At 42.7% G+C, this 128,778-nt stretch overlaps 4 protein-coding genes across 4 annotated transcripts; 2 read left to right on the top strand and 2 right to left on the bottom strand.

Moving 5' to 3' along the window:
- Positions 1 to 12,496: 12,496 nt before the first annotated feature.
- On the bottom strand, positions 12,497 to 72,552 carry LOC121541110 (endothelin-converting enzyme 2). The gene is made up of 18 exons (XM_041850090.2): positions 72,457 to 72,552; positions 71,121 to 71,189; positions 60,344 to 60,485; positions 59,884 to 60,099; positions 56,303 to 56,427; positions 35,747 to 35,893; positions 26,889 to 26,951; positions 25,997 to 26,176; positions 21,011 to 21,153; positions 18,708 to 18,822; positions 18,145 to 18,255; positions 17,343 to 17,441; positions 16,939 to 17,016; positions 16,705 to 16,808; positions 15,615 to 15,682; positions 15,287 to 15,477; positions 14,875 to 14,970; positions 12,497 to 13,379 (listed from the first exon to the last, which is right to left on the bottom strand). The coding sequence occupies exons 1-18, from the start codon at positions 72,550 to 72,552 to the stop codon at positions 13,203 to 13,205; spliced, it is 2,220 nt and encodes a 739-aa protein (XP_041706024.2). The 3' UTR covers positions 12,497 to 13,202.
- Positions 72,553 to 100,086: 27,534 nt separating this feature from the next.
- Positions 100,087 to 101,414, top strand: LOC121542177 (homeobox protein vex1-like). The gene is made up of 3 exons (XM_041851661.1): positions 100,087 to 100,381; positions 100,695 to 100,960; positions 101,070 to 101,414. The coding sequence occupies exons 1-3, from the start codon at positions 100,087 to 100,089 to the stop codon at positions 101,412 to 101,414; spliced, it is 906 nt and encodes a 301-aa protein (XP_041707595.1).
- Positions 101,415 to 102,204: 790 nt separating this feature from the next.
- LOC121541451 (histone H2A.V) lies at positions 102,205 to 104,645 on the bottom strand. The gene is made up of 5 exons (XM_041850470.1): positions 104,539 to 104,645; positions 103,389 to 103,466; positions 103,154 to 103,267; positions 102,739 to 102,868; positions 102,205 to 102,588 (listed from the first exon to the last, which is right to left on the bottom strand). Exons 1-5 carry the CDS (start codon positions 104,539 to 104,541, stop codon positions 102,527 to 102,529), a joined length of 387 nt encoding a protein of 128 aa, XP_041706404.1. The 5' UTR covers positions 104,542 to 104,645; the 3' UTR covers positions 102,205 to 102,526.
- A 2,913-nt stretch (positions 104,646 to 107,558) lies between these two features.
- Positions 107,559 to 110,341, top strand: LOC121541452 (transcriptional activator protein Pur-beta). The gene has a single exon (XM_041850472.2). The coding sequence runs from the start codon at positions 107,605 to 107,607 to the stop codon at positions 108,502 to 108,504; it is 900 nt and encodes a 299-aa protein (XP_041706406.1). The 5' UTR covers positions 107,559 to 107,604; the 3' UTR covers positions 108,505 to 110,341.
- Positions 110,342 to 128,778: the final 18,437 nt, after the last annotated feature.

The raw sequence follows: 128,778 nt of genomic DNA, 5'->3' as shown, positions 1-128,778 counted from the left end.
CTCAGTTTTTCACAATTCCTGACATTTAATCCTAGTAAATATTCCCTGTCTTACGTCAGTTAGGATCACCACTTTATTTTAAGAATGTGAAATGTCAGAATAATAGTAGAGAGAATGATTTATTTCAGCTTTTATTTATTTCATCACATTCCTAGTGGGTCAGAAGTTTACATACACTCAATTAGTATTTGGTAGCATTGACTTTAAATTGTTTAACTTGGGTCAAACGTTTCGGGTAGCCTTCCACATGCTTCCCACAATAAGTTGGGTGAAATTTGGCCCATTCCTCCTGACAGAGCTGGTGTAACTGAGTCAGGTTTGTAAGTCTCCTTGCACGCACACGCTTTTTCAGACTATTATTAACATTTCAACTAACTATCTACTAAACCTAGCCCTAACCCTAAACTTCACCCTTAATCTAAACCTTACCCTGACCCTATCTTTTTTATTTTTTGTCATTTAGCAGACGCTCTTATCCAGAGCGACTTACAGGAGCAATTAGGGTTAAGTGCCTTGCTCAAGGGCACATCGACAGATTTTTCACCTAGTCGGCTCGGGGATTAGAACCAGCGACCTTTTGGTTACTGGCACAACGCTCTTACCCACTAAGCTACCTGCCGCCCTGTCCTTAGATAGGGCTTCACCGAAGTCCGTCACCCTCACTCTGCTCAATGAACAGAGATTATTTTTAAACACACAGATAGTTTCCTCCTGCTAAGGCTTAAATGGAATCCTTCACCCAACAGACAGCCGTACAACCCAAAAAGGAGACACACAGTTATCAGATTAACTTCAGTTCTTTACCAAATTGATGGGGTCACACACAGATACAAGTGGCGACTGTACTAATGATGTTCAATTTACATGTGAGGTGGTGCAACTATATCAAATTCATATATCAATTTACAATTTAGTCATTTAGCAGACGCTCTTATCCAGAGCGACTTACAGTTAAGTGAGTGCATACATTTTCATGCTGGCCCCCCGTGGGAAACAAACCCACAACCCTGGCGTTGCAAGCGCCATGCTCTACCAACTGAGCTACAGGGGACCCCCATATATCAAATGCATCATCTCTGTTCACTCATTATCTCTCTGATTTGGTCCTGCCGTACATACCTACACGTATGCTACAGTCACAAGATGCAGGCCTGCTAATTGTTCCTAGAATCTCTAAGCAAACAGCGGGAGGCAGAGCTATCTCCTATAGAGCTATATTTTTATGGAATGGTCTGCAAATCCATGTAAGAGACGCAGACTCAGTCTCAACCTTTAAGTATTTACTGAAGACTCAACTCTTCAGTAGGTCCTATGATTGAGTGTAGTCTGGCCCAGGGGTGTGAACTACCCTTGCTGTCTTTGCCTTGCCATTCACCTCTCTCCACTGAGATTCTCTGCCTCTGACCCTATTACGGGGGCTGAGTCACTGGCTTGCTAGTGCTCTCCCATGCCGTCCCTAGGAGGGGTGCATCATATCTTGTCAGGCTTTTTCCGCTATACTCGACTTGAGTGGGTTGAGTCAATGATGTTAACTTCCTGTCTGGTCTTGCGCCCCCTCGGGCTCGTGTGGTGGGGGAGATCTTTGTGGGCTACACTCCGCCTTGTCTCAGGGTAGTAAGTTGGTGGTCTGTTGATATCCCTCTGTTGGTGTGAGGGCTGTGCTTTGGCAAAGTGGGTGGGGTTATATACAGCCTGGTTGGCCCTGTCTGGGGGTATCGTCGGACAGGGCCACAATGTCCCCCGACCCCTCCTGTTTCAGTCCCCAGTATCTATGCTGCAATAGTCATTTGCCGGGGGGCTAGTGTCAGTCCGTCCTATCTGGTGTATTTCTCCTGTCTTATCTGGTGTCCTGTGTGATCTTAAGTATGCTCTCTCTAATTCTCCCATCACTCTCTCTCAATCTCTCCCCTCCCAGAAGACCTGAGACCTAGGACCATGCCTCAGGACTACCTGGCCTGACGACTCCTGGCTGTCCACGTCCCCAGTCCACCTTTTCGTGCTGCTGATCCAGTTTCTGCTGTTCTGCCAGTGGCTATGGAACCCTGACCTGTTCACCAGACCTGCTACCTTATCCTGGTCCTGCTGTTTCGACCCTCTCTCTACTGCACCTGCTGTCTCGACCTCTGAATGCTTGGCTATGAAAAGCCAACTGACATTTGCCCCAGAGGTGCTGACCTGTTTCACCCTCTATAACCACTGTGATTATTAGTTGATCCTGCTGGTCATCTATGAGCATTTGAACATCTTGAAGAATGATTTCACCTTAATGGCCATACACTCTTATAATCTCCACCGGCACAGCCAGAAGAGGACTGGCCACCCCTCAGAGCCTGGTTCCTCTCTAGGTTTCTTCCTATGTTCCTGCCTTTATAGGTCGTTTTTCTTTGGGGTTTTAAGCTGGGTTTCTGTATTAACACTTTGTGACATCTGCTGATGTAAAAAGGGCTTTATAAATACATTTGATTGATTGACATAATTCAAAATTAATAAGAAAAAGCACTCACCTCTTTTGTTACGTGTCCTCCGGTGATGAGAAGCCCACCCTGCTCGCAGTGCCAAATGTGAGGAATTGAAAACCAGTGAAGGTGTGGAGAAATGCTAGATGCAAAATATAAGGCGAACAATGTCTATATTTAAAGGTTTAATAGACAGACATAGACAGACATATGCATATGGGAAGATACTGTAGATATGTTCCTAAGAGGTTCGCAGCCAATCTCTCTCCTTCCAGAGGGGACGGCTGACCTAAATACTCTTGCTTTATCTGTTCGCTGTTTCACCCTTCCGTGCCAGGTGCCAAAGCATTAAATCAAGGTGGCGACCTTGGGGTAGAATAGACTACACATTTGAAACATCTTAATCGCTTAAGGACACCCATGTCCGATTTTATGGCTCAGGGGCCCAGATACCAGTTACGGAGACCTGCTTTCCGTTGACCTCTGGCCTTACAGAGGGTACCTAGAGGCCAAATTCCAATAGGGAATAATCATCAGAAAATAGCATTTTAACAATGCTTATTGATAACTGGAAGAAACAATTTCATAAATGCATCAAGTGCAGCGCCTTATATTTGTTTATATCTTCAACATAGGTATCACTAGAAAACCTTCTGTATGATCTCTTATACACTATTTTAGGCCCAGCCTTTGGAACCTTTGCTTTTATGGATATAGCCACTATATTATGATCACTACATCCAATGGGTGTCGATACAGCTTTAGAACTAAGATCTGCAGCATTAGTAAAGATATGATCAATACACTTGGATGATGTAGTTCCTGTACTGTTTGTAAACACTCTGGTAGGTTGATTGATAACCTGACCCAGATTACAGGCATTGATTACAGTAAGCTTCCTCTTGAGTGGACAGCTTGATGAAAACCAGCTACAGTCTATGTTCAGGTCACCTAGAAAATAGACCTCTATGTTATCACACACAATCAAGCATTTCACACATATTATCCAGATACTGACTCTTAGCACTTGGTGTTCTATAGAAGCACCCCAAAAGAAGAGGCTTTAGATGAGGCAGGTGAACCTGCAGCCACAACACCTCAACAACATTAGACATGAGATCCTCTCTAAGCTTTACAGGAATATGGCTCTGAATATATGCAACAACACCTCCTCCATAGGCATTCCTGTCCCTTCTCTAGATCTTATATCCCTGTAGTGCTACTGTTGTATCATCAAATGTATTATCTAACTGAGTCTCAGAGATAACATTCACACACTGGCTATCTGATGTTAGCAAGTTACTGATTTCAATAACCTTATTTCTAAGCCTGCATATATTAATATGGGCTATTATTAGCCCTTTCCTGGGTAGTTTATCGGAGATCGACATAATAAGGAGAACAATTGTATTTATTTATTAAAAACGTTGTTCTGCTAATAGAGTCAGTCAAGCAGGCACTTGTGTGTGTGTAAGTGTGCGTGTGTGATGTTGGGCTGAAACTACTGACCCGGAAGCTTGGCTCTCTCACTGCTCCCAGGCTTTTGGGAGGGATTGTGGACAATGAGCCTGTCGTAGCGGATGTAAACAATGTCCCCACGCTCTCTGGCAGCTTTCATAGCTGGGATAAGTTATTTCCGCCTCTGGTGCACAGCTTCAGAAAAGTCCTTGTAAAGGAAGATGTCCTCTCAAGTGTTCAACATTATCAAGCAGGGGCGGTGTGTTCAATAGGGCGATATGGGCGACGCACTGCCAAACGGGAAAAGGAAGGGATTTTTTTTCTAATCAATTATATCACGGCAACAGTAGTTATCAGTGTTGTAATCTAGACGTCTGATCTGCCACAGTGCCACTAAATGTCCAATCAGGCTAAAGTCGTGCTTCAAATGGCCCCCCCTTTTGGGGCGATTTCAGTCAGGTTGAAAATCGCCCAGAAGTCTGTCATAGACTCCCATGTAAAATCTATTTTTTTCAAATATCAGAGCTTTCAATACAATCTCTATGGGTTTCTGAGGGCTTGCACTTACGCGCTTTCGTCATACGTAACATATAACCATGAACGTAACTAAGAAAAGAGTGGGTAGCAGCGTCAATCAATTCACTACTTCTATCAAAATGGCTAGGCTTCAGTGCAACTCGATTGTGTCTTTGAAAGAAGTTCCTTTTTGTCGGCGAACAAATGAAGATAAATTGGCAACGAAACAATTAGGACCTCCCAGACCAAATTTAATAATTCAACAGGTTTCTACTAAAGGGGGAAGTCCTACACCCGAGGATTTTCCAAAAATTGGTACGAACGAAAAACCTGGCTAGCAGGCTGCGATGTAGCTAATGCAGTCTTCTGCTACCCCCTGCTTACTCTTTCACCCTGAAGGCGGCACGGCAGACAGCACCGCTTGGACAGCGACTGGTGTGTAACGGACATGCACCATCTTTCAGGAAAGATTAAGAAACATGAGCTGTCAAAGACCCACATGGATAGCTGTTTGAGATTGTCTGCTTTGGGGGAGAGTGAACATTCCCACTCAACTGGATGAGGGATACAGGCTAGCTGTCCGCCGCCACAACGATGAGGTTAGTGTTGATAATCACAAGTTTACTGGAGAACTGAAACTGACAAGGCTGACAAGATAGGACCCTTTTGTCCATTGTTATTGGATAGGAACAGAACTTATAACCAGCTCCTGACCTAAATAGATCTTAGCACAACATTTTACTCAACATATCATATTCCATATTCACTATAACAAATATATTTACTACGACATTAGCAAGAACCGCCACATCCTCAGCCGGCTAATCCAGTGCGTGAAGTTTTGCGGAGTGTTTGAGTTAGCTTTGCGAGGCAAAGATGAAACTGAGGGCTCCACCAACCCTGGTAAGCCAACACTTTTGAGATCAGTCAATAAATGCTTCTGGTATTGACTTATATGCTGCCCCTGTCTTCATGTTGTTGCTGGACATATCTTTTTTAAAATGTGTGTAGGTCACCTAAATCATCAGAAAAATTGCCCCCCCTGAGAATTTTTTCAGGAGCCGCCACTGTTCTCAAGTCAGATTAAAGACTACAGCCAGATAAAGAAGTTATGAAAACTTCCTTACACATTCTGTGTACAACCTGACCATTGCAACCAGTTTTTCACACTAGTTTTTTTTATGCATCATTACATCATCCCATCCCATCAGTATACATACCGATGCGAGTGATGTCATCGCTGAACACACCTTTGTCCCAGGAGCTGACCTGAGACATCTGTGAACATGAATAGTGGATCTATTATCATGTATCCACTTAGATGATTGTTCCTAACCCCCACTCTCCCCTTAGCTAAAGAGGTGTTGGTTCAAAGGAGTGGTGTAAATAAAATGTAGACACTGTCAACATAGAGCAGGTTTGACTGAATCCCAGCCTTAGGCCCTGAACAGCTTTATCCTGTGACCGTAATCTATTCACTTTTCTTTCTTTGGTAACACTTAACTAGCCTGCAAGTATAATGCATTGTAAGACCTGTCTTCAGCTTAAATGATCCCTTATGGAATGTATTATAATCATCTCATAATGATCCTGAGTAAATAATTTCTCTCCCTCTCCAGGGTATGTTCTCAACATGTAGTTAATACATTCTCAGATCAACACATTCATTTACACCGTCTTCCCTTCTCTTCTTTCCTGTGGCGTGTTTTCCTGGATGCCAAGGGAAGCCTGGCTTCCCCAAAAAATTTACCAAGAAAAAACCAAAATAATTTATCTTTCGTCTCTCTGTGTTTCATAATTTTCCTTCAATTCGCAAGAGGCTGAATGTATCTGACCGGAGAAAGCATCCGAGCGAGCGAAACAGCTCCCCCCTGTCTAAGTATGTGTAGGCCATCTATCTGATGCTGTCTGGTCTAAAAGAGTATGACATTGTTGCCCCCGTAGCATTGAATGGAAGGGAAGCCACAGAGCATTTGGCTTCCCTTGATATTTTTTTGGGATAAATTAGCCAATCAGCGTTGAGCTAAACTGAGTGAGCCCAACTATGAATGGTCCTGGCACACCTAAAAAAACTGTCAAGGGAAGCCAGTTTGGATTTGGCTTCACCCCAATCGCATCACATCAAAAGCACACAACATTTACAGAAACAATTTTAATTGTTGCATCTTGTGTCGTCCTCAGGTGGCTAGCTAGCTAAAACCGTCCCTTTCCGAAATTTGCCACGGATGGAGATAGGTGTATTGACTTTTTGATTTTACTTAATTCTCCGTACTACCCAAAGATTTTAACGGCAATTCTGATCTAACTATATATGTATACATTGTGCCCCTGGCCTGAGAGGATGGAAGTTCAATATGTAGCTAGATGTAGTGGGCTAATGTCAACGAGCTGGCGCATTGTTGCCCATGAAAGGAAGTTACGCTAGCTAGCGAGCGAGCAAGAATTTTAGCCAGGTAGCCTAGGACAACAAAAACTAAAAGCGTGTACTGTATGACAGAGTCATGAAAGAGAGGATGTCACTGGTGTTTCTCTACAAGTAGGGTGAGTCAACATGTTTTTTCTACTTACACACACACACACATGAATCAGTACCATGGACAGCCACACATTTAGCTTACGTTGATTGGACTAAATAGTTTTTGGTATCTTAGTTGTCACTTTATTAGACTAAGCATAGGTGATTGGATAATGTTCTCCTGTTTTCTTAGCGACTTGTGGTAACTCTCCGTGGTTCTAAATCAATAGTTGTTTAGTAGTCCAAAAATGTTGGAAACCTTAACTTGCTTGACCATGCTGTAGGTCATGTAACTGTTTGTTACATGCAATATGCTTTGTGGACTTCACCGGACAGTTGAAGCTACTGCTTCTTTCTCTCCTTTCGAGCTCACCTGTGTTCATCCAGTTTCACAAATGGCGCACAACCAGGTTAGAACCTTCACTCAATCACCATCACAACGTTCCAGGTTGAGTCCCTCCTCAGTCCAGATACTATAGGTGGGAAGAGAAGGATCTCGTCAGCAGTCCTACTCTGTTTATGTTCTCCCCAGAATATCAGGCTGGTCCCTGTGTTATCTCTCCAGCAGCAGCAACTACTGTACTCTCCTCCTCTACCATAGTAGTTGTTACTAACTGCCAACTGTCGCCAACTGTTGCTACTGCCAGAGGCGCTGCAGGATACAGCACTCAGAATAACACATCCTGGTAGGATAGATGAGATGAGGGAAGAAACATTAACAAGGAAGGGAGGGGGAGAGGGAAGGAGGCAGCTGTTTGCTGTGAAGCTGGAGCTACTTTCACCTAATTTCACCCCACACTCTCTGAGACATACCGGTACATGCATGCACACATGCACGCACACACACAAACACACCAGATGCATGCACTCATGCAAGCAAGCAATAGTTTATCCTTTCAAAATTATACATTTTTTATTAGGAAATACTGACATTTGTATTGGTCAAGTTGATACATTTTGTTTTTACAGATATAAATAGACTTTTGAGTTGTTTTATTTCAGAATGTGCCATAAGCTCACTCCACAGCTAGCTGATGGAGCCATCCAATCGCTACCTTTTGTGTGGTTCAATCGATTTACATGTTGTCAAGGAGAGGGGTCAGGTGTGTTTGCGAAGCAGAGGATCACTGGTTCGGGGCAGTCGGACAGTGGAGGAAGATAAGCTGTTAGCAGCACACTGACCCTCGTTAGTGGTACTGTGACCCGGATCGGCAGTTGGGCTCATCTCAACGGCCGGGGTAGCTTAGAAGGGGTGAGTGTAACGGAGTTAAAAGGATAGTTCACCTAAATTGCACAATTGCATTGGTTTCCTTACCCTGTAAGCAGTCTATGGACAAGGTATGACAGCAATCCATGGTTTGGTTTAGTTTCCCTGGCACTGTTTCAAAATGCTAACATTTTAGATGATTTGAACATGATGTGCAAAAAATGCTAATATCGGCCCCATGACTTGAATGGGATTTGCACCACAAATGCTAAAAGGTTAGCATGTGGAAATGGTGCCATAGAAACTAAACTAAAGCATGGATAGTGGTCATACCTTGTCCATAGACTGCTTACAGGATAAAGGAAACCAATTTAATTTTGTAATTTGGGTGAACTATCCCTTTAAATGTACCGTAAGCTCACTCCCCAGCTAGCTTGAAATGTCGCGGAAGGAGCCATCCAAATCGGTTTGCACATTGTCAAGTAGGGCGGTCACGTGTGTTGCGAAGCAGAGGATCACTGGTTCGAGCCCAATAGCGGCAGTCGGACAGTGTAGGATGCAAAGGTGTTAACAACACACTGACCCCCGTTACATATACTGCACATCAAGAAATTAAAGAAAACAAAATAAATCAAGAAATGTAGCTAATCAAGAATGTTCAGAAATCTGATGGATGGGTTCAAGGAGGGTTCAGTTCAATCACTTTGAATGGTGAGCGGAGTAGAGAAAACATTGACTTTTACAGACAATATAACTTCAGATTTCTATACTTAAAAAATAAATTTTGACTGTTATTTTACATGGACAAGTGAGAACTTCCAGAATGACTGTTGGTGTACTGTGTGGCAATGGAACAACTGGAATTAGAATTTCAGTTTACTTCCTGGATTTCCTGAATTAAAATTAAATTCACCCCAATGCTGATGGCTAGGCATGATTCCTAAATTTCACATCCATATTTTAACTACATCATTCTACTGCACCCTAGTGGTGTATGTTCCCAATCTAGACAAGAGAGATGACAGTGGTAAAGGAGATGTTGTGGAATATATGGTCACTGCTGACCAACTTCGGGGCAAATCCATATAAATTCAGTCAATCCAGACAAACTGACATTCCAATAAAAATAAATGTCTCTGCAGGTATGCCTTACTACTTGATATAAGCATGCATAATAAATACGATTTTTTTCCATCCATATGCTGGTAGTTAATGAGTTAGGGTAAGATTTCATACTTATGGTAAACAATCACAGAGATATAACAAAATTATATATTATATATATAACACAATTCTCTTCAATGCTTTTCTATGGGGAAAAATTGGAATTGGAATTTTGAATTTCAGTCTACTTCCTGATTCAACATAATTGAAAGGGAATCTACCCCAACCCTGGCTGGAGTAGAGTGACATGAGGAGCTGAGCGGCCAGTCTGCTCCACAGCCACAGGCGAGTAGGAGTCTGGCATCTAGAACACTGCACATTGACATACTTAAAACACAAAAGTGACCGCCAGCTGTAAGCATGTACGCTCCCTGTCCTAAGAAGTTTTTCTCCTACAGAGATCGCTTGAAAGGTTAGCGGACTGCCTTATTTGTTGCTCACAGAGATGGGGAGAGGTGGTAGCAGGCTGCTAGGTAGGTGCTGACTGACAGGACAGTGTTCATTAGGCACCAAATGGAAAGAAATTGACTAAAACAAGGAGGCCGTTTTCTGGATTTATGTCAATAAGAAATGCTCATTTTCAGTTGCAAAACATTTGATGTTTTCTGTTGCATGCCCTAATGAACACAACCCTGGTGGTTTAGTTAGTCAGCCCCATTTCTACTAATCAGAGCTCAACCATGTGCCTTAAAAGTCACTAAAGTGAAGTTATGCGACAATAATCTCCCAGAAATGTGGGCCGCTAAACCGGTAGATGGTAGCAGTGGGGTTTTCTCGTGAAAGCATAATGTTCCACATAGGAATGAAAAGGACTAAGTAAGTAAAATGTTAGCACTCTCTTCGCCAGGCTGTAATACCTTTTTCACACTTCTGAGCTGAGCCGAACTGAGCAGAACCAAGCTGCACTAGTCATGCATCCAACACGTTTTTGGAGTCACAAGCTTGATGTAGTCATTGTGTGCTATGAATATGGGACCAAATACTTAACCTTTTACTACTTTAATACACATAAGTGAATTTGTCCCAATACTTTTGGTCTCCTAAAATGTGGGGACTATGTACAAAAAGTGCTGTAATTTCTAAACGGTTCACCTGATATGGAGGAAAATACCCTCAAATTAAAGCTGAGAGTCTGCACTTAAACCTCAGTCATTGTATCATTTCAAATCCAATGTGCTGAGCCAAAACAACCAAAACTATGTCACTGTTCCAATACTTTTGGAGCTCACTGAATCTCCATGGGCACAATGCTCAGATAGTTAGCTATGTCTATTCTACACAACACATTTCTAACTCTCTGTTAGACATTTGATTTCACAAAATGCACGAACATGACCGTTATAATGAACTAGATGGATGCATCATGGTGTTCTTTATTCTTGTGAAATTGAACAGCGGATCTTTCCAAAGCGTTCTCTTTCTATGACTCTGCAGACTAGCAGTTCAGGAGGTTATCTGATCGCAGCATTGAAATATAAAGCAGCCAATAGCAACTGACCCCGATTGTTTCACCTCATTGTCTTACATTAGATAGCGCAACTCCATCTGCATCGAAGGACTAGTGTTGAGTTGGAGTGGTGCCACCCGTCGGAAGACAATAGGATCGTCCTGTGTGGGGTGCAGTCCTCGTATGCTCATGAGTCATGACACATCTCCATGTCTTGTAGTGAAACACATTTCCAAGGTGCAGACAGGAGCGGAAAGCACGATGTAGGACTAGTGCATAAAGTGGCTGAGGAGAGATAAAACAGTAACACAGTTTAATTGAACAGTAACATAGTTTAATTGAACAGTAACATAGTTTAATTGAAAAAGAGTCCAGCAGTAACCCGATTACTAATCCTGTACACACCCTGCCTCACGAAAAGACAGTCACCCATCACTTTGGAGTGGACTGTGTACAAACAAGAAGTTATTTAGGAATATATCCCTTCAACATATCCATTCATTTCAAATTCGTATATTTGGGGGAATGTGAGGTAAAATCACTGCAGCAGACTTGACATTGTTGATAGTTCAACGTAAGTGGGGATGGTGTATCAAAGCAATCTGCATACGTGCACGCATGTGCACATACGTGCACAACCACACACGGATGCACCCATGCACACAGACACAAACATACATACATACATACATACATACATACATACATACTCGCTCACGCACGCACACACGCATACACAAACTGTCCATTCGCAATGAAGCTGACAAATTAAACACAGTAAACATCAAACAAGCTTCTAAGGCTGCTCATGCACACACACACACACTGAAATACACTCCCTTAGCGTACAGAGAAACAAAGAATCAACTGGACACAAGGTACAAACAAAAAAACATTTGGCAAAAAGCAGTTTTAAAGATGTGCATCTCATTTCAATTTTGTCAACTTCAGAATATGCCAACAACAACAACAACTAAAACACACAGATAAGCAAGTGGTGATCATCCCTACAACCGGAGTCACAGCCAGCCCAGTCTATAGGTCGCAGAGGGACCTCTGCCCATCTTGTGGTTGGATGCTCCTGGGTGAAGTACAGATCTAGGATCAGCTTCCCCTCCCCCAATCCTAACCTTAACCATTAGTGGAGAGAATACAAAACTGAACCAAGATCGGCGTCTAGGGGCAACGTCACCCTGCTCCTGGTTGGATCAACACTGTTAAGTGGCTTTTCTATGTACCCTTTCCTAGGTACTCAAATTGCTCGCCACCAATCTTTAAGAAATGGGATAGCTAAAAGCAATATGGTGGCAAGGGTTATCAGTAGGCTTCATAGTGCTTTCATCTGTCCAGCAGTAGAACATGGTAAATAGGAGGGGAGGCCATTTTAAAGTATTAAGATCCCCCGCCACTGCTGGGGGAGTCATTGTGATGTCACTGTGAAGCAACAGAAAAAGAAAAGTGAGTCTATCTGGCTCCATCCCAGATTACACCCTATTTAAAAATGATACCCTATGACAACCCATATAGGGCACTACTATTTACCAGAGCCACACATATAGTGCATAGGGTGCCGGGACGATACTGGCAAAAATGAAAACACGAAGCAATCTGTATGTAAAATATTGTGTGCTATAGCTTGGAAAATAAATACATTTCACTCTGGATAACATAATGTTTGTTTCCAACATCAGGGCTGTTTTCCTAAATAAGTTAAATCTGCTTTGTGTTTTGTTTCCTTGCCACGATACTAACGAGTATCGCGATACTGGTATCATCCCGGCCCTAATTGTACATTTGTGTATACTATATAGGGAATATGAATGTCATTTGAGATGAAGCATTGACGTTTAGGCATTTCCTATGAGGTCACAGAGGCAGCTGAACCTCCATCATGGGATGTCAGAGTGAAGTTTCTGCACTTCCTGCGAGGTTCCTGCGAGCTGAGCACTTACAGTGGTTTCAGTGACATCCCTCAGTCAAAAGACGGCTCCGGTTTCAATTGTAAACAGGACACACAGCGAGGACAGTGATGACACGGAAGCATAGAGAAAGGGTTGTGGACAGACATCCCCTAGTGGCTCCTCCTCCCCAGCCCCCTACCATGTCCAGCAAACAGTAAATAAAACGTGTCTTTGTGCCCCACCGGTGTGTGAGACTGCAGCGTGGAAAAATAGGAAAAATACCATCCCCTAACACTGGAATTACACATACATCAGCAGACGACAACTTTTCTCTCTAACCTGGAGTCTGTCCTGCTCTATTCACAAACCACTAGTAGTCCATCATTATGTACAAAGAAAAAAACAAAAACAAAAAACGTCCGATGGTCAGTTAGAGGTCCAATGCAGAGATCAGCTCTTCTCTTCCTCCTCCTCCTCCTCCTCTTGGTTCTCCATGCAGCCTCCACAGACAGCGCCTCCCTGTGGTTCTGCCTAGGCTCTACCACACCGTGCAGCGGTGACCAGGGTTCATCGGGGAGCCAGTGGGGCACTGGAAGTGCTCTGCAAAGGCTGGCGAGTTGGAGAGGGTGCCGATGACACGGTACTTTGAGGGGCTGTGGGGGTCTGTCATGAATCCCTTGTGGGCACTCTCCGGGGTTCGCACGGAACACCACACCTGAGAGAAGAGAGGGTCCCCCGATAAGCCAGACAATAGCTAGTGTTCTTCTCTCTGTATAATTCATTCATTTGTACTCAGTTTGGTTGCTACTTCTCCTCTCAAACAGTAGTTGTAATAGTCCACTCTTACTACCAACCCCAAAAAAACATTCACCCCTCCTTATTTCATGATGTAGGGCCAGGAATTCATCCTGAGACTAGGAAAAACTTTTACAACCTATGACATGGTCAGGCAAACTCCTCGTCAGTACACTATATATACAAAAGTATGTGGACACTGTTTCAAATTGTGGACACTGTTCCCGTTACTGACAGGTGTGTACAATTGAGCACACAGCCATGCAATCTCCACAGACAAACATTGGCAGTATAATGGCCTTACTGAAGAGCTCAGTGACTTTCAATGTGGCACCATCATAGGATGCCACCTTTCCAACAAGTCAGTTCATCAAATTTCTGCCCTGCTAGAGCTGCCCAGGTCAACTGTAAGTGCTGTTATTGTGAAGTGGAAACGTCTAGCAACAACGGCTCAGCCGCAAAGTGGTAGGCCACACAAGCTCACAGAATGGGACCGCCGAGTGCTGAAGAGCGTAAAAATCATCTGTCTTCACTACAGATTTCCTGGAAGCAACGTCAGCACAATAACTGTTCGTCGGGAGCTTCATGAAATGGGTTTCCATGGCCGAGCAGCTACACACAAGCCTAAGATCACCATGCGCAATGCCAAGCGTCGGCTGGAGTGCTGTAAAGCTCTCTGCCATTGGACCCTGGAGCAGTGGAAACACGTTCTCTGGAGTGATTAATCACACTTCAACATCTGGCAGTCCGTCGGACGAATCTGGGTTTGGCGGATGCCAGGAGAACTCTACATGCCCGAATGCATAGTGCCAACTGTAAAGTTTGGTGAGGATGAATAATGGTCTGGGGCAGTTTTTCATTGTTCATGCTAGGCCCCTTAGTTCCAGTGAAGGAAAATCTTAATGCTACAGCATACAATGACATTCTAGACGATTCTGTGCTTCCAACTTTGTGGGAACAGTTTGGGGAAGGCCCTATCCTGTTTCAGCATGACAATGCCCCCGTGCACAAAGTGAGGTCCATACAGAAATGGTGTGTCGAGATCAGTGTGGAAGAACTTGACTGGCCCGCACAGAGCCCTGACCTCAACCCCTTCGAACACCTTTGCGATGAATTGGAATGCCTACTGCGAGCCAAAGCTAATCGCCCAACATCAGTGCGACCTCACTAATGCTCTTGTGGCTGAATGGAAGCAAGTCCCCGCAGCAATGTTCCAACATCTAGTGGAAAGCCTTCCCAGAAGAGTGGAGGCTGTTATACAAGCGAAGGGGGGACCAACTCCATATTAATGCCCATGATTTTGGAATGAGATGTTCGACGAGCAGGTGTCCACATACTTTTGGTCATGTAGTGTATTTGACGTGAACTCTATCAGGATGTGTGTAATGCATTCTGTCGACACTCCCATCACCCACTTGGGCGAATCCCACAAAGAACAGTTGGTCATTGGTCAGGTTGACCGCCGGCAGCCTCTTCTCCTCACCATTCTCCTGCACCCATGCCTGGTACGCCTGAACACAACAGAAAACCCCATTACTATAGAAACATTAACTACCACTCTGCTGGCCCTGAGGTGAAGTATAGTAATACTATAGTAATAGTATAGTATAATAAGAGTCCTGTGTAGTAACATCTTAGTAACATGTTACATAGCAGTAACTATGTAATTGCTTTAGAATTACATAGCAATGGACTTGGGCAATAACGCTCAAACCCATTACTGTTACAATATGACCGAACTTTACTACAGTGATTACGGAGTTACTACACAGACATGTACGTGAGCAACTAAATGTAATGCGTTAACAAGGAGGGAGACCCACTCACATTATAGGCTGCCTTTAGGCCTCCGTTGTCAGCAATGTTCTCTTCCAGCGTCTGCTTGCCATTTATGTGCTCCCCATTGATGGTATACCCATTGTACTGCTCCACCATGCATTCCGTGTGATTCTTAAATGCGTTCACAGAGGAATTTTGCCACCATGGCCGAAGGTTCCCATCTTTGTCGTATTCCCTGCCTGATAAAGGAATATAAATATATATATATATATCATGTACAGTATATGTATACATGCCGATGTGTGTTGGTCTGTGGGTGTTTTGTGAGGATGTGTTCATGAGTTACGTGGAGTGTAAGTTAAAGGTGGACACTAACCCTGGGCACCAAAGGCATGCGTGAGTTCGTGTCCCATCACCACTCCGATCCCCCCGAAGTTCAGGGCTCTGCAGAGAATTCACATGGGGTCAGAAATGCGAGCACACGCGCACACACTCATATGCACACACTCACTTGGGGTGATCCTTTGCGTAAAAGGGTGCCTGAAGGATTCCAGCTGGGAAGACAATGCCATTATTGGTGGGCATGTAGTAGGCGTTGACTGTGGGAGGGGTCATACTCCATCTATGGGGAGGTGGCGGAAACGTGTGTAAGAGAGCAAACCAGTTGAGGCTCGTGAGAGTATCAAGAGATGGGTATCAAGGTGATGAGCTTGATGCTCCTTTCCAATAAATATCAAAGGTTTTATTCTTGTGACATGATAATCTATGCTTGGCTGCTGTTTGACAAATACAAATAAATCTCCCTCTTTTGTCCATAATAATAATAATAACAATGATCTCATCATGTAGGCTATACGTGCTGCACGTGCCAATCCCAGAGTGTGCACACTCGCTATATAACGCACAAATGTTTGTTAGAAAACCAATCAGTAGTGTTACAAATGCGATGGAAACCCATTTAACTTGTCTTTTTTTATTCTGTATATGGGAATTTAACCGCAAAAGTAATTTTCTGTGCACTACGTCATCTCGCACAGACTTTTATCTGCAACAAATCAATCTGCAACAAACCATCTCTGGTGGGAAAATGCGCATATTGTTCTTATGCAGATTTTAGAATATTCACATTAAAATCTGTTGCTAATTGGATGTAAACCTAGCTACTGACATACAATTCAGTATTGAAAAAGGCGCAAGTTTAAGTCTGACCACTATAATGACACACCAAATGCGTTTGATGGATCCTGTGTGTCTTCTTCTAATGAATCTTAAGGGAAAGTCATCCAAAAGTAACAAAGTAATCAAAGTTACGATACTGATTACAATTGGACAGGTAACTAGTAACTAACTTATTACATTTAGAAAGTAACCTACCCAACCCTGGTTAAGATGAAGAAGCAAGTTAATATACAGTTCAAATATGCACTGAGGTATAGTAATGATGTGTGTAGCTGATGAAGACTCACTGGTCCCTGTTGGGTGGCTTGCGGAGATGATCGGCCATCACCCTGGCGGAGAAGTTGTAGAAGTTGAGTGTGTTCTGGAAAAAGTTGTCTTCTGAGACATCATACTGTGGACAGAGACGGATAGACAAACAGAAAGACAGACAGAGAAAGAATGACTCACTGATCTACAGTGCCCTTGTCATTTGAAATGACAAGGGTTCAATCATGACAACTGAACAAAAGGCACCCACTCACCCCGTCATAAACATCATCCAGTTCTTTAGGGTCCAGGATGAAGTCAGGGAATCCAATCATGTTGTAGATGGTGTCCGCCTAAAGATCAGGGGGACAAAGTGGATAAGAGGGCAAGATGGAGGAATGGGGCCGGAAAACCTCCTAGTTCCATTATTTGGAGATCTAGACAAAGAGGGCTCTCTCAATCTATTCAAACCACTGTATTGTAACCTGGAACCCAATAATACTCCCTCCCTCCCTCCCTCCCTCCCTGTCCTCTTACACACTCGCAGGAACGCAGACACACACACACACACGATACCGTAAGTCGCTTTGGATAAAAGCGTCTGCTAAATGGCATATTATATTATTATTATACCCTCTGGCACCCATATATAGCCTATCCAGTAGGTGACATCTATGACCTTGTCTTTGGCTGCCTTCCGCGTCTGTTTGTCCATCCACTTGATGTTATCCAGAGCGTCTTTGAACGCAGTACGGATCTCATTGATCATCCCCTCTGCCTGATAGTGGGGTGAGAGACATAAATGAAATGTAAGAAGGAAGAAAGATGGAATAGATACTTCTTCTACAATTACACTCTGACATGTAACGAAATACCCACGGCAATCCGAACCAGCCCATCCATCAAATTCAAAAACATAAGGAAAGGATGACAGAAACTTGTAACCACTAAAATATGAACAATTATGTGTGACAGTCTAACCCCCTTGCCAGTCCTCCCACTGTGCATCTCTGCTTCCATGTCTCCCTCTTCTATTTGCCCCTCTTTTCTCTACCCAATAACAATCTCTCCATTTAATATTCCAGTTTTTCTCTCCTTTATCCCTCTGTTTCTCCCGCCCCTCTACAGGACAGGGAACTATAACTAAATTAGTATTTCATTAATTGTAAACATTTGTAAGAAATTAGCATAAGCGATCAGCATTATTAGTGTTACAATTCATAAGCATTTATAACATTGTACAAAGCATCTATAGGCATTCATAAACATTGATAATAATTTAAAATAGCTTACTCGTGAAAATTATAATAAAGTGTTAGCAAATAGGGTTATTTTATGATGGCTTTGTTTACAGTGAGACCACATGACCTTTTATTACACATGGTAACCACTAGGGAGCAGTCATGCATCGTTCACGTGGTAATAAACCCCACCACAGGCTTGAATAGACATCAATGCAGTTGTGTGCCTATCAAACTCACAATCTTTTTGCTGTGTTTATCAAACGTCGCTTTAACAAAGAGCGCTCCCAGGGCGAAGCCGAGCGTGTCATCTGTGTTATCAATGCAGGTCTGCCATCGAGGTGTGCGGGACTGAAAACACACACAGAGACAGACAGACAAGTCTCTCACCAGCTGTTTACTCTTATCGTTTTGTTTGTGAAAAGTTTGTGTACTGCAAGTGTGTTGAGGTAGCACACATTGCTTGCTAAGAGCCCAAACAGTCTCACATACAAATTGCAAGGCCTGGTTTCCCGGACACAGATTAAGCCTTGTCTAGTACTAAAAAGCATGCTCAACAGAAATCTCAATTGAAATGGCTCTTTAGTCCAGGACTAGGCTTAATCTGTGTCCGGGAAACCGGCCCTAACCAGGTATGTCACAAAGCAGGATTAATCAATGACATAAGTAAGAATATGCCAGCGTCCCAAATGACACGCTATTCCCTAGTGCACTACTTTTATCCAGAGCTCTAATGGCCCTAGTCAAAGGTAGTGCACTTCATAGGGATTAGGGTGCCATTTAGGATTGAACCTAAAACACACCTTCTTGGTTCCATACAGGCTCTCTAGCAGCTTGTCCTGGGCGTTCTCAAAGCGCTGGTCCAGACTGGACACACCCTTCTGCACCAGGTTCCAGATCATGTAGTTGTTGAGCAGGCTGAGAGACAGGAGAGACAGGAGAGATAGAAGGGGAGAGGCGAGGAGGAAGAGGAAACAGGAGGACAAGTGGGTGACAAGAATAAGCAAACAAACAACGACAGCCAACGTCCTGTTGGTTAGGGCAATCCAATGACTGTTTTCCCGCTGGGCAAAACTGGTTGCAAGGAGGTCATTATGACATTTGTCATGACATTATGGTCAGGTCAAGTATTCACACCCCTTGACCTTCTAAAAAATGTTGTTACAAAATGGGATTAAAATTGCTTTGTCATTTTTGGTCAACAATCTACACAAAATACTCTGTCGAAGTGGAAGAAAAATTATTTGTGTAGAGTACAGTGCATTCAGAAAGTATTCAGACCCCTTGACTTTTTCCACTTTGTTACGTTACAGCCTTATTCTAAAATTGATTAAATTGTCCCCCCCCTCCCCCCCTCCCCTCCCTCCCTCATCAATCTACACACAATACCCCATAATGACAAAAACATCCCCACAGCATGATGCTGCCACCACCATGCTTCAGCGTAAAGATGGTGCCAGGTTTCCTCCAGACTTGACTCTTGGCATTCAGGCCAAAGAGTTCAATCTTGGTTTCATCAGACCAGAGAATCTTGTTTCTCATGGTTTGAGTCCTTTAGGTGCCTTTTGGGAAACTCCAAGAGGGCTGTCATGTGCCTTTTACTGAGGAGTGGCTTCCACCTGGCCACTCTACCATAAAGGCCTGATTGGTGGAGCGCTGCAGAGATTGTTGTCCTTCTGGAAGGTTCTCCCATTTCCACAGAGGAACTCTGGAGCTCTGTCAGAGTGACCATCTGGTTATTGGTCACCTCCCTGACCAAGGCCCTTCTCCCCCGATTGCTCAGTTTGGCTGGGCGGCCAGCTCTAGGAAGAGTCTTGGTGGTTCCAAACTTCTTCCATTTAAGAATGATGGAGGACACTGTGTTCTTGGGGACCTTCAATGCTGCATTTTTTGGTACCCTTCCCCAGATCTGTGCTTCGACACAATTCTGTCTCTGAGCTCTACGGACAATTCCTTCGATCTCATGACTTCGTTTTTGCTTTGACATGCACTGTCAACAGGGTCTGAATACTTATGTAAATAAGGTATTTTTGTTTTTAATACATTAGGAAAAATGTCTAAAAACCTGTTTTTGCTTTGTCTTTATGGGGTATTGTGTGTAGATGTATAAGAATTTTAGAATAAGGCTATAACATAACAAAATATGGAAAAAGGGAAGGGGTCTGAATACTTTCCGAATGCACTGTACAGTTGAGCAGAGGCATTTTTTTTTATTTTCACACATAGGGATTTTTTTTCTGGCATGGTCAGGAAAATATGTGCCTTTTATAAACACAATTCAAGCAATTCTACCTCATTAACATGATAGAAGACATTATAATCTTTTTTAATACCACACAAATGACTGGCTACTCTGACAGTGACAAACAGAGCAATAAAAACGACCTGGTCTTGCATGCAAACAATAGCACAGGCCAATGGAGACACAGATTGCACAATATGAGGAACACACACACACACACACTAAATGGCTCGTCGAACATCTCATTCCAAGATTATGGGCATTAATATGCTGTTGGTCCTCCCTTTGCTGCTATAACAGCCTGCACTCTTCTGGGAAGGATTTCCACTAGATGCTGGAACATTGCAGCGGGGACTTGCTTACATTCAGCCACAAAAGCATTAGTGAGGTCGGGCACTGTTGTTGGATGATTAGGCCTGGCTCGCAGTCAGCGTTCCAATTCATCCAAAAGATGTTCGATAGGGTTGAGGTCAGGGCTCTGTGCAGGCCAGTCAAGTTCTTCCACACAGATCTCGACAAACCCTTTCTGTATTTCCATTTGACGAACTGACTTGTTGGAAAGGTGGCATCCTATGACAGTGCCGCGTTGAAAGTCGGGTGTGGCTGAAATAGCCGAATCCACATACTTTTGAAAGATGTTATTTATGTCTGTTCAGACAAGAGTAATATAATTTTTTTTTAAATAATGATATGTTTTTGATGAAATTATTTTTACTTATCAGGGGGTGCTGCAGCACCTCCAGCATCCCTACTTCCTGCAGCTATGGAGGAGCCTGGAGTACTTCATGACCACGTGACCCGTTACGGCGCCTTTGGCTGTAGGGGGATAAGAAAGACCAGGTGGGGTTCCGTCCAGGTCCTTACCTGCGATCGGTCTTGTTGATCAGGTCAGACACCTGCTGCGGGAACTCCTTGGCATAGAGCACCACGGGCTCCGTGTCGTTCAGGTCCAGAGGGGACAGGACCGATGACAGGTAGTCCAGCCAGTCCACCGCCGGAGCCAGCAGCTGAGGGCGAGAGAGGTTAAAGGTCAGAGGTCACCCTTGTGAAAAGGACAGTTTTCAGACATTTTCAGAATCCATGTCAAAAGGAGTCTGTGTCCCACATATCTTCATGATTTCACACACAAAATTGTGTCTATCGACCCAATTAATGAGGCATATTGTTGGATCCGCACAACACATTGCATTAGACACATAGAATTAGGAATTAGAATACGAGAATGGACATTAACCTTATGGTATAAAGGTCAGCCATTTTGGTAAGGCAGTTGGTCAACCATGGTTTGCCAGTGCTGTGATAGGATATTGTTTAAAACAATGAATTTGAAGATTATCTGCACTGTATGTTTGTTAGCTAGCAAGCCAGCCAGTTTTAGATACATTATTCCATTAATTTATCTAATTAACTACCAATATGCCAATATTCCAGTCAAACAATGCAGTCAATCTATACATTTATGGCCTGTTTACATTTATTTTAGAGGCTATTTATACCGAAAATTGTATACATGCATAAACTATACGACAATATTTTAGGTTGACATTAATTCTATTAAACATTTATATATCACATGCCTAACTTTAATTTTCCTGCATAAGTAAAAGCAGGAAATGCATCAGCTACACTAAAAAGTAAAAGGTTACTGGAGGATCCTTTAGGGGTTCTTCAAATTGAAACTGTGGGGGGACCCCTATAAGTTATTTGAAGAACCCTTTAAAAGGGTTCTTCAAAGAAACCCTTTTAATGTATTCTCAAAGAACCTTTTGAAGAACATTTTGGGGTTAATTTTTGAACTACCCCCCCCCCTTCCCTATTATTATTAGTAATATGCTTAACAATAACACAATATTTTAGTTCTCAGTGTTTATTATGATTTTAGTGGCAAAGCAGAATAAAAAAATCCAAATATGAGGTAAACTCCCAGCAGAGCCCCAAGTCCAATGTGTATTTCCTCTGGCGTGTTGATGTTAATGTATTGATGTTCTCCATATCCATAATGATTTTGCAGTGCATGGTGATCGAACAGGTTTCCTGTTATATTCATCAGAGGTCTAGGGAGGGTGAAGTCTGTGAATCCAAAAAATAGTAATTATACAGATAATTTACAAAACATGCATACGACAGTATTCAAACCTTGGTTTTTGTGGTGAATGTTAATGGAAAAAAAGTTTGATAATGGTTTTCATACAGATACCTTGTCCATAATGTAGAGGCCTACACATTAACATGCCAGAGGATATATCCATTGGACTTGGGGCTCTGCTGGGAGTTGACCTCATTTTGGATTTTTTTATTCTGCTTTGCCACTAAAATCATAATAAACACTGAGAACTAAAATAGTGTTATTGTTGTTATGCATATTATTATAAAAATTAATAATAATAATAATAATAATAATAATAATAATAATAATAATAATAATAATAATAATAATAGGGGAGGGGGGTAGTTCAAAAATGTACTCCAAAAGGTTATTTGAGGATCCATTAAAAGGGGTTCTTTGAAGAACCCCTTTTAAATGGTTCTTCAAATAACTTATATGGGTTCCCCCACAGTTTTTGGTATTTGGTATTTTATTAGGATCCCCATTAGCTGTTGCAAAAGCAGCGGCTACTCTTCCTGGGGTCCACACAAAACACGAAACTTGACATAATACAGAACATTAGTAGACAAGCACAGCTCAAGGACAGAACTTTCAATTTGAAGAACCCCTAAAGGATACTCCAGGAACCTTTTGTTTTCAGAGTGTAGATTTAAATAATCAGTTTGCCCCATTGAATACTACGCTCTGTACGAATAAGAAGGTAATGAAATCAATCGATACTCAAATGGTCTCTTAAATGTTTTTATTATTATTATCTGAAATGTTTAAGTGTTTTTCCTGGTGGTTAAGGCGGGGGACAGGAAAGCAACAATTTAAGAATTACCCTAATAATAATAATAAATATTTCTACAAATAATAAAAAATAAAAAGGTTCCAAACCTGTTCTATTCATTCTAGTTATATGTGTTGCTGCTGCATTGCAGAGGGCAGTGCCAAGACAACTGAAGACTTGTTTGCTATAACAACTTGCTTGTTTCAGAAAGGAGCAACAAAGTTTCATCACGTAGTTAACGGTCCATGTTATGGCAGAAACGGACTCAACTGCATGGACGCCCGGCCGTTCCGTCTTCAGTCAGTATATTTTTAAAAAATAATGGTTATGATGGTTATTTTATTTTAATGACGGTCTTCATCCATAACCATTGGTTACACGGGTAAGGAAACATATTTGATTTTGTAATTTGGGTGAACTATCCCTTTAACATTGAGTCGGGGGAATCTTCAAACTTTTTTCACCTAATAGCAGGAACAGCACCATCTAGTGGTCAGAATCTGGTAATAGCAGGATGGGACATAAACCTAACAACTTCAATTACAAATTCCCATGTGGAAAAAATAATCACCAAATTCACTGGGAATGCATTACATAGGATGAAGAAACAATACTCCGAGCCGCAGCTCCATACTACTTGTCAGACACAGAACTGATACTACTGTATATACTCGTTGTTGGGATGGGATTGGTGTGGGGTATGAGAGGTCCGTGGGTGGTTTTTGGCCATTCCTTTGGATTCCTCATGTTTGGTCCAAATCGGATGTTAGGTACTATATTTATTGAATATTATATGAATCCTATATATTAAAATGGATGCAATCAGTTAGCTTAATTTCTCAGAGATCAAATGATACTGAACACAAATATAAATGCAACATGTAAAGTGTTGGTCCCATGTTCCATGAGCTGAAATAAAAGATCCCAGAAATTTCCCATATGAACAAAAAGCTTAATTTCTCTCAAATTTGGCGACAAATACATCCCTGTTAATGAGCATTTCTCCTTTGCCAAGATAATCCATCCACCTGACAGGTGTGGCATATCAAGAAGCTGATTAAAACAGCATGATCATTACACAGATGCACCTTGTGCTGGGGGAGAATAAAAGGCCACTCTAAAATGTGCAGTTTTGTCACACAACACAATGCCACAGATGTCTCAAGTTGAGGCAGCGTGCAATTGGCATGCTGACAGCAAGAATGTCCACCAGAGCTGTTGCCAGAGAATTTAATGTTCATTTCTCTACCATAAGCCGCCTCTAACGTCATTTTAGAGAATTTGCTAGTATGTCCAAATGGCCTCACAACCGCAAACCATGTGTAACCACGTAAGTCCAGGACCTCCACATCCGGCTTCTTCACCTGCGGGATCGTCTGAGACCAACCACCCGGACAGCTGATGAAACTGTGGGTTTGCACAACCAAATAATTTCTGCACAAACTGTCTCAGGGAAGCTCATCTGCGTGCTCGTCGTCTTGACCTGATTGTAGTTTGGCGTTGTAACCGACTTCAGTGGGCGAATGCTCACCTTCAATGGCCACTGGCACACTGGAGAAGTGTGCTCTTCACGGATGAATCCCAGTTTTAACTGTACCGGGCAGATGGCAGTCGTGGTTTGCGGATGTCAACGTTGTGAGCAGAGTGCCCCATGGTGGGGGTGGGGTTATGGTATGGGTAGGCATAAGCTACGGACAACGAATACAATTGCATTTTATCGATGACAATTTGAATGCACAGATACCGTGACGAGATCCTGAGGCCCATTGTCATGCCATTCATCACCTCATGTTTCAGCATGATAACGCACAGCCCCATGTTGCAAGGATCTGTACACAATCCCTGGAAGCTGAAAATGTCACAGTTCTTCCATGGCCTGCATACTCACCAGACATGTCACTCATTAGCATGTTTGGAATGCTCTGGATCGACAGCGTGTTCCAGTTCCTGCCAATATCCAGCAACTTCACACAGCCATTGAAGAGGAGTGGGACAACATTCCACAGGCCACAATCAACAGCCTAATCAACTCTATGCGAAGGAGATGTATGAGGCATGCGCTGCATGAGGCAAATGGTGGTCACACCAGATACTGACTTGTGTTCTGATCCACGCCCCTACCTTTTTAAAAATGTATCTGTGACCAACAGATGCATGTGAAATGCATAAGATTAGGGCCAAATTAATTGATTTCAATTGACTGATTTCCTTATATGAACTGTAACTGAGTAAAATCTTTGAAATTGTTGCTTGTTGCGTTTATACTTTTGTTCAGTGTATATTTCAACAAAGTAATTTTGCAGAAGTGCTAATCTTATCCGTTTCTAACAACAGAAATTATTTCAGAACATTCTGAGATGGTGGGTGTCCAAATCCTCTTTCTTGTTTTTTTTAGGTGTAACAACCCATAAAAATGTCAGTGGTATACACAATCTACCCATTACCACCCATTTCAATTATTCAAACCATCCTACAAATGCTGACTTTCAATTGCTTCAACACCATATCAACGGCCTGTCCATTTGTTGACAGAAGATCCTACTTTTCCTCCTACCCTTCACCATCTCTGTGCAGTTCTGCTGCGGCTGTGGAGATAGAAAGGCCCAGCAACAGCTCTTGGCAAGACCAGGAGAGCGTTCATAAACAAAGAAGAGGACTGCAGGAAAGGCAGAGGAGAATAGTCCTCAGAGGAGGAATAAAACACAGACAAAGGTGTGAAGAGGCTCAGGGTGAGTTGGTGGGGGATGGGCTGTGTGGAAAACCCATGCATGTTTTGACACTGTAATGGAGACAGGAGGAAAAGTGAGAACAGACTAATTGATTAAGAGTAAACCCAGAGGTTTTCCAGCCTGATCTGATGACATGTGGTTATGATCCACTCAAAAGCCACCTCACATAAAATCCACCTCACTTTATGTACCTCCTCTCTCTCCCACTCTCTTTAACCCCCACCCGACAGATGCACACACACCTGCAGCTCGGTGATGGTGATCTTGTGGTAGACCTTCTTCTTGTCGCAGCGTTTGTCCTGCGATACGGTGATGTTGGCGAGCGCCGTCTCAAAGTCCAGGATCTGCTGCATCTGGCTCTGTGTGGAGTTCTTATCCCCTCCCAACAGCAGGCCCAGCTGCACCATGTAGTCCAGATACGCCTTAAAATGCGTGGGAGGGGATATAATCGACGTTTTTCTCATAATAGTAGAAACAAGTGTCATTAATCACCCACAGACTGGTTCATAATAATGGACTATTCCACCCTGACAAGAGTTTGTGTGCATCGTTTCACGCGATATGATTGCAAATGTGATCAATCTAATATATGTTAATTTGTTACAGTACCTCATTTTGACAGCCATGGGTAGGTACAGTGAGGGAAAAAAGTATTTGATCCCCTGCTGATTTTGTACGTTTGCCCACTGACAAAGACATTATCAGTCTATAATTTTAATGGTAGGTTTATTTGAACAGTGAGAGACAGAATAACAACAACACAATCCAGAAAAACGCATGTCAAAAATGTTATAAATTGATTTGCATTTTAAATGAGGGAAATAAGTATTTGACCCCCTCTCAATCAGAAAGGTTTCTGGCTCCCAGGTGTCTTTTATACAGGTAACGAGCTGAGATTAGGAGCACACTCTTAAAGGGTGTGCTCCTAATCTCAGCTTGTTACCTGTATAAAAGAAACCTGTCCACAGAAGCAATCAATCAATCAGATTCCAAACTCTCCACCATGGCCAAGACCAAAGAGTCTCCAAGGATGTCAGGGACAAGATTGTAGACCTACACAAGGCTGGAATGGGCTACAAGACCCCACCCTTACTGGCCCCCACCCACCCCTCTAGCCACCTGAACTTTACTCACCTTTTCATTGGCTGTGTTGTGGTCATAGTCCTGCGGGGGGAGGAACAACCCTGATTGGTCCACCTGGCCGAAACACATCAATAGGTGAGCAAACACACTAATCATAAGGGAGAAGGAATTGCAGTGTGCAGAGTCCATTCACTTTCATATTCGGCACCTGCAAAAGCCATTGGATATTTATTCTCAAACAAATGAATACCGAACTCAGGAAAGAACCACAGGGGAACCATACCACCTTATTTAAAAAATACTCCTGCACATACCTCTGAACTGCTGATTTGGTTGACGTTATGGTCAATATATGGTTTTGTTCTTACATAAGGAACTGGCTCATGTAAAGTGTCACCAGACTGTTATTCCCAGCACCACAAAGTGACACGGTGTGTTGTGCAAGCGTGCGTGCGTCTGTCTGTCTCTGTGCACTATTGCGTAGGCATACAACAAAATGTGAAAAAAGTCAAGGGGTGTGAATACTTTCTGAAGGCACTGTATTATTTCATTCCAAGTCATCATCTCATCTCTATAGAGCTGCTGCCTATGCTGTCTGACAAATTCACTATTTTAGTAGATCTTCAAAGCAAATAAGGCATACTTTTATGAATGCTGAATGCCAACTATCAATCACTTACAGTGCCTTCAGAAAGTATTCATACCCCTTGATTTATTCCACAATTTGTGTTACAAAGTGGGATTACAATTGATTTAATTGTCTTTTTTGTCAACGATCTACATAAAACACTCTGTCGAAGTGAAAGAAAAATTAGAACGTATGAAAAATAAAACACGAATATATCTTGATTAGATAAGTATTCAACCCCCCCGAGTCAATACTTTGTAGAAGCACCATTGGCAGCGATTACAGCTGTGAGTCTTTCTGGGTAAGTCTCTAAGATCTTTCCACACCTGGATTGTGCAACATTTGCCCATTATTATTTTCAAAATTCTTCAAGCTCGGTCAAAAGTTGTTGTTGATCATTGGTAGACAAACATTTAAGTCTTGCAATAGATTTTCAAGTAGATTTACGTCAAAACTGTAACTCGGCCACTCAGGAACATTCAATGTCTTCTTGGTAAGCAACTCCAGTGTAGAGTTGGCCTTGTGTTTTAGCTTGTCCTGCTGAAAGGTGAATTCATCTCCCAGTGTCTAGTGGAAAGCAGACTGAACACAGGTTTTCCTCTAGGATTTTGCCTGTGCTTAGCTCCATTCCGTTTCTTTTTCATCCTGAAAACCTCCCCAGTCCTTAACGATTACAAGCAAATCCATAACATGATGTAGCCACCACTACGCTTGAAAATATGGAGAGTGGTATTCAGTAATGTCTTGTATTGGATTTGCCCCAAACATAACACTTTGTATTCAAGACAAAAAGTGAATTGCCTTGCCAAATGTTTTGAAGCATTATTTTAGTGCGGAAACAGGATGCATGTTTTGGAATATTTTTATTATGTACAGGCTTCCTTCTTTTCACTCTGTCAATTAGGTTAGTATTGTGGAGTAACTACAATGTTGTTGACCCATCTTCAGTTTTCTCCTATCACAACCATTAAACTCTATAACTGTTCTATAAAATCACCATTGGCCAAATCCCTGAGCGGTTTCCTTCCTCTCCGGCAACTGTGTTAGGAAGCACACCTGTATCTTTGTAGTGACTGAGTGTATTGATACACAATCCAAAGCCTAATTAATAACTTCACCATGCTCAAATGGATATTCAATGTCTGCTTTTTAAATGTTGTTACCCATCTACCAATAGGTGCCCTTCTTTGTGAGGCATTGGAAAACCTCCCTGGTCTTTGTGGTTGAATCTGTGATTTAAATTCACTGCTCAACCGAGGGACGTTACAGATTATTATTTGAGATGAGTCCATGCAACTTATGTGACTTGTTAAGCAAATGTTAGTTAAGAAAACGTATTTAGGCTTGCCATAACAAAGGGGTTAATACTTATTGACTCAAGATAGTTCAGCTTTTTAATTTTTTATTGTGTGTAGGCCAGTGACAAAAATAAATCTACATTTAATCCATTTTATATTCAGGCTGTAACAACAAAATGTGGAAAAAGTCAACGAGTGTGAATCCTTTCTGAAGGCACTGTAGCTCATGGATTTTCAGGTAGAGAGACCTCGCAAAGCAACTGCTCTTTATCCCTCTCAATCGTACATTCTCTCTTCTCTCCGTCTCCGGACAATTAGGTGCGCAATGGATTATGGTCATTGTAGTTAATTACCACATTTCCTGCACTAAACTATGTAGAATATTGGGTGTTGGAAACTACAACTTCCTACTACATCGCAGAGTTCGGGCTTGACCTGATTTATCTGTAGAGAAACTAGTGAGAAAATGCGCATTTAGCTCACAGAAAAAAGGAACAAAATGGAATTCAAATTATTTAACAGATGTTGGCCAATTAGTTGTTTAAAAAATGAAAAATAACCAAAATGTTGGTTAATCGCTCAGCACTAGCGTTGGGCCACCACGAGCCGCCAGAACAGCTTCAATGTGCCTTTGCATAGATTCTATAGGTGTCTGGAACTCTATTGGAGGGATGCAACACCATTCTTCCAAGAGAAATTCCATAATTTTGTGTTTTGTTGATGGTGGTGGAGAACGCTGTCTCAGGCACCGCTCAGGAATCTCCCATAAGTGTTCAATTGGGTTGAGATCTGGTGACACACACACCCTTTAAACCCCCTATGCTCCTTTGAGACCCCTTTTTCAAAGTCACTGAGATCTCTTCTTCTAACCATGGTAGCCATAATAATGAGCAACTGGGCATTTTTATACATGACCCTAAACATGATAGGATGTTTAAATTGCTTAATTAACTAAGGAACCACACCTGTGTGGAAGTACCTGCTTTCAAAATACTTTGCATCCCTCATTTACTCAAGTGTTTCCTTTATTTTGGCAGTTACCTGTATATTGGCACACTTCACTTCTTGTTACAGACCAAGGGTAACAAAGTCAACCTTGAAGTTTGCCAAGTTGACCTGTTAAACAAATGCGATTGGATGGTGGCTCTACTGTTTAAGATCTCCGATAGGTTGATTAGTTATTTTGTTATCGGACATACAAATGACTCGTGGTAGCCAGGCGGCTAATTGTGCCAGGTTTGCCTATGAGAAAAGCTAGTAGCTAGCCACTTTAGACCAAAGGTCTAAACCTTCGGTTTAAGCACAAGTTTTAAGTATGGACCCACACTGTATAGCCTTCAAAACATGTGCCATACCCCGCGGGCCCGGAGAGAAAATCAAGTACACCTACTGGTGGTCATTTGGATAGCTCAGAAAACCGTGTCTGCAGCTTCCTCAAGCGTACAGCAAAGCTGATACTGTGAGATTTCTAAACTTTTAAAACCATGACTAGAGAGATAATATCAACGAATACAGCAAAGAGCAGCTGTTTTTATGAGTGAGTAAATGTTTTCGTTTTTATTCAGCTCTGTCAACACTTAATTCAACACTTTTGTAAGCCATACAATGCGCTTCTCCCTACTTTCACTCGCGCTTCAACAAGCACTGCAGCTGCAATGAATGGGTAGCAAAGTGTATCGAAAGGCTTGCATTGTTATTGTTAGTGGCTTGTGCCTATTTTAATATGAAGGAATAATTCACTTTCTTTGGTCATAGGAGTAAAAACATGAATTTGTGCATGTGGCAGAAATAATGCGGTGGGACTTGAGTTTCACGATCAGCTGGAAGACGTTGTCCCTTTTCAGTCACTGTCAGTCTCAGCGGAGGGAGGGAGAGAGGAGGGATGGTGAGAGGCGGACCCTCTGCTGCTCTCTCCCTCCCTCTGCTGAAACTGACCATCAGATGCAGGCACCATCAGTCCAGTAAAATATAACAACTGATCTATTACCAGCGTGATCACAAACCTTAAGTTTTGAAATATAATTTTAAAATGGTCTGAGAAGAACAACATTGACAGGGCAATTCAAGCATAGCCAGTGATAATGTATTGGGCCTATAGCCTACTGCACAAACCTCATTGCTACAGAACTATTTTTGATAGGTTATTGTTGCATAGGCTTACGTTTTTTAGGTCATGTTTAAAACAAATCTGAGCAGTAGATCTCGACTTGCATTTTGACTCAGAAAGTGATCTTGATTTAGTCACCGGCTTCATCAATAAGTGCATCGACGACGTTGTCCCAACAGTGACCGTGCATACATATCCCAACCAGAAGCCATGGATTACAGGCAACATCCGCACCGAGCTAAAGGCTAGAGCTGCCGCTGTCAAGGAGCGGGACACCAATCCGAAACACTTATAAGAAATCCTGCTATGCCCTCAGACGAACCATCAAACAGGCAAAGGATCAATACAGGACTAAGATTGAATCCTACTACACCGGCTCTTACGCTTGTCGGATGTGGCAGGGCTTGCAAACTATTACGGAATACAAAGGGAAACCCAGCCGCGAGCTGCCCAGTGACGCGAGCCTACCAGATGAGCTAAATGCCTTTTATGCACGCTTCGAGGCAAGCAACAATGAAACATGCATGAAAGCATCAGCTGTTCTGGACGACTGTGTGATCACTCTCTCCGTAGCCGATGTGAGCAAGACCTTTAAAAACAGGTCAACATTCACAAGGCCGTGGGGCCAGACGGATTCACGTCGGTAGCCATGAAGTGATTTGAAAGGCTGGTCATGACTCACATCAACACCATCATCCCGGAAACCCTAGACCCACTCCAATTTGCATACCACCCCAACAGATCCACAGATGACGCAATCACAATCGCACGCAACACTGCCCTTTCCCACCTGGACAAAAGGAACACCTATGTGAGAATGCTGTTCATTGACTACAGCTCAGCGTTCAACACCATAGTGCCCACAAAGCTCATCACTAAGCTAAGGACCCTGGGACTAAACACCTCCCTCTGCAACTGGATCCTGGACTTCCTGACGGGCCGCCCCCCAGGTGGTAAGGGTAGGCAACAACACATCTACCACGCTAATCCTCAACACTGGGGCCCCTCAGGGGTGCATGCTTAATCTCCTCCTGTATTCCCTGTTCACCCACGACTGCGTGGCCAAGCATGACTCCAACACCATCATTAAGTTTGCTGACGACACAACAGTGGTAGGCCTGATCACAGACAACGATGAGACAACCTATAGGGAGGAGGTCAGAGACCTGGCAGTGTGGTGGCACGACAACAACCTCTCCCTCAATGTGAGCAAGACAAAAGAGCTGATTGTGGACTACAGGAAAAGGTGGGCCGAACAGGCCCCCATTAACATCGACGGGGCTGTAGTAGAGCGGGTCGAGAGTTTCAAGTTCCTTGGTGTCCACATCATCAACAAACTATCATGGTCCAAACACACCAAGACAGTCGTGAAGAGGGCACGACAACACCTTTTCCCCCTCAGGAGACTGAAAAGACTTGGCATGGGTCCCGAGATCCTCAAAAAGTTATATAGCTGCACCATCGAGAGCATCCTGACCGGTTGCATCACCGCCTGGTATGGCAACTGCTTGGCATCTGACCGTAAGGCGCTACAGAGGGTAGTGTGTACGGCCCAGTACATCACTGGGGCCAAGCTTCCTGCCATCCAGGACCTATATACTAGGCGGTGTCAGAGGAAGGCCCAAAAAATTGTCCAAGACTCCAGTCACCCAAGTTATAGACTGTTCTCTCTGCTACCGCACAGCAAGCAGTACCGGAGCGCCAAGTCTACGTCCAAAAGGCTCCTTAACAGCTTCTACCCCTAAGCCATAAGACTGCTGAACAATTAATCAAATGGCCACCTGGAATATTTACATTGACACCCCCCCACCCCCTTGTTTTTACAGTGTTGCTACTCACTGTTTATTATCTATGCGTAGTCACTTTACCCCAACCTACATGTACAAATTACCTCGACTATCCTGTACCCCCGCACATTGACTCGGTACCGGTACCCACTGTATATAGCCTTGTTATTGTTATTTTATTGTGTTACTTTTTCTTTTCTTTTTTACTTTAGTTTATTTAGTTAATAATTTCTTAACTATTTATTGAACTGCATTGTTGGTTAAGGGCTTGTAAGTAAGCATTTCACAGTAAGGTCTACACCTGTTGTATTCGGCGCATGTGACAAATAAAATTTGATTTGATTTTAAAAGGTTGGTGACCACTGCAATAAAGGAATGAATGACTGATCTTTTGCATGTTGTCACTCACAAACTTTATGTTCTTAAAGGTATAGACTCAGCGATATGACGTAGATGCAGAAAGTAAACAGCCTATTGGGTCAATTTCCGCAACAACTAAGAGCATTGAAGCGCGAGTCTCAACTTCTCCGCTGTTTTGGTCCTGTGACTACCACACTGTAACAGTGTGAAGCAAACCCGTGTTGTTGTATTACTTGAGGCACAGAGGAATTCGCTTTTTGTATTTTACTGGACTGATGGTGCCTGCATCTGATGGTCAATTTCAGCAGAGGGCGGGAGAGAGCAGCAGAGGGTCCGCCTCTCACCATCCCTCCGCTGAGACTAGGGCTGTGGGGGTGTCATACCAAAAATTCAGCCAGTGATTGTCAAGCAAATAACTGCCGGTCTCACAGTAATTGACCATTAATGAACAAACACATTTAGCATCTCCTGGCTTCCACGCATAGCCTACAAGCCACTGATGCAGACCTTTGGAACACCTCCATTTTAAAGTCTCATAAAATCATGTAATATAGCCTACACATAACAATACATTTTAGACAGGTCTAAAGAAACATGATATGAAGAAAATGTAGTCTATTTGAGAAGAACAGAATAGCATACTTTGAGTTGTCCTTATGTTAGGTCCTGATCTGGCTATGCCAAATGGCTGTGGGCTACACTAGTTCATTTAGCAGACAAGATTTGCTTAGAATTCGTGGCATTATTTTATATTATTTTATAGTATGAAGAATACAATTGAACATAGCTGAAAAAAATAGAAAGGATATTTTCTCCGAATGAGTCGAGGGAGTGCGCACATGCGGCTATTCTGTGTTGAGCGGTTAACAAAGAAACAGGTACTCCTATATGCTTAATTTAGAGTTATTAATGTAACTTTAGTTGTGATTCAAACATTGGGCTATATGTTTTGATTTTTAATACATTCTAAGGCTGCATGATCCGACTAATGATGATTTGAAGAAAGTCGCATGAAAGGCATGAGCTCTGCTTTATTTTTACGCAGGCTGTACACACTTCATCAGTCTCTCATTCACAATTTGACAAGCACTTGATAATGCCTTGAATTTCCTGGCGGCATCCCCTTTGTGTGGCTGTAATGCCCCCTAAGCAAATCCATGCCTTTTGCGGCCAGTGGCCATTGTGCCCTTGGGCTGAATGTAATAATTCCCTTCTCCTGGCTGGGTGTTCCGAAGCACCTCTCACTCACATGGCTCTCCATCACGTGATAGGGTCTTTCTCACAGGCTACAAGTGAAGACCAAAAATATCGGGGACGCAACTGCGCACGTCCTTATCCAATTTCGAGGTGCATATTGAAGATATTGGAAGAACTGTCCACATTTACTTTTCGTCAGCCAACAAGAGGAGTAGGCCTAACAAACAGCAAAAGCACTAGCGTATGTCAATCTACTATCCCCCATGGTACAAAAGTTGATCTATTCTATTCTGTGTGAGAAATAAATATTCCAAACTTAGTCTGGGACAGTTGTGGGATGCGATAGATCCCAAATTAATACAACCACTAGCATCAAAAACCTTTTTTAAGTAATGAGGCTGACGCAACAGATCAGAACGTTTAGCTGAAAATGTTGATAAACTATTAGGCTATTTCTTCACATTATAAGTGCAGCAATGCGCACACGACAGTAGGCTAAGCGCAATGTTCCATTAGCAGGAAAACACACAAATGCGATTATGCATGTAATGCTTTTATTATAAAGGTGCATTTTTATGGTGAAAATTATCTTCCCCAAACTTGAAACTCACACGCTGCGTATGTATGCCAGTTAGGCTCTACACCCGTTGTAAAGTGGATTAATGTGCTTCATTTTAAGAAGGTATTTGGCCACTTTAGTTGTAATACAAACCTTATCAAAACATATAGGCCTATGGGCTAGGCTACATGAGGTGTGCGACTATGATTTGAAAAAAAGGCATGTTTCTTGCCTTAAGCTGGGCATCATTCATAAGTGATAGGCTAGTATTGTCACCCATCAGACTATTCTTGATTTAATCTTTACATATACTAAATTATATATGTTTGAAATTCGTTTTGATTTAGAATGGATCATTATCATGCACCTGTCTCTAAACAGGGGCAGGGGAAAAATATACATGTCATCTATGCACTTAAATAGCAAATGGAGGACGCTATTCACATGGTTAATTTTCATGCCAGCCAGGTAGGCTATACTCCTGTTGTAAAGAGAAGCAATGTGCTTAATATTAGGAAAGTTGAGAAATAAATATAGTAGGCCTAGCCTATAGAAAGCTGATGGGATCCTCTTTTTAATAGAGGCCATCACTCTTTTTTCTCACGTAATTGCATAGCCGATAGAAATGTTGCGCAACATGAGCTCTCGTGAAGGGTTTGATTCGATTTTCGATGACGTTTGCATTGATGTCAGAGTGATTAAAGGGACAATAGAGTGCTGAGTACCTGGCAGTTAGCAAGTTTGGTAGGCTACTAATGACCATCATTAGCATCAGAGCTTGGAGAAGCCTAATTGCCTTGACTAAACGGTCACCTGGAATTTGACTGCCATCATGACTCGTGACTGCCGGTGTGTCGGTAATACGGTTACCTTAACAGCCCTGCGTCTGTGTGCATGCATGCCTGTGTGTTTGTGTATGTGTGCTAGCACATTTATTTTCATTTTAAATAGACCCAAAACCAGAGCAGCTGACCTGGATGACGTTGCTATTGGAGTTCTTGGGGTCCACACTGACTCTGACTGTGAAAAAGGGCTGGGCGCGGTAGGGGCCCGACACAGTCTTCAGCACCTCCATGAAGTTGTCCTTCTCCCAGGGCCCAGTGATGCTCCAGCCCCCTGTCTGAATACACACACACACCAAACAGAGGGACGACAAGTTCAGAGGCACAGATAAATGAATTATTATTTTGGATGGTATAAGATGAAGTTGCCCCTAGACGCTGATCTTTGGTCAGTTTTACATTTTCCCCCACTAAGGTGAGGGGAACTGATTCCTAGATCTGTACCAGTGGAGGCTGGTGGGAGGAGACATAGGAGGACGGGCTCATTGTAATGGCTGGAATAGAATAAATGGAACGGTATCAAATACAAACGTATGGGAACTATATGTTTGACTCCATTCGATTTATCCCATTTCAGCTATTTCAAATGAGCCCGTCCTCCTATATCTCCTCCCACCATCTTTCACCTGGATTTACCTGGTCAGTCTGTCATGGAAAGAGCAGGAGTTCCTAATGTTTTGTACATTCAGTGCAGGTGGTTGGCATGGTTCACAGGTAGAATATTGTAATGTACCAAGTTGACAGCTCATCTTGCCTCAGCGAGGACACTGGGCTGTGCATACTCATAGTCTGAGAAGCTATCTCAGTGGCGTGATTACAGCACAGTGTAGATTATTTTCATTTACCAATATGGGAGGTTCATCTTGCCTCAGCGAAGACACCAGGCGGCGAGTAATATGAAAAATAACCCTACTCATCATTCTGAGAAGCATCTTAGCAGAGTGCAATTATGGCAGTGTTGTTTGTGTAGAATATTTCCATTTGCCAAGATGGCAGGTTCACCAGGCAGTGAGTAACATGGGAAATAAGCCTACTGCCACATTCTGTGAAGCTATTTCAGTAAGGTGTGCCTGCTATAGACTACACATAGTTTAATCTACATGTTACACAAACAGTGTTTCTCATAGCCGCCGCGGGAAGTAGTTTGGGGGTGGGAGCTGGGTGTTTTTATGGTGCAAATATGGGGTTTCTCAAAATGCTTCCTACCGTGCTCCGAGCACGCAAATTGGAGCACGGGACGGACGGAGTATGAGTCCAAATCAAAGTATGCGAAACGGAGCACGGAGGGCACTTCTCGAATGCGTACTCTGTTAGTACATATTGTGAAGCATGAGTCGATGCAAGCTTCCACTGAAAGTATGCACAGAAATATGACTCAACCACGTAAAAAATTAAGCAACATTTCTTGAAATCAATGACAGGCATTATTTGAGCTGAAGCGAGAGAAAATACACTCCGACTTCGGAATGAAATGTTGCCTATTCACATCTCATATGTTGCCCGACTACAATATTTTGTTGACACGTTAATAAATACATGCTGTGTTAAATTTTGGCATGTGTACCTGCCTACAATACCCACTGTGGTGGGCGTAAATCGCTAGCTCATAGTAAGTCAATAGGGCTAACTGGCTAGCTAGCCAGATAGCCACGAAGAATTGACATCTACTAGCTAGCTACCGATGGAAAATGTACATCTACCTTGCATAACATTAGTTTTAAGTTATTTTTGTCTGTTTATTTAGCTGGCTAGCTAGATTATTACGATTCATATATACCTAGCTGATAATTATGAAGTAAAACGTTTGCTTTGTGTATATCTTGTTTCAGTCTGGAAGAAGGTTCAGTGAATGGGGAGGTGCAGCATGAGGCACAGTGGTCTAAGGCTCTGCATCGCAGTTCTAGCTGTGCCACTAGAGATCCTGGTTCGAATCCAGGCTCTGTCGTAGCCGGCCGCGACCGGGAGACCCATGGGGCGGCGCACAATTGGCCCAGCGTCGTCCAGGGTAGGGGAGGGAATGGCCGGCAGGGATGTAGCTCAGTTGGTAGAGCATGGCGTTTGCAATGCCAGGGTTGTGGGTTCGTTTCCCACGGGGGGCCAGTATGAAAAAATTAAAAATAAATGTATGCACTCACTAACTGTAAGTCGCTCTGGATAAGAGCGTCTGCTAAATGACTAAAATGTAAATGTAATACAGTAGGGGAGTGAGAGTGCTTCTCAAATGTAATGTTTTATGTGTTCTCCACACTCTCGTCCTCACAAGAACGTACTCAAGAGAACGTCCTCAGAGAATACACTAGGAGCATGAGAGTGTGGAGCACGATAGTATGCATATTGAGAAACACCCACAGTGTCAAACAGATGACATTGCTGAATTATCTTTAAGCTCTTAAAATGGCACTCTTCTGCATAAGGTTTATTGTCAGGCAGCGGTTGTGCGGTTTTGGGGATTGGTACAGCGTACTTGCTCACTGCCTGCAATTATTATTATTAACATGATGCATGCTCTGGCGGTGCCTTACACCAAGACACCGTACTGCATGTATTGTAATCTTTCGAATAAATGGTTAAACGAATACATGGTGTTTCCTGTCTGAACTATGCTAGCTAGCTACCATTGAACGGTTTTTCTGAACCTCATTATCTGAAGCGTAAAGGTTAGGTAGTTAGTGGCTAGCTACTGTACTTGAAATATAGCTAGCTTGCTAGCTACCTGGCTAGCCAATTGAACTGGAACGACCTAGCTGTATTTTTTTATTTTATTTAACCTTTATTTAACTAGGCAAGTCAGTTAAGAACAAATTATTATTTGCAATGGCTGTCTACCAAAAAGCCTCCTGTGGGGATGGGGGCTGGGATAAAAAAAATCTAGGACAAACCACACATCATGACAAGACACCACAACACTACATAAGGAGAGACCTAAGACAACATAGCATGGCAGCAACACATGACAACACAGCATGGTAGCAACACAACATGACAACAACATGGTAGCAACACAACATAGCAGCAGCACAAAACATGGTACTAACATTATTGGGCACAGACAACAGCACAAAGGGCAAGAAGGTAGAGACAACAATACATCACGCGAAGTAGCCACAACTGTCAGTAAGAGTGTCCATGATTGAGTCTTTGAATGAAGAGATGGAGATAAAACTGTCCAGTTTGAGTGTTTTTGCAGCTCGTACCAGTCGCTAGCTGCAGCGAACTGAATAGAGGAGCGGCCCAGGGACGTGTGTGCTTTGGGGACCTTTAACAGAATGTGACTGACAGAATGGGTGTTGTATGTGGAGGATGAGGGCTGCAGTAGGTACCTCAGATAGTGGGGAGTGAGGCCTAAGAGGGATTTATAAATAAGCATCATCTAGTGGGTCTTGCGACGGGTATTCAGAGATGACCAGTTTACAGAGGAGTATAGAGTGCAGTGATGTGTCCTATGAGGCTCATTGGTGGCAAATCTGATGGCCGAATGGTAAAGAACATCTAGCCGCTCGAAAGCACCCTTACCTGCCGATCTATACATTACGTCTCCGTAATCTAGCATGGGTAGGATGGTCATCTGAATCAGGGTTAGTTTGGCAGCAGGGGTGAAAGAGGAGCGATTACGATTGAGGAAACCAAGTCTAGATTTAACCTTAGCCTGCAGCTTTGATATGTGCTGAGAGAAGGACAGTGTACCGTCTAGCCATACTTGTATGAGGTGACTACCTCAAGCTCTAAACCCTCAGAGGTAGTAATCACACCGGTGGGGAGAGGGGCATTGTTCTTACCAAACCACATGACCTTTGTTTTGGAGGTGTTCAGAACAAGGTTAAGGGCAGAGAAAGCTTGTTGGACACTCAGAAAGCTTTGTTGTAGAGCATTTAACACAAAATCCAGGGAGGGACCAGCTGAGTATAAGACTATCATCTGCATATAAATGGATGAGAGCTTCCTACTGCCTGAGCTATGTTGTTGATGTAAATTGAGAAGAGCGTGGGGCCTAGGATCGAGCTTTGGGGTACTCCCTTGGTGACAGGCAGTGGATGAGACAGCAGATGTTCTGACTTTATACACTGCACTCTTTGAGGTAGTTAGCAAACCAGGCCAAAGACCCCTCAGAGACACCAATACTCCTTAGCCGGCCCACAAGAATGGAATGGTCTACCATATCAAAAGCTTTGGCCAAGTTAATAAAAATAGCAGCACAACATTGCTTAGAATCAAGGGCAATGGTGACATCATTTAGGACCTTTAAGGTTTCAGTGACACATCCATACCTGAGCGGAAACCAGATTACATACCAGAGAGAATATTATAGACATCAAGAAAGCCAGTTAGTTGATTATTGACAAGTTTTCCCAACACTTTTGATAAACAGGGCAAAATAGATATTGGCCTATAACAGTTAGGATCTGCTTGATCTCTCCTTTAAATAAAGGATGCACCGTGGCTGCCTTCCAAGCAATGGGAACCTCCCCAGAGAAGAAAGAGGTTAAAAAGGTCAGAGATAGGCTTGGCGATGATAGGGGCAGCAATCTTAAAGAAGAAAGGGTCTAAACCATCTGACCCAGATGGATTTTTGGGGTCAAGTTTAAGGAGCTCCTTTAGGACCTCGGACTCAGTGACCGCCTGCATGGAGAAACTTTATAGCGGGGGAAAACGAGGGAGGAGCATCGGGGCTAGTCGCATTAGAAGGGGTGGGAGATTAGGAAATGTTTGACGGGCAAGGAGGCATGGCTGAGTCAAATAGGAATCCTGACTTAATGAAGTGGTGATTAAAGAGCTCAGCCATGTGCTCCTTGTCAGTAACAACCACATCATCAACATTAAGGGACATGGGCAGCTGTGAGGAGGAGGGTTTATTCTCCAGGTCTTTAACCATTTTCCAGAACTTCTTGGGGTTAGACCCACAGAGAGAGAACTGCTCCTTAAAGTAACTAATTTTGACCTTCCAGAAAGCCTGAGTGCACTTGTTTCTCATTTGCCTGAACGAGAGCCAGTCAGCCTGAGTATGCGTATGCCGAGCTGAACCTGTTTTTAATTATAATTTTCTTTATGGGGGCGTGTTTGTTAACAATACTCCTGAAAATATCAAAAAGAAGGTCCAAGGGTCTTCGACAGAGGGGAACAAGCTGATTCTATACCAATTTACAAAGGCCAGGTCATGAAGGAAGGCTTGCTCATTAAAGTTTTTTAGCAAGCGTCTATGACAAATCAGGACAGGTCGTTTCACTGAGCAGCCATAACGAACACAGGCTGTAAAACAGTGATCCCTAAGGTCATTACAGAAAACACCAGACTGATACCGATCAGTATTATTTGTGAGGATAACATCAAGGTGAGTAGCCTTTTCTGGGTGTTTGGAGTCATACCTTGTGGGATTGGTAATAATCTGAGAGATTTAGGGAGTCCCATTGCTTTAGGACTTGTCAGGTGGTTTAAGCATGTCCCAGTTTAGGTCACATAGCAGGACAATTTCAGACTTAATGTAAGGGGCCAGTAGAGCACTTAGGGCATTTAGGGTACAAGCCGGTGCTGATGGTGGACGATAACACCCAGTCAACGGTCAACAAAGAGCTATTTGAAAGTTTAATGCTTAAAACCAGCAAATCAAATTGTTTGGGGACAGACTTGGTGAAGACAACAGAGCACTGAAGGTGTTCCTTGGTAAAGACTGCCACTCCACCACCTTTGGAAGATCTGTCTTGCCGAAAAAGGTTTTAACCAGAAAGGTTAACATCAGTGTTCAAAACACTCTTTCTTAACCACGTCTCAGTAATTACCAACACATCTGGATTGGAGCTGTGAACCCACACTTTCAATGTATCAATTTTAGGTAATAAGCTTCTAGTGTTAACGTGCAGAAAACCCAGGCTTTTACGAGAGCAGAAATCAGTGAAGCAGATATCAGAGCACAAGTCAGAATTGGGGCTAGAAACAGTAGATGGGCCAGGGTGTACATGCACATTTCCAGATATCATCAGCTGTAATGTTTACAAGTATCCCCACTATCAGGCTACTAGATGACCAATATAACAGTTGGCCCTAAAGCTTTTTGTAGGGAGCCAAGGAAAGCAACTCTTGCCTGTATCAGTGATGGACACCAGCTAGAATGTGGACCAATCATTTTATAGAACTGTAGCGAGCTACTAAAACAATAGCCCAACTTCTTGCACATTGTTTTGATGAGCCGGTTAGAGTAAGGCTATCAATTAGTCAAATCATACTCTGTACCAAATGCATTGCCTAGCAATAAACATTTTACAATGTATACATATGTAATTCTACTGGATGTTCCTTATTATTTACTTAGTATTATCAAACTTCATCCAGATATTACACTGTTGATGTGTTTTGAGTACAACATGACTAGTTAGCTTGTATTCTCCGAACAATAACACCAGTGTTCCTGTACCAGAATGTGTATACTGTAACATACAGTAGGTTATAGCCAAGAGAGGAGGAATGTGTGGCTTGTTAGAGCACAGACATGGTTATTATTTCAGCGGTACTTATGGAGGACCCCTCAAACAAATTGTAACATTGGAAATCCTCAGTAGTCAATGACCCTGAACGCAGACTATAATGAACATGTGGGTCTTTCTGTACATTGCAATTGTTTTCCATTCCATTGTTTGCTCAGCTTGTAATTGTAGTTGGTTATGTAAACATTACCAGCACAGGCATTGTATGAAAAAAACTGAACAAAACATGGACCCATTCTGTGATTCTTTTTAGAAATGTTGATTTAATCCACATCCTCCCTATGGCAATATTGCCGCTTGCTCAGCCTCTGTTTTTGGTCTGCATCACACAGCCCGGAGTCCTCATTCCTGTAAGACACATGAAACGCATACAGTGCATTCGGAAAGTATTCAGACCCCATTACTTTTTCCACATTTTGTTACGTTACAGTCTTATTTTAAAATTGATGAAATTGTTTTTTTCCCTCATCAATCTACACACAATACCCCATAATGACAAAGCAAAAACAGGCTTAGATTTATGTATTTAAAATAAAAAAACAGAAATAATACATTTACATAAGTATTCAGACCCTTTACTCAGTACTTTGTTGAAGCACCTTTGGCAGTGATTACAGCCTCGAGTCTTCTTTGGTATGACGCTACAAGGTTGGCACACCTGTATTTGACGACTTTCTCCCATTCTTCTCTGCAGATTCTCTCACGCTCTGTCAGGTTGGATGGGGAGTGTCGCTGCACAGCTAATTTCAGGTCTCTCCAGAGATGTTCGATAGGGTTCAAGTCAGAGCTCTGGCTGGGCCACTCAAGGACATTCAGAGACTTGTCCCGAAGCCACTCCTGCGTTGTCTTGGCTGTGTGCTTAGGGTCGTTGTCCTGTTGGAAGGTGAACCTTCGCCCCAATCTGAGGTTCTGAGCACTCTGGAGAAGGTTTTAATCAAGGATCTCTACTTTACTCCGTTCATCTTTCCCTCGATCCTGACTAGTCTCCCAGTCCCTGCCGCTGAAAACCATCCCCACAGCATGAGGCTGCACCACCATACTTCGCCGTAGGGATGGTGCCAGGTTTCCTCCAGATGTGACGCTTGGCATTCAGGCCAAAGAGTTCAATCTTGTTTTCACCAGACCAGAGAATCTTGTTTCTCATGGTCTTAGAGTCTTTACTTGTATTTTGGAAACTCCAAGCGGGCTGTCATGTGCCTTTTACTGAGGAGTGACTTCCGTCTGGCCACTCTACCATAAAGGCCTGATTGGTGGAGTGCTGCAGAGATGGTTGTCCTTCTGGAAGGTTCTCCCATCTCCACAGAGGAACTATGGAGCTCCGTTAGTGACCATCGGGTGCTTGGTCACCTCCCTGACCAAGGTCCTTCTCCGACGATTGCTCAGTTTGGCCGGGCGGCCAGCTCTAGAAAGAGTATTGGTGGTTCCAAAATTCTATATTTAAGAATGATGAGGCCACTGTCTTCTTGGGGACCTTCAATGCTGCGGAAATTTTTTGGTACCCTTCCCCAGATCTGTGCCTCGACACAATCCTGTCTCTGAGCGCTAAGGACAATTCCTTCGACCTCATGGCTTAGTTTTTGCTCTGACATGCACTGTCAACTGTGGGACCTTATATAGACAAGTGTGTGCCTTTCCAAATCATGTCCAATCAATTGAATTTACCACAGGTGGACTCCAATCAAGTTGTAAAAACATCTCAAGGATGATCAATGGAAACAGGATGCACCTGAGCTAAATTTCGAGGCTCATAGCAAAGGGTCTGAATACTTATGTAAATAAGGTATTTTTTTTATTTTTTTATTCTAAAAACCCGTTTTCGCTTTGTCATTATGGGGTATTGTGTGTAGATTGATGAGGAAATATTTGTATTTAATCCATTTTAGAATAAGGCTGTAACGTAACAAAATGTGGAAAAAGTCAAGGGGTCTGAATACTTCCTGAAAGCACTGTTGAATTGTCATTATGTCTGTCATGGATCCGGTCCATACATTACCATTTTGCTGTACTCAGTTTAGCCCAGAGAACTGACATCCTTTACTCTACTTCACATAGGTGAGGGAGGGATTTTAGGGGGATGGACAACATGGATGGTTGAAACTGGGATCAATTTAGGATCTTATTAGAATTTTTTGGGGCGAGAAAATGTATTTCTCCGTTTTCTGGGCTTGGGTGAGTTGTGTGTTTTACAGTGATACCTTTAAATTAAATCATCAACATGTATTGATCACATCTTTACTAATGCTGCAGAAATCTGCTTTAAAGCAGTATCCATATCCTTCGGATCTAGTGATCACAATATAGTAGCCTTATCTAGGAAAACCAACATCCTAAAGGCTGGGCCTAATATACGTTTTTTTTTTTTTTGTTGTGATTCCTATGTTGATGATGTAAATAATATTTGCTGGTGTGTGGTGTGTAATGACGAGCAACCAGACGCTGCACTTGATACATTTATGAAATTGCTTATTCCAGTTACTAATAAGAATGTATTAAGAAAATGACTGTAAAAACTGTTAAATCCCCGTGGATTGATGAGGAATTGAACAATTATATGGTTGAGAGGGATGAGGCAAAAGGAATGGCAAATAAGTCTGGCTGCACAACCGATTGGCAAACATACTGCAAATTGAGAAATCGTGTGACTAAACTGAATAAAAAGAAGAAACTGTACTATAAAACAAAGATAAATGATATAAAGAATGATAGTAGAAAGCTGTGGAGCACCTTAAATTAATTTTTGGGCAAAAAGGCAAACTCCGCTTTTTTCCCCATCGGCAAGATTAGCAAATTTAGGCATTACATGAGAGGTAAGATGGCAGACTGAACACAGCGGTGCAGATCACCTCAAGATAAAAAAGTAATATTCAATATCTGCAAGTTAGACTACATATTAGCACTTCACATAGTCGTGGGTAACAACCTTCAATCTGGATAACAACACAAAACAAATCATAAGGCTAGAGAAATGTATCAACAAATATTACGAAAACAAGCAACACCCAAACATGACAGAGAGTAAACAAGGAGAACCAATCTCCAAAAGAAAACTGGGCTCCTCGACGAACACAGACGATTTATGCTTTCACCAGCAGGAATGGTAAGGGTGGAACCGATCTGTTAAAATCGATAAATGACAAACGGGGAATACTTCAATTAGTCAGTAAAGATATAAAAAGGAGTTAAAGGCCAGCCTCGAAATGAGTGATGAAAAAGCTGTGACAATGGAGAAAGAAACAAACAAGCTAAAAGAGTCAATATGATTGAAACAGACATTAATGTACTTAAAAAGGAGAACATCTTTGAGAGAAGCCTTACTTGACATACAGACTAGATCTATGAGAGAAAATCTGGTACGTACTGGTATCCAAGAAAAAGAAGGCGAAGTTCCTGAAATGGTGGTGAAGGAATTATTTCTTACAGTGCTTCAGATCCCACGCGAAGCTGTCGACAAAATCCAACTCGAACTTCTACACCGTTTCGGACCTTGAGGACAGAGCTATGAGCGCCCAAACATTGCCAAATGTGCTTTTTTTAAAGAAAAAATAATGGTTCAAAGCCTGGGTAAAAGACTCGCTAGCATGAAAATGGGCATGAATGATCAGTTCCCAAAGGAAATTGCAGAACGGCACAAAGTTCTGTACCCAATCCTCAAGGAGAATAGATTAAAAGGGAAACGTGTAGCTCTCGTAGTCGATAAACTGTATATTGATAACCAAATGTTCCGAGACACTGACTACTCCATGGCTATTCTAAATATTACAAAGTTCCCATAGAGGAGTCGAATAATGGAACACCCAATACTAGCCATGGTAGGGATTGTAATACAAAAAATATATAGAAAAGTGATAAAATCCAACAATTGTTAAAGAAATAAACTTCAACTACACTATACCATTCTAGATAGGGAATGTTGGAAAAGAATTAGTATTAGACTTTGCATTTAAAGTATTTTATAAATTGATAAGACCGCATTAGAAGAAAGGATAATTAGCTAAATAATCCATCTCAAATATAAGGAACTGGAACACAAAAATACTCAACATGGTAGAGATAAAACACAGCAAACAGAGGACATAGAAGGCACAGTATGTGGGTATGTGCGGATGTATTGTGATGGACCGTTTTTGTGTTAAGTTAGAAGAAAAACAAAAAGAAATGGAGGAACTTATTCAAGAAAGATCAAGTGTAATATATTATAAAAATTAAGCGAACAGGATGGAATATGGGGAAATCGCACCACATTCTTTTTAAATCTTCAACATAGAAATGCTACCAAAAAGAATTTACTGAAACTTGTTACAAATGACGGAGTCACCCATGATTCACCAAACAATATTTTGACTTAAAGTACTTTAAGCATATGTTTTCATTTCAGTCTCCTCCATCTCCACTAACCGAAGCTAATTGTATGGATTTTTTTCTATGAATAATATAAAATTAACAGCTGTACAGAAAGACTCATGTGAAGGTCAAATTACAGAGGAGGAACTTCTTGATGCAATTAAAGCCTTGAAGTCTGGGAAAACTCCAGGGCTGGATGGCATAACTTTTTTGATATACTCAGAGGACCATTACTAGCATTTTTAACCACTCTTACAGTGCCTTGCAAAAGTATTTATCCCCCTTGGCGTTTTTCCTATTTTGTTGCATTACAACCTGTAATTTAAATGGATTTACATAAAATAGTCAAAATTAAGGAAGTGAAATGAAAAAAATAACTTATTTCAAGAAATTCTAAAAAATAAATAACGGAAAAGTGGTGCGTGCATATGTATTCACCCCCTTTGCTATGAAGCCCCTAAATAAGATCTGGTGCAACCAACTACCTTCAGAAGTCACATAATTAGTTAAATAAAGTCCACCTGTGTGCAATCTAAGTGTCACATGATCTCAGTATATATACACACAACTGTTCTGAAAGTGTGCAACACCACTAAGCAAGGGGCACCACCAAGCAAGCGGCACCATGAAGACCAAGGAGCTCTCCAAACAGGTCAGGGACAAAGTTGTGGAGAAGTACAGATCAGGGTTGGGTTATAAAAAAATATCAGAAACTTTGAACATCCCAAAGAGCACCATTTAATCCATTATTTAAAAAACAGAAAGAATATGGCACCACAACAAACCTGCCAAGAGAGGGCTGCCCACCAAAACTCATGGACCAGGCAAGGAGCGCATTAATCAGAGAGGCAACAAAGAGACCAAAGATCACCCTGAAGGAGCTGCAAAGCTCCACAGCGGAGATTGGAGTATCTGTCCATAGGACCACTTTAAGCCGTACACTCCACAGAGCTGGGCTTTACGGAAGAGTGGCCAGAAAAAAAGCCATTGCTTAAAGAAAAAAATAAGCAAACACGTTTGGTGTTCACCAAAAAGCATGTGGGAGACTCCCCAAACATATGGAAGAAGGTACTCAGGTCAGATTAGACTAAAATTGATCTTTTTGGCCATCAAGGAAAACGCTATGTCTGGCGCAAACCCAACACCTCTCATGACCCCGAGAACACCATCCCCACAGTGAAGCATGGTGGTGGCAGCATCATGCTGTGGGGATGTTTTTCATCGGCAGGGACTGGGAACCTGGTCAGAATTGAAGGAATGATGGATGGCGCTAAATACAGGGAAATTCTTGAGGGAAACCCGTTTCAGTCTTCCAGAGATTTGAGACTGGGACGGAGGTTCACCTTCCAGCAGGACAATGACCCTAAGCATACTGCTAAAGCAACACTTGAGTGGTTTAAGAGGAAACATTGAATTGTATTGGAATGGCCTAGTCAAAGCACAGACCTCAATCCAATTGAAAATCTGTGGTATGACTTAAAGATTGCTGTACACCAGCAGAACACATCCAACGTGAAGGAGCTGGAGCAGTTTTGCCTTGAAGAAAGTGCAAAAATCCCAGTGGCTAGATGTGCCAAGCTTATAGAGACATACCCCAAGAGACTTGCAGCTGTAATATGCCATTTAGCAGACGCTTTTATCCAAAGCGACTTACAGTCATGCGTGCATACATTTTTGTGTATGGGTGGTCCCGGGGATCGAACCCACTACCTTGGCGTTACAAGCGCCGTGCTCTACCAGCTGAGCTACAGAGGACCACAATTACTGCAAAAGGTGGCTCTACAAAGTATTGACTTTGGGGGGGTGAATAGTTATGCACGCTCAAGTTTTTTTTGTTGTTGTCTTATTTCTTGTTTGTTTCACAATAAAAAATATTTTGCATCTTCAAAGTGGTAGACATGTTGAGTAAATCAAATGATACAAACCCCCCAAAAAATCCATTTTAATTCCAGGTTGTAAGGCAACAAAATAGGAAAAATGCCAAGGGGGGTGAACACTTTCGCAAGCCACTGTATATCAATGGTAGATTATCAGACACTCAACAAGGTCTGATTTCATTATTACTGAAACAGGATTCAAGTGGTAAATATAAAAGAATTGGAGGCCTCTTACACTTCAGTGTTGTGATACAAAATTTCTAGCAAAATGCATAGAATAAAAAAGTATTGTCGGATATTATTCATCCTAATCAGACAGGTTTTTTACATGGACGATACATTGGAGATAATATAAGACAAGTACTGGAAACAATAGAACACTATGAAAAATATGGGAAACCAGGCCTGGTATTCACATCTGACTTTGAAAAGGCTTTTGATAAAGTATGACTGGAGTTTATATGTAAATGCCTGGAATATTTCAATTTTGGAGAATCTCTTACAAAATGGGTTAAAGTTATGAAGAGTAACCCTAGGTGTAAAATAGTTAATAATCGCTACTTCTCAGAAAGCTTTAAACTGTCAAGAGGAGTAAAACAAGGTTGTCCACTATCTATTTATTATTGCCATCGAAATGTTAGCTGTAAAAATCAGATACAACAATAATATCAAGGGGTTAGAAATCCAGGGCTTAAAAACAAAAGGTGTCATTGTACGCTGATGATTCATGTTGTTTTCTTTTAAATCCACAATTTGGATCCCTCCACAGCCTCAGAGGATCTACATACTTTTTCTAACCTCTCTGGATTACAACCAAATTATGATAAGTGTACTATTACGTATTGGATAACTACAAAATACAACTTTTACATTACCGTGTAGTTTACCAATAAAATGGTCTGACGGTGATGTGGACATACTCGGTATACATATCCCGAAAGAAAGACATTCTCACTCCAATACATTTTTATAGAACGTTAGCAAAAATAGATAAGATCTTGCTACCATGGAAAGGAAAATACCTGTCTATTTGTGGAAAAATCACCCTGATTAACTCTTTAGTCATATCCCAGTTTACCTATTTGCTTATGGTCTAGCCTACACCTAGCGACCTGTTTTTTAAATTATATGAGCAAAAGATATTCCATTTTATTTGGAATGGCAAGACAAAATTAAAAGGGTCTATTTATATAATGAATATGAATTCGGAGGGCAGAAATTATTAAATATTAAAGCATTAGACCTCTCACTAAAGGCGTCAGTCATACAAACGTTACTTAAATCCGAACTGGTTCTCTAGCAAATTAGTAAGAATGTCTCACCCCATGTTCAAGAACGGCCTTTCCACCCTTTATTCAGATTACAACCTCTCATTTTCTGATATTTTAAAATGAAATCTCCAAAATATCGCTATTTTTAAAACAAGCCATAGAAAGTTGGTGCAATTTCAGTTTAATCCACCAGAAAATACAGAACAAATAATACAACAAATATTGTGGTTAAACTCAAATATACTAATTGATTAAAAAAAATGTTTCATCTTTGTAAATTATATCATAAATAGGACTGGTGGAGCTGTGTCACACATGAAGCTAACAAAAATATATGGAAATGTATGCTTTACCCAAAATTACAACCAACTAATTGCAGCATTACTGCAAAAATGGAAGAGGAAAGTGGAAGAGGGAAAAAGTAAGGAACTGGTCTGTCGGCCCTGCATTAAAGACCAAACTTGGTTAAAGAACATTGTGATAAATAAAAAAAGTATACCAGTTTCATTTAAGGACCAAAAAATTGACAGCTGTGCCATATAGACTGCAAAATAGTTGGGAAGAGATTTGATGTACCGATTCCATGGCACATGGTTTATGAACTGATACGCAAAACGACGCTGTATTCAAAACTGTATATATACACTTCCAGTCAAAAGTTTGGACACACATACTCATTCAAGGTTTTCTTTACTTTTACATTGTAGAATAATAGTGAAGACATCAAAACTATGAAATAACACATATGGAATAATGTAGTAACCAAAAAAGTGTTAAACAAATCAAAATATAGTTTATATTTGAGATTCTTCAAAGCCACCCTTTGCCTTGATGACCGCTTTGCACACTCTTGGCATTCTCTCAATCAGCTTCATGAGGTAGTCACCTGGAATGCATTTCAATGCACTTCAACAGGTGTGCCTTGTTAAAAGTTCATTTGTGGAATTTCTTTCCTTCTTAATGTGTTTGAGCCAATCAGTTGTGTTGTGACAAGGTAGTGGGGTATACAGAAGATAGCCCTATTTGGTAAAAGACCAAGTCCATATTATGGCAAGAACAGCACAAATAAGCAAAGAGAAATGACAGTCCATCATTACTTTAAGACATGAAGGTCAGTCAATACGGAAAATGTCAAGAACTTTAAAAGTTTCTTCAAGTGCAGTCACAAAAACCATCAAGCGCTATGATGAAACTGGCTCTCATGAGGACTGCCACAGGAATGGAAGACCCAGAGTTAACTCTGCTGCAGAGGATAAGTTCATTAGAGTTACCAGCCTCAGAAATTGCAGCCCAAATAAATGCTTCACAGAGTTTAAGTAACAGACACATCTCAACATCAACTGTTCAGAGGAGACTGTGTGAATCAGGCCTTCATGGTCGAATTGCTGCAAAGGAACGACTACTAAAGAACACCAATAAGAAGAGTAGACCTGCTTGGGCCAAGAAACACGAGCAATGGACATTAGACTGGTGGAAATGTGTACTTTGGTCTGTAGTCCAAATTGGAGATTTTTGGTTCCAACCGCTGTGTCTTTGTGAGACGTGGTGTGGGTGAACGGATGATCTCTGCATGTGTATTTCCCACCATAAAGTATGGAGGAGGTGGTGTTATGGTGTGGGGGTGCTTTGATGGTGACACTGATTTATTTAGAATTTAAGGCACAGTTAACCAGCATGGCTACCACAGCATTATTCAGCAATACGCCATCCCATCTGGTTTGGGCTCAGTGGGACTATCATTTGTTTTTTTAACAGGACAATGACCCAACACACCTCCAGGCTGTGTAAGGGCTATTTTACCAAGAAGGAGAGTGATGGAGTGCTGCATCAGATGACCTGGCCTCCACAATCCCCCGACCTCAACCCAATTGAGATGGTTTGGGATGAGTCGGACGGCAGAGTGAAGGAAAAGCAGCCAACAAGTGCTCAGCATATGTGGGAACTCCTTCAAGACTGTTGGAAAAGCATTCCAGGTGAAGCTGGTTGAGAGAATGCCAAGAGTGTGCAAAGCTGTCATCAAGGCAAACGGTGGCTACTTTGAAGAATCTCAAATATAAAATATATTTTGTTTAACACTTTTTTTGGTTACTACATGATTCCATATGTGTTATTTCATAGTTTTGATGTCTTCACTATTATTCTACAATGTAAAAAATTGTAAAAATAAAGAAAAAGCCTTGAAATGAGTAGGTGTGTCCAAACTTTTGACTGGTAGTGTATATATTTAGCAAAAAATATATATGGGGGATTGAAAATGATGCAGACAATTACATTGATGGAAGGTACAATCTGCAATATTAAAGCAGATCTATCCTCTTTAAAACATAATGATTATATACATTAAATACATTTGCCATGACAGCAACAAATGCAGACACTACACATCCAAGTATAACTGACCATTCTGAAAGACAAGCATTGTAATTTTGAATTCCGAAACGTGATTGTGGAAGAGGTGAAAAAAGTATTGTTGTCTATCAACAAATGACAAGCCACCTGGGTCTGACAACTTGGATGGAAAATTACTGAGGATAATAGCGGACAATATTGCCACTCCTATTTGTCCGTGTAGCTCAGTTGGTAGAGCATGGCGCTTGCAACACCAGGGTTGTGGGTTCGATTCCCACGGGGGGCCAGTATGAAGAAAAAATATATACAGTGGGGAAAAAAAGTATTTAGTCAAAATCAAATCAAATCAAATCAAATCAAATTTTATTGGTCACATGCGCCGAATACAACAAGTGCAGACATTACAGTGAAATGCTTACTTACAGCCCTTAACCAACAGTGCGTTTATTTTAAACAAAAAAAGTAAGAATAAAACAACAACAAAAAAAAAAAAAAGTGTTGAGAAAAACAAAGAGCAGAAGTAAAATAAAGTGACAGTAGGGAGGCTATATATACAGGGGGGTAACGGTGCAGAGTCAATGTGCGGGGGCACCGGCTAGTTGAGGTAGTTGAGGTAATATGTACATGTGGGTAGAGTTAAAGTGACTATGCATAAATACTTAACAGAGTAGCAGCAGCGTAAAAAGGATGGGGTGGGGGGCAGTGCAAATAGTCCGGGTAGCCATGATTAGCTGTTCAGGAGTCTTATGGCTTGTGGGTAGAAGCTGTTGAGAAGTCTTTTGGACCTAGACTTGGCACTCCGGTACCGCTTGCCGTGCGGTAGCAGAGAGAACAGTCTATGACTAGGGTGGCTGGAGTCTTTGACAATTTTGAGGGCCTTCCTCTGACACCGCCTGGTATAGAGGTCTTGGATGGCAGGGAGCTTTGCCCCAGTGATGTACTGGGCCGTACGCACTACCCTCTGTAGTGCCTTGCGGTCAGAGGCCAAGCAGTTGCCATACCAGGCGGTGATGCAACCAGTCAGGATGCTCTCGATGGTGCAGCTGTAGAATTTTTTGAGGATCTGAGGACCCATGCCAAATCTTTTTAGTCTCCTGAGGGGGAATAGGCTTTGTCGTGCCCTCTTCACGACTGTCTTGGTGTGCTTGGACCATGATAGTTCGTTGGTGATGTGGACACCAAGGAACTTGAAGCTCTCAACCTGTTCCACTACAGCCCCGTCGATGAGAATGGGGGCGTGCTCAGTCCTCTTTTTTTTCCTGTAGTCCACAATCATCTCCTTTGTCTTGGTCACGTTGAGGGAGAGGTTGTTGTCCTGGCACCACACGGCCAGCCACCAATTGTGCAAGTTCTCCCACTTAAAAAGATGAGAGAGGCCTGTAATTTTCATCATAGGTACACGTCAACTATGACAGACAAAATGAAAAAAAAACTCCAGAAAATCACATTGTAGGATTTTTTATGAATTTATTTGCAAATTATGGTGGAAAATAAGTATTTGGTCAATAACAAAAGTTTCTCAATACTTTGTTATATACCCTTTGTTGGCAATGACACAGGTCAAACGTTTTCTGTAAGTCTTCACAAGGTTTTCACACATTGTTGCTGGTATTTTGGCCCATTCCTCCATGCAGATCTCCTCTAGAGCAGTGATGTTTTGGGGCTGTCGCTGGGCAACACGGACTTTCAACTCCCTCCAAAGATTTTCTATGGGGTTGAGATCTGGAGACTGGCTAGGCCACTCCAGGACCTTGAAATGCTTCTTACGAAGCCACTCCTTCGTTGCCCGGGCGGTGTGTTTGGGATCATTGTCATGCTGAAAGACCCAGCCACGTTTCATCTTCAATGCCCTTGCTGATGGAAGGAGGTTTTCACTCAAAATCTCACGATACATGGCCCCATTCATTCTTTCCTTTACACGGATCAGTCGTCCTGGTCCCTTTGCAGAAAAACAGCCCCAAAGCATGATGTTTCCACCCCCATGCTTCACAGTAGGTATGGTGTTCTTTGGATGCAACTCAGCATTCTTTGTCCTCCAAACACGACGAGTTGAGTTTTTACCAAAAAGTTATTTTGTTTCATCTGACCATATGACATTCTCCCAATCCTCTTCTGGATCATCCAAATGCACTCTAGCAAACTTCAGACGGGCCTGGACATGTACTGGCTTAAGCAGGGGGACACGTCTGGCACTGCAGGATTTGAGTCCCTGGCGGCGTAGTGTGTTACTGATGGTAGGCTTTGTTACTTTGGTCCCAGCTCTCTGCAGGTCATTCACTAGGTCCCCCCGTGTGGTTCTGGGATTTTTGCTCACCGTTCTTGTGATCATTTTGACCCCACGGGGTGAGATCTTGTGTGGAGCCCCAGATCGAGGGAGATTATCAGTGGTCTTGTATGTCTTCCATTTCCTAATAATTGCTCCCACAGTTGATTTCTTCAAACCAAGCTGCTTACCTATTGCAGATTCAGTCTTCCCAGCCTGGTGCAGGTCTACAATTTTGTTTCTGGTGTCCTTTGACAGCTCTTTGGTCTTGGCCATAGTGGAGTTTGGAGTGTGACTGTTTGAGGTTGTGGACAGGTGTCTTTATACTGATAACAATTTCAAACAGGTGCCATTAATACAGGTAACGAGTGGAGGACAGAGGAGCCTCTTAAAGAAGAAGTTACAGGTCTGTGAGAGCCAGAAATCTTGCTTGTTTGTAGGTGACCAAATACTTATTTTCCACCATAATTTGCAAATAAATTCATAAAAAATCCTACAATGTGATGTTCTGAATTTTTTTCTCTCAATTTGTCTGTCATAGTTGACGTGTACCTATGATGAAAATTACAGGCCTCTCATCTTTTTAAGTGGGAGAACTTGCACAATTGGTGGCTGACTAAATACTTTTTTTCCCCACTGTATGTATGCACTCACTAACTGTAAGTCGCTCTGGATAAGAGCGTCTGCTAAATGACTAAAATGTAAATATCTTCAATCTAAGCCTACAAGAAGTGTGTGCCCTCAGGCCTGGAGGGAAGCAAAAGTCATTCCTCTACCCAAGAATAGTAAAGCCCCCTTTACTTTCTCAAATAGCCGACCAATCAGCCTGTCACCAACCCGTAGTAAACTTTTGGAAAAAATGGTGTTTGACCAGATACAACGCTATTTCACAGTAAACAAATAAATCAACAGATTTACAGCACGCTTACAGGGAAGGACATTCAACATGCATTTACACAAATGAATGATGATTGTCCGAGAAAAATGTATGATAAAAAGATTGTGGTAGCTTTTTTGTTAGACATTATCAATCATAGTCTGCTGTTGGAAAATGTATGTACACCCCCTGCTATATTGTGGATAAAGAGTTATCTGCCTAACAGAACAGAGGGTTTTCTTTAATGGAAGCCTCTCCAACATAATCCAGGTATAATCTGGAATTTCCCAGGGCAGCTGTCTAGGCCCCTTACTTTTTTCAATCTTCACTAATGACATGCCACTTGAGTAGGATTGCAAAGGGAGGGTATATTACTGGAAACTTTCTACGTTTACCAGTAAACTACCAGAAATGATATAACCTTCAAGTTTTGCAGGGGATTTTATCAGATGACATCATGCCATTTTTGACGAGCCTGTACTAAGTAATAGGTAGATTAAAGGTTTTAGTTTCTTTATTTTTTTCCTGTTCTTTTTTCAAACACTTTTATTAAAAGAGAAAGGACAGTATAGAAGGGAAGTGACAAGAGGGTTTGTGACAAAGTAGGAGTGGATCCTAGATTCAAACCCATGCGGTCACAAGCATAATGTGTTAATGACATTGAATCCTTCAAAGCTATGAGGTTGTGTCCCAATAATATCTAATTTCTCCTGACGTGTGTACTCGTTCATTACATTTACATTTACGTCATTTAGCAGACGCTCTTATCCAGAGCGACTTACAGTTAGTGAATACATATTATTTTTTATACTGGCCCCCCGTGGGAATCGAACCCACAACCCTGGTGTTGCAAACGCCATGCTCTATCTGAGCTACATCCCTGCCGGCCATTCCCTCCCCTACCCTGGACGACGCTGGGCCAATTGTGCGCCGCCCCATGGGTCTCCCGGTCGCGGCCGGCTGCGACAGAGCCTAGATTCGAACCAGGATCTCTAGTGGCACAGTTAGCACTGCGATGCAGTGCCTTAGACCACTGCGCCACTCCACAAACTTAAAAGCAATGGATTGGTGTTGGCATGGCATAGAGGGTGTTTCTATATACTATTTCCTTTCAAATCCGTAAAAGGGTACACACTTTGGCAGAAAGCGGAGATTATTAGGACGTAACCTGTGTGTGTGCGCGCATTTGCATGCATGTGCGTGTGTGAAGGGGGCGGGGTCTGAAGCAAAGCTGACCTTTGTGATGAGGTTAATAAGGGGCGTGGCTCCCAGCTCCTCGATGTGCTGCTTGTTGAGACAGGACAGGTAGTAGAACTGGGTCTTCCTCTCCGCCTCGCTGCTGGAGTTGAATGTGCCGTTTTCTGAAAGAGGAGAGAAAAGAGGGGTAGGGATGAGGAGGAAGAGATGGATAATGTGATTGTGTGAGGCGGAGACAAGAATAACTGTAATTTCCTTCTACAGTTGAAGTCGGAAGTTTACATACACTTAGGTTGGAGTCATTAAAACTCGTTTTTCAACCACTCCACAAATTTCTTGTTAACAAACTATAGTTTTGGCAAGTCTGTTAGGACATCTACTTTGTGCATGACGCAAGTAATTTTTCCAACAATTATTTACAGACAGATTATTTCACTTATAATTCACTGTATCACAATTCCAGTGGGTCAGAAGTTTACATACACTAAGTTGACTGTGCCTTTAAACAGCTTGGAAAATTCCAGAAAATGATGTCATGGCTTTAGAAGCTTCTGATAGGCTAATTGACATCATTTGAGTCAATTGTAGGTGTACCTGTGGATGTATTTCAAGGCCTACCTTCAAACTCAGTGCTGCTTGACATCATGAGAAAATCAAAAGAAATCAGCCAAGACCTCAGAAAAACACAAGTCTGGTTCATCCTTGGCAGCATCATGCTGTGGGGGTGCTTTGCTGCAGGAGGGACTGGTGCACTTCACAAAATAGATGGCATCATGAGGAAGAAAGATTATGTGGATATATTGAAGCAACATCTCAAGACATCAGTCAGGAAGTTAAAGCTTGGTCGCAAATGGGTCTTCCAAATGGACAATGACCCCCAGCATACTTCCAAAGTTGTGGCAAAATGGCTTAAGGACAACAAAGTCAAGGTATCGGAGTGGCCATCACAAAGCCCTGACCTCAATCCTATAGAAAATGTGTGGGCAGAACTGAAAAAGCATGTGCGAGCAAGGAGGCCTACAAACCTGACTCAGTTAACCCAGCTCTGTCAGGAGGAATGGGCCAAAATTCACCCATTTTATTGTGGGAAGCTTGTGGAAGGCTACCCAAAACGTTTGACCCAAGTTAAACCATTTAAAGGCAATGCTACCAAATACTAATTGAGTGTATGTAAACTTCTGACCCACTGGGAATGTGATGAAAGAAATAAAAGCTGAAATAAATCATTCTTTCTACTATTATTACATTTCACATTCTTAAAATAAAGTTGTGATCCTAACTGACCAAAGACAATGAATTTTTACTAGGATGAAATGTCAGGAATTGTGAAAAACTGAGTTTAAATGTATTTTGGCTAATTTGTCTGTAAACGTCAGACTACATGACATGAGATCTGGACAGGTTTGAAGCAAATAACAGTACGTCATGGACGGTTGACCTGCGGCTGAACCATGGCTGACTGTTCTGACAGTTGGGAGCTGTGGGATTAGACTGTGACCGCTGTGGGACGGTTGGGACACACACACACACCTTGGGGCCAAGACAAAAGCACCTTGTGGGGGCAGGTTCCCTATCATCTCAGACTAGGGTTGAATATTTTCCCGGTATTTTACAAAATGTTTCACTTTTCTCCCGGGTAACCCGGAATTTCCCGCCAAAACCGTAAGCATCATTCAAAAGCATATAAAGCATATACTGTAAATAGGCCTATGTCTGGATTTCATTAGGAGCTTTGACCGAAAATCCAAGACTGATGCTACCTGAGCCTGATGAGCCATACATAAAAAATATATTTTGTAATCCCAAGCCCAAATGATTGTGTCTTTATCCAAGACATATATGATATAGCCAATAGGCTATTGCACATTAAGCACGACAGAAAAACAAAAGCCCATAGATCTCTCTCCCTCCCCCCGCTATTGTTGCTGAATGGAAGCAAGTCCCCGCAGCAATGTTCCAACATCTAGTGGAATGCCTTCCCAGAAGAGTGGAGGCTGTTATAGCAGCAAAGGGGGGGCCAACTCCATATTAATGCCCATGATTTTGGAATGAGATGTTCGACAAGAATGTTGCAAAGAAAAAGCCATATCAGACTGGCCAATAAAAATAAAAGATTAAGATGGGCAGTCTGAGATATGGCTTTTTCTTTAAAATTCTGCCTAGAAGGTCAGCATCCCGGAGGCGCCTCTTCACAGTTGACGTTGAGACTGGTGTTTTGCGGTTACGATTTAATTAAGCTGCCAGTTGAGGACCTGTGACGCGTCTGTTTCTCAAACTAGACACTAATGTATTTGTCCTCTTGCTCAGTTGTGCACCAGGGCCTCCCACTCCTCTTTCTATTCTGGTTAGAGCCAGTTTGCGCTGTTCTGTGAAGGGAGTAGTACACAGTGTTGTACGAGATCTTCAGTTTCTTGGCAATTTCTCGCATGGAATAGCGTTTCTAGGCCAGAAACAGGGTTTGAGAAAACACGTGCTTAAGTTTAATCTTGCTAAATAATTTAAAACAGATCTACTTTCGTATCAAATGGTTTGTCTGTGCATGTAGGTACAAAAGAGAGGCCCTTAGATAAGACAGACTTGTGCGTCAGTGAGCTCTTTTTTGGAGAGGTTAATTACCGTGTCCTGCTGTAGCTCCGTGTCCACGGCCTGTGTTCCTGATCCCCTCTTTGACCACTTGTCTCTCCTACTTCATTGATTTTCTTTCATGGATCCTTGTTGTACTGCTTTCGGGCAAAAAAAAACAGTCTGTGTGTGATGGTAGCTGGAGTCGCTGTCTGTAGGGAATTCGGACTCAGTGGATGCCTCTGAGAGACCGAAAAGATTTGGCATGGGTCCCCAGATCCTCAAAAAGTTATACAGCTGCACCATCAAGAGCATCCTGACCGGTTGCATCACCGCCTGTATGGCAACTGCTCGGCATCCGACCGTAAGGCGCTACAGATGGTAGTGCGTACAGCCCAGTACATCACTGGGGTCAAGCTTCCTGCCATCCAGGACCTATACATTTACATTTACATTTTAGTCATTTAGCAGACGCTCTTATCCAGAGCGACTTACAGTGGTTACTAGGTGGTGTCAGATGAAGGCCCCAAAAATGGTCAAATACTCCAGTCACCAAAGTCATAGACCATTCTCTCTGCTACCACACGGCAAGCGGTACCGGAGCGCCAAGTCTAGGTCCAAAAGGCTCAACAGCTTCTACCCCCAAGCCATAAGACTGCTGAACAATTAATCACAATGGCCACCCGGACTATTTGCATTGACACCACCCACCCCCTTTGTTTTTACACTGCTGCTACTCGCTGTTTCTGATCTATGCATAGTCACTTTTCCTCTACCTATATGTACAAATTACCTCGACTAACCTGTACATAGCCTCATTACTGTTATTTTATTGTGTTACTTTTTGTTGTTGTTGACTTTAGTATATTTAGTAAATATTTTCTTAACTCTATTTTCTTAAAACTGCATTGTTGGTTAAGGGCTTGTAAGTAAGCATTTCACGTTAAGGTCTACACGTGCTGTATTCGGCGCATGTGACAAATAAAATGTGATGTGTATGCTTGCTTGTGTGTGTGTGTGTGTGTCTGTCTGTGTACATGTCTTCGGTTCCAACTCACCCAGCAGGTGTTTGAGGAGAGCCTGGTTCTGGTTCCAGACGCTGTTGAAGGTACTCCAACGAGAGCGTCCATCTGGGAGAGGGTTCTTGCGGACCCAGCCCCCGCAGGCGTACTGGTAGAAGTCCTGGCAGGGGTCAGCGCTGCGGTCCAGGGCCTCCTCGATCTTATTGGCCACCGTGATACAGGCCTTGGTCAGACACAGGCTTTGTGCTGGGTCTTGTGTGAAGGTAGAAAAACAGCATTCTGTAACGCTCTACTTAAAGCCTGCAGATATAATGCTTAATGATGTGGTTATAATGCCATGTCACAAGACTTTTGTATGATCTCATAATATCTTTATAATTATTCATAATGACAGTGCTTAACACCAGCCAGTAGAAATGTTGATACATAGACATCACATATTATCAGCGCTCATACATGCTTAAGACAAGTGTGTGCTTAACCACAGGCCTCTCACCTTTGTTGTAGCGCCTAGAGCCTAGAGTGACGGCACATCCGCACAGGGCGAGGACAGAAACAAGCAGCACGCCAGCCAGCACCATCTCCATCCTCCTGCCCAGGGGATTGAGAAGAAAGATGCCGCCCTTCCGGAAGCCAACCTGTGGAAACACATGAGTCAGACAAAAAAAATAGAGGATGGGATGACATCACAAATGCCACAGAAACAGTCAAGAGGGCCTCCATTGGTGCAGAGGTGGATTTCTAACATTCCTGGCACGTCACATATAGAGGTCTCCCCATCGGAGACCAGGGTTCAATCCCTGCATCCACTCTTCCCACTGTTTCTCCCTGGCCAGTATCCCCTTCTGAAATATATACAGGTATACAGTGCCTTCAGAAAGTATTCATACCCCTTGACTTTTTACACATTTTGTTGTGTTACAGCCTGAAAAACAGTTACAGAGTTGAATGGCTGTGATAGGAGAAAACTGAGGATGGATCAACAACATTGTAATTACTCCACAAAAGAAGGAAGCCTGTACAGAACACAAATATTCCACAACATGCATCCTGTTTGCAACAAAGCAATTTGCGTTTTGTCCTCAATACAAAGTGTTATGTTTGGGGCAAATCCAATACAACACATTACTGAGTACCACTCTCCATATTTACAAGCATAGTGGTGGCTGCATCATGTTATCGGTATGCTTGTAATCGTTAAGAACTGGGGAGTTTTTCAGGATAAAAAAAAAGAAACGGAATGGAGCTAAGCACAGGCAAAATCCTAGACGAAAACATGGTTCAGTCTGCTTTCCACGAGACACTGGGAGATGAATTCACCTTTCAGCAGGACAATAACCTAAAACACAAGGCCAGATCTGCACTGGAGTTTCTTTCCAAGCTGACAGTGAATGTTCCTCAGTGGAAGAGTTCCAGTTTTGACTTAAATCTACTTGAAAATCTATGGCAAGACTTGGTTGTCAACAACCAATTTGACAGAGCTTGAAGAATTTTGAAAATAATAAAATGGGCAAATGTTGCACATTCCAGGTGTGGAAAGCTCTTATTTTTTTATTCCACCTTTATTTAACCAGGTAAGCCAGTTGAGAACAAGTTCTCATTTACAACTGCAACCTGGCCAAGATAAAGCAAAGCAGTGCGATAAAAACAACACAGAGTTACATATGGGGTAAAACAAAACATAAAGTCAAAAATACAACAGAAAATATATATACAGTGTGTGCAAATGTAGCAAGTTATGGAGGTAAGGCAATACATAGGCTATAGTGCAAAATAGTTACAATTAGTATTAACACTGGAATGATAGATGTGCAAGAGATGATGTGCAAATAGAGATACTGGGGTGCAAATGAGCAAAATAAATAACAATATGGGGATGAGGTAGTTGGGTGGGCTAATTTCAGTTGGGCTGTGTACAGGTGCAGTGATCGGTAAGGTGCTCTGACAACTGATGCTTAAAGTTAGTGAGGGAGATAAGAGTCTCCAGCTTCAGAGATTTTTGCAATTCGTTCCAGTCATTGGCAGCAGAGAACTGGAAGGAATGGCGGCCAAAGGAGGTGTTGGCTTTGGGGATGACCAGTGAGATATACCTGCTGGAGCGCATACTACGGGTGGGTGTTGCTATGGTGACCAATGAGCTAAGATAAGGCGGGGATTTGCCTAGCAGTGATTTATAGATGGCCTGGAGCCAGTGGGTTTGGCGACGAATATGTAGTGAGGACCAGCCAACAAGAGCGTACAGGTCACAGTGGTGGGTAGGATATGAGGCTTTGGTGACAAAACGGATGGCACTGTGATAGACTACATCCAATTTGCTGAGTAGAGTGTTGGAGGCTATTTTGTAAATGACATCGCCGAAGTCAAGGATCGGTAGGATAGTCAGTTTTACGAGGGCATGTTTGGCAGCATGAGTGAAGGAGGCTTTTTTGCGAAATAGGAAGCCGATTCTAGATTTAACTTTGGATTGGAGATTCTTAATGTGAGTCTGGAAGGAGAGTTTACAGTCTAACCAGACACCTAGGTATTTGTAGTTGTCCACATACTCTAGGTCAGACCCGTCGAGAGTAGTGATTCTAGTCGGGTGGGCGGGTGCCAGCAGTGTTCGATTGAAGAGCATGCATTTAGTTTTACTATTGTTTAAGAGCAGTTGGAGGCTACTGAAGGAGTGTTGTATGGCATTGAAGCGCGTTTGGAGGTTTGTTAACACAGTGTCCAATGAAGGAACAGATGTATACAAAATGGTGTCGTCTGCGAGTCACCAGGTGGATCTGAGAGTCACCAGCAGCAAGAGTGACATCATTGATATACACAGAGAAAAGAGTCGGCCTAAGAATTGAACCCTGTGGCACCCCCATAGAGACTGCCATAGGTCCAGACAACAGGCCCTCCGATTTGACACATTGAACTCTATCTGAGAAGTAGTTGGTGAACCAGGCGAGGCAGTCATTAGAGAAACCAAGGCTATTTAGTCTGCCAATAAGAATGCGGTGGTTGACAGAGTCGAAAGCCTTGGCCAGGTCGATGAAGACGGCTGCACAGTACTGTCTATTATCGATCGCAGTTATAATATCGTTTAGGACCTTGAGCGTGGCTGAGGTGCACCCATGACCAGCTCGGAAACCGGATTGCATAGCGGAGAAGGTACGGTGGGATTCGAAATGGTCGGTGATCTGTTTGTTAACTTGGCTTTCAAAAACTTTTGAAAGGCAGGGCAGGATGGATATAGGTCTGTAACAGTTTGGATCTAGAGTGTCAACCCTTTGAAGAGGGGGATGATCGCGGCAGCTTTCCAATCTCTGGGGATCTCAGACGTTACGAAAGAGAGGTTGAACAGGCTAGTAATAGGGGTTGCGACAATTTCGGCGGCTAGTTTTAGAGACTTACCCAGAAAGACTCACAGCTGTAATCGCTGCTAAAGGTGCTTCTACAAAGTCTTGACTTAGGGGTGTCAATTAGATATTTCTGTAATTAATTTTCAATAAATTTGCAAAGATGTCTAAAAACATGTTTTCACTTTGTCATTATGGGGTATTGTGTGTAGATGGGTGAGACATAAAAATAAAAAATAAAATTTGAATTCAGGCTGTAACACAACAAAATTTGGAATAAGTCAAGGGATATGAAGAGTATATACAGCTCTGGAAAAAATTAAGAGACCACTGCAAAAATATACGTTTCTCTGGTTTGACTATTTATAGGTATGTGTTTGGGTGAAATTAACATTTTTGTTTTATTCTATAATCTACTGACAACATTTCTCTCAAATTCCAAATAAAAATAGTGTCATTTAGAGCATTTATTTGCAGAAAATGACAACTGGTCAAAATAACAAAAAAGATGCAGTGTTGTCAGACCTCGAATAATGCAAAGAAAATAAGTTCATGTTCATTTTTAAACAACACAATACTAATGTTTTAACTAAGGAAGAGTTCAGAAATCAATATTTGGTGGAATAACCCTGATTTTCAATCACAGCTTTCATGCGTCTTGGCATGCTCTCCACCAGTCTTTCACATTGATGTTGGGTGACTTTATGCCACTGCTGGCGCAAAAATTCAAGCAGCTCGGCTTTGTTTGATGGCTTGTGACCATCCATCTTCCTCTTGATCACATTCCAGAAGTTTAAACTGTAACTCAGTAAAACCGTTGAAATTGTTGCGTTTATGTTTTTGTTCAGAGTTAGCTGGCCAGTGCTAATGCAAAACTGGGTTCTTGGTTCGAAATTAACTTTACAGTGACATTTGATTCATTAGAAAGTCACTCGGAAAGAGGAATGGGGACTTATAAAGAAAGTGTATGTGTGTATACACTACCAGTCAAAAGTTTTAAAACACCTACTCATTCAAGGGTTTTTCTTTATTTTTGCAATTTTCTACATTGTAGAATAATAGCGAAGACATCAAAACTATGAAATAAAACATATGGAATAATGTAGTAACCAATAAAATGTTAAACAAATCAAAATATATTTGATATTTGATATTATTCAAATAGCCACCCTTTGCCTTGATGACAGCTTTGCACACTCTTGGCATTCTCTTAACCAGCTTCATGAGGTAGTCACCTGGAATGCATTTCAATTAACAGGTGTGCCTTCTTAAAAGTTAATTTGTGGAATTTCTTTCCTTCTTAATGCGTTTGAGCCAATCAGTTGTGTTGTGACAAGTTTCTTCAAGTGCAGTCGCAATAACCATCAAGCGCTATGATGAAACTGGCTCTCATGAGGACCGCCACAGGAATGGAAGACCCAGTTACCTCTGCTGCAGAGGATAAGTTCATTAGAGTTACCAGCCTCAGAAATTGCAGCCCAAATAAATGCTTCACAGAGTTCAAGTCACAGACACATCTCAACATCAACTGTTCAGAGGGGACTGTGTGAATCAGGCCTTCATGGTCAAATTGCTGCAAATAAACCACTACTAAAGGACACCAATAAGAAGAGACTTGCTTGGGCCAAGAAACACGAGCAACCGGTGGGAATGTATCCTTTGGTCTGGAGTCAAAATTTGAGATTTTTGGTTTCAACTGCCGTGTCTTTGTGAGACGCGGTGTGGTTGAACGGATGATCTCCGCATGTGTATTTCCCACCGTAAAGTATGGAGGAGGAGGTGTTATGTGTGGGGGTGCTTTGCTGGTGACACTGTCTGTGATTTATTTAGAATTCAAGGCACACTTAACCAGCATGGCTACCACAGCATTCTGCAGCGATACGCCATCCCATCTGGTTTGGGCTTAGTGGGACTATCATTTGTTTTTCAACAGAACAATGACCCAACACACCTCCAGGCTGTGTAAGGGCTATTTTACCAAGAAGGAGAGTGATGGAGTGCTGCATCAGATGACCTGGCCTCCACAATCCCCCAACCTCAACCAAATTGAGATGGTTTGGGATGAGTCGGACGGCAGAGTGAAGGAAAAGCAGCCAACAAGTGCTCAGCATATGTGGGAACTCCTTCAAGACTGTTGGAAAAGCATTCCAGGTGAATCTGGTTGAGAGAATGCCAAGAGTGTGCAAAGCTGTCATCAAGGCAAAGGGTGGCTATTAGAAGAATCTCAAATATATTTTGACACTTTTTTGGTTACTACATGATTCCATATGTGTAATTTCAGTTTTGATGTCTTCACTATTATTCTAAAATGTAGAAAATCCCCATTCCTCTTATAAATATATATATACTGCACCATACCATGAGACATCCATGTCTTCATTAGTGGAAAAGATAAACGGTTCAGATTGATATCATTTAAAAGCTTACAAACAGGGTTGTCAAACTATTTTATAATTTCTGGGGAAATGTTTTCATTAGTATTTATTTGAAAACACTTATTTTTTTCAAATTCTCGTATGTTGTAGCATAGACCCTATATTACATAACCTAAGGTTTTTGTGTTGTGCCTGCCATCTGTTGAGACAAAATGCTCTTGAATACAGGGTGGGTGTAATGTTTTGGCTGATAAATGTACTAAAATGGGAATCAAATTGAAATGTCTACTTTCAAATGACACCACAAACATGGTTGGAGGTCCACACATCAGAGAATGTTGACTTGAATGGGAATATCTGTTGTTTTAAATTATACTGTCAATCCTCAATAGGAAAACTATTCTATTGAAATAATAGAAATATAGATAATAGAATATACATGACCATTTAAGTTGACATTCGACCGCGGGTGGACCAGTGGTCATCTTTGTGGTAGTAATTAGAAGTAATTTCAATGTAAGTTTTAATGGTGTAACAGCTCAATTGCAATTGTCTGAAGGGATATGTCCTTTCTATGAATTATATTTATATGATTGCAATGACACCCAAAGTATGTTGTCTCAACCGATGGCTGGCACAACACAAAAACCTCAGATAATGTGAAATAGGGTCTAAGCTACAACATATTTGCCTGCCTACCTAGACTCCTTGCTCCGGCCAAACGCTACGGCCACGGACGTTATGGTCTTCTCCACAATGAGGGGATTAGATTAATATGGCCCGGGCGCCTGCCTAGGTATGCATGTTTTGCGGTGGGTGAAAGTTGATGGCATTCATTTTGGAACCGGGCTGCCTCCCGGGCGTGAGCCAGGTGCCCTGTTCAAAGCCCACGGTGAAGTCGGCGCAAAACAAAAGTGACGTAATTAAGCGCGAGGAGTAATGAGTAGGATTCTGTGTTTCCACATGCAAAAGTGATTGCTTTTGATAAAAACGCTTCATCTGCCTTCCCAATGAAATGTAGTTTGAAAATTCAAACACATTTTCTGGATGAAGCATTATGCTGCCTTGTTGACAATATCACCAAGCAGCGCAGTTTACTGTATGATTTGGAGAAGGGCGCTCCTCCCTCACCACTTTTGCCCATTCATGTCATGGTGCCCCCGGTGCTCAGCATAATCGAATCCGCCCAATGAGTGTGGATCTGAGTACCTCCCCGACCATTCACCAAATGCGAACACATTTGGGCCATCTGGTTGGTCCAGAAATCGATGGGCTGGGCCAGACCCAGAACACATGTGAGTAAAGCAGCAGTTTGAAAATTCGTAATTTGCTTTGATACTCTGATTGGTTAGAGATGATCCAATCGATGATGACTTTTGTAGAACACCCCTTGTGCCCCCCGTGCACCACAAACAACTTCAATGATGACGGTCTCAGACTAAAGTACAGTTGGGAAAAAAAGTATTTAGTCAGCCACCAATTTTGCAAGTTCTCCCACTTAAAAAGATGAGGCCTGTAATTTTCATCATAGGTACACGTCAACTATGACAGACAAATTAAGAAGAAAAAAAAATCGAGAAAATCACATTGTAGGATTTATGAATTTATTTGCAAATTATGGTGGAAAATAAGTATTTGGTCACCTACAAACAAGCAAGATTTCTGGCTCTCACAGACCTGTAACTTCTTCTTTAAGAGGCTCCTCTGTCCTCCACTCGTTACCTGTATTAATGGCACCTGTTTGAACTTGTTATCAGTATAAAAGACACCTGTCCACAACCTCAAACAGTCACACTCCAAACTCCACTATGGCCAAGACCAAAGAGCTGTCAAAGGACACCAGAAACAAAATTGTAGACCTGCACCAGGCTGGGAAGACTGAATCTGCAATAGGTAAGCAGCTTGGTTTGAAGAAATCAACTGTGGGAGCAATTATTAGGAAATGGAAGACATACAAGACCACTGATAATCTCCCTCGATCTGGGGCTCCACGCAAGATCTCACCCCGTGGGGTCAAAATGATCACAAGAACGGTGAGCAAAAATCCCAGAACCACACGGGGGGACCTAGTGAATGACCTGCAGAGAGCTGGGACCAAAGTAACAAAGCCTACCATCAGTAACACACTACGCCGCCAGGGACTCAAATCCTGCAGTGCCAGACGTGTCCCCCTGCTTAAGCCAGTACATGTCCAGGCCCGTCTGAAGTTTGCTAGAGTGCATTTGGATGATCCAGAAGAGGATTGGGAGAATGGCATATGTCATATGGTCAGATGAAACCAAAATAGAACTTGTTGTGTTTGGAGGACAAAGAATGCTGAGTTGCATCCAAAGAACACCATACCTCCTGTGAAGCATGGGGGTGGAAACATCATGCTTTGGGGCTGTTTTTCTGCAAAGGGACCAGGACGACTGATCCGTGTAAAGGAAAGAATGAATGGGGCCATGTATCGTGTGATTTTGAGTGAAAACCTCCTTCCATCAGCAAGGGCATTGAAGATGAAACGTGGCTGGGTCTTTCAGCATGACAATGATCCCAAACACACCGCCCGGGCAACGAAGGAGTGGCTTCGCAAGAAGCATTTCAAGGTCCTGGAGTGGCCTAGCCAGTCTCCAGATCTCAACCCCATAGAAAATCTTTGAAGGGAGTTGAAAGTCTGTGTTGCCCAGCGACAGCCCCAAAACATCACTGCTCTAGAGGAGATCTGCATGGAGGAATGGGCCAAAATACCAGCAACAGTGTGTGAAAACCTTGTGAAGACTTACAGAAAACGTTTGACCTGTGTCATTGCCAACAAAGGGTATATAACAAAGTATTGAGAAACTTTTGTTATTGACCAAATACTTATTTGCCACCATAATTTGCAAATAAATTCATTAAAAATCCTACAATGTGATTTTCTGGATTTTTTTTCCTCATTTTGTCTGTCATAGTTGACGTGTACCTATGATAAAAATTACAGGCCTCTCATCTTTTTAAGTGGGAGAACTTGCACAATTGGTGGCTGACTAAATACTTTTTTCCCCCACTGTATGAGGTTTTCAAAGGGAGAGTTTGAGCAAAGGACGCCCAGGTAGCGAAGAAGGACTGAAGTTTATTGCTCATATTTTATCGAAAGCACTATGAATAAGTGTAGAAAGGGAGATTAGGAAGGTAAATGGAGTCCCTTGAGAAAGCAAGAAACAGATGTATGTCAGGAGAAGTGCAGTATTATCATAAGGAAACGTATACCTGGATGACGGAGGAGGAATGGAGGGAAAAAGAGAGGCAGAGGAGGTCTAAGAGAGAGAGCGAGGAAGACTGAGCTTGAGTCTGTTAAAAATGGGAGAAGGTTTGTTAAAGAAGAATGGTAGGAAATGTAAGCAAAGTGAGCTGAAGACAGGAGGAGAAATGGAAGTGAATGAGGGTGAAGTATCGGAGGTGGAAGGTGTGGTGAAGTACTCTGAGGCCGAGGATTGCACAGAGGGTCAGGATGAAGATGAGTCCGTGACAGTAGGAGTGACGTTTTTGGAAAAAGTGGAGACTTGCCTTTTGGCTGATCCATTTGTGGTTTCAAGATGGGTGGAAAGAGCATTGGGTAAAGTGGAATCGGTGAGGGTAACCAGAAGTGGTCTAGTGATAATTGTTTGTGTTTCTGTTGGGCAGAGGGAGAAGGCGCTCAGAGTTAAACAAATGGGGGAAAGAATGGTGAATTGTTTCGCTCTCAAGAAAAGGGCGCCATTGAAAGGAGTGATTACTGGGGTAGCAGTAAATGTAAAAGTTGACCAACTGAAGGGGAAGATTCCCGGTGTGTGTGATGCTCGTCGTTTGGTGCGACACAAACAGGGGGTCGAGAGTGGGGAAACAGAGGAGTCATTGTCTGTTCTTTTGAGTTTTGAAGTTGAGTCTTTGCCTGATAAAGTGAAGTTAGGGTATATAAGTTATCCTGTACGAGCTTATGTGCCGAATACATTACGATGTTACAGGTGTCAAACTTATGGGCATGTGGCAGCAGTGTGTAGGAGGGAGGTTCCAAGGTGTGAGAAGTGTGCAGAAGGGCATGAGACAAAGGAATGTGTAGCATTGGGGAAAGTAGTGGTATGTGCTAATTGTAGGGGTGCCCATGGGGCTGGGGATCAGAAATGTCCTGTGTGAGAGGCAGGTTGAGGTTTCCATGGTAAGAGTAGTGAAGAAGTTGTCATATGCTGAGGCAGTGAAGAAAGCAGATGAAGATGGGTCAAGGGGGAGGAGTGGTGAGAGTAGTAGAGATGTACCAATGCAGAGGGATAGGACAACAAGTGATATATGTTTCAGTAAGATTGGATTTTTAGCGTTTATAGCAATGGTTATTAATTGTACTGCAGGGATGGAACGTAAGTCTAAGAAAATTGAGGTTGTGGTGGCTGCTGCAGAGAGGTATTTGGGTGTGTGAGACTTGACATCAGAAGAGTTACAGGGAGTGTTAAGTGGTGATGTTCCATCATCTCAGGTTGAGGGCATGAGGTAGGAATGAATATATTTAAATAGTGGAGTGGTGTTAATTATTAATAATCATTTTGAATTTGTGAGAGTAGTGTTAGATGGTAGGGTATTAATTTTTAATTGTATTTTTCAAGCAAAATATAAGGGAGTTGTCCTCCAGTCTAGTAGGTAGCGGTAATGCAACAAATTAGATGCCAACCGCCCTTAAACCTCATCGACGAAGACTAAAGTATGTTGTGAACTACAGAGCAGCGGAATAATTTAGTGTGAGTCATCAGGCTAACATATGCAAATATGAAACAAGTCTGAATTTACACGTTTTAAAATAATTGACCTTAAAGGTTTAAAAAATACAATTTATTAAAACACTTTTTTTTTAAATAAATAATAAAATAGTTTGACACTAAGCGTTTCAATTATATCAAACTCAACAGTATCTTTTCTAGTGATGAAGACATGGATGTCTCATGGTATGGTATGCAAAATGGGTCAACTTTGAGCACCTTTATCTCTTGAATGTTTTGGCATTCAGGTCCAAAAATAAATTTTTCTGAGCAAATGCAATAAAACTAGTTTTACTCGGGTTCCGAACCGAACCATATGGCTACCTACCGGCGCTCTAAAAAGTCGGGTAAACAATACTTTCCTGTTGATATTTTGTCTCAAATTACAAGCAGCTGAAGGACAAACCGAACAAACAATCCGTAAACTTAAATGTCATTTTATTTAACATTCTGGCTTGTAAGGAACATTTACACGATTTTGTAGGCATAAGTTTCAAGCTGTAGCCTATATCAATGAATTGTATATTACCGGCTGATTCAGACTACTACACACAGTGCTTTTCCGCAGACATATAGAATATTTTCCCGCAAACATATAGAATAATGTCCTCGCTACTCTATCGAACACTTCAAACTACGTTCTCAATTCCCCACATGCGCCAAGTACAAACATTTCAATTTCTACAAACTCCATTACTGCCGTTGCATTAAATGTAGGACTACACCATTCGTTTGTGCTGTTAGCGGCAACACGGACTCAAGTACTATTTCATTTCACTTTATAAAAGAGTGTCTTCTTCTGCGAATTTCATTCATTGTAATACCTGTTTGTTTGAGAGCTCCGTCGGTGTCGTGCGCACAGTGTTGCTTCCGCGTGCACCCGCCACACGTCTCTATAGGCTATTCAGGGATTCTGTGGGGTCCGAGGTACTGCAATTTAAGATATACATGTGCAAGGTTTTCTCTCTGCCTCATGGGAAAATGTGTAGAATTGAAGGATATTAGCTTTAAAGCTGCAACAACAAAACATCTCTCTGCCCCATGACAAAATGTGTAGAATTGCAGGAAATTAGCTCGAATACAGCAACATTTTCTCTCCAATGCCACAGTGCAAATGGATTGAAACGTGGAGAGAATAATCTGGTTTCCCTTGCAAAACATTTAGCTACGGTTATGGTTGACTATGGTCTTCACTAAGGAATGCACCCGTCTTCAGACGCATTCACACAAATGGAGATGTCTGTTGAATATGAATTACATTTGTCAAAAATATCTAGAGATAGCCACTAAGAGACAAAGCCTGTACGTATAATGACCATTAGCTAGGAACAGTCTAATAGCATAGCTAGCTAGCTAGCCACCCAGCTTGATTTATTCCACATTTTGTTGTGTTACAGCCTGAATTCAAAATAGATTAAAATGATTTTTTTCCTCACCCATCTACACACAATATGCCATAATGACAAAGTCAAAACATATTTGTAGAATCTTTAGCAAATAGATTGAAAATGAAATACATACATTTTTACGTAAGTAAATGAGAGGTTGTGGTATACATAAAAAAAAATGTTTGCATGCGCTACAGACGGCTATATCGGTCCACTAATACAGGACTAGTAAGGCCCAGTGCACTACTTTTGTGAGAGAAAAAACATTTCCTACATTTTAAATGTATTTTTTTAATGTCTATATTTTTTATTCCGATTTTTCAGGGGGTGCTCCAGCACCCTCAGCAACCCTACTTCCCGTGGCTATGCCTTCCTGTGTGGTGTCTAGTATACAACAGGAGTTCCTTGATCCTGGTGCAGAATACACAGGGTTTCTCCCTCCTCATATTGACTGATACCATTCAATTCAATAAAAAAAAAATGACAATACAAGTAAAAGTTGTCTAGTAATGTGTATGCCAAGTGCCAGGTCTCTCTCCATTTAGAGACATTAGTATCAAGCCCTTCTGTCAGTCTGGACTCCATCACATCATCTTGCAAGTCTCCAAGTGCTGGCTCCATAGATGCATCTGTGAACACATACACAGTCACTGGTCTATAACCAATGGCTGTTAGGATAGGTGATATCAGACAAACAAACATACAGTATACTATGTTGATGTATGAACAGATCAGACTAAACCTACTTAATTCTGGTCTCTCCATCGACAACCGTTGGTGAGCAGGCAAGAGGTGAGGCTGGAGGTAAGGTCTTTGCCAGCGCCCCATTGATGGGCATGGCAGCGTAGATCAGCTCCTGGCCCCTCATCGAAGAAACTGGTCGGTCACACACTTGGAGCACTGATTATATTATCAATGGTGGTTATGATTAGCATGGTGGAACCAACCTGATTGCTGCATTCACCTTTCTATTTAACTTCAGATATCATGATAAGTGATGTGAAATTGAATGGTATACAGTGGCTTGCGAAAGTATTCACCCCCCTTGGCATTTTTCCTATTTTGTTGCCTTAAACCTGGAATTAAATTTGATTTTTGGGGGGTTTGTATCATTTGATTTACACAACATGCCTATCACTTTGAAGATGCAAAAATGTTTTGTGTGTGAAACAAACAATAAATAATTACAGCTGCAAGTCTCTTGTGGTATGTCTCTATAAGCACATCTAGCCACTGGGATTTTTGCCCATTCTTTAAGGCAAAACTGTTCCAGCTCCTTCAAGTTGGACGGGTTTCGCTGGTGTACAGCAATCTTTAAATCATACCACAGATTCTCAATTGGATTGAGGTCTGGGCTTTGACTAGGCCATTCCAAGACATTTCAATGTTTCCCCTTAAACCACTCGAGTGTTGCTTTAGCAGTATGCTTAGGGTCATTGTCCTGCTGGAAGGTGAACCTCCGTCCCAGTCTCAAATCTCTGGAAGACTGAAACAGGTTTCCCTCAAGAATTTCCCTGTATTTAGCGCCATCCATCATTCCTTCAATTCTGACCAGGTTCCCAGTCCCTTCCCGGGATGGTGTTCTCGGGGTGATGAGAGTTGTTGGGTTTGCGCCAGACATAGAGTTTTCCTTGATGGCCAAAAAGCTAAATTTTAGTCTAATCTGACCAGAGTACCTTCTTCCATATGTTTGGGGAGTCTCCCACATGCCTTTTGGCGAACACCAAACGTGTTTGCTTATTTTTTTCTTTAAGCAATGGCTTTTTTTCTGGCCACTCTTCCGTAAAGCCCAGCTCTGTGGAGTGTACTGCTTAAAGTGGTCCTATGGACAGATACTCCAATCTCTGCTGTGGAGCTTTGCAGCTCCTTCAGGGTTATCTTTGGTCTCTTTGTTGCCTCTCTGATTAATGGCCTCCTTGCCTGGTCCGTGAGTTTTGGTGGGCAGCCCTCTCTTGGCAGGTTTGTTGTGGTGCCATATTCTTTCCAGTTTTTAATAATGGATTTAATGGTGCTCCGTGGGATGTTCAAAGTTTCTGATATTTTTTATAACCCAACCCTGATCAGTACTTCTCCACAACTTTGTCCCTGACCTGTTTGGAGAGCTCCTTGGTCTTCATGGTGCCGCTTGCTTGGTGGTGCCCCTTTCTTAGTGGTGTTGCAGACTCTGGGGCTTTTCAGAACAGGTGTATACAGTGGGGAAAAAAAGTATGAATTTATTTGCAAATTATGGTGGAAGATAAGTATTTGGTCACCTACAAACAAGCAAGATTTCTGGCTCTCACAGACCTGTAACTTCTTCTTTAAGAGGCTCATCTGTCCTCCACTCGTTACCTGTATTAATGGCACCTGTTTGAACTTGTTATCAGTATAAAAGACACCTGTCCACAACCTCAAACAGTCACACTCCAAACTCCACTATGGCCAAGACCAAAGAGCTGTCAAAGGACACCAGAAACAAAATTGTAGACCTGCACCAGGCTGGGAAGACTGAATCTGCAATAGGTAAGCAGCTTGGTTTGAAGAAATCAACTGTGGGAGCAATTATTAGGAAATGGAAGACATACAAGACCACTGATAATCTCCCTCGATCTGGGGCTCCACGCAAGATCTCACCCCGTGGGGTCAAAATGATCACAAGAACGGTGAGCAAAAATCCCAGAACCACACGGGGGGACCTAGTGAATGACCTGCAGAGAGCTGGGACCAAAGTAACAAAGCCTACCATCAGTAACACACTACGCCGCCAGGGACTCAAATCCTGCAGTGCCAGACGTGTCCCCCTGCTTAAGCCAGTACATGTCCAGGCCCGTCTGAAGTTTGCTAGAGTGCATTTGGATGATCCAGAAGAGGATTGGGAGAATGTAATATGGTCAGATGAAACCAAAATAGAACTTTTTGGTCAAAACTCAACTCGTCGTGTTTGGAGGACAAAGAATGCTGAGTTGCATCCAAAGAACACCATACCTACTGTGAAGCATGGGGGTGGAAACATCATGCTTTGGGGCTGTTTTTCTGCAAAGGGACCAGGACGACTGATCTGTGTAAAGGAAAGAATGAATGGGGCCATGTATCGTGAGATTTTGAGTGAAAACCTCCTTCCATCAGCAAGGGCATTGAAGATGAAACGTGGCTGGGTCTTTCAGCATGACAATGATCCCAAACTCACTGCCCGGGCAACGAAGGAGTGGCTTCGTAAGAAGCATTTCAAGGTCCTGGAGTGGCCTAGCCAGTCTCCAGATCTCAACCCCATAGAAAATCTTTGGAGGGAGTTGAAAGTCCGTGTTGCCCAGCGACAGCCCCAAAACATCACTGCTCTAGAGGAGATCTGCATGGAGGAATGGGCCAAAATACCAGCAACAGTGTGTGAAAACCTTGTGAAGACTTACAGAAAACGTTTGACCTGTGTCATTGCCAACAAAGGGTATATAACAAAGTATTGAGAAACTTTTGTTATTGACCAAATACTTATTTTCCACCATAATTTGCAAATAAATTCATTAAAAATCCTACAATGTGATTTTCTGGATTTTTTTTCTCATTTTGTCTGTCATAGTTGACATGTACCTATGATGAAAATTACAGGCCTCTCTCATCTTTTTAAGTGGGAGAACTTGCACAATTGGTGGCTGACTAAATACTTTTTTCCCCCACTGTATATACTGAGATCATGTGACAGAACATGTGACACTTAGATTGCACACAGGTGGACTTTATTTAACCAATTTTGTGACTTCTGAAGGTATTTGGTTGCACCAGATATTATTTAGGGACTTCATAGCAAAGGGGTGAATACATATGCACGCACCAGTTTTCCATTATTTATTTTTTAGAACTTTTTGAAACAAGTTATTTTTTTCATTTCACTTCACCAATTTGGACAATTTTGTATATGTCCATTACCTGAAATCCAAATAAAAAATCAATTTAAATTGCAGGTTCTAATACAACAAAATAGGAAAAACGCCAAGGGGGATGAATACCTTTGCAAGGCACTGTACGCCACAATCAGACTGGTTCTACCAGGCTAGGTTATGAAGGTGAATTGGGACAAAACTCGAAACTGTTTTGACCTTTGAACATGTCAAATTTCACCAACCTGATTTAATGGTCCTCCCTGTTCCATTTATAGGAATGCTCACAGCGAGGGCATGTCTGCGTGATGCTGAGGGTCCCCTTGCTGGTCTTCTCTATGTTGCATGTTCGGCTGCAAACTGGACATCTCTCAAACAACTGCAGCAGGCAATCCTCATAAATAATGTACTTCCTCATCTTATGAGGTGGTGTTGACTGAGAGGGCATGTGACAGGGTGATACAGTAGACAGCCAAGTGGTAAATTGCATTTTGTTATAAAGAAAGGACAAAACTTTTTGATAATGCACTTCACAACCAAAATTACTCTACTACTTGTATCTGCTTGGCTGGGTAATTAACCTACTAGTTTTATCAAACTGGGCATTTTTTAATACAACTTTTCACATAGGCGTAACACACATTACTGTTGTTGATGAAGCCGTCTGTGTCATCAGGGCAATAAACGGGTTAAGCAAATTCTAGGTCGTCACTAGTTGCCACACAGTCATAAAGCTCACCTATTTCTATAATTTATCTTCTTAAAATGTGATTTTAAACCTAACCTTAACCACACTGCTAACCTTGTATCTAATCTTAACCTTAAATTTAGACCAAAAAGCACATGAATTGTTATGATATAGCCAATCTTGATTTTGTGGCTATGGTAGCATTACAGTTTGTTTCTCCTAGTTCACTATATTATTCAGACTTAGACATGAGTTAGCTACCATGATAGCTGCATCCATTACTTAGTTTTTCCCTAGACAATACAGACTACACTTGTATGAGCTACGAACTAACTTGCAAATCCGACTTGTAGGCTAATTTAGCTAGCTAGCCTGTAGCTGTTAGCCTGCCTCACAAGCTTTATCAAATGAAAACGTTACTTAACCAGCAGTATCTAAACAAGACAAAATAAACTTGTATTAGTTACGACCTAACTAAGTTGTAATGAGGTAGCTAGCTAGCTAGTTATCTAGCTACGCTAACATTAGCTAAAACATTAGCTAGCCTGCCTCACTGACACTAGCTAACGTTAGCTAGCCCGCCTCGCTTTATCAAAAGATACAGTGAGGAAAAAAAAGTATTTGATCCCCTGCTGATTTTGTACGTTTGCCCACTGACAAATAAATTATCAGTCTATAATTTTAATGGTAGGTTTATTTGAACGTTGAGGGACAGAATAACAACAAAAAAATCCAGAAAACGCATGTCAAAAATGTTATAAATTGATTTGCATTTTACTGAGGGAAATAAGTATTTGACCCCCTCTCAATCAGAAAGATTTCTGGCTCCCAGGTGTCTTTTATACAGGTAACAAGCTGAGATTAGGAGCACACTCTTAAAGAGAGTGCTCCTAATCTCAGCTTGTTACCTGTATAAAAGACACCTGTCCACAGAAGCAATCAATTAAACAGATTCCAAACTCTCCACCATGGCCAAGACCAAAGAGCTCTCCAAGGATGTCAGGGACAATATTGTAGACCTACACAAGGCTGGAATGGGCTACAAGACCATAGCCAAGCAGCTTGGTGAGAAGGTGACAACAGTTGGTGAGATTATTCGCAAATGGAAGAAACACAAAATAACTGTCAATCTCCCTCGGCCTGGGGATCCATGCAAGATCTCACCTCGTGGAGTTGCAATGATCATGAGAACGGTGAGGAATCAGCCCAGAACTACACTGGAGGATCTTGTCAATGATCTCAAGGCAGCTGGGACCATAGTCACCAAGAAAACAATTGGTAACACACTACGCCGTGAAGGACTGAAATCCTGCAGCGCCCGCAAAGTCCCCCTGCTCAAGAAAGCACATATACAGGGCCGTCTGAAGTTTGCCAATGAACATCTGAATGATTCAGAGGAGAACTGGGTGAAAGTGTTGTGGTCAGATGAGACCAAAATCGAGCTCTTTGGCATCAACTCAACTCGCCGTGTTTGGAGGAGGAGGAATGCTGCCTATGACCCCAAGAACACCATCCCCACCGTCAAACATGGAGGTGGAAACATTATGCTTTGGGGGTGTTTTTCTGCTAAGGAGACAGGACAACTTCACTGCATCAAAGGGACGATGGACGGGGCCATGTACCGTCAAATCTTGGGTGAGAACCTCCTTCCCTCAGCCAGGGCATTGAAAATGGGTCGTGGATGGGTATTCCAGCATGACAATGATCCAAAACACACGGCCAAGGCAACAAAGGAGTGGCTCAAGAAGAAGCACATTAGGTCCTGCAGTGGCCTAGCCAGTCTCCAGATCTTAATCCCATAGAAAATCTGTGGAGGGAGCTGAAGGTTCGAGTTGCCAAACGTCAGCCTCGAAACCTTAATGACTTGGAGAAGATCTGCAAAGAAGAGTGAGACAAAATCCCTCCTGAGATGTGTGCAAACCTGGTGGCCAACTACAAGAAACGTCTGACCTCTGTGATTGCCAACAAGGGTTTTGCCACCAAGTACTAAGTCATGTTTTGCAGAGGGGTCAAATACTTATTTCCCTCATTAAAATGCAAATCAATTTATAACATGTTTATCCAAATTCTTCAAGCTCTGTCAAATTTGCTGTTGATCATTGCTAGACAACCATTTTCAGGTCTTGCCATAGATTTTCAAGTAGATTCAAGTCAAAACTGTAACTCGTCCACATTCACAGTCTTCTTGATAAGCAACTCCAGTGTAGATTTGGCCTTGTGTTTTAGGTTATTGTCTTGCTGAAAGATGAACTCATCTCCCAGTGTCTGGGATGCACTCCTTCTTCTTCATCTTCTTCTTTGGTATAATGGCATTCGCAACATTTATATGGGCATTCCGCCACCTACTGTACAGGTGAATAATAAGGATCCAAAAAGGAAAAAATGCAGGGTAAAAAATTTATAAAAAATTCCATACAAACTATCAGTAATAAAATGTTAATTAAACTAAATCAGCCTGCTTTACTGTTTTAATCAGGTCCCTACACAGGCTCAGAAGGATCCTGTGATGGCGGGACATTTCCGGGCGACAGTAGTCCTTGCAGTGCTTCTGCCGTTAAGTCTTGGAGGCCCAAAAACGTCTCGGCGGCAGATATAATGATGTCCATTTTCTTGGACTTCTTGGACACTCTTTCAGTAAAATGAATAACTGTGGCTATAAATGCTACAAAATCCACCTTCTTCACAATAAGTGTATCCAGATCTCTTGATTGACGTATAACATTGGCAACTGGTTGTTGCCAAGGAAGTGAGTTTGTGTTTATACAGGATCTCCCGTCCTACCTACCGTCAACCAATCATGTCAATGCGGAGCTATACGGAGCCATCCGGCAATGCGGTACGGAGCTAAATTTTGCCTCTACATGCCTCCGGAGGCTCCTCAATTGCGTACCACCCTCCATACGGAGCCTCCGGCCACATTTCTGGATCAAGCAAAAATGTGCTTTAAACGTTAAGGAGTGGGGAATGAGATGGCGGAAGCAGAAGTGTCGTTTGAAGCTGAAAGCACGTCGAGTGTGTTAGCGAGAAAGGTGAGTGGACAACAGGGAAGTCCAAGAATGGAACAAAAAGGGCTAAAATAGTTTTTTGGATAAGGATGTTTATTTGGGAAACCTTTTTGAAGTCACGAGGCGTTGGGAAAAGTGGATGCATTCAAAGTAACCAGGTGTGGTATGGTGTTGATATCGTGTGTATCTAAAGAAGAAAAGGAGCGTGCATTGTGGCTTGCGGAATTATCGACGCATGAAGTGAACAGTTTTGATTTTCGGAGCAGGGCACCGGTAAAAGGTGTTATCGCTGGCGTCCCGTTGGACATTGATAATCAATAACTTAGGCTAAAAATTCCAGGAGTAGTTCATGCACATCGCTTGACCCGTATGGAGAATGGGAAAAAGGAGCTAAGTTTATCTGTATTATCAATGTTTGATGAGTATTTACCACCCTATGTAAAGTTGGGATATATAAGATACACGGTAAGAGCGTTTGTACAAAACCCGATACAATGCAAGAAGTGTAAAAAGTTTGGCCATGTGTCAAGTGTTTGCAGACGGAAGGAATATGTTATTGAAGAGTCTGTGAATGTAAAATGTTGCAACTGTGGTGGGGATCAGATTTCCGAATTCCCTGAGTGTTGAAAGAGGTTGAGGTGTCAAGGATCAGGGCTGTACAGCAAATCTCCTATGTGGAGGAGGTGAAGTGCGATGAAGGGGCAAGAGGCCACAGTTCTGTAACTGTTTTAAAGTCACCATTGGCCTCATGGTGAAATCCCTGAGTGGTTTCCTTTCTCTCCAGCAACTGAGTTAGGAAGGAAGTCTGAATCTTTGTAGTGACTGGATGTATTAATACAACATCCAAAGTATAATTCATAACTTAACCATGCTCAAAGGGATATTAAATGTCAGCTTTTTTTTTTTTTTTTTATCTACCAATGGGTGTCCTTCTTTGCGAGGCATTGGAAAAACCTACCTGGTCTTTCTGGTTGAATCTGTGTTTGAAATTCACTGCTCGACTGAGGGACCTTACAGATAATTCTATGTGTGGGGTACAGAGATGAGGTAGTCATTTGAAACTTATTTAGGCTTGCCATAACAAAGGGGTTGAATACTTATTGACTCAAGACATTTCAGCTTGTAATTTGAAATTAATTTGTTAAATTTTTTTAAATAAACATAATTTCACTTTGACATTATTCCGCATACTAGCTAGGGTCCTTCGACAGGACATGCAAAGCATAGAACTTTGGCTGTGGAGGCATGGTCAATCCGTATAGGGCCCGTGACATAATTTCACTTTGACATTATTCCGCATACTAGCTAGGGTCCTTCGACAGGACATGCAAATCATAGAACTTTGGCTGTGGAGGCATGGTCAATACGTATAGGGCCCGTGATCCTTTGAATGCATTGGGGGTGATAAAACAACAGAGCCCCATTCAAAGAATGGAAGCGAAGTGGGTGGAGGGGCGATTTGCACATGGAGCTTGGCAAAAGGGGGCATGATTTGTTGACATAATTGTAATATAAAACCCAACCTTGATTTACTCCTTGTGACGCACTGAGGTTCAATACTCCGTTTTGAACAAGACTGACTTTATTACCAAAATGATCCCTATTTGCACTTTGTAGTAAATTGTGAAACTAGAATAAATGTTTCTGACGCATTTCATTATCTCCGGCACAATACTAGTGTCTACATATGTGAAAATGGCGCATTTCTACTTTTGTAGAAAATATATATAAAGTTCAAAAGTACTACCAGATGAGATCATCAAAACTTTAAACATTTTAAAAAGAGTGATTTTCAAACACAATGAGATTCGCGGTGGGGATCAAGAAAATACCCTCCCTCTGGCTAGAAACCCGTTGCAGGTTTTGAAAATCACTGATTTCTTACTTTTAATCCTACCCTGTCATATCACAGAGAATCATTTTTTTGGACCCTTCTCATCTTTTTAACCACAAATCATGGAAACACGGCATTTTCACATATGTAGACATTGGTATTCTGCTGGAGATAATGGCAGAATTGCCCTTGAAGAGGAATCTGATGAACCAAAATCAGTTTTTATGTCATTTCCCCTCCCGTTGCTCCCCTCCGGCGCTCTGATTCGCCGGTCTACTGAGCCACCGGTCTGAGCGCACCACCTCGGCAACACAGGAATGGAAACCCAACACACCCTAATCACCTCCAGCGCACCTGCACCTCATCATGGTCCTCTGTAGCTCAACTGGTAGAGCACAGCGCTTGTAACGCCAAGGTAGTGGGTTCGATCCCCGGGACCACCCATACACAAAAATGTATGCACGCATGACTGTAAGTCGCTTTGGATAAAAGCGTCTGCTAAATGGCATATTATTATATTATTATTATTATCATCTCATCACCACCACTATATAGCCCTGGACTGTTCAGTGTTGTGTTGTGTGTGATTGTTAGCGTTGTGTCGTTTACTCGCTCTTTGTTATTCTTTCTCATTGTTAAGTAAACCTTTACCTGCCTCTTCGTATCCTCAGTACTCGTCACGTTTTATATACACTATCAGTCAAATGTTTGGACACACCTACTCATTCAAAAATGTTTACATTGTAGAATAACAGTGAAGACATCAAAACTATGAAATAACACATATGGAATCATGTAGTAACCAAAAATGTGTTACACAAATCAAAATATATTTGAGATTTTTCAAATAGCCCCCCTTTGCCTTGATAGCGTTGCACACTCTTGGCATTCTCTTAACCAGCTTCATGAGGTAGTCACCTGGAATGCCTTTCAATTAACAGGTGTGCCTTCTTAAGTTAATTTATGGAATTTCTTAATGCGTTTCAGCCAATCAGTTGTGTTGTGACAAGGTAGGGGGGTATACAGAAGATAGCCCAATTCCATATTATGGCAAGAACAGCTCAAATAAGCGAAGAGAAACGACAGTCCATCATTACTTTAAGACAAGAATGTCAGTCAATACGGAAACTTTCAAGAACTTTGAAAGTTTCTTCAAGTGCAGTCGCAAAAACCATCAAGCGCTATGATAAAACTGTCTCTCATGAGGACCACCACAGGAAAGGAAGACCCAGAGTTACCTCTGCTGCAGAGGATAAGTTCATTAGAGTTACCAGCCTCAGAAATTGCAGCACAAATAAATGCTTCACAGAGTTCAAGTAACACACATCTCAACATCAACTGTTCAGTGGGGAATGTGTGAATCAGGCCTTCATGGTCGAATTCCTGCAAAGAAACCACTACTAAAGGACACCAATAATAAGAAGAGACCTGCTTGGGCAAAGAAACACGAGCAATGGAGAATAGACCGGTGGAAATTTGTCCTTTGGTCTGTAGTCCAAATTGGAGATTTTTGGTTCAAACCGCCGTGTCTTTGTGAGACGTGGTGTGGGTGAACGGATGATCTCCGCATGTGTAGTTCCCACCGTAAAGCATGGAGGAGGTGTTATGGTGTGTGTGTGCTTTGCTGGTGACACTGTGATTTATTTACAATTCAAGGCACACTTAACCAGCATGGCTACCACAGCATTCTACAGCGATACGCCATCCCATCTGGTTTGGGCTTAGTGGGACTATCATTTGTTTTTCAACAGGACAATGACCCAACACACCTCCAGGCTGTGTAAGTGCTATTTTACAAGAAGGAGAGTGATGGAGTGCTGCATCAGATGACCTGGCCTCCACAATCCCCCGACCTCAACCCAATTGAGATGGTTTGGGATGAGTCGGACGGCAGAGTGAAGGAAAAGCATCCAACAAGTGCTCAGCATATGTGGGAACTCCTTCAAGACTGTTGGAAAAGCATTCCAGGTGAAGCTGGTTGAGAGAATGCCAAGAGTGTACAAAGCTGTCATCAAGGCAAAGGGTGGCTATTTGAAGAATCTCAAATATAAAATACATTTTGATTTGTTTAACATTTTTCTGGTACTACATGATTCCATATGTGTTATTTCATAGTTTTAATGTCTTCACTATTATTCTACAATGTAAAATAAACTTTTGAATGGTACTGTACATACAGTATATATATTTATTATTTTTATTATTTTTAGCAGATGCTCTTATCCAGAGCGACTTACAGGAGCAATTAGGGTTCAGTGCCTTGCTCAAGGGCACATCGACAGATTTTTCACCTAGTCGGCTCGGGGATTAGAACCAGCGACCTTTCGGTTACTGGCACAACGCTCTTAACCACTAAGCTACCTGCCACCCATATCTATATATCTATAGTATCTACTTTCTCAGACTACTGAACTACCAAAAATAAATATGACACAAATTTACCCAAGATACAAACCCGGCTGATATACAAGTGAATATTCTGTTATTTTGAAAACAACAATTAGAACAGGGGTCACATAACTGAAATCTCCTTACTCTTTGCAACCCTGCCTAATATCTATAACATCTATAATGTCTAATGTTCACACAACCACCACCTCTTCCTACGGGATTTTAAAGGTTTATTGGAAACAAACAGGGTAATTTGTCATATCTAACCTGTGCGTGTGTGTGTGTGTGTGTGTGTGTGTGTGTGTGTGTTCACAGGCATTCCAGCACCTCTTCCTAACAGCCTAATTAACCTCTAAATGCCGGTTTAACTTCAAAGGCAGCGTCACTGCTCACACCTCTGTTACACCCCTCTCTCACACACACACACACACACACACACACACACATAAACACCTCACCTCAGACTTGTGTGTGTGTGTGTGTGTGTGTGAGAGAGAAAGAGAGAGAGAGATCTTCTGCACAGATTCTGTCAGACCTGGGCCCTGACAGTAAATCTCAGTGAAACAAAAATAAAAGTGTTCCAAAAAAGGTCAATTTGCCAGGACCACAAATACAAATTCCATCTAGACACCGTTGCCCTAGAGCACAAAAAACGATACATACCTCGGCCTTAACATCAGCGCCACAGGTAACTTCCACAAAGCTGTGAACGATCTGAGAGACAAGGCAAGAAGGGCCTTGTATGCCATCAAAAGGAACATCAAATTCGACATACCAATTAGGATCTGGCTAAAAATACTTGAATCAGTTATAGAACCCGTTGCACTTTATGGTTGTGAGGTGTGGGGTCCGCTCAACAACCAAGAATTCACAAAATGGGACAAACACCAAATTGAGACTGCATGCAGAATTCTGCAAAAATATCCCCAGTGTATAACGGAAAACACCAAATAATGCATGCAGAGCAGAATTTGGCCGATACCCGCTAATGATCAAAATCCAGAAAAGAGCCGTTCAATTCTATAACCACTTAAAAGGATGTGATTCCCAAACCTTCCATAACAAAGCCATCACCTACAGAGAGATGAACTTGGAGAAGAGTCCCCTAAGCAAGCTGGTCCTGGCGCTCTGTTCACAAACACAAACAGACCCCACAGAGCCCCAGGACAACAACACAATTAGACCCAACCATATCATGAGAAAACTTAAAAGAGAATGACTTGACACATTGGAAAGAATTAACAAAAAAACAGCGCAAACTAGAATGCTATTTGGCCCTAAACAGAGAGTACACAGTGGCAGAATACCTGACCACTGTGACTGACCCAAACTTAAGGAAAGCTTTGACTATGTACAGACTCAGTGAGCATAGCCTTGCTATTGAGAAAGGCTGCCGTAGGCAGACCTGGCTCTCAAGAGAAGACAGGCTATGTGCACACTGCCCACAAAATGAGGTGGAAACTGAGCTGCACTTCCCAACCTCCTGCCAAATGTAGGACCATATTAGAGACATATTTCCCTCAGATTACACAGACACACAAAGAATTCGAAAACAAATCAAATTTTGATAAACTCCCTTATCTACTGGGTGAAATACCTTAGTGTGCCATCACAGCAGCAATGTTTGTGACCTGTTGCCACAAGAAAAGGGCAACCAGTGAAGAACAAACATCATTGTCAATACAACCCATATTTATGTTTATTTATTTTCCCATTTATAACTTGAACTATTTGCACATTGTTACAACACTGTATTTAGACATAATATGACAGTTATTTTGGAACTTCTCAGTGTAATGTTTACTGTTAATATTTATTGTTTATTTCACATTTGTTTACTATCCACTTCACTTGCTTTGGCAATGTTAACATACGTTTCCCATGCCAATAAAGCCCTTAAATTGAAATTGAAATTGAAATTGAATTGCGAGAGTGAGAGACCACCAGTTTTCTGCCACGACGCCTGCTCCCCATTGGCACGTCACCTGTTCCCACGCCAGTGACACCACATGTGTGAAACAAAAGTTAATGACTGGGAGGGAGGGGAACACAGCAACAACACCTTCTTGTTCTGAGGGGAGCAGCGGTGACTGGAGGTCTATGGGACTGGGTCGTGTTCATCAGGGCATACTGTAGCAAAACCTAGAATTCTTTCCTTTTGTTGCCTACTGAACACATGCCTCCTGGTGGGTGCGTTCGTGCATCCATGTACTTGTGCGTGTGTATGTAAGAGAAAGTGTATGTGGCTCCAATGCCTCACCTCTGCAGATACGGTAAAGGAGACTGCCTGTCTCTGGGGCCAGACTGGAGGCCTACCTACTGTAGATAATAATGGTTTCATGAGGGGGGATTTCACGACCAAAGGCTTGCTCCCCCACCCTACTTCTCTTCCTCCTTCTCCTCCCCTCCTCTCCTTCTCCATTCGATCATGAGAAACACGGTGCCTGCTTATCCTACACGACCAGTTCATCAAAGCCCCAGGAGGCTTTGAAGGATCTGATAGGGATCACTAAGAACAAGGAAAAGAGGTCTGATTGACTGACTGACTGACTGACTGACTGACTGACTGTCTGACTGTCTGACTGTTATAGACCAGACGGGGTGGGACACTAGTGGACAACAGGAGCCACACAGTTTAGTAATCATTACATCACAGACAAACTAACATTAACAAACAGGGCATGACTGACAGATTCACTGATGTAAAACTTCAATCAGAGGGTTTAAATCAGCAGTGTATCCTGTCTTCATCTGATTGGTCTGTTTGGTCTGTACATATATTGAAATAAAAAGCACCGCTGTATGTGTGATATTTTGACATCTGTTACAGTATTTTCTCCATCCCCATTTCCAAGCTGGGCTGATGTACCAATGCTGCCAGTGAGACCGCTTCAGGTCCTCTGACTCCCCTAGATCCCCACTGGGCACAGATCTCGGATCAGCTTAACCTCCCCAAATCCTAACCATAACCATTTGGGGGTGGAAATGCTAAACTGGTCTTAGATCAGCTAAGTGGCATGTATTCATGGATGCCAAGGGAAGCCAGGCTTCCCCCCCAAAAAGAAAAAATGATCAAATAATGTATCTTTGGTCTCTCTCTGTTTTCATAATTTTCTGTCAATTCGCAAGTGGCTGAATCTCACCGGAGGAATCATCCGAGCAAGGAAACAGCGTGTCTCAGTATGTGTAGCCCATTTATCTGATGCTGTCTGGAACAAAAGAGTATAAAATGTTGCCTTCGTAGCATTTGATTGATTGATGCCAGCAAGCGTTTGGCCTCCCTTTGATAAAACAATTATAAAAGGATTAGCCAATCAGCATTGAGCTGAGGGTTGTCCTGGTGCAACAAAACGCCCCCCAAGAGAGGCCAGTTTGGATTTGGCTTCACACCAATCAAATCACTTCCTAAGCAAAACGTCATTTTCAGAAAAACGTGTCTGTTTCTGGTGTGCTTGTGTTGATGTCCTGCAGTAGCTAGCTTGCTAAATCGGCCCTTTCCTAAACCATGGATGGAGATGGGGATTTGGACTTGTGGTTTCGACTTACATTTCTGTAAAGGCCAATGATTATGATGGCGATTCTGATATAACCATAATATAATATGTTGTGGCACTGGCCTGAGAGGTTTGAAGTTCAATATGTAGCCTAGTAGGCTCATGATAACTAGCTAGCTAACTTAACTGGTTAATTGTTGCCCATGCGAGGAAGTTAGGCTAGAAAGCTTTTTAGCTAGGTAGCCTATGACAACAAAAACTAAAAGTGTACTGTATGACAGAGCCATAGACTGTTTTGCCAACATGAAAGAGTGGAGAATGGCATTGGCTTTCAACTAGTCTACAAGTAGGGTGAGTCAACATTTTTTGTTTTACTTGTGTGCGCACACACACACACAGACAGAAATCAGTACCATGGACAACCACGTTTTTGGTATCTTTAAGTTTGTTTTCAGTGTATTAAACTAAGCATGTATAGCCTTGTTGATTTGATGATGTTTAAATGTTTAAGTTGAAACGGTGCTGTAGTGCTCCTGTTGTCTTTGTGCTGACTTGCAGTAACTCTGTAGTTCTAAATCAGCAGTTGTTTAGTGAACTGTCGGAAACATTAACTTGCTTGACCACGTTGTAGGTCATGTAACTGTTTGTTACATGCAATATTTGCTTTGGGGACTTCACCAGACAGATGTTGCGCTCCAGTATTGTGATGAAACAAACATTTTACATTACATTTTAGTCATTTAGCAGACGCTCTTATCCAGAGCAACTTACAGTTAGTGCATATGTTATTTTTTTTCATACCCCCTGTGGGAATCAAACCCACAACCCTGGCGTTGCAAACGCCATGCTCTATCAACTGAGCGACATCCCTGCCAGCCATTCCCTGGACGATGCTGGGCCAATTGCGCGCCGCCCCATGGGTCTCCCGGTCGCGGCCGGCTACAACAGAGCCTGGATTCGAACCAGGATCTCTAGTGGCACAGCTAGCACTGTGATGCAGTGCCTTAGACCACTGCGCCACTCGGGAGACGTATGTTTAGTTGAATTTATTCCGCCTCTGTGTGACTATTGTCTTTTTGTTGTCATGGCCTTCTTGTACATCACGGTGGCATATGAACGAATGGGTTATAGAGCAAACAATGCAATTATCACAACATAGGTTGTAATATAGCTGTTTTACTAGACTGGCTTGGCTTCCTCAGTGATTTTACCCACACACCGCTACTGGATCAGTGACTAGTAAGGGCAACTTCTGTTTGTGTGTGTTTGTGTGTGTGTGTGTATGCGTGTGTGTGTGTCGTCCACAGCTCTGGGTGTGTGTGTATGTGTGTGTGTCCTTAGGGGGGCGTGGGCAGTGTTTGTGTCCATAACAGAGTAGCAATCAGGGCCATTAGAGTTGAAAGGCTGTGAATGGAGCCAATCAAAGAGGGGCACGGCTGGAGACCGTCAGCCCACAGACAGATTGGCCTGGCCTGGGGCCTCTGGGATGACTGACACCTCGTCTCCTCTCCATGGATCACTCACACACACAAAGACACACACACAAACTATGTGAGCTAATACAGTTGAAGACACACACACATACAGGAGAGTGTTGGTCGATTTCATTTTGTCAAGAGTGAAGACAAAGGGTAAATCTCAAATCGGGAGTTGAATTTGACATGAAGGTACAACAGGGCTCAACAGACATACACACAAACTAACACACATTGTAGTAGGGTTTGACCCAGTTGGAAACAGTGTGGTTCATAAATAACTGTAATGGCAGAGCAAACAAACTATGTGAGCTAGCTATTACAGTTGAAGACACACACTACGAAAGACCAATCAGTGACTAAACTAACAGAGTCCTAATGGAATGGGCCTTAAACAAGGCAAACAGGCAAAAAACAAACAATCATGAGATCCAGGAAGTTGCCTTAACAGTGTATTTATGAGTGAGTGTTGAGTGGTGTTGGATTGACTAACTCAATGCAATGTGCTATCATCATATACCAGGTTGTTATGACTCTGGAGGTAGGGCGTCGTCATGAATAAAATGTCATAATCTGTTCTGTAGATTAGAATGTTCGAGAGCTTCTAAGACCTAATTCTAAAGTTCGATCTTACACAGACAGCAGTGGTTCCCAATAGCACCCTCCCTCCATACTCTGTACAAGGACTGTATGAATAAAATAGTAATTCAATAAATGAAGTAAATAAAATGAAGTACATTAAGATTAGAAGTAGTAGTGCAGAGAGTCATTTCCTCAAAGTGATCTGCCATCCACACACACACGCTGAGGAATTTACACACAGACTCATTGATTATAGTCATGACTTCAAAGGATCCTGATATTTGTGTTTACTTTCTCCTTCCATATATCCATCCCTATCTCTCCCTCAGTCTCTCCCAGAGCGGGATGGATATCAGTCTAGCCCACCTATCTGTCTCCCCTCTCTCATCCAGATCAGTGATAGTGGGCTGGGTGCTGTGCTTTGATGTCAGCCTGTTGAGCGAGAAAGAAAGGGGGAGAGAGGTAGAGGGAGAAAGACTGCACCCGGCCTCACCCTACTAGAATCTGAAATCAAATGTCTACTATTTGCTGATGATCTGGTCCTTTTGTCACCAACCAAGGAGGGCCTACAGAAGCACCTAGAAGAAAGGGGCAACCAGTGAAGAACAAACACCATTGTAAATACAACCCATATTTATGTTTATTTATTTTCACATTTGTACTTTAACTATTTGCACATTGTTACAACACGGTATATAGACATAATATGACATTTGAAATGTCTTTATTCTTTTGGAACTTCTGAATGTAATGTTTACTTTTTATTTTTATTTTTTATTTCACCTTTATTTAACCAGGTAAGCCAGTTGAGAACAGGTTCTCATTTACAACTGCGACCTGGCCAAGATAAAGCAAAGCAGTGCAAGAAAAACAACACAGAGTTACATATGGGGTAAAAAACATAAAGTCAAAAATACAACAGAAAATATATATACAGAGTGTGCAAATGTAGCAAGTTATGGAGGTAAGGCAATAAATAGGCTATAGTGCAGAATAATTACAATAGTATTAACACTGGAATGCTAGATGTGCAAGAGATTATGTGCAAATAGAGATACTGGGGTGCAAAAGAGCAAAATAAATAACAATATATGGATGAGGTAGTTGGGTGGGCTAATTTCAGATGGGCTGTGTACAGGTGCAGTGATCGGTAAGGTGCTCTGACAACTGATGCTTAAAGTTATTGAGGGAGATAAGAGTCTCCAGCTTCAGAGATTTTTGCAATTCGTTCCAGTCATTGGCAGCAGAGAACTGGAATGAATGGCGGCCAAAGGAGGTGTTGGCTTTGGGAATGACCAGTGAGATATACCTGCTGGAGCGCAGACTACGGGTGGGTGCTGCTATGGTGACCAATGAGCTAAGATAAGGCGGGGATTTGCCTAGCAGTGATTTATAGATGGCCTGGAGCCAGTGGGTTTGACGACGAACATGTAGTGAGGACCAGCCAACAAGAGCGTACAGGTCACAGTGGTGGGTAGTGTATGGGGCTTTGGAGACAAAACGGATGGCACTGTGATAGACTACATCCAATTTGCTGAGTAGAGTGTTGGAGGCTATTTTGTAAATGACATCGCCGAAGTCAAGGATCGGTAGGATAGTCAGTTTTACGAGGGCATGTTTGGCAGCATGAGTGAAGGAGGCTTTGTTGCGAAATAGGAAGCCGATTCTAGATTTAACTTTGGATTGGAGATTCTTTATGTGAGTCTGGAAGTTGAGTTTACAGTCTAACCAGACACCTAGGTATTTGTAGTTGTCCACATACTCTAGGTCAGACCCGTCGAGAGTGGTGATTCTAGTCGGGTGGGCGGGTGCCAGCAGCGTTCGATTGAAAAGCATGCATTTAGTTTTACTAGTATTTAAGAGCAGTTGGAGGCTACTGAAGGATTGTTGTATGGCATTGAAGCTCGTTTGGAGGTTTGTTAACACAGTGTCCAATGAAGGGCCAGATGTATACAAAATGGTGTCGTCTGCGTAGAGGTGGATCTGAGAGTCACCAGCAGCAAGAGCGACATCATTGATATACACGGAGAAAAGTGTCGGCCCAAGAATTGAACCCTGTGGCACCCCCATAGAGACTGCCATAGGTCCAGACAACAGGCCCTCCGATTTGACACACTGAACTCTATCTGAGAAGTAGTTGGTGAACCAGGCGAGGCAGTCATTTGAGAAACCAAGGCTATTTAGTCTGCCAATAAGAATGCGGTGGTTGACAGAGTCGAAAGCCTTGGCCAGGTCGATGAAGACGGCTGCACAGTACTGTCTATTATCAATCGCGGTTATAATATCGTTTAGGACCTTGAGCGTGGCTGAAGTGCACCCGTGACCAGCTCGGAAACCGGATTGCATAGCGGAGAAGGTACGGTGGTATTCGAAATGGTCGGTGATCTGTTTGTTAACTTGGCTTTCAAATACTTTCGAAAGGCAGGGCAGGATGGATATAGGTCTGTAGCAGTTTGGATCTAGAGTGTCACCCCCTTTGAAGAGGGGGGATGACCGCGGCAGCTTTCCAATCTCTGGGGATCTCAGACGTTATGAAAGAGAGGTTGAACAGACTAGTAATAGGGGTTGCGACAATTTCGGCGGCTAGTTTTAGAAAGAAAGGGTCCAGATTGTCTAGCCCAGCTGATTTGTAGGGGTCCAGATTTTGCAGCGCTTTCAAAACATCAGCTGTCTGAATTTGTGTGAAGGAGAAGCGGGGGGGGCATGGGCAAGTTGCAGCAGAGGGTGCAGAGTTGGTGGCCGGGTTAGTGGTAGCCAGATGGAAAGCATGGCCAGCTGTAGCAAAATGCTTGTTGAAATTCTCGATTATTGTAGATTTATCAGTGGTGATAGTGTTTCCTAGCCTCAGTGCAGTGGGCAGCTGGGAGGAATATTTATTGCTTATTTCACTTTTGTTTACTATCTACTTCACTTGCTTTGGCAATGTTAACATACGTTTCCCATGCCAATAAAGCCCTTAAATTGAAATTGAAATTGAAATTGAAAGAGAGGGAAAAGAGAGAGACAGGAGTCAGGAGAGGTACTGCAGGAGACAGCACGGCCATCTCCCATACCGCTGCCATACAGATGTCATCAAAGACCCTGATTGCAACACTCTGTGTGTGTGTGTGTGTGTGTGTGTGTGTGTGTGTGTGTGTGTGTGTGTGTGTGTGTGTGTGTGTGTGTGTGTGTGTGTGTGTGTGTGTGTGTGTGTGTGTGTGTGTGTGTGTGTGTGCGTGCGCGTGCGTGCGTGTGTAGCCATGTCAATCAAGCTATCAATCATGTCAATCAAGCTCCCTAGACTGCAAATATAATCCTCCTACATATTTTTTTCTACAATACAATATTGAACAGTGTTGAACTGAACATAATACATTCTAGAATCTACAGTATCTAATGTCCTTTATGTCAGGGGATCCCAAGCTTTATCCTATAAAGACCCCCTACAAAGCCCTCCGTCCGAGGAACCACACTGTCACGCCCTGACTCAGGGGACGCTTAAATGTTGAGTCAGGGTGTGTATGTTCTATGGTGGGTATTTCTATGTTGGTGTTCTATTATGTGTATTTCTATGTTGGCCGGTGTGGTTCCCAATCAGAGGCAGCTGTAGCTCGTTGTCTCTGATTGGGGTCCATACTTAGGCAGCCTATTGGCACTAGTGGGTTGTGGGATCTTGTTCCGTGTGAGGTATGTTGTTTGTCTACCTTGGACTTCACGTTGCCTTTCATTTGTTGTTTTGTCGGTTGTTTATTCATATAAATAAACATGTATGCATATCACGCTGCGCCTTGGTCTGACCCGTCGATGAACGAACGCGACAGAAGATCCCACCAAACGAGGACCAAGCAGCGTGCCCAGGAAGAGCGAATTGCCATGTCACAGGTGGGCAAATGGTGGTCATGGGAGGAGATATTTGCGGGGAAAGCGATTGTGACACACACACACATTAATATATATATATTTTTGACCAAAGAGTGACTATAGACACATATTACTTGCATTAATAAAGACTATTTTTGTACAGCAATGCAGCTCCTACACTATATATAAAAAAAGTATGTGGCCACCCCTGTGCCCAAGAAAGCAAAGGTAACCTGCCTAAATGACTACCACCCCATAGCACTCATGTCTGTTGCCATGAAGTGCTTTGAAAGGCTGGTCATGAATCACATCAACACCATCATCCCGGAAACCCTAGACCCACTCCAATTCGCATGCCGCCCCAACAGATCCACAGATGACGCAATCTCAATCGCACTCCACACTGCCATTTCCCACCTGGACAAAAGGAACACCTATGTGAGAATGCTGTTCATTGACTACAGCTCAGCTCAGCGTTCAACACCATAGTGCCTACAAAGCTCATCACTAAGCTAAGGACACTGGGACTAAACATCTCCCTCTGCAACTGGATCCTGTACTTCCTGACGGGCCGCCCCCAGGTGGTAAGGGTAGGCAACAACACATCTGCCACGCTGATCCTCAACACGGGGGTCCCTCAGGGGTGCGTGCTTATTCCCCTCCTGAACTCCCTGTTCACCCACGACTGAGTGGCCAACCATGACTCCAATACCATCATTACGTTTGCTGACGACACAACAGTTGTAGGCCTGATCACCGACAATGATTAGACAGCCTATAGGGAGGAGGTCAGAGACCTGGCAGTGTGGTGCCAGGACAGCAACCTCTCCCTCAATGTGAGCAAGACAAAGGAGCTGATCGTGGACTACAGGGAAAGGAGGGCCGAACAGGCCCCCATTAACATCGACAGGGCTGTAGTGGAGCGGGTCGAGAGTTTCAAGTTCCTTGGTGTCCACATCCCCAACAAACTATCATGGTCCAAACACACCAAGACAGTCGTGAAGAGGGCACGACAACACCTTTTCCCCCTCAGGAGACTGAAAAGATTTGGCATGGATCCCCAGATCCTCAGAAAGTTCTACAGCTGCGCCATCGAGAGCATCCTGACCGGTTAAATCACCGCCTGATATGGCAACTGCTCTGCATCCGACCGTAAGGCGATACAGAGGGCAGTGTGTACGGCCCAGTACATCACTGGGGCCAAGCTTCCTGCCATCCAGGACCTATATACTAGGCAGTGTCAGAGGAAGGCCCAAAAAATGGTCAAAGACTCCAGTCAAGCGATACCAGAGCGTCAAGTCTAGGTCCAAAAGGCTCCTTAACAGCTTCTACCCCAAGCCATAAGACTGCTGAACAATTAATCAAATGGCCACCTGGACTATTTACATTGACCCCCCTTTGTTTTTACACTGCTGCTACTCACTGTTTATTATCTATGCATAGTCACTTCACCCCTACCTACATGTACATATTACCTCGACTAACCTGTACCCCCGCACATTGACTCGGTACCGGTAACCCCTGTATATAGCCTCGTTATTGTTATTTTATTGTGTTACTTTTCATTTTATTTTTTACTTTAGTTTAGTCAGTAAATATTTTCTTAACTCTATTTCTTGAACTGCGTTGTTGGTTAAGGGCTTGTAAGTAAGCATTGCACAGTAAGGTCTACACCTGTTGTATTCGGCGCATGTGACAAATAAAATGTTATTTGATTTGAATTAGTGTATTCGGCTATTTCAGCCACACTCGTTGCTGACAGGTGTATACAATTCAGTGGTGGAAAAAGTACTCAAATGTCATACTTGAGTAAAAGTAAAAATGGCTCAAGTAAAAGTCGCACCCAGTAAAATACTACTTGAGTAAAAGTCTAAAAGTATTTGGTTTTAAATATACTTAAGTATCAAAAGTAAATGGAATTGCTAAAATATACTTAAGTATCAAAAGGAAAAGTATTAATAATTAAAAATTCCTTATATTAAGCAAACCAGGCGGCACAAATGTTTTCTTCATTTTTTATTTACGGATAGCCAGGGGCACACTCCATCACTGACATTAATTTACAAACAAAGCATTTGTGTTTAGTGAGTCCGCCAGATCAGAGGCAGTAGGGATGACCAGGGATGTTTTCTTGATGAGTGCATGAATTGGTGTCAGGGAAAATGTATGGAGTAAAAAGTACATTATTTTCTTTAGGAATGTAGTGAAGTAAATGTAAAAGTTGTCAAAAATATAAATAGTAAAGTAAAGTACAACTACCCCAAAAAACGACTTAACCTCTTAAGGATCTAACCCTTTTTTTTTTTTTTTTGCCTAAAACGACATACCCAAATCTAACTGCCTGTAGCTCAGGACCTGAAGCAGGGATATCCATATTCTTGATACCATTTGAAAGGAAACACTTTGAAGTTTGTGGAAATGTGAAATTAATGTAGGAGAATATAAGACATTAGATCTGGTAAAAGATAATACAAACAAAAAAACATGCATTTTTGTTTTTTGTTCCGTCATCTTTGAAATGCAAGAGAAAGGCCACAATATAATATTGCAATTTAGGCGTACTTTAGATTTTGGCCACTAGATGGCAGCAGTGTGTTTGCAACGTTTCAGATTGATCCAGTGAAGCGTTGCAATACTGGACTATTTTGTATAAAGTCTGCCCAAATGTGCCGAATTGGTCAATTGATACATTTCCAAGTACATAACTATAGAGAACATACAAAAATGATATGGTAATACAAAATGTAAATTTACACAATCCCAGGAATGTCATACATGATGGATGATTTGCTTATACACTAACTTTCATTTTTACTTAAGTACTTTACACCACTGATAAAATTGAGCACACAGCCATGCAATCGCTGTAGACAAACATTGGCAGTAGAATGGCCTTACTGAAGAGCTCAGTGACTTTCAACGTGGCACCGTCATAGGATGCCACCTTTCCAACAAGTCAGTTTGTCAAATTTTTGCCCTTCTAGAGCTGCCCCGGTCAACTGTAAGTGCTGTTATTGTGAAGTGGAAACGTCACAAATAAACGGCTCAGCAGCGAAGTAGTAGGCCACACAAGCTCACAAAACTGGACCACCGAATGCTGAAGCACGTTAAAATCATCTGTCCTCAGTTGCAAAACTCACTGCCGAGTTCCAAATTGCATCTGGAAGCAACGTCAGCAAAATAACTGTTCGTCAGGAGCGTCATGAAATGGGTGTCCATGGCCGAGCAGCCGCACACAAACCTAAAATCACCATGTGCAATGCCAAGTGTCGGCTGGAATTGTGTAAAGCTCACCGCCATTGGACTCTGGAGCAGTGGAAACGCATTCTCTGTAGTGATGAATCCTGCTTCACCATCTGGCAGTCCGATGGACAAATCTGGGTTTGACGGATGCCAGGAGAATGCTACCTATCCCAATGCATAGTGCCAACTGTAACATTTGGTGGAGGAGGAATAATTTTCTGGGGCTGTTTTTCATGCTTCGGGCTAGGCCCCTTAGTTCCAGTGAAGGGAAATCTTAATGCTACAGCATACAATGACATTCTAGACGATTCTGTGCTTCCAACTTTGTGGAAACAGTTTGGGAAAGGCCCTTTCCTGTTTCAGCGATGTGGAAGAACTTGACTGGCCTGCACAGAGCCCTGACCTCAACCCCATCGAACACCTTTGGATTGAATTGGAACGCCAACTCCGAGCCAGGCCTAATCGACCCAAGATCAGTGCCCGACCTCACTAATGCTGAATGGAAGCAAGTCCCCGCAGCAATGTTCCAACATCTAGTGGAAAGCCTTCCAGAAGAGTGGAGACAGTTATAGCAGCAAAGGGGGGACCAACTCCATATTATTGCCCATGATTTTGGAATGAGATGTTCGACAGCAGGTGTCCACATACTTTTGTTCATGTGTTGTATGTGGTGCACTAGTTTATAGTGGTGGTCCTCTGTAGCTCAACTGGTAGAGCCTGGCGCTTGTAATGCCAAGGTAGTGGGTTCGATCCCCGGGACCACCCATACACAAAAATGTATGCACGCATGACTGTAAGTCGCTTTGGATAAAAGCGTCTGCTAAATGGCATTATTATTATTATTATTATTATTATTATTATATTATTATTATTATTATAGTGGCCTGGGCTGCCTATGGATAGGCCTTCTGGCCATCTATCCATTTAAATCAGTCAAATATCTTATACCATTTAATTAAAAAACGATGTATTTAAAATGTAAGAACCAGTAGAGAGTCTACTATATATTACAAACCTATTTCCAAACAGTATTAGGTTACTGTACAAAAAAAACACTTTCTGCCAGGCAGGGAGCAAACTTGGCCAAATGCGCACTGTGCAGTGTAGATGGGTTTGGAGACAGGAGCGGTGACGCGCTGCTGTGGATTCCTGCTTCAGCTGGCACCTCGTGCTTCAGCTTGGTTTCTGCCAGCCTCATTCAACCCATTGTCTCTCTTTCAATGTTACAATAAGGATCAGGGGATCAAGTCAATCGGTCGCCTTTATGGCCAATAACAGACTAAACGGCCCTGTCTTTTCTGAAAGACCAAAGCTGTGAAGTAGGCTAGCCTATCTCCTCTACTGCGTCTCGGAAGACAGGGGCGAGGGAGGGAGTGGGTGGCATGTGGATAATATGCAGAGTGAGATAGTGAGTGATACATTGTTTTAGGGATTAATCGGCTCAATCACAAACCGACCCATTGATAAGATAATGACGGGCTGTTATTCGGACCGGTGGGTGGAATGGATCCGGGGGCTGCTGCGCGCTCTATCTCTCCACTTCTCCGCCGCCAGACGGCTGTCTCTGTGCGCCATGGCGCTCGGTGTTGTCTTGCTAATAGGTCATTAACGGAGACTGGTCACTTCAGAGGGCGGCGGCTCTTTGATACTCACAACCCGAATGACAGGGAAGTCTCGAGGCGACCGTCTTCAGAGACAGAAATCGCGTTCAGTAGCTTCTCACAACTCCATGATGGGACACTATTAAATGTGAAATAGTTTATATAATGTAAAACAGTGATGTGGTTGATTGAAGGCCAGTTTTATAATTCAAGGCTTTTAGCGATACGACCGTTCAATAGCCTAATATTTGTGACTGTAATTTACATTTTAACACTTAGAAATAGAAAGCCTATATCGTAGGCCAAGGGGATCAACACATTTTGCGCAAACAAATCAACAAAAACCCAATCAACAGAGCTGTCAGTCCTCTCATAAGTAGAGACAGATCCAATGAGACTGATAATTATTAGACAACAATGTCTATAATCTATTATAGGGATCAGGCAGATCAGCCATCATTGCGTTATAGTAAGCCAATCAATCAAGCCTGGTCACCATTCAACTGATTAAAGACATATCTATCTTCAATGGTTGAATGACTTACAGTAGGCCTATACCCACATATATATATATTTTTTACAGTTTACTATAGAATACTACAGTACTTACTATAGAATGATGTAGTATACTGTAGAATACTATACTACACACTGTAGTAGGTTGTCTGTTGATCATGTGTAGTGCTTAGTATAGAATTTTGTAGTATACTGTAGAATACTTTAGTATATACTACAGCAGGGTTCTTCAATTCCGGTCCTGGAGGGCCGAAACACCTCTGTTTTTCATCCTCTCCTTCTAATCAGGGGCTAATTCAGACCTGGGACACCAGGTGAGTGCAATTAACTACCAGGTAGAAATAAAAAACAGAAGTGTTTCGGCCCTCCAGGACCGGAATTGAAGAACCCTGTACTACAGTATTATCCACTAAAAACAAAAACATACAAAATAAAAAAAACTATAGTAAATACTACAGTATTTAATGTGCATATACCCTGCCTATTCCCCTCCCTTATATCCCAATTTGTACCACCCATAAGTGAGAAACATACACGCTAAGTATAGACCATATTGTGTTCCCTATTGTTATAGAAAAGAGCAGAAGTTCTGAACTCTCCATTCAAAACCCAGTTTTACCTACCGACCGACCTACAGGTTATGGAACATTTGCTATTTTTGTATTTCTCCAGTAGGTTTCCTCAAGGAGAAAGCCCTCCACTTCTATGTCAAAGATAATAAAACAAAAAAACTTTAGTAAACACTACAGTAATGTCCCAAAAAACACTACAGTAAATACTACAGTATACTACAGTCCGCAAAAACACTACAATAATTACTATAGTATATACTACAAGTTTTTTACTACAGTATTTATACTATAGTAAAATGTAAATACTACTGACTTCTTCAGTCCGCAAAAACACTACAGTGAATACTATAGTATTCCTACCGTAGTATACATTATAATATGTTTTTCATGTGGGTAGCATCAACAGGACAGATCATGGAATGTATGAAGTTATCCTACAATTTTAAATTGTGAAATACACAAGAATAGGTGTTATTGGATGAGTTGATGACATTCATATTATTTTTATTCCATGGGTAGAGCCGAGGAGCAGGAGGAAAATCTTTAATGTTAAAGGAAGTGAATATACAATGTTATTTGAGAATACATGAACAGGATGAAGTAATGAGCTCTCTCACACACACACTTATACACACAGATGGGGCTATATTAAGAGCAGGATTGGGTGGGCTCAATTCGGAAGTACACTAAAATTACAAATCAATAATCGAAAAAAGGGCATTTATTTTCAATGACTTCTCAATAAACTGTAAAGTAGAAGCTATTTATTTAAAACATTATTTTAATTTCTGAATTCTAAAATAAAATCCCTTCCTGAAATTACTGCCTTCAATTCAAATTGAGCACAACCCTGTTTGAGAGGGGAGGTGAGGACAGTAAGGATGTGACTGTGTGTGTTGGGGGGGGGCTCTCCAGACTCACTGGAGCCAGCGGGTAATGGCCTAATTCAGGCCGATTGAGACGCCTTAATTACTGCAGTTGTGAAAACTGAAGGAGGAAGGGAAGAAGCGAGGGAAGGATGTTTTCTTTGATCCTGGGCTGAGTGAGTTGTAAATGAGGAGGTGTGCCCTGCATAAATACTGACTCTACTCCTGAGACTCAGATCATTACTCCATTTATCAGGACAATGACCCACTGAGAGAGAACACACTCACACTCTTCACTGGACTTACCCAGCTCTGAGAAAACTTTGTCTGCATTTCTGGAACCCGAAGGATCAGATGCATTAGATTCTATCCATCCAAAAGGACACATTTTCCCACCCTAACAGGATTTTGGTTAATTTTGTTGGATATTTCCATCATCCAACCATGAGTGGACATTTCTCCATTGAGTGGCTGGCCCAGAGTAGTCATGCATCGGGCAGCACGAGCCCCTCGCCTCCCTCCTCTTCTTGGACATCCGTTGCGGCTGGACCAACCAGCACCTCTGGGACCCACCCTGAGAGCTTGCCTGGGTTCTATTGCCGACCAAGACCTGAGAATCAGGAGAACCAGACAAAGAACCAGGCGAGGAGAGGACACAAGCTCATCCTACACAGCAATCCCAGCCTGGAAGGCTCTGAGACGGCTAAGAGGAGTAGCCCCCTCCACCACAACCACCAAGGTAGGTTCAGTCTCCCTCAAATCAACTCAGGATCTGAGTTTACAAGGGAAACATACATTCATTGAAATAGTGTTGTTGTTTGTGGGTGTGTTTTGAGCTATGTGTTGATGGAATTAATAGAATTCTTAAGCAGTAGCTACATCTGATTTTGCTCTTATAGTGCTGAAAGCTCTATAGTTAGGACTCACCTCAGACTGAGTTGTTGTCTGGAGACATGATTGTGTTTGAAATGTTCAGAAAACACAAAGGTTTTGGAAACCACTATGATGTGGCATATGGATGGATTTGAAATCTCTTCTCCCTCTTCCTTCAGTAGTGGCTGAGACTGGCTTCATTAGTGGAACGGAGGGGGAAACGTCGGGGTACGAGAGTGAGGGTGGGCGCTCCCTCTCCCCAACCACCCCCCTGGACAGCACCTCAATATTTACCTCCTCTTCTCCTCCAACGGGGAGGCGGCCACGTACAGCCTACACTGCGGAGCAGATCAACAGTCTGGAGAGGGCCTTCAAGAGGAACGCTTACCTGGGCACTCGGGACAAGGTCGAGCTCTGCAAGAAACTCAACCTCTCAGACAAACAGGTAGGCACCGCAGACAGACACATACACACAAATAGGGACTGTATTGCAATGGTTATCAATGGTTTCTTTGATCGCTGTGTCTCTAAAACGCCTGTCTGTTTCTCCTCAGATCCGTAACTGGTTCCAGAACAGGCGTATGAGGATGAAGAGGATGGTCCAGGACGCGCTGGCCCAAGCCTGCCAGGCTAAAGTAGCCTCTCACCTGCTGCACTATCCCAAGCTACATCCCTACAGCCCTTGCTCCTACCCCAACTACCAGCCCCACCATGCAGGAGCAGAGGGGGGCGCTGCCACCCCATACCTCCACTACAGCTCCTCCACGGCCGGCCCAGCCCTGCCCAGCCTCCCCCTGGACTCTTTCTACCAGTACTCCAGCCTCCCAGGCCTGGTGATGCCCACTACTGGGTCCTACCCACTGATTGGGGCCTACCAGCCTTACACTCACCAGTATTGAAACTTTTGGATGATATCTCAATAGTTTAAAGTGGTTTTAAGGAAACTACTTTAGACTAGTGAGATGTTTCCAAATACATTTTTACTGGCTTCCACTTCTCTTCTAATGTATTGACTACTGAAAAAGCTGGTTAAAGCAGTGGTGAAATTGTGAAGTTTTCCACTCTGGGTAGAGAACAATAATTGTGTTCCTGCTCTCCTTTTTATTGTCATACTGTAATTGCTATTTAAGTATAAAATTGTTAATAGTTTTAATGGATCTGTTAAGTCATGCGGCTGCTGTATAAAAGTGTTGATAAAATGAACGTTTTTTTCCCTTCTCAATTGCATTATAATCAGATAATCTCAGTTCCTCCACCAATTTATATATTTGTAAGTATTGTGTGAAAATAAAATTGTTGTACTGTAATAGAATATATAGTCATTTCAAACACCTCAATAGATCCGACCAGTTAACAAATGGTTGAGGAGGGCCACCTAGAGCCTAACAAAGAACTTGTCATACTGTGTGGATGAGTCAGTACGCAGCTAACTCACACAATCTGTAAAAGAGAGAAAGATGGTCCACACATTAATTTGTGGTGAAAAAATAAAATTGATTTTTCAGAACAAACACTTCACCCAACTGGACTTCATTAGTGTCCAATTTCACCCCCCAAATTCACAAGTGACAACCTGTCTCCATGGAATAAAAATGAAATAATCTCAGAACTACTGTATCGCTGAAGGTAAGCGAGGTGAAAGCTAACTAAGAAATATCAATCATATGACTAAAATAACATTGACACAGGTTCTGTTTAAAATATTTAACTTTTGTAAGTATAAAACACTTTTGGAGCTAAATCCAATCAACTCAAACTTTTTCAGAACATGACAAGAACTTCAGCATTTGTTGGTCTATGTACAAAATGTACAAGTTTCTTGTCAGAGAAAACCTTTCCTTAAACACCCCACCTTTCAGCTTTAAAACAGTACAAACCAACACATACCTCAAAGACTACACATCTCCCTGGAAAGAGTACAACTACGGTTACAAAATTACCCAAACAAATACGCGAAACTAAATCAATATGGCTGCCCTTTCCTTCCTGGTGGTGTGTGAGGTCACGTCCTCTATGCAGTCTTCTGCTGGCCCTTCTTTCCAATCAGAGACTTGTGGATGTGAGGAATCACACCTGCAGGAGGGAGAGAAAGGGACATTATGAATGGGTGATGCTATTGCTACACATTGGTAGGTGAAGAGGTGTTTGCCCCCATGTAATGTAAAACGCTTTGAGTTCCTGGAAGACCAATACATAAATCCAATCCAAGAGTTTAAAACTCACCTCCTCCAGCGATGGTGGCCTTGATGAGGGAGTCCAATTCCTCATCTCCGCGGATGGCCAACTGTAAGTGACGCGGAGTGATCCGCTTCACCTTCAGATCTTTGGAGGCGTTTCCTGCCAACTCCAACACCTGAGAGTGACACAACAATAGGCTGTCATTGCACGTTAGGGTAGGGTTGGAGCAAAAATCTACTTTTTTTAGTCATTTAGCAGACGCTCTTATCCAGAGCGACTTACAGGAGCAATTAGGGTTAAGTGACTTACTCAAGGGCACATCGACAGATTTTTCACCTAGTCGGCTCGGGGATTAGAACCAGCAACCTTTCGGTTACTGGCACAACGCTCTTAACCACTAAGCTACCTGACCTTCGTCAGAGCCCTCAAAAAAAAAAAGGGTTAAATAAAAACATCTCACCTCAGCCGTGAGGTACTCCAAGATGGCGGCGCTGTAAACTGCTGCGGTGGCTCCCACTCTGCCGTGGCTGGTGGTCCGGGTCTTCAGGTGTCTGTGGATACGACCCACCGGGAACTACAACACACACACAGTCAGAAATGCTCTAGGTAGAAGTTGCCCATCTATCTGTGTTGCAGGATTCACTTGTGACTGATACAATAGAGAAAACCCAGGGAAGAGAAACTGAGGTACATGCCTGGAGTCCAGCCCTCTGGGAGCGAGAGACAGCCTTTGCCTTGGCTTTGCCACTGTCCTTTCCAGCTTTTCCTCCTGCCTGGAAAGTGACAATGGGATTCAGTGAAATGGCTGATGCATGAACCTGATTAAATGTGTTTTCTTTTACGTTTTTCTTCTCAAAGCAATGTGTAACTGTGACCAAGGTGAAAAAATGCAAGATGGTGTGGGTGTACAAAAGAAAAATGATCAATACACTGAAGATCTCTGTAATTTATTTTTGTAGACTAGTGGTTAAGAGCATTGGGCCAGTAACCGGAAGGTCTCTGGTTCGAATCCCTGAGCCGACTAGGTTAAAAATCTGTCGACGTGCCCTTGAGCAAGGCACTTAATAATTGTTCCTGTAAGTCACTCTGTATAAGAGCCTCTGCCAAATGACTAGCTAAAATGTAAATGTAACGTCAAGCAAACCGAAGTCACGTACAACCGGTCATTACAGTAATCTGATTCATCACACACTTCTCTCCGCCAACTGAAAGATAAAGGACCATTTCCGATTGATAACTATGTAACTGGCAAACTGTCATTTAGGTTCTCGCTAAGTCGATTCATTACAATTTTGCAAACAAAAAGTCAAAATATGTCTTTCTATAGCTAACTACAATACAAATACGAATGAATAATGGTTTTACAATAGTTAACTCGCTAAAACTGAAATATATATTGCTAAGTTTGTAGCTAACTACCACAGGTAGTGTTAACGTTAGCTAACGTTACTGTAGTTAGCCAACAGTGCTAAGTAAGGTCAAGGACGTGGAAACTAGTTACCGTAGCTAGGTACTTCAATAAACAACCCAAACTTTGCGAACATCTTGGAATATTACATCAGAAAGAGATGGGACGTAACGTATATTAGATAAATATGTTTGAAAAAGCATGAGAAGCAAGTCGGTTGTAAACCAGATGGCGTACATGTAGCTAGATGGCGCCCTTTCGTTAGTTTTCGAGTGTCCGTCGACGTCCTATTTCGCACACATCAAGCTTGCAGTCCTAAATACTAGTAGTTACTCTTACTAGCCAGTTTAGCATATCACTGCTAAAATGTCATGACATTTACGATCATCTGTCCTATAATACAGACAACGTGCATAAAACAATCAAAAACTCGTTACCATGTCGCTGGTGAGTTTTCCCTGTTGTATTTCCAAACGGAGAGAAACAATAAACCCGAAAAAAAAGCCAAGCAGATGAATGAAGGGGACTCCAGAGCCAACCAATAGCGTTTCTGTTTATTGGTTCGAACGGTCTCTTCAACCAATTGCAATCGTGTTTGCACAGCGTTTACTCATCTCTACAACTGGATTGGACGCTTTATGATAGTAGAAATGCCAGAGAAATAATACTGTGGTCTATGCTATTCGGAATACTTGGGGCGTCCCTACCGTTCTTAATATGATAATATACACTATATATACAAAAGTATTTGGACACCCCTTCAAATTAGTGGATTCGGCTATTTCAGCCACACCCGTTGCTGACAGGTGTACAGAATCGAGCACACAGCCATGAAATGGTACCGTAATAGCATGCCACCTTTCCAACAAGTCAGTTCGTCACATTTCTGCTCTGCTAGAGCTGCTCTGGTCAACTGTAAGTGCTGTTATTGTGAAGTGGAAATGTCTAGGTGCAACAACGGCTCAGCCGCGAAATAGTAGGCCACACAAGCTCACAGAATGGGACCACCGAGTGCTGAAACGCATAGCGAGTAAAAATCGTCTGTCCTCGGTTGCAACACTCACTACCGAGTTCCAAACTGCCTCTGGAAGCAACATCAGCACAATAACTTCGCATTGTCACTCTATTCCCCTCTCACTTGTTCACCTTTGATGCTGCCAGACCTGGGTCAAATACTTGAGCGCTGTAATTTAGTTTGGCTGGCACAATGGAAGCAATAGAAACGTGACAAAAGTCCCAAAAGTGCAAACTCCAAGCTAGTAAATGTAGTGCCCCTCAACCAGTCTACTTTACAGTATTTGATATGTATTTGACCCAGGTTATCTGCCAGTAGATTGAAAGACCTGGACCTTGATGTTTGCAACCTGTGTAGTAGGTGAGCAGGCTAGGCACTCTGTCGGCTGCTGTCCTTTCACCTGGGGCATATTCAGGAGGATGCAACGTTACAAATTGTTTACTCTAATCTTATCTACTTGAAGAATCATGAATCACTTGAACATGGGTCTCTGATTCAGAGGCAAGCACCTTACCAAAGATCGCTACACTATATACCCAGAGAGAAGCATGTCTGTATTCCTCTATCTGAACTTTCTGTAGCATAATGCCCTCCTGGGAAAGCCCCTGGATCGCCCCTCTTCCTTGTGAGAGAAGCCCATCCCAGTCAGGACTCCTCAGTGGTGGAACGAATCTCCCCCTGCTGTCAGTGCAGCTGTGGTGAGCTGGGATTTGACATGGGTTGGAACTGGATTGGTGGGCATAACAAAACAGGGCACCTCCGTAGGAAATGAAATATCAATGTGGTTTGAGCACCCCCATGATTCTTTAACTGCATAAAACACGAGGCGGAACAACATCTGAAGGGGAACAGAATTTAACATTATTATATTATTATTAACACAACACAGGATTTTTTCAAAAACTGGATTAAATGTTGTTTTTTTAGACTGGGCCCTGGGTTCGAGTCTCAACCAATCCACACACTGAATTCGCTACATTGGTGTCAGAAGTGAGATAGTGAAGGAGGGGTCCTCACTACATGTTCGTCGTCAAACCCACTGGCTCCAGGCCATCTATAAATCACTGCTAGGCAAATCCCCGCCTTATCTTAGCTCATTGGTCACCATAGCAGCACCCACCCGCAGTCTGCGCTCCAGCAGGTATATCTCACTGGTCATTCCCAAAGCCAACACCTCCTTTGGCCGCCATTCCTTCCAGTTCTCTGCTGCCAATGACTGGAACGAATTGCAAAAATCTCTGAAGCTGGAGACTCTTATCTCCCCAATAACTTTAAGCATCAGTTGTCAGAGCACCTTACCGATCACTGCACCTGTACACAGCCCATCTGAAATTAGCCCACCCAACTACCTCATCCCTATATTGTTATTTAATTTGCTCTTTTGCACCCCAGTATCTCTATTTGCACATAATCTCTTGCACATCTAGCATTCCAGTGTTAATACTATTGTAATTATTCTGCACTATAGCCTATTTATTGCCTTACCTCCATAACTTGCTACATTTGCACACACTGTATATATATTTTCTGTTGTATTTCTGACTTTATGTTTTTTTTTTACCCCATATGTAACTCTGTGTTGTTTTTATTGCACTACTTTGCTTTATCTTGGCCAGGTCGCAGTTGTAAATGAGAACCTGTTCTCAACTGGCTTACTTGGTTAAATAAAGGTTAAATAAAAAAAATATATATAGTGTAGTGATCTTTGGTAAGGTGCTTGCCTCTGAATCAGAACCCCTCTGAATTCGCTACAACACTGTCTGACTGATCGGTGGGTGTGATGGGCACCACTGTGGTGGAATTAATAGCAACATCAAATATTCACATTCATATCTGGGTGACAGGGAAAATATTAGGAGTTACATGGCTAAGTATTTTAGTACCATAGTAGCCTACTTGAGGAAATTAGGTTTATGAAAAGGTGCAAGGTTAAATGTATTAATCTCAGTGTAAATAATTGCTCTTTTGTGACATTGTAAAATGACTGTCACTGTACAGTATAACTGTAACAGTTATGACACAAGGAGTTGCTTTTATTACTGCTTTTATGTCTGTAGTATTCCCTAGTGTTCAATTTAACGCTTGCCCAGTTTTGCCTTAAATGCCATAGCAACTGCACAGAAAGGGATCTGCTACAATTTATTGGCACTCCATAGTAAAAATTGTTCTAACAATATTGTGGCCCGTTGATTGGACGGTGATATGATAGAGCTTGGATCCCGATGTCCAGTAGGACGAGGTCTACGATAATTACGTCAACAGAACCTACATCTAAACCAATGACATATAGGAATGTTAAAATATAGGCGTGATAGCCAGCGGAAAACGACCAATGAGGAAACTCAAACTCGTTGAACCTGTCGTGATTGGCAGACCCAAGGCCAATGCGGGAGCGCTCGGGGTAGGTTTTGGTGGTGACCATGAAGAGGGTGTGCACACGGAGAGGGAGATACGCACAAGAGGGAGAAGCTGGCTGGTGGTGCTGAAGATGGCGGATGGTGACAGTGGGAGTGAGCGCGGTGGGAGCAGCGGCGGAGGGGGAGGTGGGAGCGGGTTCCAGCCCTTCCAGAGAGAGCAGGAGACGCAGGAGCTGGCGTCCAAGCGGCTGGACATCCAGAACAAGCGCTTCTACCTGGACGTCAAGCAAAACAACAAGGGCAGGTTCATCAAAATCGCCGAGGTGGGGGCCGGGGGCTCCAAAAGTCGCCTGACCCTGTCCATGTCAGTTGCGGCGGAGTTTCGCGATTACCTGGGGGATTTCATAGAACACTACGCCCAACTGGGGCCTAGCAGCCCGGAGCAGATCGCCCAGTCCTCGGTCGGAGAGGACGGCGGGCCCAGGCGAGCCCTGAAGAGCGAGTTCTTGGTCCGGGAGAACCGTAAATACTACCTCGATCTGAAGGAGAACCAGCGGGGGAGGTTCCTGCGGATCCGACAGACCGTCAACCGAGGGCCCGGGTTCGGAGTAGGTGGGCCGGGAGGAGGCATGCAGGCCGGCCAGACCATAGCCCTTCCGGCCCAAGGCTTAATAGAGTTTAGAGACGCCCTTGCAAAGCTTGTAGATGATTATGGTGGAGACGAAGAGGAATTGGCCTGTGGAACGGCGGTTGGGGGCTATGGGGAGCTTCCTGAGGGCACATCCATCATGGTGGACTCTAAACGGTTCTTTTTCGACGTCGGGTCCAACAAATACGGCGTGTTCCTGCGAGTGAGCGAGGTCAAACCGAGCTACAGGAACTCTATCACCATCCCGTTCAAAGCGTGGGGAAAGTTCGGAGGGGCTTTCAGCCGCTATGCCGAGGAAATGAAAGAGATCCAGGAGCGACAGCGGGATAAAATGTACGAGAGGAAAGAGGAATCGGAGGGAGAGGAGGTGGATGATGACTGAGTAGTTGAAACAGCTGATAGAATTCAGTTCACACAGTGAGATCTGCAATATTATATGTGGCAGAAATGACAGATTTAAGTGCATGACGAATCGAACTTTAATACAAAAAAATATCGTGGCATAAAAAGTACGTTTGAAATGGGAACCATTGTTGATGTATTATTAAAACCTGGAGTTTGTTAATGAAAGTTATGGGGCGAAGAGTGGCTAAATGAAACCTTTCTCATGGGTTAAAGAAATTTATGAAATTTATGTTTTGTAAAAAAAAAAGAGAAATATCCCTAAAACCAGCAACTTGGTTTTCATAACAGTTTCAGAAGCCAATGAAATCTTTATAATAAATGTTTCCTTTAAAATATAGATATATATTTAAAAGAGTAAGGAGTTGACCCCATTTAATGTAGCTATTATTTCCATTGCTCCTTGTAAGGAGAGAACCAGCATCCATTGTATCCCTGTTCTAGGTCTCTCCTATGTGGTCAGTGTGTGTGGTATCCTTACAAGTTAGTGAAAGTAGTAGGAAAGAATGTCTAGAATAATTGTCATTTTTTTCTGGAGGTTTATATTTGGTGTTAATTGATGGAGGTGGGGAAAGCTATATAACATGGGCTGTGCCAAAGCAGGCCCCTTAACAGACGATTATGATGATAAACGTTACGGAGATAACTATATCTGCAGGCTTATCTGAAGGCCTTGGAGACTAAATTGGAGACTTGTGCTAACATAGTTAGCCCACAGTATCATGTCATCCTCCAAACAAATAGGCCTAAACATGGTAGATGAGTGAATGGTTGTCTATTTTTATTTTTTATAAACATGTAAATGCCTGACAATATTTACTAGGTCTGTTTCCTGGGACTTATTTTATTTGTAAGTAACTTATATTATCTTGTAAGATTATGTCAGAGGGGAGCAGAGCAGTGTGCCATCTCCCACAGCAATGTGGCCTGGTATCAAGAGAGTGGCAGGCCTATTAACCAATCGGCAACCAGAAAAGACAGTCTCTTCCTGCTGCTTCCCAGTTCGGAACAGTTTGTGCATATATTATGCCAATATTTTGACGTTTTTGTACGTTTGGTCTTCGGCTGTTTGTGCACAATTTTCTCTCGAATGCAAGCCGAAGTCAGTAGCTGAAGTCTACGCCCCTTTCGACGGATTGGTCAAAAGTATGCACATTTTTTCACTTGAGAAATACTGATGGAAAAAGATCTCCTCTGCAAAAACATCCAAATGAATGACATATTTCTTGAGTTATATTAGAACAAATTTAGTGTGCACGAACAGCCGGAAAAAACCCTTGCCGAAGACCAAAACGAAGAAAAACGTCACACAAGTTGTCATAATATATGCGCAAACTATTCCGAACTGTTTTGGATGGGAAGCATGCGGATGCCTTTACCCACACACCAACACTGTGCCCCAGAGGAGCTACTAGAACTGTCACCCAGCCAGCCCAGAGTGTGTGGGGCATCAAGGATAAGGTACCAACACTGTCTCAGAGCCCAGGTATCAGCACCGCCACACCACTGACGCCTCTGGACCGTAACAATTGGATGAATGGTTTCCTTTTTATTTAGAAAGATAACTATATTGAAAGAAGATTATACTTCTAAGTGAGAAGATTTAAAAAAAACCTAGCATACAATATTTTTTACCTTATCTTAAAATACCTTGAAAAGTATATGAATTATAGATGTGTAACGCAGGCTTATGAAACAGCTGGGATGCGACCGAATTGTCCATGTTTTTTTCTTTGTTTATTCTCACTTTAATTTGTTGCTTTTCTCCCAGAGAGTGAAATAAATAACACTTCTGTGATTAAAAAAATAATAATTAATGCAATAGATATTGTGATTGTATACTTTAGAAAACCCTTTCTCTACCTCGTCTCCACTCCAACACAACCAGTAGCTGCTAAAAAGGAGTTCAAAGTTCTCCATTTTAACTTACTCTTCTTAGGTTGAAACAGGCGGGCACTTCATCCTCTCAAGTGTTCCTTTAAGTATTAGATTTTCGGCTCCTACACATCTATCAAACTACAGCCAGTTGAAATAATTGTCACAGTGTGTAGTCCCAGTTGGTCTCTGTTACTCGTAGTTGTTCCCGATTTAACATGTAGAATCAGCCAAGGGAAATGCATCACCGGACGTTTGTTGGCTGTGGACTAGTTGGATAGATGGGTAGGAGCCTTCATGTTACACATTCTAAACATTCTGAAGTCGCCTTCTGTTTAACTTATGCCATATTCTCCTTTAATTATGTTGTCATCAAGGCAATTAGGTTTTATTTTTGTAATTGGAAAAGACTACTAAATGATGTACTGTAAGTACATGGAAAAGCAAACTCAAAGCACTGCCTGACATTCTCGGCTCAATTGAATTAAGTATTTAACGTACCTAGTAATCCAATTGCTTCATGATGCTAAGAATGTGTGTATGGATTCTTTGCCACTTTTTGTTGTTGCACTTTGAGATACCAAACACAGATACCAAACACAATGTCGTGTTACGTATTAGTTTCACAGCCAATTTAGTGGAGATGTGGTCTCCAGTCTTCTCCCCAGCAGAATCTCAGTAGTGACACAGCAGCTGTCGTAGACGTGTGCTCTGCTCTAGCACCATATCAATACCGTATTATTTTCATCAGTCAATGAAAGAGCTCTTAGGAAAACAGACTCACATCTCCAGCCTAAACATTCACCTCAACACAGCACAAGGTAAATGTCTCAATCATACAGTAGAAATAGGAATTAGAATGCATATCTTTCTGGTTTTGATCAACACTAAATAAATGTGTGTTTGAGATACACAGATTCTGCTTAGATACAGTGGGGGAAAAAAGTTTTTAGTCAGCCACCAATTGTGCAAGTTCTCCCACTTAAAAAGATGAGAGAGGCCTGTAATTCTCATCATAGGTACACATTAACTATGACAGACAAAATGAGAAAAAAAACCCAGAAAATCACATTGTAGGATTTTTTATGAATTTATTTGCAAATTATGGTGGAAAATGAGTATTTGGTCAATTACAAAAGTTTCTCAATACTTTGTTATATACCCTTTGTTGGCAATGACACAGGTCAAACGTTTTCTGTAAGTCTTCACAAGGTTTTCACACACTGTTGCTGGTATTTTGGCCCATTCCTCCATGCAGATCTTCTCTAGAGCAGTGATGTTTTGGGGCTGTCGCTGGGCAACACGGACTTTCAACTCCCTCCAAAGATTTTCTATGGGGTTGAGATCTGGAGACTGGCTAGGCCACTCCAGGACCTTGAAATGCTTCTTACGAAGCCACTCCTTCGTTGCCCGGGCGGTGTGTTTGGGATCATTGTCATGCTGAAAGTCTTTCCTTTACACGGATCAGTCGTCCTGGTCCCTTTGCAGAAAAACAGCACCAAAGCATGATGTTCCCACCCCCATGCTTCACAGTAGGTATGGTGTTCTTTGGATGCAACTCAGCATTCTTTGTCCTCCAAACACGACAAGTTGAGTTTTTACCAAAAAGTTATATTTTGGTTTCATCTGACCATATGACATTCTCCCAATCCTCTTCTGGATCATCCAAATGCACTCTAGCAAACTTCAGACGGGCCTGGACATGTACTGGCTTAAGCAGGGTGACACGTCTGGCACTGCAGGATTTGAGTCCCTGGCGGTGTAGTGTGTTACTGATGGTAGGCTTTGTTACTTTGGTCCCAGCTCTCTGCAGGTCATTCACTAGGTCCCCCCCGTGTGGTTCTGGGATTTTTGCTCACCGTTCTTGTGATCATTTTGACCCCACGGGGTGAGATCTTGCGTGGAGCCCCAGATCGAGGGAGATTATCAGTGGTCTTGTATGTCTTCCATTTCCTAATAATTGCTCCCACAGTTGATTTCTTCAAACCAAGCTGCTTACCTATTGCAGATTCAGTCTTCCCAGCCTGGTGCAGGTCTACAATTTTGTTTCTGGTGTCCTTTGACAGCTCTTTGGTCTTGGCCATAGGGGAGTTTGGAGTGTGACTGTTTGAGGTTGTGGACAGGTGTCTTTTATACTGATAACAAGTTCAAACAGGTGCCATTAATACAGGTAACGAGTGGAGGACAGAGGAGCCTCCTAAAGAAGAAGTTACAGGTCTGTGAGATCCAGAAATCTTGCTTGTTTGTAGGTGACCAAATACTTATTTTCCAACATAATTTGCAAATAAATTCATAAAAAATCCTACAATGTGATTTTCTGGAGAAAAAAATCTCAATTTGTCTGTCATAGTTGACGTGTACCTATGATGAAAATTACAGGCCTCTCTCATCTTTTTAAGTGGGAGAACTTGCACAATTGGTGGCTGACTAAATACTTTTTTCCCCCACTGTAGGTCTGCACTGATGATAGGATCATTATCAACAGCAAAGTATCTGTTGATTTGTATAATCTATGTACCTCGAACAAGTATGCCTCCATCAGACCAAATTAAACTAGGGATTGCATGCTTGAGTAGAGTTGTTCTTAACCACAGGTCTCGGATCAGAGTACCTTACCCCAAATCCCACACACTTACCCCACCAGACATGCCACCAGGGGTCTTTTCACACTCCCCAAATTCCCCATTCCCTTCCATCTCATATTGCTCAAATGAACAGCAAACCTGGTTAAAAAACCTCAGATAAAGCAACACCTCACGGCACAATGCCTCTCCCCTATTTGACCTAGATAGTTTGTGTGTATGTATTGATATGTAAGCTATGTGTGCCGTTTTTAAAATTTATGTAGTTCTGTCCTTGAGCTGTTCTTGTCTATTAATGTTCTGTATTATGTCATGTTTCATGTTTTGTGTGGACCCCAGGAAGAGTAGCTGCTGCATTTGCAACGGTTAATGGGGATAGTAATAAAATACCAAATACCAACCTTTACTATTCTGGGGGGTGAAAAAATATCTGACCCAATATCTGAGGTTAGGGGTGACTTCTACCTACAACATGTGGCGTGGTGAAAGTATGTGCCATGTCGGCTAAGGAGAGGAGGGTGAGCTCTGTCATAAGAAGCAGGAGGAAGACTATTGTAGGGGTAACCTGACTCCCCCTCCTCCCCTGCATTGGTCTCTTCCTCTGTTCTCTGGGCCTATCAGGTCTCTTGCCCTCTTTATATCTCTCTTTACTCTCACACACGCACTGCTTCTTTTTCTTCCTTCTTTCTCACACTGCTTCTTTCCCTTCTCTATCTCTCTCTTTCTCTGTTTGTAAATCTGGAGTGAGGGCAGCTGTTGGAGCATCCGTGCACGTCTGTGTGTGTGTGTGTGTGCTGACAGGGCAGCGGGTGCTATTTTAATGTGGGAGGCCTGGACAGACTAACATTCCTCCCGTCCTGCTTAGGAGTCAACTGTGCCATTAGATCCCGAGTGCCTGACGCGCACGTGCATGATACATGATACATACATAACCACACACATATGGCCTCACTCACACACACTCACTCACATTCTCTAACACACACTCTCTCACAAGGGTTTGATTGTGTCAAAGCCTGCTCACACAAACCCAATTACAGACAAATGACAGACATTCAGAGAGAAGGAGCCTGGCCGGACAGGACTGGCACAGATGCTCAGTCTCTCAGAGAGTGTGTGAACACACACACACACACAGCGCTGTATACCTCACCCCGGATCATCCTACTAGACAGGTTATTTATACCAACCTTTCTGTCTGGTCTAAGCAGCTGTGATGTGATGGTTAGAGGAGAGAGGTACAACATGACCAACTGCTAGGCCTGCCTGCTCTTCCGGCTGTTTGTGCTCTGGTGTATTGTATTGTGTGGTGTGTGTTGGTTGTGTAGCAGTTGGTGAGTCACTGAGGGAATGGATGGTGTGTGTGTGTCTCCAGGCAGGCTGGGTAGATAGAGCCTAATCAGAGACGGCAGCGTTTGGCCTGTGAATCAACTGAATGAGTGACACAGCGCTCTCACACAGCTTCTGCCAATTCTACTGTCAGCACACCTCCCCTCTCTTCCTCCCCTTCCTTCCCTTCTCTCCCTCTCTCTTCTCCTGTCCTCTGTCAAACTGTTTATGTGAAGCAGAGCAGGGAAGTTAACTGTCTCACTGAGTTTGTTGTTATTCACATGACTCTGGTGTGTGTGTGTGAGAGAGAGAGAGAGAGAGAGGGTTGTGGATGATTCTGGAAAAACACTTTCCCCCTCGAGGATGATAACGTGTTCTTCTACTACTACTACTACCTCCCTGCAGTGCAGTATGGGTCAGTATCGATGTTACTCCTTTAGGCTGTGCAAGCTATAATACATAAAGTTCCCCCATTGACACTGTTATGAGGTCAGTTTTATGTCCAAACTGCTCCTAGTCCCCCTCCCACCACCCAACACACACACACAGAGGCATAGTTGCAGAAAAGAAGCTAGCACATGCCCTTATTAGCAAGAAACGGCACAAGCGCTTATTAGCAAGCGACAGAGGGTGGGGTGGAGGATGAGGAGGAGGGGGAGGAGGGGGATGAGAGGGAGAGAGTGAGGAAGAGGAAGTTAGGAAGTCTAGGAAGGGAGGGGAGAGTGGAGGGGTTAGCTCTATATACCCTGTGTCAGTGTGTGGACAGATTGACAGGAAGCGCCTCTCATACATAGAGGAAAGGGCCAATGGGCTGCTGGGCTCTCCACTAATCAGATTTCCCCTGTGACAAATTTGACTTCCATCTCTCTAAACTGAGAGGAGGATTTGCCGTTAGAAACAAATCTATGGTCAGTTTTGCATTATAAGTTGTCCCCTGGGCACAGATCTAGGATCAGCTTACCCTCCCCAAATTCTAACCTTAATAGTTATGGGGGACTGTAACACTGACCTTAGATCAGTGTCTAGGTGCAATGTCATCCTACTGTCCTACTAGAATTTATGTCCTGACTGACCCCCTCCTTTCCTCACAGACAGCCTCGCTGACCTCAACCTCCCTTCCACCCCAACGTTAAACACACACACTAACACACACATCTTCTCTTCTTCAAGACGGGATGAGTGTGTGTGTGTGAGAGAGAGAGAGCACACAAAAACCTATACATACCTCGGCCTAAACATCAGTGCCACAGGTAACATCCACAAAGCTGTGAACGATCTGAGAGACAACGCCATCAAAAGGAACATAAAGTTTGACATCCCAATTAGGATCTGGCTAAAAATACTTGAATCAGTTATAGAACCCATTGCCCTTTACGGTTGTGAGGTCTGGGGTCCGCTCACCAACCAAGGACACCAAATTAAGACTGCATGCATAATTCTGCAAAAATATGCTTGGTGTACAACTTCAAACACCAAATAATGCATGCAGAGCTGAATTAGGCCGATACCTGCTAATTATCCAAATCCAGAAAAGAGCCGTTAAATTCTACAACCACCTAAAAGGAAGCGATTCCCAAACCTTCCATAACAAAGCCATCACCTACAGAGAGATGAACCTGGAGAAGAGTCCCCTATGCAAGCCCGTCCTGGGGCATTGTTCACAAACATAAACAGAGCCCCAGGACAGCCTCACAATGAGACCCAACCAAACCATGAGAAAACTAAAAGATAGCTACTTGACACATTGGAAAGAATTAACAAGATAACAGAGCAATCTAGAACGCTATTTGGCCTTAAACAGCTTTGACTATGTACAGACTCAGTGTGCATATCCTTGCTATTGAGAGCGGCTGCCATAGGCAGACCTGGCTCTCAAGAGAAGACAGGCTATGTGCACACTGCCCACAAAATGAGGTGGAAACTGAGCTGCACTTCCTAACCTCCTGCCAAATGTAGGACCATATTAGAGACATATTTCCCTCAGATTACACAGACCCACAAAGAATTCGAAAAACAAATCAAATTTTGATAAACTCCCTTATCTACTGGGTGAAATACCTTAGTGTGCCATCACAGCAGCAATATTTGTGACCTGTTACCACAAGAAAAGGGCAACCAGAACAAACATCATTGTAAATACAAACAAAATGTATGTTAATTTATTTTCCCTTTTGTACTTTAACTATTTGCACATTGTTACAACACTGTATATATCCATAATATGACATTTGAAAGGCCTCTATTCCTTTGGAACTTTTGTGAGTGTAATGTTTACTGTTCATTTTTTATTATTTATTAGACTTTTGTTTATGATCTATTTCACTTGCTTTGACAATGTAAACATATGTTTTCCATGCCAATAAAGCCCTTTGAATTGGAGAGAGAGAGAGAGAGAGAGAGAGAGAGAGAGAGAGAGAGAGAGAGAGAGAGAGAGAGAGAGAGAGAGAGAGAGAGAGAGAGAGAGAAGTGAGGCGGTGAGCCATAATACCACACTGGGCTCTGTGCCAGATTAAACTGGGATTATTCCACATGCTCCCAGCAGCCCTCTGCCATCACGCTAAGTGTGTGTGGTTCCAACACTAGAGCAATTTAGGACACCTGTGAAATACTTTTGCTTGGAACACTGTATGACGTCATAGTGTTGGCCGCTGTGTATAAAAGCACTTTATGAAGTTAGAATGAACACTATTATCCCCGTGTGGTTAGATCAGAATGGTAGCTAGCAATAATACACCAACTGTAGTCACTGTCTCATCAGTGGAGATACGCGTCAACTGAGTCACTGAGCACGGTTCCATGCACACAATAGTATGATTATTGTGGATAGTCAGATTAATATAATAGCTTGTTTAAAACGTTTACATTCTTTGCTAGAAGAATGATTTCCCTAATAATCATGTTTACATGGACACATCTGAAATCAGACTACTGATTCGCCAATCAAAATAAACGTTCTACCACAGTGACCATGTTATTTTTGCGAAACCTTTTTGACTCTCAATATTCAGCACAATAGCAACTATTTTACAATCAAGATATTTGATATGGCTTTGAGATATGGAACGGCCGGCCATTGTGAGGGCATAGGTCTCGTGTAGTAGCCTACAACTGCAACGTTTTTTTAGGACATGAATAGGCTACATGTGTACTAGCCGTGGGTATTATATTTAGAGTTAGCGATCTACGCTCTTAGAATTAGTGTTGACTTGAGGAACCCTGGAGATTCTCAAGGAACCATTGCTAGTCAATGGTTCATATTTGCACCTTTGGTTAGTTGAGGGGTTCGTGGAGGAACCTTAAAATGTTTCAGTGTAGCAAAGGGATATAAGAAAGCTCAGGAAATAAATATATATATTTTTATTTGTACACATATTTAACAAAACTACCTCCATACTTCTAATCATTTTTTAAACAGGTATGGTTACCTTCAGACGAGTCCAGTAACACTTGTAGGGGTCATTGAGAACACCATCATGCTCGTGAGAATCTCCCCTTTCCACAGTGGGGTCACATTACCATCCAAACCGTTTGTAGCCCAAACGGTTCAGATGCTACAGCTTTGACAATAAAATATATCAACTATAGTCAAATTGTCAACCCAAAATTCATGACAATCACTGGATTAGGTTGCACATCAAAATATCTTGAATCATGCATTCATTCCTGCTTGGATGTTAAATGAAACAACTTATTTCTTGAATAGCTCAGTAGTCTATTTATTATACTGGGAATTAGGCTATTTTACAAAATGATTACTCATGATTTGGGTCTGATCAAATGATGGGCTGGTGCCACCAGTGACACCTAGGGCTATGGCATCATGAAATTTGTCAGCAGGTGCATGCAAATAACTGCAGGCCTTATGGTAATTGACAATTAATTTACATAAACACATTTGGCATCTCCTGGCTTCCACCCATAGCCCACAAGCCACTGATGCAGATCTTTGGAACATCTACATTTTAATCAATTTATTATAGCCTACAAATACAGTATTTATTTTAGACAGGTCTAAAGAAACATGATATGAAAAAGATCATAAGCCTATTTCAGAAGAACATAAGAGCATACTCTGAGTTGTCCTTATGTTAGGTCCTAATCTGGCTATGCCATATGGCTGTGGGCTACACTAGTTCATTTAGCAGACAAGATCTGCTTAGAATTCCGTGGCGTTATTTTATATTATTTTATAGTAAGAAGAACACAGTTGAACATCGCTGAATAAAATAGAAAGGATATTTTCCCCAAACAATTTCAGAGGAAGTGCGCACATGGCTATTCTCTGTTGAGCTTTAACAAAGAAAAAGGTCCTCCTATATGCTTAAATTAGAGTTATTTATGCAACTTTAGTTGTGATACAAACGTTAAGCTATATGTTTAGATTTGGTCTTTACATATAGTCTACTAATATATGTGTGGAATTATTTTTGATTTAGAATGGCCCACAAAATAAAACGTTAACTGTAGCCTGCACTCAAATAGCGAATGGAGGTTACGTGTGGCGCATCTATAAGACTAGGGGAAGCTTTCCCTAAAGTAAATTAAATTGCCAAACTGATATAGCCTAATTAGCCTACTCCTGTCTATACAGAAATATATAAAATCATTCAAAATAGGCTACTAAAGCATAATTTGGCAACAGAGGATCATTAGCTTAAAATGTGCATTGCCTACAGTGGAAGGAAAGGTAGAACGCGCAATTTGGTCTGATTATTGTTGAGTTGCAACTGTCTGTGAAAAGTAAAGAGGCAAAGCCAGGTATATCACCATTTTTCAAAATACAATTGCAGGAAAAAATTGTTTGGACAGCAAATGGATATTGCTGTAAAGAGAAGACAATGAAAAGACTAATCTGTATTTTAGTTATCAAAATTCTCAATTTATTTGAGCGATCAACAGTATAGCCTATCTTATTGGCATCAGCTGAGAGCATCTGCAATATCTCCAGGTAATATCCTGGAAATGTGCATGTACACCCTGGCCCATCTACTGTTGCTAGCCCCAATTCTGACTTGTGCTCTGATATCTGCTTCACTGATTTCTGCTCTCGTAAAAGCCTGGGTTTTCTGCATGTTAACACTAGAAGCTTATTACCTAAAATGGATCAATTGAAAGTGTGGGTTCACAGCTCCAATCCAGATGTGTTGGTCATTACTGAGACATGGTTAAGAAAGAGTGTTTTGAACACTGATGTTAACCTTTCTGGTTATAACCTTTTTCGGCAAGACAGATCTTCCAAACGTGGTGGAGTGGCAATCTTTACCAAGGAGCACCTTCAGTGCTCGGTTGTCTCCACCAAGTCTGTCCCCAAACATTTTGATTTGCTGGTTTTAAGCATTAAACTTTCAAATAGCTCTTTGTTGACTGTTGCTGGGTGTTATCGTCCACCATCAGCACCGGCCTGTACACCTCAAGAATTCCATTTGGCGAAAGGCTCGGCACACGCATAAAGACCTGGAGAATAAATCCTTCTCCTCACAGCTGCCCATGTCCCTTAATGTTGATGATGTGGTTGTTACTGACAAGGAGCACATGGCTGAGCTCTTTAATCACCACCACATTAAGTCAGGATTCCTATTTGACTCAGCCATGCCTCCTTGCCCGTCCAACATTTCCTCATCTCCCACCCCTTCTAATGCGACTAGCCCCGATGCTCCTCCCTCTTTTCCCCTGCCCCGCTATAAAGTTTCTCCATGCAGGCGGTCACTGAGTCTGAGGTGATAAAGGAGCTCCTTAAACTTGACCCCAAAAATCCATCTGGGTCAGATGGTTTAGACCCTTTCTTCTTTAAGATTGCTGCCCCTATCATCGCCAAGCCTATCTCTGACCTTTTTAACCTTCTCTCCTCTCTGGGGAGGTTCCATTGCTTGGAAGGCAGCCATGGTGTGTCCTTTATTTAAAGGGGGAGATCAAGCAGATCCTACCTGTTATAGGACAATTTATATTTTGCATTACAGGACAATAATCAACTGACTGGCTTTCTTGATGTCTATAGTATTCTCTCTGGTATGCAATCTGGTTTCCGCTCAGGTTATGAATGTGTCACTGCAACCTTAAAGGTCCTAAATGATGTCACCATTGCCCTTGATTCTAAGCAATGTTGTGGTGCTATTTTTATTGACTTTTGATACGGTAGACCATTCCATTCTTGTGTGCCGGCTAAAGAGTATTGGTGTCTCTGAGGGGTTCTTTGGCCTGGTTTGCTAACTACCTCTCTCAAAGAGTGCAGTGTATAAAGTCAGAACATCTGCTGTCTCATCCACTGCCTGTCACCAAGGCAGTACCCCAAGGCTCGATCCTAGGCCCCACGCTCTTCTCAATTTACATCAACAACAAAGCTCAGGCAGTAGGAAGCTCTCTCATCCATTTATATACAGATGATACAGTCTTATACTCAGCTGGCACCTCCCCGGATTTAGTGTTAAACGCTCTACAACAAAGCTTTCTGAGTGTCCAACAAGCTTTCTCTGCCCTTAACCTTGTTCTGAACACCTCCAAAACAAAGGTAATGTGGTTTGGTAAGAACAATGCCCCTCTCCCCACCGGTGTGATTACTACCTCTGAGGGTTTAGAGCTTGAGGTAGTCACCTCATACAAGTACTTGGGAGTATGGCTAGATGGCACACTGTCCTCTCAGCATATATCAAAGCTGCAGGCTAAGGTTAAATCTAGACTTGGTTTCCTCAATCGTAATCGCTCCTCTTTCACCCCAGCTGCCAAACTAACCCTGATTCAGATGACCATCCTACCCATGCTAGATTACGGAGACGTAATTTATAGATCGGCAGGTAAGGGTGCTCTCGAGCGGCTAGATGTTCTTTACCATTCGGCCATCACTGCCCTCTATACTCCTTTGTAAACTGGTGATCTCTGTATACCCGTCGCAAGACCCACTGGTTGATGCTTATTTATAAAATCCTCTTAGGCCTCATTCCCCCCTATCTGAGATACCTACTGCAGCCCTCATCCTCCACATACAACACCCATTCTGTCAGTCACATTCTGTTAAAGGTCCCCAAAGCGCACACATCCCTGGGTCGCTCCTCTTTTCAGTTCGCTGCAGCTAGCGACTGGAACGAGCTGCAAAAACACTCAAACTGGACAGTTTTATCTCCATCTCTTCATTCAAAGACTCAATCATGGACACTCTTACTGACAGTTGTGGCTACTTCGCGTGATCTATTGTTGTCTCTACCTTCTTGCCCTTTGTGCTGTTGTCTGTGCCCAATAATGTTTGTACCATGTTTTGTGCTGCTACCATGTTGTGCTGCTGCCATGTTGTGTTGCTACCATGTTGTTGTCGTGTTGTGTTGCTACCATGCTGTGTTGTCATGTGTTGCTGCCATGCTATGTTGTTGTCATCTTTTTTGCAAACAGTGATTGAGTTATATTATTAGCCTAAATTATGACTGTCCAATCTACTCATCACATTACAAATAGTAGGCGATCTTACATAAGTCTGCAAATGCGATGATGCATGGAATAATTTATTATAAAGGTGAAAATTAGCTTTCCTAAACTTGAAACTCATGCGCCGCCTATGTATGCCAGGTAGGCTACTAAATATAGCAGCATGGGAAAGCTGGGATTCTCTTTTAAATGGTGGCCAGTCAAAACTGTTTTCACACACGATTGCGCAATGACTGGGCTTATAAGAACAAGTTTCACTAGGCTATGTGCTCTCCAACCGTGTTCCTGGAGTGCTAGGCCTATAGGCTATGTTTGGAGTTATTTGGCCACTTTAGTTGTGATACAAACCTTATCAAAACATATAGGCTTATGGGCTAGGCTACATGATATGTAAAAGTTGGGGGGAAATGCTGTATTATGCTGTTTCTTGCCTTACAAGTGATAATACATCATTCACAGGTGATAATATTGTCACCAATCAGATTATTCTACAATTTAATCTTGTCTTTACATACTGCATACTAAATAATATACACTACTGTTCAAAAGTTTGCGGTCATTTAGAAATGTCCTTGTTTTCGAAAGAAAAGCAATTTCTTTGTCCATTAAAAGAACATCAAATTGATCAGAAATACAGTGTAGACATAGTTAATGTTGTGAATGGCTATTGTAGCTGGAATCTGCTGATTTTTTATGGAATATCTACATAGGCGTTGTGATGTCACGAGAGGCTGTGTCCTGGAGGGACGTTACATCCCCCTGAGATGGCTGCAAACCCAGACAGCTATGGCTCCATCTGCTGGTATGGTCGGGAACTCCAACCCTCTATGGCCAATCTTCCCACGCAGCTGAAACCAATCAGGAGCTGATGAGCTGAAGGTTTGTTGAAGGGAAGAGACACGGTCTCCAGGCTGGGCTCTCTGGAGGACAAGAGTGCTGCACGTCCACTTCCATGAGGAATATAAGGATTTGGAGATACTTACCTTTGGGAAATACTCACCTTTGGATATATGCACCTGTGGAAATACGTGTGGGATTTTGGAAGGACGTTTTGCTGGGTTGGCCACTAGCTGCAACGTGGAATACAGTAAGGCTGGGGAAAAGTTATTTGAGCGAGGAGAGTTATGATTTTGGATGTGGAAGAGACATCCCTGAACTGTTAACCCTTAAGAGCCACCAGAGAACAGAATTGTGTTATACTTTCGTTAATTTCCCAAGACCTTTAATAAAATCCTTGTTTTGTTTGAACCTTGTCTCCTTGCACTACTTGAGCAATCCCGCTGAAAGCTGTGTAGCCTCTCGTGACATCACAGATGGTGGAGAATACGGGCACGCTCAAGCGTTAATAGTGCATGGCAGAGGAGGATACCGAAGGTTTGATCACCCAGTTTTCCAAGTTGGCCGTAGGCTCCCCCGCCGACTGAAATGGAGGACATATTGAAAGCCCTTGTTGCTGGCCAGCACGCCCAGATGCAAGCAAACGTGGCTCTCTTGGAGGAGCAAAAGAAAGCCAACCTTCTGAAGGCAGAGGAATTGCAGTTGCAGAGACAGAGGGTGGTCCAAAATACCCGCCCAATAAAGGCAAGTGACTTTATATCTAAGATGGGAGCTACCGATGACATTGAGGCATACCTGCATGCATTTGAGGCCACGGCCACTAGGGAAGCCTGGCCCAAGCAACAGTGGGTTGGTCTGTTAGCCCCCTTCCTAACCGGGGAATCGCTGAATGCTGTCCGGGACCTGGGCCCTGACCAGGTTACTGACTATGATGCCCGTATTCTCCACCATCTGTGATGTCACGAGAGGCTACACAGCTTTCAGCGGGATTGCTCAAGTAGTGCAAGGAGACAAGGTTCAAACAAAACAAGGATTTTATTAAAGGTCTTGGGAAATTAACGAAAGTATAACACAATTCTGTTCTCTGGTGGCTCTTAAGGGTTAACAGTTCAGGGATGTCTCTTCCACATCCAAAATCATAACTCTCCCTCGCTCAAATAACTTTTCCCCAGCCTTACTGTATTCCACGTTGCAGCTAGTGGCCAACCCAGCAAAACGTCCTTCCAAAATCCCACACGTATTTCCACAGGTGCATATATCCAAAGGTGAGTATTTCCCAAAGGTAAGTATCTCCAAATCCTTATATTCCTCATGGAAGTGGACGTGCAGCACTCTTGTCCTCCAGAGAGCCCAGCCTGGAGACCGTGTCTCTTCCCTTCAACAAACCTTCAGCTCATCAGCTCCTGATTGGTTTCAGCTGCGTGGGAAGATTGGCCATAGAGGGTTGGAGTTCCCGACCATACCAGCAGATGGAGCCATAGCTGTCTGGGTTTGCAGCCATCTCAGGGGGATGTAACGTCCCTCCAGGACACAGCCTCTCGTGACATCACAGCGTACAGAGGCCCATTATCAGCAACCATCAGTCCTGTGTTCCAATGGCACGTTGTGTTTGCTAATCCAAGTTTATCATTTTAAAAGGCTAATTGATAATTAGAAAACACTTTTGCAATTATGTTAGCACAGCTGAAAACTGTTGTGCTGATTAAAGAAGCAATAAAACTGGCCTTCTTGAGACTAGTTGAGTATCTGGAGCATCAGCAATTGTGGGTTCGATTACAGGCTCAAAATGGCCATAAACAAATAACTTTCTTCTGAAACTCGTCAGTCTATTACTGTTCTGAGAAATGAAGGCTATTCCATGCGAGAAATTGCCAAGAATCTGAAGTTCTCGTACAAAGCTGTGTACTACTCCCTTCACAGAACAGCGCAATCTGGCTCTAACCAGAATAGAAAGAGGAATGGGAGGCCCCGGTGCACAACTGAGCAAGATGACAAATACATTAGTGTCTAGTTTGAGAAACAGGTGCCTCACAGGTCCTCAACTGGCAGCTTCATTAAATAGTACCTACAAAACACCAGTCTCAACGTCAACAGTGAAGAGGCGACTCCAGGATGCTGACCTTCTAGGCAGAGTTGCAAAGAAAAAGCCATATCTCAGACTGCCCATCTTAATCTTTTCTTTTTATTGGCCAGTCTGATATGGCTTTTTCTTTGCAGCTCTGCCTAGAAGGTCAGCATCCCGGAGTCGCCTCTTCACTGTTGAAGAGCCACATTTCTTCAGCCTCCTGAGGTTGAAGAGGCGCTGTTGCGCCTTCTTCACCACACTGTCTGTGTGGGTGGACCATTTCAGATTGTCAGTGATGTGTATGCCGAGGAACTTGAAGCGTTCCACCTTCTCCACTGCGGTCCCATCAATGTAGATAGGGGCGTGCTCCTGAAGTCCACGATCAGCTCCTTCGTTTTGTTGAGGTTGAGGGAGAGGTTATTTTCTTGGCACCACTCCGCCAGGGCCCTCACCTCCTCCCTGTAGGCTGTCTCGTCATTGTTTGGGATATCTTGATGATTGATGATTGAATTGGAGGCACGTGTGGCCACGCAGTCATGGGTGAACAGGGAGTACAGGAGGGGTCTGAGCACGCACCCTTGTGGGGCCCCTGTGTTGAGGATCAGTGAAGTGGAGGTGTTGTTTCCTACCTTCACCACCTGGGGGCGGCCCGTCAGGAAGTCCAGGACCCAGTTGCACAGGGCGGGGTTCAGACCCAAGACCCCGAGCTTGATGATGAGCTTGGAGGGTACTATGGTGTTGAAGGCTGAGCTATAGTCAATGAACAGCATTCTTACATAGGTATTGCTCTTGTCCAGGTGGGATAAGGTAGTGTGCAGTGCAATGGCGATTCCATCGTCTGTGGATCTATTGGGGCGGTAAGCAAATTGAAGTGGGTCTAGGGTGTCAGGTAAGGTAGAGGCAGACCTGTTGCCAGACCTCAGTCTTAAGGGGGGCATATGAAATGCATGGGAGGGCAGGGCACAATTATTATTAGCCTACAGTACGTATATTTATAATAATCGTATACTCTATTTGCGCAGCACGTAATCAACACATTAAACATAACCAACAGCAATATGACCAGGTAGCCTATAGCCTACACCACATTACATAGAAGCAATGTTATGAATATCCATAAAACACTTGACTATACAACATATTAGATGTAACACCAGAAGCAGCTCTCAAACATTGCATTTTAAAGCAGTCAACAGAGGGATATGCATTGCCATGAGACACACACACGCACGCATATACACACACACACAGAGACTTTGAACCTACCGGTACTTTGAGTGGAGGCAGCGCTGTCCTCTCTCCAGTCCCTCCTGTCGGTACAGCGGGAGGCGGCGTTTCTCCGAGCAGAACCTCCTCATCAAAGTATCCTTCCACTCGGACTTAAACTTGTGAGTGAGGTCCTTTTCAAAAGCAAACTGAATCAGCTGGGCCTTGCGTCTGTGCAGCATACTGCGCCGATGCTCTGAGAAGACACTTTTGAGCGTGGAAAATTAGTTTTCACACATTGCTGTGGAAGCTCCTAAAGTTAGGGCAAGTGTGTAGGATGTGAGAACAGTCGGCATAGCCTGGAGTGCACAGTTGAATGTGCTGAGGATGTTGACTATTGTCCATTTTCCATCTTCGGGGGGAACCGGGGTGTCAGTCATTTTCTTCACCAGGAACTCATGAGCCACAGTATATTCAGATTCAACCACATCAGTTCCAGTTAATACCAGGAGAGGGGTTACCTTTGATGGGTCCAGGAAATTATCCTCGGCCTCTGGGTTCAAAGCAGCCAGTGCGCCATTGAGCTCGCTACTGCGCTCTCCAAAACGCGCATTCATCTCTCCTTGCACAGCATCGATAACACTGTAAAACAATCTCATGAACTCAGTCTTTTCATCTATGTCACTTTGTGGCTGACCAACTGTTTCTTCAACTGCAAATCCGCGGAGGTTCTTATTAATTGTGCGTCTTCTCTTGCTTGGACCAGGGTCGGTCACCGGCACAGCCTCGGTGGCCGATGCTGGAGGAGCGCAGAGATCCCACAGTGCAGAAAACTCGTTTTCTGTGCTCAGTGTCTTCACGCAGTCAGAAGCGCTGTTCACAAGTGTCACCGCAGTGAACAAGTCCATATCTTCGGCCTGTAGTAGTCTGTTAGGCGGCTCGAAAAGTGACAACAGTTTCATAACAAGGTGCGCAATGAAATGAAAACTGCGCTGCGTAATGGCACGAAGCAGCCCCGTAGCCTCGACGCGCACCTCCGCTCCAAGGCCTCGTGTGTTTTCCACCTCGGTCAGTAATGTGGATATGTCGTGAAAACTCTTCACCACAACTTTGACCGTTGCCAAGTGGCCAGTCCATCTCTGGTCCAAGAGACATTTCAGGGTATCGCCTTTGTACAGAATAGCCACGGTTGGCTTCCTGATGAAGTTGTACAGCATGTTGCATACTCCAGAAAAATCATCGACAGCTGCTTCACTGGACATGGCATGAATCACAACCAGATGAAGTTGGTGATTAAAGCAGTGAATATATGGTATGTTACGATCCAGCTTGTTTTGGAGCAATTTCTGCACACCACCATGCCTGCCAGACATGAGTGATGCGCCATCATAAACTTGACTCAGGATATTGTCCGTGCTGAGTCCGGCGCTGGTGAGCTCATCAATGATGACACCTGTCAGAGCCTCTGCATCACCTTTCTCAGATGTGGCCATTACCAAGAGGCGCTCACACTGACAATCCGTGTCAGTTCGGGATCTTTGCGCATGGTGTACTCAAAGAGAGAAAAACAGCCCCATTGAGCTATTATCATCTAGCACACTGGCAAAACCAGCATTATCTCCACGTAATGGCACTTGATTCACCACAAAAAACTCCAGCATATCAATTACAGCTGACATGTAGTATCTGTTGCGAGCCAGTTGCTCTGAATTTAAGAGAGTGGAAATCTCTTTTCCTGTCTCTCTACGTTTTTCACAGGCTAAATGTTCTTTTGAAGCTGCATGCTTATTTAAGCCCTTGCCTGTTCCAATTGCATGTTTCCAATCATTAAATCCCTTAATGGAGAAGGTCGCGTCCGATGATACAGATTTGAATTTCCTGCATGCATAACAAAATGTGGAGTCCTTTTCCACTGAGTACTCAAGCCAGTCCCTGTTCAAATACCAGCTAGAGGAAAATGATCGTTTTTTTTAACCAAACATTTTGACTGGATATTTCCTCAACACAACCTCTTTGGGTTTGTCTATGCCGAGGTCACTCACACCCACTGATTCAACAGGCAGTTGTGGCCTAAATGCTGCCCCAGTTGCGGTTGCACTTGACCTGCAGGTCCTGCTAGGCCCAGGGTCGGACTCCACGGAGCTACTAGCATCAGGCTCAGACGGTCGTCCAGGGTCTCCTTCTCCAACTACAACATCAGGAGGTGTCGGTGTCGTATCCAATTTGGCAGAGGAGGGCTTTTCAACCACTTACGGATATCCATGACGAACTGAAGCGAGTAAGCCGGCGAAAACTCATCCAGCTTTCAAAAATGCGCGGTAACTGTTGAGTGGCTACACTGACGTAGGCTACGTCACGTACGTAGCCTAACTTTCTTTTTATTAAGGCCGTGATAGGCTGTTGCAGTGTAGATTCCCATCAATCAAACAAAATCACACCATTGTTTCTTTATATTTTTTATGTTTTAATGATAAAGAATGCAACACAAAATTAGCAACTATTATAATATAAAATTAAAGTCATTTTTTTAAGAGATCTGTGCCTCAAGTGGGGGGGGGGGGCACAAGCAAGTGGGTCTAGGGTGTCAGGTAAGGTAGAGGTGATATGATCCTTAACTAGCCTCTCAAAGCACTTCATGATGACAGAAGTGAGTGCTACGGGGCGATAGTCATTTAGTTCAGTTACCTTTGCTTTCTTGGGTACAGGGACAATGGTGGACATCTTGATGCAAGTGGGGAATATTGAATATGTCCGTAAACACTCCAGCCAGCTGGTCTGCGCATGCTCTGAGGACGCGGCTAGGGATGCCGTCTGGGCCGGCAGCCTTGCGAGGGTTAACACGCTTAAGTGTCTTACTCACGTCGGCCACGGAGAACGAGAGCCCACAGTCCTTGGGAGCGGGCCGCCTTGATGGCTCTGTGTTATCCTCAAAGCGGGCGAAGAAGGTGTT

The sequence above is a fragment of the Coregonus clupeaformis genome, chromosome 27 (genome assembly GCF_020615455.1).
Source record: "Coregonus clupeaformis isolate EN_2021a chromosome 27, ASM2061545v1, whole genome shotgun sequence".
Classification (NCBI taxonomy): domain Eukaryota; kingdom Metazoa; phylum Chordata; class Actinopteri; order Salmoniformes; family Salmonidae; genus Coregonus; species Coregonus clupeaformis.
Note: the sequence above shows the minus strand (reverse complement) of the source record. Positions and strands in the feature narration are given on the sequence as shown.

Excerpts from the sequence above, each read along its gene's own strand:
- LOC121541110 (XM_041850090.2), bottom strand. The coding sequence starts at position 72,552 with ATGAGGGGCCAGGAGCTGATCTACGCTGCCATGCCCATCAATGGGGCG. Across the intron at positions 60,486-71,120 it reads CGGAGCTCTCAAACAAACAG|GTTGGCTTCCGGAAGGGCGG; the intron begins GTATTACAATGA and ends GTGTTTCCACAG. Across the intron at positions 15,478-15,614 it reads GCATGCCTTTGGTGCCCAGG|GCAGGGAATACGACAAAGAT; the intron begins GTTAGTGTCCAC and ends TTCCTTTATCAG.
- LOC121542177 (XM_041851661.1), top strand. The coding sequence starts at position 100,087 with ATGAGTGGACATTTCTCCATTGAGTGGCTGGCCCAGAGTAGTCATGCA. Across the intron at positions 100,382-100,694 it reads CCTCCACCACAACCACCAAG|TAGTGGCTGAGACTGGCTTC; the intron begins GTAGGTTCAGTC and ends CTCTTCCTTCAG. Across the intron at positions 100,961-101,069 it reads TCAACCTCTCAGACAAACAG|ATCCGTAACTGGTTCCAGAA; the intron begins GTAGGCACCGCA and ends GTTTCTCCTCAG.
- LOC121541451 (XM_041850470.1), bottom strand. Across the intron at positions 103,268-103,388 it reads CCCAGAGGGCTGGACTCCAG|TTCCCGGTGGGTCGTATCCA; the intron begins GCATGTACCTCA and ends TGTGTGTTGTAG. Across the intron at positions 102,869-103,153 it reads TGGAGTACCTCACGGCTGAG|GTGTTGGAGTTGGCAGGAAA; the intron begins GTGAGATGTTTT and ends TGTCACTCTCAG.
- LOC121541452 (XM_041850472.2), top strand. The coding sequence starts at position 107,605 with ATGGCGGATGGTGACAGTGGGAGTGAGCGCGGTGGGAGCAGCGGCGGA.